Source organism: Oncorhynchus masou, chromosome 28 (genome assembly GCF_036934945.1).
Source record: "Oncorhynchus masou masou isolate Uvic2021 chromosome 28, UVic_Omas_1.1, whole genome shotgun sequence".
Classification (NCBI taxonomy): domain Eukaryota; kingdom Metazoa; phylum Chordata; class Actinopteri; order Salmoniformes; family Salmonidae; genus Oncorhynchus; species Oncorhynchus masou.
This window is the reverse complement of record NC_088239.1, coordinates 65,667,293-65,779,223: the sequence shown is the minus strand read 5'-3', so window position 1 is coordinate 65,779,223 and position 111,931 is coordinate 65,667,293. Positions and strand designations below refer to the sequence as shown.

The following is a 111,931-nucleotide window of genomic DNA, read 5'->3' as shown; positions in this document are numbered from 1 at the left end:
AAAAAATGTATGTGTGTATGGCTTTTCAACCTCTGCCATATCGTGGATTCAGAACTATCTATCTAATAGAACTCAAAGGGTTTTATTTTATGGAAGCTTCTCTAATGTCAAGTGTGGTGTACCACAGGGTAGCTCTCTAGGCCCTCTACTCTTTCTATTTTTATAAATGACCTGCCACTGGCATTAAACAAAGCATGTGTGTCCATGTATGCTGATGATTCAACCATACACCTATCAGCAACCACAGCTAATAAAGTCACTGAAACCCTTAACAAAGAGCAGTCTGTTTTGGAATGGGTGGCCAGTAATAAACTGGTCCTGAACATCTCTAAAACTAAGAACATTGTATTTGGTACAAATAATTCTCTAAGTTCTAGACCTCAGCTGAATCTGGTAGTGAGTTGTGCAGCTGTTGAACTATTTGAGGAGACTAAATTACTTGGCGTTACATTAGATTGTAAACTGTCATCGTCAAACATATAGATTCAATGGTTGTAAAGATGGGGAGAGGTCTGTCCGTAATAAAGATACCACACTCCAGAAAGCAAGTCCCCTAGGCTTTAGTTTTGTCTTATCTTGATTAGTGTCCAGTCGTGTGGTCAAGTGCTGCAAGGAAATACCTAGTTAAGCTGCAGCTGGCCCAGAACAGAGCATGTCTTGCTCTTCATTGTAATCAGAGGGTTGATATAAATACTATGCATGCCAGTCTCTCTTGGTTAAGAGTTGAGGAGAGTCTAACTGCATCACTTCTTCTTAGTCAACTTACACACAGTTCTGACATACACACTTACCTCACCAGACATGCCACCAGGGGTCTTTTCACAGTCCCCAAATCCAGAACAAATTCAAGAAAGCGTACACTATTATATAGAGCCATTATTGTATGGAACTCCGTTACATCTCATAATGCTCAAGTGAACAGTCATCCTGGTTTAAAAAAAAACAGATAAAGCAACACCTCATGGCACAACACCTCTCCCCTATTTGATCTAGATAGTTTGTGTGTATGTACTGATACAGTATGTAGGCTATGTGTGCCTTTTGTATTTTTGATTTTATGTAGTTCTGTCCTTGAGCTGTTCTTGTCTATTAATGTTCTGTATTATGTCATGTTTCATGTTTTGTGTGGACTCAAGGAAGAGTAGCTGCTGCTTTTTGCAACAGCTAATGGGATCATAATAAAATACCAATTACAACAAGCCTGGACTGCTGTTATCATATAACACACTGTGTTGTTCCGTCCCTGCAGCTAAACATTCAGTTGGTTAAGATGTGATGTAATGTTTGTCAAAATGCAACTGTTTTCATCTTCTCCTCATCTTCTAAAAACTCTGAAAACTGAGTTGATTTGTCACCCTTTTGCTCTGATAATAAAGCTTATATATTTCCGCCCGAATGGGCGTTGTCATTTGATGTTGTCATCAAAACTGGCATTGGCCTCTGTCAGAATGAACTCGTAGCATGCGGTTGTAGGGATGATGTTGCTCTCAAAAAGTTGATCATTTTCATTATCGTTGTCATGACTTCAGAATACTCTTTTCCCCCACTGGCACACAGGACAGATTGATGGATGATGCAGTGATATGATGTCTGATCAGGGTGGTCCTCTTTCAAAAGTGCAACCAGTCCCCTCCCTTTCCTATCATGGCTGGAGCTCCATCTGTGGAGACCACTGACTTCAGATATCTCCCCCTTTTTGTCAGAATCCCTTTGATGGCCTCATGGATATCCTCTCCCTGTGTGTCTTCTTCTAGATGTGTTAAGCCCAACAGTTCCTCACAGAATTCCTTCTTTGTTTCGTTATAAAATCTGACAATCACCAGAAGCTGGGCAATTATTAGTGTTATCAAATCAAATTGTATTGGTCACATACGCATATTTAGCAGATGTTATTGTGGGTGTAGCGAAATGCTTGTGTTCCTAGCTCCAACAGTGCAGTAATATCTAGCAATTCACACAAACCTAAAAGTAAAATAATGGCATTAAGAAATATATAAATATTAGGACAAGCAATGTCGGAATGGCATTGACTAAAATACAGTAGAACGTCGTATTCCTGGTCGTAATGCTGGTTTTACCGCCTCTCCGGTATCCAAAAGTTCTTTCCAGCTGTATGTAATAACACAAAAAACGTTTTGGGCTAATAACACAACAAATAACACAAAAAAAGAATAATACTGCAAAGTTGCTTAGGCGCTAGAAGCAGAGCTTCCATGTCTGTCGGCACCATCTTCTCTCCTTATCTAATGAAATGCATGTTGCATTCTGAATGGCCTCATCACGTTGTGAAGTTAAATCTTCAGCTAATATTTCAGTTCTACTCATTGCTTTGGAATCTGACAGTGGGATCGGTTTGATCTTTTTCCTGAGCTCATCTTTTTCTTTACCTTCAAGCAAGGTGTCAGCAACTTCACACATGCATTTTTTTTTACTATCTCAGCATCTGAAAATGTTTTTTTTTTGTGTGTTTTCCCAAAACCCAAGCTATCCTCAGTGAACACTACATTGCACGTTGTTGGGCTGCAAGGGAATTGACAAGGATTTTGGTGGACCTCTCATATTGGGATTTGAGTTGGTTAATTTTGTTTGTTCTCACCTCTGTGTTCAGGGGATACGTCTGATCGAAATTATTACGCCTGGTGTCATAATGTCGCTTAACATTGGACTCGATGCATATCAAGCACATTGGTTTTGTGCTGCAGTAGTTGCGGGGCGAATGAATACATACTGTTCCGTCCACTCGTCTTTGAATATACCGTTTTCAGCGTGAACTTTTTTACATTTTTTTTACCAGACATATTAACAAAGATACTGGTAACTAAGCTCCTTTTATCTGTGATATTTAACAGTTGAACTACGGTCAAATCTTTCTGTTTCTTTTTGCCTGCTTGTCCCAAGGTTCCGCAGAGGAAATTTGGATCGATGTGATTGGGTAAGATGCTGCCTGTTATATTTGCATATAACAATGCAATTGGATTAGACTGGGCACCAGTAAAGGCAGGCGTTGCTTCGAGAGAGAGCGAAAAAAGAGGTTGAAGAGTTAGAGATGCCACTGCACTCGGTTTAATTTTTAAAGCTGTCTAAAAATAATTTATTGACTTCTATATAACAAAATGTGATGTTCTCCGTATTGGCCATGGTCCGGGTCCAGACCATGGTCCGCCAGTTGAGTTTGGCTGATGTTGTAAAACCCTGACCACAGAGAGCCTTTTTTATTCTCTATTTTGGTTAGGTCGGGGTGTGACTGGGGGGGCTTCCTATCTAGGTTGTTTACTTCTATGTTGGCCTGGTATGGTTTCCAATCAGAGGCAGCTGTTTATCGGTGTCTCTGATTGGGGATCATATTTAGGCAGCCATTTCCCCACTGTGTTTTGTGGGATCTTGTTTTTGTGTTCTTGCCTGTGAGCACTCCAGAACGTCACATTTCGTTTGTTATTTATTGTTTTGTGCGGTTCACGTCAAATAAAAGATGTCGAACCAATTTCACGCTGTGCTTTGGTCTGATGTGATTACGACAATCTTGACAGATGAACAGCATGTCAGAGAACATTCCAAAAGTGGCTCCTATCAAATCAAAATAAAATAAAATGTTATTGACCACATACACATGTTTAGCACATAAAAATGTAAAGTCAATTAATCAGATTTGAAGTTTGAAGTGGATACAGGGTGCAGTGTAATCATAATGAATAGATCAGAGTACTCAAATTTGTGGGACAGTGCAAAAGTTCCAGACTTAAATATTTGTTCTCTACATCTCAAAACATACACAAGTGAGAGAGTAGACTCAACACATTGGGTGCATCTAATGTGACTGTGCAGCACAGAGACACAATGACTCAGCTACTTGTAGTAACCATATCAAGCAACGGACCAAACCTGCTAGGCCGGGGCTGAATAAAATAACTGAGGAACAGTAAATCAGATTGACGAGGGTCAAAAGTGGACATTGGAAAAAGGTGTTGACAAAGCATGAGAATGTGTTCAAAGAGGAACTTGGAACATTGAAAGGCCGCCCAGCTAAAATATATGTAGACAAGGAGGACACACCAAGATTTTACAAACCAAGACCTGTGCCTTATGCCATGAAGTCAAAGGTAGAGGCAGAGATTGGCCGTCTCTTGAAAGTGGACATTATGGAACCAGTCAAATTCTCAGAATGGGCAGCTCCCATAGTGCATGTTTTGAAACCTGCCAATACTGTGAGAATCTGTGGGGATTACAAACAGACTGTTAACAGAGTATCCAAGTTAGAGCACTATCCTATTACAAAAACAGGTAATTCATTTGCAAATATGTCTGGTGGACATAGGTTTACAAAGTTAGATATGAGCCATGCATATCTACAGATCACTCTGGATGAGGAATCTATTAAGTATTGTAAAGTAAACACACACAAAGGGTTGTTTATGTATAAACATTTACCTTTTGGTGTCTCCAGTAGTCCTGCTAATTTTCAGAGCACCAATGAGGGTGTACTTCAAGGAATTCCACGTTGCCATTTACTTGGATGACGTCCTAGTGACAGGGAGGCGTGACCAGGAGCATCTATGCACACTGACTGAGGTACTACAGAGAATGGAAAGTGCAGGCTTAAGTCTCAAGTGGAGTAAGTGTACCTTCATGAGGAACAAAGCAGTGTTTCTAGGACAAAAAGTGGACGCCACGAGTATCTATTTACTCAATGACAAGGTCCAAGCAATCCAGAACGCACCTGCTCCTTCAAATGTGACTGAGTTAAAAGCTTGCTTGGGACTGCTAAACTATTATAACAGGGTTTTGCCAAACTTGTCAACAGTGTTAGCATCGCTTCAAACACTACTGTGTAAAGAGACAGTGGCAGTGGGGGCGAGAGCAGGAGGCTTCGCTTGCAAAATCAGAGAAACTGATGCAGTCATCAGATGTGTTGGTTCACTACGATGGAGAGAAGGACCTCATTCGCTTGTGTGATGCGTCACCCTACGGGGTAGGAGCAGTTCTGTCACACCATATGCAGGATGGAACTGAGAGACCAATAAAGTTTATGTCGAATACTCTTAACCCAGAAAAAAACAACTATTCCCAATTAGTCAAAGAGGAGTTTGCAGTAATGTTTGGTGTTCAGAGGTTGCACAAATACATACAGTGTATATGGCAGGAAGTTTACCATTTGAAAAGATCATAAACCTTTACTGTTAATTTTCAATGAAACGAAGACACAGATGGTGTCTCTGAGAATCCAGAGGTGAGTTGCGGGCATACGAGTATGTCACCGTTTTCAAGGCAGGAACATACCATGGCAACGCAGATGCCTTGAGCCGTCTTCCGCTGCCGTACACGCCCATCATAACAGCTCAGGAGTGCAGATGTTGGTGGGCACAGACACAGCACTCATGACTGCAGAGCAAGTGGGAACCTGGACAGGTAAAGATCCAGTGCAGTCTAGAGTTAGAGAATATGTGGTAAGGGGATGACCACAACAAACAGAAGTAACTGAACTTACACCACACAGTGTCAGGAAAACAGAGACGAGTATACAGGATGGTTGCGTTTTGTGGGGAGAACGAGTGATTTTCCACAGCCAGCATGCCAGGATATCCTACAGCACATCAGAGTCACCTGGGGATCTTGCATATGAAAGATCAGGACATGGAGAATTGAGTCAAGACATGTAACACGTGTTAGGAACACATAAAGGCAACAGCTCCACTCCATCCTTGGGAGTTTCCAGAAAAACCTTGGAAAAATTGCAAATGGATTACACAAGGCCATTAAAGAGGAAAATGTTCCAATGCACATTCAAAATGGATGGATGTGTATTCTGTTAGTTCTGCTTCATCCACCACTACTATAGAGGGCCTACAATAGAGCTTTAGTAACCAAGGGATACCCAAGATGGTGGTGAGCGACAATGTGACCTGTTTCGTAAGTACAGAAACACAAGAATTGTTCAGAAACAACAGTATGTGCATGTGACATATGCTCCACATCATCCATCTCCAAATGGACTGGTGGAACACGCAGTACAGACGAACAAAGAAATGATGACAAAAAGTGCAGAAGGGAGCATAGCAGCAAAGGTATCACGTATTCTGTGTAGCTACAGAATAACTCCTCAATCCACAACAGGACTTTCTCCTGCTGAGATGTTATTAGGTATAGACTACACTCCAAATTGTACCTAGTCTATCCAGACCTGAAAATGAAAGTTGTACCCAAACAAAACAGACTGAAAGAGAACAATGACAAACGCACCAAGGGCCGAAGTTTTGGAGACACGGACCCTGTCCTGAACAGAAATTTCAGTCATGGGCAAAAATGGATTCCTGGATTCATAGACTCAGTGACTGGTCCTGTCTCCTACAAAGTCATGTTGGGAGATGATAAAATGGTTCGTAGACATGTTGATTGGATTCTTGTCAGACGAAAAGGAACAACCATTTAGTTACCAGTTGTGATGACAGGCTGTTCTCTAGCTGTCCAAGTGCTTCTGTGGTGCAGCTTCTGCAGACTGAGACTGTAACAGAGGAAACAGTTCACCAAGAGCAGAATCCAATGTCATACTCAGAGCCTGGCTCAGGAACAGTTGGTGGCTTTTCCACCATTGTGAAAGAACACTACCCCAAGTGTTCGTCGATCACAGAGGCATGCAAAGCTTCCAAGCTGCTTCAAATTTTATCTCCGAACAAGAAAAAAAAAGAATGGTGATTTAAATTGTTTTTAACAGACAACTGAAAGACTCACAGTAAAATACTCTAGTGTTAAATACTTAGTTTCCCATGCATTTGAAAATCTAATTATTGTGAACATGTGAAATGTGGTATTAACGTCATTACACATACACATCACCTGGTGGTGTAGCACTTGAGTATCTATTGGTGTCTTTGTTAGAGTGTTGGAATGCCCACCTGACACACATCGTAGCTGCGACTGCGTGCCTGTAACACCATGCTCTGGGTTAGTAATATATATATATGTATATATATTTTCACCTTTATTTAACTAGGCAAGTCAGTTAAAAACAAATTCTTATTTACAATGATGGCCTACCCCGGCCAAACCCGGACGACATTGGGCACTGCCCTATGGGACTCCCAATCATTGCTGGATGTGATTCAGCCTGGATTCAAACCAGGGACTGTGTGTCACCTCTTGCACTGAGATGCAGTGCCTTAGACCACTGAACCAAGTAATACGTTTATAAAGACCTACTCCCTCACTTGCAAGGTATAAAGAGTTCCATAGGTTATTACAATCGACAATTTGACAGAATGTTGATATCATTATATTTTCTCCTAGCCTACATTATTATGTAAAAAAGCATACATGACTCTTCCTGCACGTACAAAACCCTGTCACAGACGTTCTCAATTTAAATGGGGCATCAACAGTCGGGCAACAAAAATACTGCACGCTTCCACTTTCGTTTAGCGTGCACGCGCGTCATTGAATACGCCCCTCAGCTAATTTGATTGGCTTGCGACCATATTTACCGTGGTAACGGGGTGGTCAGGTGCTTCATCATTCCCTTCTGTCATGTGACTAAAACTTATCCAACTCATACTTCCGGTTCTGCATGGATGAGGGAAAAAAAGTTGCATGTTCATGATAAAGTTTTTTATCGCTTCCCCTTCTAATTAGCATCATAAAACTGTCAACGACTGTAATTTTGTTTTACGATAGTTTAGCTTTTCACAATAAACATTTCTGTACAATTGCGAAACGTCAAATGTTGAGTATGTCGACGAACAATTTGTCGTACAGCGACCAAGGAGGAGCTGATTCAGCGGTGGAGGTTGGGCAGGAGACTACCCCGACCTCCTCCAACGCTGGGGCTGGATTTGGCCTGTTCAGCGTCGACTTTAAAAAGTAAGCCAGTTAGCTTGAAAGCATTTTAGTAACTTGCTTGTGTAAGCTATGTTTTCAATTTAATTAGCTAGCTAACATGGCTGGTGGTGGTAACTAGCTAGATATACAGCTGTCAACCAAGTTGCATCTTTAGCTAGTCTAGCTGGCAATAGATTTTATGGTAGCTTCAGGCTTAAACGCTTTTGTTGATAGCCAGCACTTATCAAATATGCAGTTTGCGTTGAAGACATGTTGACATAAACAAAAAAAGATGACAAATAATCACCCATTTTAATACTAGCACACATTTTACGTTACACACCATCACGTCGTTTTATGTTGTAGAGCTGTACTTCGTCAGATTATTCTAAATGAATAGCTACATCAAAATAATGCTTGCTGTGCTATGCACAGAGGCTATCCTCAGTTGTAGAAAAAATACCACATCTTCTTCCCCTCTCACTGTCATAAACTAAAGTGACTTCTATACATTCCCAACACTTGTAAACTACCCATTCAGAACCTTTAAATTTGAAAAAGAGAGATTAAATGGAACTGACAAAGTGTACAAGGTGGTCCTCCGCTGTCAGCGTCAAGTGATGATACCACTAGAGGGCAGTCCATCATCAGTTTGGCCATCCTGTTGTCATGTGGCTTTACTGTAAATCAGGGCCTGTATTCACGTAGGATCTCAGGGAAGGTGTGCTGAGTTATGATCAGTTTTGTATAGCCTAATCTTATGCATTATGATCTTGAATATGAGCCCAATAGTTTAGTTACTCATTTGTATGATTTGAGAGTGATAACTGTGTTTCCCAAACCATGCCCTGGGTGTTGGGATCAGTTATTATTTTACTATCAGTAGGCTAATCTTTTCCCCAGCTGGCTCCAGACAAGACTATTTTGTCTCACAGACAGTCAGCCATTATGAAATTTAATTCAACCTGAGTATCTTTGAAGCTGAATTAGCCACTGTTAGTTTGTCTCTACAATTGGGCCTATTTCCCATGTAGACTAATCATTCTAGCAGTTTTAAGAGGTACCAGTATAAAGGTTTCTTTGAAAATGTTTGTGCTGTGCAAATGCCATCATAGAATGGAATGTCTACTGGTATGTCTGGCATGTCTCTACTTCTATCTGTTCTTCAGTGTTCCATGTAGCCTATTGTAGCTCTGTTTAGCCGCAGACAGTAGAACAGCTTCAACTATCTCAGTTTCCATCAAGCAGTGACTGGTCAGCCTAATGTTCAATGTGGTGTGGACCTCGGTGAATTCTTTAATACCTCTCACATGACAGTTGGCCTGTTTGGTGGTACAGGGCCAGTACGCCAGGTCTGGTAATAGAGACTAGATGACCCTTGGTTGGGCTGCAGGGCTTGGGGGGGAAAATGCCTGGATGTAAATGATTCCACTCTTTCTCTACAAACTGTGACACATGATACCTAGGCTTTACTCTGAGATCTAATAGGGAGTCTGTCCTAAAGGATTATCAATCTAGTAACCTAACCTTGGCTTATGTCAGGCATTCATACATTAACTCACTCTTTCACAGGCATTAATTCCCTTTACATTTATATTGTTCAAATGAAGAGGGGTTTTTCCGGAACTTCCCAAACTCAAGTCAGTGACCGATAGCATTGTTGTATTAAACCAACTCACTAGCCCCACACCTCTCGTATATCTGTATTGATTGAATGGGTGTTAGCATAGGGTAGGTGAAGGTTTTATCCCATTTAATAGTTTAAGACCTACTGGAAGATTGATTTCTGAGAATGTTGCTCTGTGTAGTTCTCTATCTTGCAATGATTGTACCATAACACTAGATGGCAGACTTGAATGGTAAATCAGAAAGCAGTGAATCACTGATAGTTTTATGGCTTTTTTTAACTTGCCTTTGTTATTAATTTATTGGCAGTAAACTTAATCCTCTCTTGCACCTTTTTGCTCAAAGATATTAACCTCTTTGGGCTGAGATCCCGTTAATGGGATCGATATGACAACAACCAGTGAGAGTGCAGGGCGCCAAATTCAAAACAGAAATCTCATAATTAAAATTCCTCAAACATACAAGTATTTTACACCATTTTAAAGATACACTTCTTGTTAATCCCACCAGTGTCCAATTTCAAAAAGACTTTACAGCTAAAGCAAACCAAACGATTATGTTAGGTAAGAGCCAAGTCACAGAAAAACAGCAATTTTTCCAGCCAAAGAGTGGAGTCAGAAAAAGCAGAAATATAGATCAAATTAATCACTAACCTTTGATCTTCATCAGATGACACTCATATAACTTCATGTTACACAATACATGTATGTTTTGTTTGATAAATTCATATTTATATAAAAATAATCTGTTTACATTGGCGCGTTACGTTCAGTAGTTCCAAAACATCTGGTGATTTTAGAGACATCAATTTACAGAAATACTCATAATAAACATTGATAAAAGATACAACTATTATGCACGGAATTATAGATACACTTCTCCTTAATGCAACCTCTGTGTCAGATTTTTTTTTTTTACTTTACGGAAAAAGCAGACCATGCTATAATCTGAGTCCGGCGCTCAGAGACCAAAACAACCCAAACAGATATCCGCCATTTTGTGTAGTCAACAGAAGTCAGAAATAGCATTATAAATATTCACTTACCTTTGATGATCTTCATCAGAATGCACTCCTGGGATTCCCAGTTCCACAATAAATGTTTGTTTTGTTCGATAATGTCCATCGTTTATGTCCAAATACCTTCTTTTGTTAGCGCGTTTGGTAAACAAATCCAAACTCACGACGCGCGTGCAAGTCTAGCGGAAAGTACGGACAAAAAGTTATATTACAGGTCGTAGAAACATGTCAAACGAAGTATAGAATCAATCTTTATGATGTTTTTAACATAAATCTTCAATAATGTTCCTACCGGAGAATTCCTTTGATGGTAGAAATGCAATGGAACAGAGCTCGCTCTCACATGAACGAGCGTGGCCAGCTCATGGCACTCTGCCAGAGCCCTGACTAATTCAGCTCCCATTCCCCCCTCCTTCACAGTAGAAGCATCAAACAAGGTTCTAAAGACAGTTGCCATCTAGTGGAAGTCTTAGGAAGTGCAACATGACCAATATCCCACTGTGTATTTGATAGGCCAAGATTTGAAAAACTACAAACCTCAGATTTCCCACTTCCTGGTTGGATTTTCTCTCAGGTTTTTGCCTGCCATATAAGTTCTGTTATACTCACAGACATCATTCAAACAGTTTTAGAAACGTCAGAGTTTTCTATCCAAATATACTGATAATATGCATATCTTAGCTTCTGGAACTGAGTAGCAGGCAGTTTACTCTGGGCACCTTATTCATCCAAGCTACTCAATACTGCCCCCAGCCATATAAGAAGTTAATAGATGGCCTTTGTCTGAGTTGGCTTTCTCCAATGAAATAAAATTAGTCAGTTTGCGGTTTTAAATAATGTTTGTCGTGTGACACAGTCAGGGGCAAAGCCACATTCCTGTAGATTATCCTGATTAGCCTGGGCTCTTGTTACCTCATGGTCTACTCTGCTTCTCTGCATCACAGCACAGCAACATGTGACTGACTGTCTGGTTGTCCTCAAGTGATCAGCTGCTTCCTAAAACACCATATTATTTTATTGTGGTTCAGTCTCCCATGTTATAGGGATTTAATGAGGACCTGGTTTATGTCAATGGGGCGGGCATTTCCATTTTAAAGGACCTCTGCACCAATTTCTTTTTTACTAAGGCATATGTGCATTTTTCAACAACTTCCCGTTCTAGAAATTTGGAATAAGCAAAGGCTTATTTCTGGTCAAACAGATGGAAAAGGGGTTTTAGAAATATTAAAGAAAAAGTCTTAAAGGGTATTAGAAATACATTGAAACACAAATAACCCTGCCAACTAATATCAACACTTATATTTCGTTTTGGAGAAATTATTAGAGATTATTATCATCATTAGAATTAGAAATTATTATTGTCTTGAAGTTTAAGAAACATTGCCTTGAGCCTTGTAATTCCTTAACAAAAACACACATCTTTAAGATATTTAAACATTTCTAATGAAAGTTCACAGAAGTAACAAGTTAATGTAGACTACTGTACCAATTAGTTAGTTTTTACTGATGTCAAGCTTGTTTATGAATTATTAAGTAATTAAAACGTGTAATTCTGTTACCAAATCGCTAATCATAGTAGTCACAAACCACAGTTGGGTCACCTGCTACTGTCCTCCTTTCCACTGGCATACTGTTATGTTTTTTTTCTTCTCAACTTTCTGTCATCTGGTGGTCAAAGCAAGACTGATAAGTCTCCCTCTCGCTCTCCCTTCCACGCTGTCTCCTCCCTCTCTTCAGTTAATGTCTCATCTCCTGGCTCTTACTGACACATACCATGACACCTAACAAATCAAATCAAACTTTATTTGCCACATGTGCCGAATACAAGTGTAGACTTTACCGTGAAATGCTTACTTACAAGCTGTTAACAACACTGTCATCTCAGATTTTCAAAATATGCTTTTGAACCATAGAAATTGACTAATTTGTGTAAGAGTATGCAAAGCTAGCTTAGCATTTTGAGTAGCATTTAGCACGCAACATTTTCACAAAAACCAGATAACCAAATAAATAAAATCATTTACCTTTGAAGAGCTTCGGATGTTTTCAATGAGGAGACTCTCAGTTACATACCAAATGCGCAGTTTTTCCTGAAAGCGTCTGTGTGTAGGAGAAATCGTTCCGTTTTGTACATCGCATCTGGCTACCGAAACGAACCGAAAATTCAGTCACCTACAACGTCAAACTTTTTCCGAATTAACTCCATAATATCGACCGAAACATGGCAAACGTTTGGAATCAATCCTCAAGGTGTTTTTTCACATATCTCTTCATTGATATATCGTTCGTGGAAGCTTGCTTTCCTCTCTGAATCCCATGGAAAAATACTTGCAGCTGACTTTTCCGCACCAATTTCGGCGCAGGACACCGGGCGGACACCTGGTAAATGTGGTCTCTTATGGTCAATCTTCCAATGATCTGCCTACAAATACGTCACAATGCTGCAGACACCTTGGGGAAACGACAGAAAGGGCAGACTTACTCCTCTCGCATTCACAGCCATATAAGGAGACAATGGAAAACAGAGCCTCAAATCCTGCTCATTTCCTGGATGCCGTCTCATCTTGGTTTTGCCTGAAGCTCACGTTCTAGGGCACGCACAGAAAATATCTTGGTAGTTCTGGACACGTCAGAGTGTTTTCTTTCGAAAGCTATCAATTCTATGCATAGTCGAGCATCTTTTTGTGACAAAATATCTTGTTTAAAACGGGAACGTTTTTCATCCAAAAATGAAATAGCGCCCCCAGAGCATCAAGAGGTTAACCAACAGTGCAGTTCAAGAAGAAGAACATATTTACCAAGTAGGCTAAAATAAAAAAGTAATAATAAAAAGTAACACAATAAGAATTACAATACGAGGCTATATACAGGGGGCACTGGTACCGAGTCAGTGTGCAGGGGTACAGGCATAGGTAACAAACGAACAGCGAGAAGCTGCAGGGGCTGTCAATGTAAATTGTCCGGTGGCTATTTTTATGAGTTCAGCAGTCTAATGGCTTGGGGGTAGAAGTTGTTGAGAAGCCTTTTGGTCCAAGACATGGTGCTCCGGTACCGCTTGCTGTGGGTGACTGGAGTCTGACAATTTTATGTGCTTTCCTCTGACACCGCCTGGGTATATAGGTCCTGGATGGCAGGAAGCTTGGCCCCAGTGATGTACTGGGCCGTTCGCACTACCCTTTGTGCCTTATGGACAGATGCCGAGCAGTTGCCATACCAGGCGGTGATGCAACTGGTCAGGATGCTCTCACTGGTGCAGCTGTAGAACCTTTTGAGGATCTGGGGACCCATGACAAACCTTTTCAGTCTCCTGAGGGGGAAAAGGTGTTGTCGTGCCCTCTACACGACTGTCTTGGTATGATTGGATCATGATAATTCGTTGGTGATGTGGACACCAAGGAACTTGAAACTTTCGACCTGCTCCACTACAGCCCCGCCGATGTTAATGGGGACCTGTTCGTCCCGCCTTTTCCTGTAGTCCACGATAAGCTCCTTTGTCTTGCTCACATTGAGGGTGACCTACTCTCTTTGCATTTGCTGTAGCATGCACCCTCACCCACTGAGCCCCGGAAGTCCATGGATGTTGAAAAGTCAACCAATCATGGACGTCTGTTTCACATGTTTGGACAAAACAGTAGAGTACCGTAAAGAATAGTACAGAAAAGTGGAGTACAGTAAAGCACAGACAACTCATGTACCTTAATAGCAAACTTGTATGCCATCTGTAAATATGAATAAAATGGTTAAATTACAAGCCTAGTTGGTTTAGCCACAGAAAAAATGGCTGCAACCTTCCTGCTAGCCGTAATAGGCTGAGATAATGAGTGGGCTGGACTTGCCGAGAGATGAGTTTGGATTGTGTCTGCCTTATAGCACGCCTCTGTCTATTTGAGCTGTTCTGTTTGTGTAATCCTGTCTAAGACTGCTTTAATAAAACATAATTGTATTGTGTAGTAAAACTGCGCACGTGTTGCTCTCCACTTTCTGGAGGACCGATTTTTGAAATCAGTGGAATTTGAGTATGATAGGTGATGGAGAAAACGCCTGTCTCTTGATCACATCTTCAAACTAAGGGCAACCATGGCATCCGACAGGAGACGCGTCCATCCATGATGTATGCAGGTAAGAGATTCTAGCTAGCTACATTTTCAGATATTACACATTTCTAATTTTGGCAAACGTGCTTTAATTTCAATTTAAAGTGTACTGTTAGCTAGCTAACGTTAGCTGGCTGGCTCGCTAGCTAATGTTACCTGTACGATCATATTATTTGTATCTCAGAGCCATTTCCTTGGCTACTTATAGCCTAATGTTAGCTAACATTGAACCTGGTTGGTTAGCTACCTGCAGATTCATGCAGGGTAGTAATGTTATGGTTAATAGTTTAGCTAGCTACATGTCTTAACAAAAGACTCCACTATGCAAGTAACCATTTCAATAGAATGTCACTGCAACAATTGTTGATAGACGTACTAGCTGGTAAATTCTCTCTGGCTATCCACTCCAATTCCAGACCATGGGTAAGGTAGTCTAGCTAGCTACATTTTCAGATATTACACATTTCTAATTTTGACAAAGTATTTTAATTAATAATTAGTGTACGTGCATGATACTCCTGGTATCTGAGCCATTTGCTAGGCTAGTTATAGCCTAATGTTAGCTAGCTAACATTGAACCTGGTTGGTTAGCTACCATATTCATGCAGGGTAGTAAAGTCATGAGTTGGGATTATGGTTCATTGTTTAGCTAGCTAGCTAACAGAAGACCACTTTGCAAGTAACCATTTCGGGTGCATTCGTAAATTCAGTCTGGCCATCTCCACCGATTTCAGAGCACTCACATCTGAGTGTGCCAGAGCGCAGAATAACTGATGAATTTACGAACGCTCAACACCCGTTGAATATGGCTGGTGTCAGTAAACGTCGGGAAACATTTGTGATATAATTGTTGCCAGCAGCACAATTAGACACCAACGCTCTGGATAACATGAAAACAGCCTAACCAGCTCTGCTTGGGCGAGTAAAATGGGGGGTTTGCTCATTTGTCTGGAAGTAGCTAGCCAATGGTAGCGAGTTAACTAGGATACTTGACTGCCGTTGTGAGGTCAGTCCATTCAGATCAACCCTACTCATCGTCCAGTGTGCGCTCTGAATGCTCCAAATTTATGATCGGACAATCTGACAGCACAGTTGCAATCACCAACGCTCTGGATAACATAGCAGCCTAACCAGCTCTGCTTGGGCGGGAAATGTTCAGTGAGCTGTTCTCATATATATGTCTGGAAGTAGCTAGAAAGTTAGCTTGGGTGCTTGACTGCTGCTGTTAAAGAGATGGGAGGGTCGGCGTCAGGGTAGTCTAGTGGTTAGAGCGTTGGACTAGTAACCGGAAGGTTGCAAGTTCAAACCCCCGAGCTGACAAGGTACAAAAATGTCATTCTGCCCCTGAACAGGCAGTTAACCCACTGTTCCTAGGCCGTCATTGTAAATAAGAATTTGTTCTTAACTGACTTGCCTAGTAAAATAAAGGTAAAAAAAAGGGTGCAAACAATGCTGAAAGGGTGTAGACAAAGAAGGGCTCTCCAGTATTAGTACCAAGAAATTAAAAGGCCATCTTCTCAAAAGTGAGTTTACAAGTTAATCAGCTTTCAAAGCAGAATTACTTTCCCATTGTTCCTCAACTGTAGTGTATGATATACCATTTTGTAGCTCTGAGTCTCTACTTTTATCCAATGTATAAAAAAAAAGACACCATTTCAAATTTTCTACCCAAGACTGATTTGAGTCAGTCGGTCACATTTGACTGCTTTTTGATTTTTTTTTGTTAATTTACTGTTAATTGTTTACAGTTAGTCGGCAGCAAAATCAAACAAAATTTGCGTCCCTAATTTCTACCTTTGTATACCTATTCGGAATATATCACCATGAAGACAATGATATTCATATCCGTAATTATGCATTTCTGGATAGTACAGAACAGGGACCCATGATGTAATTCCGTTACAGTAATTCCATTACGAATGTAAATCCACTTCACCTGCTGTAATTCCATAATCAAAATACATTTGTTCAAACTTATAGCTGAAACCCCATTCTTTCTGCAGACATCTTTGAGTCATAATTCAAAGCAGATATTTTAGTTTTTTTGGTCGCATAAAAAAAGTGAGGTAGATTTTACTGTAATTCTGTTACTAAACTTTGCATCTGCACAGTTCTTCCAGTAAATGTTTTTTTTTGTTAAATGTTCTATGTAAATTGTTCAAGATAGTCCTTTGTCCATAGAGTTAGTTAAACTTTGAAATCAATGGCAGACAATAGTAGCCTATGTAACGGCAGCTAATAAACCAGCTGATTGGAGCAGTTTACAGCACCTTATCCTGCTGGTCGTTATGTGAGTGAATTACCATAGCTTTCTCAGGGCTGGTTGATTTGTAGAATCGCTTCCCAGAATTAAAAACCTAGGAAAAGAGACTAGGCTGGTTGAAATGTGAAGAATGACATGTATAGTTGTTGGGTGTTGTCCTAACTCTGTGGTTCCCCTGGCAGTGTGTGGGGCTGGCAGGGCCTTTATCTAGCCCAGCCCTGGCAGCAGTTCCCTGGGAGGGCACAAGGCAGGTGTGGGTGTAAAGTGGTGTATTGTGCTGTGGACAGAGGTGGTGAAAGCTTCTGTGTGTTTACCCTGAGGCTGATAAGGCCCTCCCGTTTCCCCTAGAGGGAAGTGGCCACAGTCACAGGCAGAGACACAGAGAACTAAACTACCACCCTACAAGCACTGACTCTGGCAGAGAGAACCAACTGAGCTACCACCCTACAGCTACACACGTACAGAGAACTAATCTATGTCCAGAGAAGAGGAGGAGAAGCGGAAGAAGAAGCCATTGTCTGGTGGGCCAAGGATCTGTCAGACAGGGAACTTCATCCCTTCTCCAGATTGGATTTAAAACAGTGAAGACTGAGTCATACTAGTAGTCTGCAAAGAGGGCAACTTCAACATGCAACTCCCTCTATCGACATCGAGCTAAGATGGTGCTCAATAGTTTAGTAGCCTGATGTGAGAACGCTGGGGAGAGAGAGACCGAGCTGGGGAGAAAGAGAGAGAGAGCTGGGTTGAGAGAGCTAGGGAGAGAGAAAGAGAGAGAGAGAGCTGGAGGTGGAGAGAGGGAGAGAAAGCTTGAGAGAAGGAGAGCTGGGGAGCGAGAGAGAAAGCTGGGGGGAGAGAGAGAGCAGGAGAGCGAGATGACAGGCAGGAAATGCCTGGAGTCACAGGACTGAAATAAAGCAGAACAGAGTATAACTAGATGACCAGGGGGAGCTGTCTGTGCCAGGGAGAGGGCCAGAGGTTTAGCCAGCTGCAAGGGCATCCTGTGTCTCCTCTTACCTACTGACAGAAGTGGAGAACGAAGAGTGAGGAAGACTGACAGAGAGAGGAGAGCAACAGACAGGCCTGTAGAAGCTGTTGCAGTATGAATGGTCACCGGGGTTTCTCTGTGCTGCGTTCTGAAGCAGCAGGGGCTGTGAGGACAGCTCTGGTGTCTGCTGAGAACCTCCAGCTCACCTTAAAGACTGAACTCAGCCAGGAGGAGCAGCACCTCACACCCCACACACACACCAATGGAGGCCCCGATGAGACACACACCAAAGGGTACTGTACAGAAGTGTGAGTCTTGGCACTTGCTTGTGATGTGTGACTTCAAGTTTACCAAATAGCCTAGCGTTTCCTGATCACTAGCTGATTAGTGATTAGTTGATTGTGACATTGTGAGTCACTCACGACCTGACATTGCTTTCTCTGCGCCTGGTAACAACACCCAATATGGTTAAGTTGTGTTTTGTGGTTTTCATTCTCTCTACCCATCCCCCTCTCTCCCTCATGTTGTTGAATTTGATTTATTTGTTTTGATTTATTAGGTTCCACATTAGCCGACGCCATTGGCGACATCTCGTCTTACTAGGGACTAAAAAAACATTACAGACAAAATACTTTACAATTTACGTAGATATAAATACATGAACAGTTCCACATACATGTCAGTACATACACAACAAGTAAGTCACATGGGGAGGGGCGTTGTGCCGTGAGCTGTTGCTTTATTCGTAAAAACAAAACAGGTTTGCTGTTAACTTGCGCTATATAAGATGGGAGTTCCATGCAATCATGGCTCTTTATAATACTGTATGTTTCCTTGAATTTGTTCTGGACCTGGGGACTGTGAAAAGACCCCTGGTGGCATGTCTGTTGGGGTAAGTGTGTGTCTAAGTTGACTATGCAAACACAATTTCCAAGTCAAACTTTGTGCACCACAGTTTTCCATTCTTAAGTTAATGAAATTCATTAATCGTTGCGACAGGGTAGCCTAGTGGTCAGAGCATTAGAGCGTAACCGGAAGATTGAAAGTTCAAACCCCCGAGCTGACAAGGTACAAATCTGTTGTTGAACAGGCAGTTAACCCACTTCCTAGGCCGTCATTGAAAATAAGAATTTGTTCTTAACTGACTTGCCTAGTTAAATACAAGTTAGAAAAGATCCATTCCTGACTACATCAGTGAGTTGTCTGGTGTACAAAAGCGTATCTGCTAATTAAATAAGCCGTGTGATAATATTGTACATTTTCTAATCTCTTTCTCCCCCTCCAGGAATGAAGACCTTAAAGAGATGCTTGAGAGCAACAAGGAGTCGCTTAAACTGGAGGCCATGAAGAGGGTTGTTGGGGTGAGTAGTAGAACCTATACACACATTCCAAGCCTGATACGTGCACATCAGCTAAGTGCACTGCAAACTCAGTTCAAGTGTACTTCAGTTTTATAGTCTCAATTAATTTACTGAACTTTTTTTTTTAAATCCTCCTTTGAAAAAAGTTTAAATAGATGCAGTACATTGCTGTAGTATGATATGTACAATAAAATAGTAAATTGAATACTGTGGTGAAACATGTAAGTGATTTTCTGTCTACAGCTGATCGCAAAGGGGAAGAATGCCTCTGAGCTGTTCCCAGCAGTGGTGAAGAATGTGGCTAGTAAGAATATAGAGGTAGGGCCTCATCCACACACACATACACTGAGGATTCATTCTATTTGCACAACATGGTTGAAAACATTTAGAAGGCTCTATCTAAAAGAACACAGAGGACATCTCCCCACTGCAAGTATGAGACCACAGAACCACTGCCCGGCCAGATGAGTTCCCCACTCCTGGTAATATTGATCAGGAGAATAAACAGGCAGTACGAAAGGGTGTGTGTGTGTGTGTGTGACAGGGCAGCCAATGGTAGGGAACTGGAGCATGTTGGTGGGGGTAATTGGCAGAGGAGAGCCCATGGTCACGTCCTCTCTCTCCCCCCTCACACACACCAGCTGCTAGGGCTAGGGTAGTGGTAGATCTCTCTCTGGGCCTCTGCATCTCTCTGTCTGTCTTCACCTCTTTCCACCCCCACCCCCCTGCTTGTTTCTCCTCTGCAGGCCTGTGTAGTGCTGTGTGTTATTGATTGTCTCTAATCAGAAAGCAGCACAGGACACAGAGTATTGAATAAATAATGTGATTTAATATCAGGATGCTTTGTTTTCCTCAACTAGTTCTAGAAACAACACCCTGATACTAGACATACTGGAGGTGTGTGTATGAGTGGGAAAACGAGGGTAGTATGGGGGGAGGAGGGGCTAGACTATATGATGACTGATCTAATAATGGATATTCAATCACTAGCTTATTTGATTAGTATTCCTAGTTTTTAACATCTATTTTCTGTGATGTTGTCAATATGATGTGTGCTTCCCTTAAAACTAGGCAAGATGGGTTATGTCCCCTCTTAGTCATTAATGCTGTTAATTCACCCACTAATTACTGCAGTGATTGAGAACTGTTTCACCACAGCTGAACCTCCCCAACCTTTAACCCCCAGTCGGACACTGAACAAATATTAGCTCAGTCTCCTACGTGTGAAGGGAGAAGCAAGCAAGGGAGGGGAGGAGGAGAGAGAGTGAGGAAGGGAGGAAGCGATAACGCTACTGAAACTTTCTGAATTCAAACAAGATAGTTTTGCTCATTCTCTGCTCTCCCTGAAACAACATGGATCTAGACTGTTATAATATCAAACAGGAACACTTTCATCCTCCGCTTTCCCCCTTTAAAACAACTCAACCAAGACGTACATCTGACATGTAGCCAAGGCACTGTTCTCTCCACTGTCAAAGAATAGTGTTACCTACACATTCTGTAATGTGGACGGTCTGTGCTCAACCCAAAAGCTAATGAATGGATTTAGGATTTGTCTAAAAATAAGGGTGTATTAATGACTAATTCAAAGTATGTGTGTTTTCCAGCTGAAGAAGTTGGTGTATGTGTACCTGGTGAGATATGCAGAGGAGCAGCAGGACCTGGCTCTACTGTCCATCAGCACCTTTCAGAGGGCCCTCAAGGTAACGTGTGTGTGTGTGCGCGCACCAGGCTTTGATGCTAAGGGTTCTACCATTTGAATTCCCACGCACTTGTACTCTTAGACGAAAGTGTCATGTTTGGTGTGTGTATGCATGTGTTTAAAGGTGTGTGTGTGTGTTGTGGAGAAGTATTCAGCCGTTAAAGGGTCTCTGTCTCTATGTGAGGTCACGGGCCAACAATGGTGTTTTTAGAGGCCACCCCATCATCATACACCATAGCTGGAAAAGTACTTTCAACCCCTGATTTCAACCCCTGCTAGCTCCATACCATGCTTCACTTCCTACCTGTATGGGTGGGTGTGATGTCGTTTTTGTGTAGTGCTGTATCATGTCGTCAGTATCTCTCACCACATGATTTCTGTCTCCATTTCTTTCTTTCCATTTTACTTTCCTCTGTCTCAAGGTGTAGATAATACTAATACCGGCTCTCTCTCCCTCTGCCAGGACCCTAACCAGCTGATCAGAGCCAGTGCTCTCAGGGTTCTGTCCAGTATCAGAGTCCCAATCATCGTTCCCATCATGATGCTGGCCATCAAGGAGGCTGCCTCCGACATGTCCCCTTACGTCAGGAAAACATCCGCCCACGCCATCCAGAAACTCTACAGGTAGGGTGTGGGTGGGTGTGTTTGTGCATGCGTGAGTGTTTTTCTGTGTGTGTGTTTGGACCTTGGAGTTGTATCAAAGCTTTCCTCCTGCTCCTCAGCTTGGACCAGGATCAGAAGGAGCTCCTGATAGAAGTCATTGAGAAACTGCTGAAGGACAAAAGCACAGTGAGTAGAACCAGTTTACAGTACCAGATCATATATAATTACCCACAGGAGACTTCTTACAAGACCTCAGTAGACAACATGCTCTCCATACAGTGTTAATCTTGTCAACAATAGCTATGATGTAAAATACTGTCAACAATATATTTTTCCTGGCTAAAACTATGACGATAAAAATGTGTAGACACGTTTTCTCTGTGCTCCTGTCCAGGGCGAACAATTTACTGTTAATACTTGACCAACACTCTCTACCATGTTAATTGTCTCATTTAATTAGGGATCAAATCCAATTCACTAATTAGCCTATTTTCTTCTGACATTTTTTGTCCTTTTCATCGTAAAATGTTGAAACAACAATGGCCACGAGTCACATCGCGCTCTAGCAACTTCGTTGTCGGGCCAGGCGCATGCACGCTGACACGGTCGCCAAGTGTACAGGGTTTCCTCTGACGCATTGGTGCGGCTGGCTTCTGGGTTAAGCGGGCATTGTGTCAAGAAGCCGTGCGGCTTGGCTGGGTCGTGTTACGGTGGACGTGCGGTTCTCGACCTTCACCTCTCCCGAGTCCCATCGCTGCAACTCCTGTACTGACAAGACTCTAACTACCAATTGGATTCCATGAAATTGGGAACAAAAAAATATATAAAATAAATGTGCCTCCACCCTGCTGCCAAAAAATGACAATTATTCTTCCAGTAACTTAATGTTATGAACAATGATGGTATGTATAGGGTGACATGTTCTCACAAGAACAGTATAGTATTTTATTTGCTGTTCGTTCTGGTTGGTGATTATTGTCTTATTTCACTGTAGAGCCTCTAGCCCTGCTCAATATGCCTTAGCCAACCCTTTAGTTCCACCTTCCAAACATGCAGTGACATCAGCTGGTTTAAATGTTTCTAGAGACAATATCTCTCTCATCATCACACAATGCCTAAGTTTACCTCCAATGTAATCACATCCTATGTCTGTACATTATGCCTTGAATATATTCTATCGCCCCCAGAAACCTGCTCCTTTTACTCTCTGTTCCGAACATACTAGACGACCAGTTCTTATAGCCTTTAGCCGTACCCTTGTCCTACTCCTCCTCTGTTCCTTTGGTGATGTAGAGGTTAATCCAGGCCCTGCAGTGCCTAACTCCACTCCTATTCCCCAGGTGCTCTCATTTGTTAACTTCTGTAACTGTAAAAGCTTTGGTTTCATGCATGTTAACGTTAGAAGCCTCCTCTCTAAGTTTGTTTTATTCACTGCTTTAGCACACTCTGCCAACCCGGATGTCCTAGCCGTGTCTGAATCCTGGCTTAGGAAGACCACCAAAAACCCTGAAATTTCCATCCCTAACTATAACATTTTCCGACAAGATAGAACTGCCAAAGGGGGCGGAGTTAGCCTGCAGAGTTCTGTCTTACAACCCAAACAATTCAAGCTTCTATTTTTTTAAATCCACCTTTCCAGAAACAAGTCTTTCACCGTTGCTGCTTGCTATAGACCACCCTCTGCCCCCAGCTGTGCCCTGGACACCATGTGAATTGATTGCCCCCCATCTACCTTCAGAGCTTGTGCCGCTAGGTGACCTAAACTGGGACATGCTTAACACCCCGGCCATCCTACAATCTAAGCTTGATGCCCTCAATCTCACACGAATTATCAATGAACCTACCAGGTACAACCCCAAATCAGTAAACACGGCACCCTCATAGACGACATCCTGACCAACTTGCCCTCCAAATACACCTATGCTGATTTCAACCAAGATCTCAGCGATCACTGCCTCATTGCCTGTATCCGCAATGGGTCTGCGGTCAAACGATCACCCCTCATCACTGTCAAACACTCCCTAAAACACTTCAGCGAGCAGGCCTTTTTTATCAACCTGGCCTGGGTATCCTGGAAAGATATTGATCTCATCCCATCAGTAGAGGATGCCTGGTTATTCTTTAAAAGTGCCTTCCTCACCATCGTAAATAAGCATGACACATTTAAAAAATGTAGAACCAGGAACAGATATAGCCCTTGGTTCACTCCAGACCTGACTGCCCTTGACCAGCACAAAAACAACCTGTGGTGTTCTGCATTAGCATCGAATAGCCCCCGTTATATGCAACTTTTCAGGGAAGTTAGGAACCAATATACACTGGCAGTTTGGAAAGCTAGGGCAATCTTTTTCAAACAGAAATTTGCATCCTGTAGCACAAACTCAAAAAAAGTTCTGGGACACTGTAAAGTCCATGGAGAATAAGAGTACCTCCTCCCAGCTGCCCACTGAGGCTAGGAAACATTGTCACCACCGATAAAGCCACTATAATTGAGAATTTCAATAAGCATTTTTCTACGGCTGGCCGTGCTTTCCACCTGGCTACCCCTACCCCAGACAACTGCCCTGCACCCCCCACAGCAACTCGCCCAAGCATCCCCCATTTCTCCTTCACCCAAATCCGGATAGCTGATGTTCTGAAAGAGCTGCAAAATCTGGACCCCTACAAATCAGCCGGGCTAGACAATCTGGACCCTCTCTTTCTAAAATGATCTGCCATAATTGTTGCAACCCCTATTACTAGCCCGTTCAACCTCTTTCGTATCATCTGAGATTCCCAAAGATTGGAAAGCTGCCACGATCATCACCCTCTTCAAAGGGGGAGACACTCTAGACCCAAACTGCTACAGACCTATATCTATCCTACCCTGCCTTTCTAAGTTCTTCGAAAGCCAAAGTTTTTTATTTTTATAATATGTTTATTATTTTACAATAAAAAATCAAATAAAAAAGACAGCAATACTAACAATGACATTCATTGTACTGTTGAATGGGATGGCCAATTTAGAGGACAAAACAAACTTAACTCACACATACACAAAATAAAACAAAATCCTATTAGGTGGTACATGTATATGAAGACAGCATATAGTCATTACAAGCAGTGTAGTTAAGCCAAAAATAAATGTTGAGTGGAGTACAGCACAGAGTAGCAGCAGATCGTCAACCCAGTTATGAAGCGGGACTAGACCATTTAGCCAGTATCGGCTGCCATATTTTGTAAAACATTGGGCTTCTATTGGAGGTATTGTATCGAATCTTTTCCATATGTAGTACATTCCCTAAATCCCGTAACCACATTTCAAAGGTAGGTACAGTCTCCAGTTTCCAAAATTGCAATATGAGCCTTTTGGCTAATAGAGTACAAAGAGAGACAGCTTTCCCTTCGTGGTTATTCCCATCAACTGTACCAAACAGAGCGGTCAATGGGTCTGGGGCTAGAACTCTATCAAAGGCTCTAGATAAATAATCAAAAATGAGAGCCCAGTAAACATGTAACTTAGGACATGTCCAGAATAAGTGGGTCAACGTCCCCTCATCCTGCTTGCACCTCTCACACAGTGGTGAGGTGTCCGGGAATATTTTATGCAGTTTTACTTTTGAGTAATGGAACCTGTGTATCACCTTAAACTGTACAAGGTTGTGTCTGGCATTCACTGAACTGTGGTTTATATTCCTGAGAGCTTCTACCCAGTCCTCATCTGAGATTTCTGACCCAAGTTCTTGTTCCCAAGCCCTTTTGATGGTGTCTGTGGATACCTCTATGTGGGCCTGTAGCACATCATACAGTCTAGAGACCGACCCTTTTGAATGGGGTTTGACTATCTAAGGATCAAGCTATCTAATGTAGGACTATTTGGCTTCATGCCATACTGTGGGATGTGTGTCCTTACGAAATTCCTGATTTGGAGGTATCTGAAAAAATGTGTTGTTGGCATGTTGAACTTTCCCTGTAATTGTTGAAATGAAGCTAACTGACCATCTATGTATAGATTACCAATTGTTGTGAGCCCCTTCTCCCTCCACTGTGAAAACACCACATCATCCAATGCGGGGTGGAAAGCATGATTCAGGCAAATCGGGCTGTCAATGTATACAGTGGGTATGTTAAGAAAATACCTAATCTGTTTCCAGATCCTAAGCGTATGACAAATGACTGGGTTAGAGTCATCACATATGATGGGCTATTAACAAGTGCAGGGAGTGAGGAACGTTGACAGGAGGCCTGCTCAATCAAAAGCCATGCAGGCATATCCTTCTGTCTCATCGCAGGTAAGCTTTCCCTCCAGAAAGACACAATGTTCAGATTAGCAGCCCATTAATACAGTTTAAAGTGAGGAAGGCCAAAGCCCTTCTCTACTTTGTACTTGCATAAATGCTTCTTTGAAATTCTGGCTGCCTTGTTATCCCATAAAAATGGAGTTAGTATTGAATCCAGTTTCTTAAAATAGCTTTGTGGTATGAAATTGGGTAGACATTGGAAGAGGTAAAGAAACCTGGGTAGGACAACCATTTTAATAGCGTTTATATGACCAACCAAGGAGATAGGCAGAGTTTTCCAAAAATCTATATTTTGTTTAAGCTGATATATTTTCATGCCCCAATTCACTTTCAATAGCTGATCAAGGTCTCTTGTCACGACAATGCCAAGGCTTGTGAACTTGTCCATCACTGTTCGAAACGGGGTAGATTGCAGAAATTGCATATCCACTGGCCGTGATATTGGCATCAACTCACTTTTTTGCCAGTTTATCTTGTAGCCAGAGAAGGAGCCAAATGTGTTTATCAAGTTAAGTAAGGGTGGAATAGAAGTTTTAGGTTTGGACAAAAACAAAAGAACATCGTCTGCATATAGGGAAATTTTGTGCTGTGTGTCCTTTATTTTAACAGAAGCTATATCGGCACATGCCCGAATGCGAGTAGCAAGGGGTTCCATGGCCATAGCGAAGAGAGCAGGCGAAATAGGGCACCCCTGTCGGCACCCCTTGAACAAGCGGAATGACTGTGACATTTCTTGATTGGTTACCACGGACGCCATTGGGTGTGCATAAATAATTCTTATCCAATTAATAAATTCCTTTCCAAACCCGAAGTGCTCCAGACCCGACATCATATATTTCCACTCAATCCGGTCAAACGCCTTCTCTGCATTGAGCTATTACCACTGCCTCAACCTTATGAAGGTGATACATTACGTTGAAAAGACGTCTCAAATTGTAGTGTATATGTCGGCCCGGGATAAAAACGTGTCTGGTCAGGGTGTATGATGTCAGAAATATATGTTTTCAATCGGTTTGCCAATATCTTTGTCAACACCTTGTTTTCTATGGGGAGTAACGACACGGGGCGATAAGACGACATCTCCATGGAATCTCTATCTTTTTTCAAGATCAGTGCTATTGTAGCCTCATACAGTGTTTGCGGGAGTTTGGCATTTTCTTTGGATTGTTTAAACATTCGCAACATAAGTGGAGCTAGACTGGCACAGTACTACTTATAGAATTCTATTACATATCCATCGGGCCCAGGGGCCTTGCTGTTTGGAAATTGTGCTATCACTGTGTTAATTTCCTCCAAAGTTATCCCTGCATCGAGTGCAGAAGCTGCCCCCCTGTCTAGTTTTGAAGTTCACATTCAGCGAGAAAGCGTTCCATAGTTTGTGGATCAGTAGCATCGCATTTTGATTGGTATAGCTCTGAGTAAAACTGTGCAAAGTATTTATTTCCTGCGGATCTGTTACTATTTTACCATTCTTGTCTTTTTTATTTTGTGAATAGCTCTAGATGCCTGTACATGCCTTAGCTGTCTTGCTAATAATTTGTGGTTTGTCACCCAGTTCAAAATAACTTTGTTGCGTTCTAGCAAGTAAAGAGCCCACCCGTTTCGAAAGGATGGTATTGTATTCATATTTTAACTTGGTGATGTTCTCAAGGACTGTATACGAGGAATTCTTCCGAAAAACGTTCTCCTGTTCCCTTAACTCTCTTTCAATTTCTCTTAGCCTAGTATTGGCGCATTTCTTCCTCTCTGATGTATAAGAAATAATGTAACCTCTAATCACAGCCTTTAGAGATTCCCAAAGGGTGGAGTCGTCAACATCCCCTATGTCGTTCGTTCAGAGGATAAAGGCAATCTGCTCCTTCAAATACTGACAAAAAGCCTCATCTTTCAGCAGGAATGTGTCTAAGCGCCACGGTCGCCGACCTGTCGACATATTGTTGAGTTTCAGCACCATGGACACAGGAGAGTGGTCCGTAATTAGAATCGGGTGATAGGTAACCGACTCAGCTGCTGAAATTAGTTTGAAGTCCAACAAAAGTCAATTCTGGAATATGATTTATGAACTGATGAAAAGAAAGAGTAATCCCTGTGTTGGGTGCGTCAGTCTCCAAATATTGACAATGTTAAGGTTTGTCATCAATGTATTTAGACAGACACTGGCATTTGATTGTTGAAGTGACCTTGATAGCTGTTTATCTAAAAGAGGATCTAACGTACAGTTAAAGTCCCCTCCAACAATAACACTTGAATCCGAGATATTTGGTATGTCCTTAAATACCCTTTGAAAAAATAATGGATCATCGAAGTTGGGTCCATATAAATTGACCAAGGTTACTGGTTTCGAATTCAGTGTACCAGCCACAATAATATACCAACCATTAGGTTCTGAAATCGAGGATGAGTAAACAAACGGAATGTTTTTCCTTATCAGGATTGCTACCCCTCTCGCTTTTGCATCAAAGTTAGACTGGTATATCTGACCGATCCAGCCGACTCGTAGCTTGGCCTGAGCGGAGCGTTTAATATGAGTTTGTTGAAGAAACAATATGTCAGCACCCAGTGATTTAAGATGAGAAAAAACCTTAGCTGGTTTCACCACATGCCCTAAGCCATTACAGTTCCAGCTGACTATCTTTATTCCACCTGGTCTACTCTGTGCTCTGTCACTATGTGGCATTTCTTATTTTAGAGCAAATTGTTGCTGTCATACAAAACTCAGAAGAAAAACGTCCCGCCATGCGGGAGCTTGTCATGCCACCAGTACTAATAATAAACGTGAACATAAAACACATACCCCATCCCCCCTCCCGTCCCTTTACTGAGTGACTTCCCCAAACGAAGCTAACCTTGGCTAACACACAAACCTTAGGGTGTCTAGACATACAGCTTGAACTAACTCGTCGTCTATAGATGCTCCGCATATATGCTAATATTACACTTAACTCTCACGTTAGGGGGTGAGTGGCGCTAAAACATGATGTGCCAAACAATGCTATATTAGCCACAACATCTCACCAATCATAAGTCCCAAATTCTGATCTTCTAATCTTCTAATAAAAGTCTTAGTCCGGAAATCCAAACACATTCCTGGCCTGTATTTGGTCATTTAGCCGGCTGACACAGCCGTTCTGTATCCTCAGCCAGGGAGCTTGCTTGTCAAGAACCGATCGGCCTCTTTTGGGTTGTCAAACGTACGTGTTGATCCTTCGACTGTCACCTTAAACCGGGCTGGGAAGAGGAATCCATGTCGGATGTTGGCCGCCCTGCATTTGTTGCGTACCTCATCATACTCTTTCCGTTGGTTCCCCACCTTCATGGTAAGATCTGGGTAGAAAGACACCCTGGCTCCGTTGAAGTTAAGGGGGAACTTTTGACTAGCCAGCTTGAGGATGAGATCCCTGGTCTGGGGATAGTGCAGCCGTACAATGAATGGCCTTGGTGGCCCTCCCTTGGCCGGCTTCGTTGCCTGAGATCTGTGTGCGCGGTCGATCAGGATGGCCGTTTTGAAGTGTTCACTCCCCAGCAGGGCCGGTATCAGCTCTGAGACAAATTCAGTGGGTTTCCCTTTCTCAGTGTCCTCCTGGATACCACATATTCGGATGTTCTGGCGTCTTGAATGCGACTTGAGCATTTCCAGTTGGGCTTTCAGGGTTTCGTTGTCATTTTTGATCGTTGCGCACTGTTTCTCTATGTCCTGTAGCCTGGCCTCGTGATCGACTGTCGTCTGCTCAACCTCATGCACCCTTCTCTGAGTTGCCTTCACAGTTTCGGCCAAAGTCCCAATACTCTGAGATATCAGCCAACCTTGTGTCCACCTTCTTGCTTAGTGAGTTTATGGCAGCCAGTATGTCACTTTGCGTAGACTCTGTGGGGGATTCTTGGAAGCTAGCCTCTTCAGCTAACTCCTCGTGGGTTGGCGACGTTGAAATTGGTTCGCTGTCTATCTCATTCAAGTTCTCTTGTTTAGCACTCGCTTTTCTGGTGCCTTTTCCCTTTGTCATATTTGTTTGAAGATATAGGTCGTGAGAGGTTAAGATAAATACTAATTTGTTTCAAACTGGAGCGGAGCTCTAGCAAAGCACGTCTACTCCATAGCACGCTCTCTAGCGCCCCCCTCGAAAGCCAAGTTAACAGATTACCAACCATTTCGAATCCCACTATACCTTCATCCCCATGCAATCTGGTTTCAGAGCTGGTCATGGGTGTACCTCTGCCACGCTCAAGGTCCTAAACGATATCATAACCGTCATCGATAAGAGACATTAATCAAACTTGGCCATGGCTCTCGACTCTGTCAATCAACACATTCTTATCGGCAGACTCAACAACCTTGGTTTCTCAAATTACAGCCTCGCCTGGCAGTCAAATGCAAGTATAACTAAATGCATGCTCTTCAACCGATCGCTGTCCGCCCATGCAGCATCACTACTCTGGACGGTTCTGACTTGTGGACAACTACAAATACCTAGGTGTCTGGCTAGACTGTAAACTCTCCTTCTAGACTCACATTAAGCATCTCCAATCCAAAATTAAATCTAGAATCGGCTTCCTGTGTCGCAAAACAAAGCATCCTTCACTCATGCTGCCAAACATACCCTTGTAAAACTGACCATTGTACCGATCCTCGACTTTGGCGGTGTCATCTACAAAATAGCCTCCAACACTCTACTCAACAAATTGGATGCAGTCTATCACAGTGCCATCTGTTTTGTCACCAAAGCCCCATATACTACCCACCACTGCGACCTGTACGTTCTCGTTGGCTGGCCCTCGCTTCATACTCGTTGCCAAACCCACTGGCTCCAGGTCATCTACAAGTCTTTGCTAGGTAAAGCCCCGCTTTATCTCAGCTCACTGGTCACCATAGCAGCACCCACCTGTAGCATGTGCTCCAGCAGGTATATCTCACTGGTCACCCCCAAAGCCAATTCCTCATTTGGCAGCCTTTCCTTAATGTTCTCTGCTGCCAATGACTGGAACGAACTGCAAAAATAACTGAAGCTGGAGACTCATATCTCCCTCACTAGCTTTAAGCTCCAGCTGTCAGAGCAGCTCACAGATCACTGCACCTGTACGTAGCCCATCTGCAAATAGCCCATCCAACTACCTCATCCCCATACTGTATTTATTTATCTTGCTCTTTTGCACCCCAGTATCTCTACTTGCACATTCATCTTCTGCACATCTATCACACCAGTGTTTAATTGATATATTGTAATTACTTTGCCACCATGGCCTACTTTTTTTCTGTGTTATTGACTTGTTTATTTTTTACTCCATGTGTAACTCTGTGTTGTCTGTTCACACTGCTATGCTTTATCTTGGCCAGGTCGCAGTTGTAAATGAGAACTTGTTCTCAACTAGCCTACCTGGTTAAATGAAGGTGAAATAATTATATATATTTTTTTCTACAAATACCTGGGTGTCTGGTTAGACTGTAAACTCTCCTTCCAGACTCACAGTACGCATCTCCAAAATTAAATATAGAATCGGCTTCCTATATCGCAACAAAGCATCCTTCACTCATGCTGCCAAGCATACCCTCGTAAAACTGACCATCTACAAGTCTCTAGGTAAAGCCCCGCCTTATCTCAGCTCACTGGTCACCATAGCAGCACCCACTCGAAGCTCTCGCTCCAGCTGGTATATCCTACTGGTCACCCCCAAAGCCAATTCCTCCTTTGGTCGTCTTTCCTTCCAGTTCTCTGCTGCCCATGACTGGAACGAATTGCAAAAATCACTGAAGCTGGAGACTCACATCTCCCTCACTAGCTTTAAGCACCAGCTGTCAGAGCAGTTTACAGATCACTGCACCTGTACATAGCCTATCTGTAAACAGCCCATCCAATTATCTACCTACCTCATCCACATACTGGTATTTTATTTATTTATTTTGTTCCTTTGCACCCCAGTATCTCTACCTGCACATTCATCTTCTGCCGATCTACCATTCCAGTGTTTAATTGCTGTATTGTAATTACTTCGCCACCATGGCCTATTTATTTCCTTAACTTACCTCATTTGCACTCACTGTATATAGACTTCTTGTTTTCTTTTGTTCTACTGTATTATTGCCTGTATGTTTTGTTTATTCCATGTGTAACTCTGTGTTGTTGTATGTGTCGAATTGCTACGCTTTGTCTTGGCCAGGTCGCAGTTGCAAATGAGAACTTGTTCTCAACTAGCCTACCTGGTTAAATAAAGGTGAAATAAAAAATAAATAAATAAACACAGTCAGGAAGCAAAAACAAATAAACAGTATTTGGTTAGGAACGTCTTCCTTTCTATAATTTGAAAATAGTAATTTCTCCTCCATCAAAATAATTTTTTACTCTATGTAATTTTAAATGTTGTACCCACATGGTAGTTCTGATGCACATTTCCGTGTAGGGTTGAAATGTATAGCTGGTTTCCCTTTCATAACCAACTGTTTTACCAGTACACTGATTCATTTTATTTTACAGTGTTTATATATACACAGCTCAAAAAAATAAATGGAACACTAAAATAACACATCCTAGATCTGAATGAATGAAATATTCTTATTAAATACTTTTTTCTTTACATATTTGAATGTGCTGACAACAAAATCACACAAAAAATATCAATGGAAATCAAATTTATCAACCCATGGAGTCACACTCAAAATTAAAGTTGAAAACCACACTACAGGCTGATCCAACTTTGATGTCCTTAAACAAGTCAAAATGAGGCTCAGTAGTGTGTGTGGCCTCCACGTGCCTTTATGACCTCCCTACAATGCCTGGGCATGCTCCTGATGAGGTGGCGAATGGTCTCCTGCGGGATCTTCTCCCAGACCTCATGGACTAAAGCATGCGCCAACTCCTGGACAGTCTGTGGTGCAACGTGGCGTTGGTGGATGGAGCGATACATGATGTCCCAGATATGCTCAATTGGATTCAGGTCTGGGGAACGGGCGGGCCAGTCCATAGCATCAATGCCTTCCTCTTGCAGGAACTGCTGACACACTCCAGCCACATGAGGTCTAACATTGTCTTGCATTAGGAGGAACCCAGGGCCAACTGCACCAGCATATGGTCTCACAAGGGGTCTGTCACGTGCTCAGTGTGAACCTGCTTTCATCTGTGAAGAATTTGCCAATCTTGGTGTTATCTGGCAAATGCCAAACATCCTGCACCTGTGGACGTCGGGCCCTCATACCACCCTCATGGAGTCTGTTTCTGACCGTTTGAGCAGACACATGCACATTTGTGGCCTGCTAGAGGTCATTTTGCAGGGCTCTGGCAGTGCTCCTCCTGCTCCTCCTTGCACAATGGCGGAGGTAGTGATCCTGCTGCTGCTGGGTTGTTGCCCTCCTACGGCCTCCTCCACGTCTCCTGATGTACTGGCCTGTCTCCTGGTAGCGCCTCCATGCTCTGGACACTACGCTGACAGACACAGCAAACCTTCTTGCCACAGCTCGCATTGATGTTCCATCCTGGATGAGCTGCACTACCTGAGCCACTTGTGTGGGTTGTAGACTCCGTCTCATGCTACCACTAGAGTGAAAGCACCGCCAGCATTCAAAAGTGACCAAAACATCAGCCAGGAAGCATAGGAACTGAGAAGTGGTCTGTAGTCACCACCTGCAGAACCACTCCTTTATTGGGGGTGACTTGCTAATTGCCTATAATTTCCACCTGTTGTCTATTCCATTTGCACAACAGCATGTGAAATTTGTCAATCAGTGTTGCTTCCTAAGTGGACAGTTTGATTTCACAGAAGTGTGATTGACATTGTGTTGTTTAAGTGTTCCCTTTATTTTTTTGAGCAGTATGTATGTATGTATGTATGTATGTGTGTGTGTGTGTGTGTGTGTGTGCGTGTATATATGTATATTATTATTTTTAGATATTTTTTTGCTTCCTGTTATGTTTATTTATTTATTTTAGCATGAATATGTTTTCTATCTCAGGATTGTGCCCTGGAATTACTTAACTCGTAACAGTGTCATATCATCCCATGGCTGCTTTTCTGCTTCAGCAGAGAAACACAACCCCTGTCTCTAACCAGAATACTTATTCTTCAACAAAAAGATCCCAATCGGAGATGTCCCCTACTCCTACAGGGTTACCCTGCTTCAACAGGATGTTCACCCTAGAATTACTTCTAGGACTTTCCCTATTCAGAAATAACTCTGCTACAACTAGGGGTGTCTTTTCTACAACAACAAACAACATAATGTGCACAACCTGTTCTTAGAACAGGATTTTCAATGTTTAAAAAAAAAATCAGTCTCACTCTGAATTTATCTGTCCGGAATGACGTATCCACTCACTGACACTCCTGGCAGGTCCGAGGTGGGTCCCCCTCTGCTCCGTTTTAGTAGTCGGAGTGTGTGGTAACCTGAGCCACGTTTAACAAAGCCCCTGCGCGCAGTTTAACCTCGGTCTCCTGGGAGCAATCGGCAAGCGAAGTTAGTATCCCACCGCTGTCACCAATTTATTGTGGAATATCTAATCAAAAGGAAGAGAGTGTGTAGATTCTTTCAAACAACACTTTATCATGAGATTAGCAAAAATTGTGAGTCAAGGTAGAGCATCAGGTGCATAGTTGAAAGCTCAACGAACAGTGCTGGTTCAATGCTTTTATAGAGAAAATACATACAACCCCTTTCTGTATACGTGGCAGTCAGCCGATTAGTGTGAAAAAGGTCATTCGTTGTCTGTGTAAATTTAAGATAGCACAAGGTTGATAGCCCAAGGGCTCAACTGTCTATTCACAACAACAACCACTATATTGTACTCCTTTCTGCAAGGTTCCATACATGTGACTTTTTTTAGATGGTAAACCCACGGGATTTCACATGCTGCAGTTGCACCCAAACGTTTCTTAGCTGTAAGCCTAGTCTTATGACTAAGTCACACCAAGACAAGTTTCTATCAGGTTAGAAAAACACTAGCATATAACAAGAGACTTCTTTAAGCAGTAAAACACGGGATAGCATGACTAATTATGTAAGTTTCCACGGCACTCCATTAATCAGTTAGCAGAAGGAATTGGGTATGCCGATTTCCCATTTAAGGTGGAGCTTCAGGTGCTTACTAATTTGGGGATAAAGGTCACACGCTCATTCAAGGCTCTGTTTAAACAACTGAAAAACACTCCTGGGGCGCATTAAGCAGGATTTCATAAGGTGGTATATCTAAATGTGTTTATTGGGTTTCTACATTTGAAAACAAGGATGGTCCAACTTGGGCCATCATTGAGTTACTGTCAAGCCTTCCAACTTCTCCTGTCTTGCTCTTGTGCTCCTCGATACCCATGAACATTGGCGCCCATGTTTTGAATCCCATATTCAAGAACTCCCTTAAAGTCTGGTCCCAATTCCGAAATCACTTTAGCCTTAAACAAGCAAGCGGCTTCTCCCCATGAACATCTAATCATCTCTTCCGAGCATCACAGATTGACACGGCATTCCAGTTGTGGCATAGGAATGGTCTGGTGTTTTTTTGTGACCCACATCCATCTCATTCGATACTCTTGAGGGTTGACCATAATATTCCCAATACCCACTTTCAGATACCTGCAAACTCGCAGCTTTGCCAAAAAACATTTCCCTTCATTTCCACTGGAGCCTACTAAGTGTCCAGTCGAGAGGTGCTTAGATCTTAACCCATATCTGAAGGGCACAATCTCCAGATTATACAACATAATACAGAACATTAATCCACCTCCTTGGCAAATACAACATCTACATGGGAGCAAGACATTGGTGGTGAGCTACCCGATGATATATGGCAACACAGTATTGAGTGTATCCACACATAATTTTGCACAAGGCATGGATGGGCTCATTCAGTTGAAGGTTTTGCACCGTCTCCATTACGCAAATAACAGATTGGCAAAAATATGTCTAAATGTTGACCTCAAGTGTTTGAGATGCCACCGTAGTCCAGCGACTGTGGGACTCGTGTTAGTCATGCCAATATTTGAGTGGCTTCTGGGACTCCATTTTTCCGGGGGGAGGCATTCTTACATATGTGGATTACAACTGTTAACCCAAACCTGTTCACTCCTTTTTACTACCACACATCTGCTAGCACGCCACCTTGTCCTCTTCCACTGGAAAAAGCAACGCCTCCCTCCTTTATGCAGTGGGTTAAGGAGGTGATGTCATCTTTGCCACTGGAGAAGGTCAGGTTCACTGCATGGGTCCCCATTAATACAATATGTGGAGGGATGGGAGGGAGGGGTAGAGGGGTGGGAGGGGTGGACATTTCACATACATTTTTTTAAACATTTTCCATAAACTCATCTTCAAAACACTCTCCTGCAACCCGGCTCACCAATTTATATTTATAAAAAGTATTATTTACCTCAAATCTGTAATCCTCCAAGAAGCTAGCCAGAAACTAGCCAGAAACTAGCCAGAAGCTAATCAGAAGCTAGTTCAGAAGCTAGTTAGCTTCTTTACTGGCAAATCGTTAGTATTCAGCTAACCACGGTTTGTGGTCATCAGCTATCCTTTAGCTCGAAAATCTATCGCCAGTTTTGTACGGTGCAGGGCAGCGCGGCTCTGAACGGAACATACCGGACCAATTTTCTCTCCATGTCCCTGGATTTCAACCACTAACTCTGGACATTCATTCAGTGAAGTAAAAGTAAAACAAAATGCATGCTCTTCAACCGATCGCTACCCGCACCTACCCGCCTGTCCAACATCACTACTCTGGACGGCTCTGACTTAGAATACGTGGACAACTACCAATACTTAGGTGTCTGGTTAGACTGTAAACTCTCCTTCCAGACCCGTATCAAACATCTCCAATCCAAAGTTAAATCCAGAATTGGCTTCCTATTTCGCAAACAAAGCATACTTCACTCATGCTGCCAAACATACCCTTGTAAAACTGACCATCCTACCAATCCTCGACTTTGGCGATGTCATTTACAAAATAGCCTCCAATACCCTACTCAACAAATTGGATGCAGTCTATCACAGTGCAATCCGTTTTGTCACCAAAGCCCCATATACTACCCACCATTGCGTCCTGTACGCTCTCGTTGGCTGGCCCTCGCTTCATACTCGTCGCCAAACCCACTGGCTCCATGTCATCTACAAGACCATGCTAGATAAAGTCCCCCCTTATCTCAGCTCGCTGGTCACCATAGCATCTCCCACCTGTAGCACACGCTCCAGCAGGTATATCCCTCTAGTCACCCCCAAAACCAATTCTTTCTTTGGCCGCCTCTCCTTCCAGTTCTCTGCTGCCAATGACTGGAACAAACTACAAAAATCTCTGAAACTGGAAACACTTATCTCCCTCACTAGCTTTAAGCACCAACTGTCAGAGCTGCTCACAGATTACTACAACTGTACATAGCCCACCTATAATTTAGCCCAAACAACTATCTCTTTCCCTACTGTATTTAACTAATTTATTTATTTTGCTTCTTTGCACCCCATTATTTTTTATTTCTACTTTGCACATTCTTCCATTGCAAATCTACCATTCCTGTGTTTTACTTGCTATATTGTATTTACTTTGCCACCATGGCCTTTTTTGCCTTTACCTCCCTTATCTCACCTCATTTGCTCACATCGTATATAAGACTTGTTTATACTGTATTATTGACTGTATGTTTGTTTTACTCCATGTGTAACTCTGTGTCGTTGTATGTGTCGAACTGCTTTGCTTTATCTTGGCCAGGTCGCAATTGTAAATTAACTTGTTCTCAACTTGCCTACCTGGTTAAATAAAGGTGAAATAAAAAAAAAGAGCATACATACATGAAGAATATTGCCCAGTCACGAGCATGCATACATGAAGAATATTGTCTAGTCACGAGCATGCATACATGAAGAATATTGTCTAGTCACGAGCATGCATACATGAAGAATATTGTCCAGTCACGAGCATGCATACATGAAGAATATTGTCTAGTCACGAGCATGCATACATGAAGAATATTGTCCAGTCACGAGCATGCATACATGAAGAATATTGTCCAGTCACGAGCATGCATACATGAAGAATATTGTCTAGTCACGAGCATGCATACATGAAGAATATTGTCCAGTCACGAGCATGCATACATGAAGAATATTGTCTAGTCACGAGCATGCATACATGAAGAATATTGTCTAGTCACGAGCATGCATACATGAAGAATATTGTCTAGTCACGAGCATGCATACATGAAGAATATTGTCTAGTCACGAGCATGCATACATGAAGAATATTGTCCAGTCACGAGCATGCATACATGAAGAATATTGTCCAGTCACGAGCATGCATACATGAAGAATATTGTCTAGTCACGAGCATGCATACATGAAGAATATTTCATGCAATCCTCTCATTGGCAGAATTGACATCTTTCAGTTACACAGTCTGATTGAGCTGATATGCCCTGCACTCTCACACAGCTCCCAGTCGGTCATTTCTGTCACTCGTCAAATCTTTTGAACTGATTCGATGCCAGGACACTTGACTTGTAACTAACTTCAACTAGAAACAATGTTTACTCTTACTTTCATGTAAGGTATTTTTGCTTTGATCACATCAGAAGATCTATTATTCATTCCTCTGTGTCGCTGCTCTCGAGCCACAGTCCACAAATGCGAGTTGTGGTTGCTTTTTTCCTATGTGGAAAAACAAAATATATTAGTTTAGTAGGACTACAGTAATACTTCTGGCATTTTTGTCAAGCTCAAATGCTTACTCACCCCCCTTGAAAGTTACGATGGGGAGAAAATCAGAGCTGTAAATTGTTTAACCTGTAGGATTTTATAGCCTATATTGTTAATTATAACTGCAATCTGCCACAATATCAATGTTGCCAGCTAAGGTATACCAGGAGATAGTAGGCCTAGTTGGACAATGCTGTCTGAATGTCCACATGATGGAAGTTAGAGGTAGCCTAAAGTTAGCCTAAATATTAATTGTTTAATAGAAAAAATGCCCTGACCATTGTGACTAAAATGGCTGTGACTAAAACTAGACTAAAATTGTCCCGAGTTTTAGTCGACTGATAATCACTAACAATAACAAGGAATGAAATAACTCAAATTTATTTTTAGACTAAAACTAAAATAGCGACCAAAATGAACGTCTCCATTCACAAAAACCTGCAATGAACAAAGCAGCATTGCAATAAGCATGGATTAAATATATTGTATTCAGTCTGAAATCAGATGGGGTGTCTTATATTTGATATCATATCTGTTCAAGAGTCAGTCCCTCTCTCTTAATTCATTGAAACCAAATCCATGATGTCACTACTTCCACTAGGTGCAGTAATTCCATCCAGCCACCAGAGGGTGCTCCAGTCCAACAGAACAGTCCCCCCCAATCTTTAGCCATCTCTCCCCTCAGCTTAGCTCATTCACCAATGAAATGCTTTGTTAGCACCCACTTAAACCCACATCCTTAGACTCTCCCAGGTAACTTCCCATTTAGAAAGGCATTCTCCCACTGATGCTGGTGTCACCTTAATTTGCTTTCTACGGTTAAGTTATTTTTTCTAGATTAGCTTGAATGGCATTCTCCAACTCCAGTGTTTAAAGCAGCCCAGCCCATCACAAATACAGCATCTCCTTCCCCTATTAGGATAATAGACAGCGCATACTCTTCAGAAAGTCACCGTAAATACATAGCTAAATGCTCTTTATCAAGGCTGTTTAAATGTCAATTGTGCACGTGCTGAAGTTAGCATATAGAATGCCCTGTACATTTAAAACATTTTAGCAGACACTTTTATCCAAAGCGACTTAATCATGTGGGCATACATGTTTTACATATGGGTGGTTCCAGGAATTGAACCCACTATTCTGGCGTTGTAAGCACCATGCTCTACCAACTGAGTTACAGAGGACCACATACAGGCCATACACGCTCTTCCCCCTCTCAATTATGTATTCATTGCATACATTTCTCATTATATAAACAAATCTGTAGCACTAAGGCCAGTGGGGGCTGGAGAGCCCAAGACCAGATGCATAGCATATTTGGCTTCATTCACTAACGAAGATAGATGATTTCTCCCCATTGTAACACATTCTCACTGAGGCTGGCTGGCTGGCTGGCTGGCTGGGGGACAGAGAGAGATAGAGGGCACAGTCACAGAAGTGCTAGTGCTGTGATTAAAAAAAGAGGAATTCTAATGTATTTTCAGGGGTATTTTTGTGTTATGATTGTTATTAATAATTTCAGAGTTTTTATATCATATTTATTGTCGGTTTAGTCTCTTTGCTTTTTGTTGGTGATCTATCATATTGCCTTTGGTCTTTAATTCAAAGTGTAAGCCTATTTGGATTTATTCACTCTCAGGAGTGTCATAACAATCACTTCTGGATATATTTGACATGCGTCTTACATTACCTGCTTTATGACTGTTGATCCCACAGCAGTATTTCAAGTGCATTTGATGTGTGTGTCACAAAATGCTCTTTGCAGACTTAGCAGTTTTCCCCTAGAGGAGTAGTAAAAGTAAACACCTAACCTGATATTTCCATTCACGCTCAGATTTAGAATTTCAGATCTGCCGTAACTAGACTCCTTTACATGGTGTGATTCGCCTAAATGAGGGAATGTATAAAGCTGAGGTGACAGACATGCGGCTCGGTAGCCGTTTATGGCCTACCATCCATACCCAAATTGTACTCTAAAACTAGCCTTGATTATTCTAGGTGATTGGGTGTTGCAAAAATTTTAATTCTCAGAAGAAACAAAAGTGAATTCCCAGTTGTGCTTTTAAGTCAATGGGGTATTTTGATGTAAGTAGTATAAATCTGTATAGGTGTAAAAAATATAATACACTTTTAGTTATTGAGCCAATAAGTGGCCTTCCTTGACGTTGGTCTGAACAGTGATGGCCCCTTTAGGCTAAATGTGTGTGACACCCCTGGTTAAAGAGGGGATGGTATAAACAGAGAATGAGAAGAGAAGGGCTGTTGCGAGAGAAACAACACAGGAGGTTGTGCAGCTGTTTTACTGTGATGGATCTATTATCCAGCCATTACAAGATAAATGATCGATCCCTCCCATCCCACCCCCCTGCCCCACCCCCTGCAAAATTGAAATGAGAACAGAGATGTGTGTGGTATGATTAGGGGCTAGGTGGGATACCCATTAATTTAAGAGAAAAGGCGAGGGAGGAGAGAGAATGCAAGGAGGGTAGGCCCACCGACCCTGCGCCATGCCATCAATCAAGGCGTTGTCTCTGGTGTGATGACCCAGCACTTGCTGCCTCCCTGGCACCTCCCTGGCACCTCCCTGGCACCTCCCTGGCACCCTAATTAGAATTCATGACAAAATAGATGCAAGGAAACGGTTTGGGCCCTTCATAATTTTATAGGAAATGTATTATTAGAGGAACCATTTGCTTAGTGTGATTTTTCCATTACTGGCTTGTCACGCAGTGTAGATAATATGTTGGTGGATGAGGGAGGGAGGGTGAAGAAGGGGCAAGGAAGGAGGGAGGGTGAAGGGGAGAGGAAGGAGGGAGGATGGGTGCCAGCTCCATAGATTGGGGTGTCAGTTTTGTTGATGGTGCATGTAGTTTACCTTGGTGCTGTGTCTAATGGGGGTAGTTGAGAAAGGGGGAGGGAGCACAACAGGCCTGAGATACCAGGAACATCAGTGTATCCACTGATACACACACACTTACACTCGCAAAGTTCCTGTTCAAGTCCTGACAGTACTTTACTCCAACATGAGGTCTCTAAACTAGATGAAGTTTGCAGAGTTGGAATTTTACATCCAGCATCTGTTAGTTCTGAGACCAAGCACACTGTGCAAAACAATTAAAAACCACACACTACCCAATTAGGCCGCTTTCCAATTATAAACCACAAGCTCTGTTAAACTCTGCTTATGAGTTTTCTTATTGCCTGTGGATTTCCTAATTGCTTGCTAAACTGAGTGCTTAAACAATGTTACGTTCCTTGCCTCTGTTTTGATTCATTTCGTCCATATGGTTGTTTTTGTACACAACAGCTTGTTTTTGGTTGAAGAACGTACTTGTGGTTGCAAAGTTCGGCTGCTCCCAAACATGCATTTTGTCTCACACACCTTTCTATTTAAGTGATAATGCCCAGGAAGCTGGGTTTCGGAGGATATATTGTCATGGGTGTTAGGCCCGAGATGAACTCGAGGGCCGGCACGAATGGGTTACCAACATATTCAAATTATTTTTATGAATTGATTCATACTATTTCATCTTTCCACAATATATAGTACCAACACAAATCTAGGGTTGCTTGCCAAGTCGGTTGGCTAATCGTTCTATCAGTTCGGTTGTCAGAGACGTGACCCAGTCGTTAGTTTTAAATGTTCTTATCCCTGGCTTGCTAACTTGTCAACTAAGGCTAACTTACAGTGCAGCCAGAATAACAGCAAAGTATCTGCATTTGCCTTTGTTTAAGCTGTTTTCTAGTGACATTTATTTGGAGACATCCATAACAATAAGCTAATGATGTGTAATTTCCCCTGGCAAAGAAAATGTGATCTCTCCTCAGGACAGAGGAGCTAGCCAACAACACAGCTAACACAATCACTTCAAACGGAAGCTGGAAAGACCACAAACTAGCTGCATTTTGTTTCATTTGAACTGTTTTCTATTGAAATGACTTTGTATATATCCATAAAATGATGCTAATTCATGATTTTGACTGGCTGAGAAAATCTGCCTGCCTGTCTGTCTCTTCCCGACCCCTTTACATTCATTACTATGGGACAGCCGGAGATAGAATTTCAATATTGAAACAATGTTGCCAATGTCAGAGAGACAGACAGGGTTTATACACATCTCCGTTATTGAAAACCAATTGCTAGTCTAAAGGAAATGGGCAATAATATCTACATGCTTTTTACAATGGAGTTCAAGTTTATACAATTTCTGGTTGGGCTGATGAGACAGTGGATTGCGCAGTGAGATGTAACAGCATAAATAGGCATTTCAACATCATAGCTTTAGCCGGTGGTAACTTGTGGCATAGACAATGGCTGGAATGCGATTTTGACCAATCAGCATCCAGGGTAAGACACACCTATTGTATAAAGTTTTAAGTCATGTAGCAGCCTACTCTCTCTAAAGCTGTCCAGATTGTTGAATGATTAACACTTTGCTTTCTAGCTACCCAGTTGTAAGAGGGCCTCAAACATACACACACAAACACATACACAATCAACACAGCTGCATGGCGAGGCTGATGGGTAAATGTACAGGGTTTCCGCAGTGGCCACCAGGGTCCCGTCTGTTGTAATGAGAGAGACCGAATTCTGCTCCATATCTCCTTCCTTCTCCCCCTCGTCTCTCTGTGTTGGAACTGTTTGCATATTAATACATAGCCATGTCAATCAGCCAGCCAGTCAGCCAGCCAGTCAGCCAGCCAGCCAGTCAGCTAGTCAGCCAGCCAGTAGCACTATAGGGATAGAACATGGACCAGACAAATGGATTTTTTTTCTCACAATAAAATGTACTTGATTGCCCCCCTCCCCTTCCTCTCTCCTTCCATCCCCCGCTTTCCCCTTTCTCTTGTCTCATGAATAGAACATTCAATTAGTTATGAGCTGAAATAATAATTATGAGAAATGTTAGTGATGGATTTATTTGATTTATTTTTATTTAACTAGGCAAGTCATAAGAACAAATTCTTATTTACTACAATGCTGGGCCAATTGTGCGCCGCCACATGGGACTCCCAATCACGGCCGGGTTTGTGATGCAGCCTGGAATCGAACCAGGTTATCTAGTGATGCCTCTAGCACTGCCTTAGACCACTCTGCTACTCGGGAGCCCATGGCAATGAAAAGTTAGATTAGTTTAGTGAAGACTTAAAATGCTGTAATTTTCTACCCAGTTATTCTCCTGTGTGGTGCCTGAGTTTTTGTTTATTATAATCTAACTGTACATCCTCATTATTTCTGTTAGATCATGAAGTACAGTCTTTCTAACCAAGTTGGCTTATGATGTGCGCAGGCTAGAGCATTGGTCTCCAACGCCGATTCTGGAGTTAATGAGGCTTTTGCTCCAGCCCTACAGTAACACACCTCTCTCTCCTCCTGCCCTCTAGTTGGTAGCAGGCAGCGTTGTGATGGCCTTTGAGGAGGTGTGTCCGGACCGTATTGACCTGATCCATAAGAACTACCGTAAACTCTGTAACCTGCTAGTTGACGTGGAGGAGTGGGGTCAGGTGGTCATCATCTCCATGTTGACACGCTACGCCAGGACACAGTTCACCAGCCCCTGGAAAGAGGTGAGAGATGAAGGGGAGGGGAAGCAAAGGGGAAACATGGTTTATAAGATTGTACAAGAACAGTGTGAGATGTGGTGTGATCATTTAAAGTGGAACTCAGCAGTTAAAACAGTAACAAAGCGTTTTCCCTGTTTCTGTAGAAAGCTGAGCGATGGGGCTGGAGACATGTAACCACTCTCAAATTCATTGACTGCTATGTATGCAAGGACTGACAATCCATGATATCAAAATTATACTTTTTGTTTACAAATATTGGAGTAACAGGCTTATATTTTGGAGTGAGCTTCTATATTGGAGTAACAGGCTTATATTTTGGAGTGAGCTTATGTATTGGAGTAACAGGCTTATATTTTGGAGTGAGCTTATGTATTGGAGTAACAGGCTTATATTTTGGAGTGAGCTTATTTATTGGAGTAACAGGCTTATATTTTGGAGTGAGCTTATTTATTGGAGTAACAGGCTTATATTTTGGAGTGAGCTTATTTATTGGAGTAACAGGCTTATATTTTGGAGTGAGCTTATTTATTGGAGTAACAGGCTTATATTTTGGAGTGAGCTTATTTATTGGAGCAACAGGCTTATATTTTGGAGTGAGCTTATTTATTGGAGTAACAGGCTTATATTTTGGAGTGAGCTTATTTATTGGAGTAACAGGCTTATATTTTGGAGTGAGCTTATTTATTGGAGTAACAGGCTTATATTTTGCATTCAACGACAGTTGAACTAAGCTCATGAGGCATTTATAAGTTATATTCTTCAAGAATAAATGGGTACAAATAATTAAGTCCAAAAATGTATGTAGCAACTGCAGATTGTCCCTTTAAATAATGGCTTGTCTTGAATGTCTCTTTAAAGCCAACCAGGACATGTCTCAGGTAAATGACCAATAGACATCATCATCACTAAAGTAATAAAGAAATAATTTCTTCAGTATGATGAGTCAAATATAACCTACAGTAAATAAATCACAAAGTTAGACATTTTGTCTACTGGGAGACATTTTGTCTACTGGGAGACATTTTGTCTACTGGGAGACATTTGTAAGTATGTATGTGTTGGTAATGTAAGTCTATAGTCAGTTATTTTTCACCCAGCATTGCAGTTATTGTGTGAACATGAGGATTTGAAAGGGAACCCCTACACACAACGTGTCCTCAGTGGCTGTTTATTGTTATAACTTTACCAAGGTTGAAAGGCAAAAAATGTGCAATTAGCACAGTAAAAAAACTAGTGATATTTTGTGAGCACAGTGTGCAAAGTTTTGTTACCTGTTGTACAGGTGTCCAGCTCATCTTCAAGCAACATCTAGATGTGTGTGTGCGTCTGGCTTTGAAAATTATGAGTTGACACCTGGTGGTAAAGATGTGGCTGATGTGCTATCAGATTGATGTTTATGGTGGTTGTGCGTGTGCTGTGTTTCACAGTGAAAGTAAATGTGTGTGCTGTGAATGTGTGTGTGTTTCAGGACGGTGTGTTTGATGAGTACAATGAGAGGGCGTTCTATGAGTCTGATGAGGAAAAGACTAGAGATGAGGCTGAGGCCAAGCCCTACATGATGGACCCTGACCACAGACTCCTGCTCAGGAACACCAAGCCTCTACTACAGAGCAGAAACACTGCCGTGAGTCAAACACCACACATACACGCACACACGTAGAAATATACACATACACAGAAGTAAGTGGTGTGTCTGCTCTTCAACCTGCTGTGAGGGATACAGGCAGCCTTGATGAAGGCGTCTGAGTGTGTGGTTCAGTTCTCACTCCTTCCTCAATGCTGTCTCTGGAACCAAGGCTACGCCGTGCCACCACTGATTCTGCTGCTGCTACACAGGAACACACCCATCGTGTAACACACACACACATTGTGAGCAGAGCTCCATCACCCAGGAGACTCAAGGTCTGTGTGGCAGTGTAGGAGCAGGAGGAAAAATGGTCCCAAATGAGTGTGTTGATTACAATGTGACATGTTATGTCTTTACCAGAGAAAACACACTGCGGCCCTCCATCTTACCGACACTTACCGTCACTTCTTCCAAATGTGACTCCTCAGTCCTTACTCCGGCTATCTGTTACCTTCTAAATGACATGTCTCATTTTAAAACACATGGCACTTTACTTACTTTGCTGTTTGATATATGGAGCTTTAAAGTGCTTTGTGTCCTGAGTGAAGAGAGACTCATCCTAAATAAGAAGAGTGGGAACAGTATGACTGGAGTTGAAAAACACTGTCTGTATTTGAGGTGTTGCTAAGCGGCCATGTTGGATGTGTCTGTTGTCTGTTGTTCTCGGTCTGTCAGGTGGTGATGTCTGTAGCCCAGCTGTACTGGCACCTGGCTCCTAAAAACGAGGTCAGCATCGTCACCAAATCTCTGGTCAGACTGCTCAGAAGCCACAGGTAATCTCTATCCATTTTTCCCCCAAAAAATGTTCCTGAGGATTTACAATGGCTTAATATTTCCTCTCTCTCTCTTAGAGAGGTGCAATACATTGTGTTACAGAACATAGCCACCATGTCCATCCAGAGAAAGGTAAGGACTAGGGATGCAAATCTTGTTCCATTTTGTTGCTGACAGACCAACCCCCATTAACCAGTTAGCAAATAGTTATATTTATTCCAAACAGTAAAATGACTTGACCAACAAAAAATACTATGCATGGAAGGAACAGCCAATTTTCATTAAGAGTTTAAAAAAACTTGTGACAATAGCAAGCCTGTCTTCTCATTATTGAACATGCAACTACTGTAGTGAAGTAGAGAATGGAATAGATCGTTTTCAATATATGCAATTAGCAGGAAGACAGTGTTCTAAAAGACACCTGATGCAATCCATTTCATGTGACATCTCGGTTCGAAACTTAGAAAGAGAGCAAATGTAAATATGCTACAACTAGGCTGGGTTGTTAATATGACTAGGATTGTGCCTTTAGCTTCTGGTCAACGAAGGAAAGTTGATATGAAAACCAGTAGGACAGGAGAGAAAGGCTATGAAACTTTTTTGGTTGCTAGCTTAGCTGCTGTTGTTGGCTGCTTCATGCTGCTCCTCTCTCTCCCACTGCTGCCTGCAGCCTGCATCTGTGAGTTGCCTAGCAACTAGTCTCTGGCTTGCTTGCGGCTCAGCCGAGACAGCCATATCGGTTTAGTTATACAAATCTTTGGCCATATAGTTGACATGAGAAAGCTACTTTCTGACTCTATAAATCCACCTTACATTGCAAATGTCTGCAAAATAATTATTCTGATTGACCCAGACACTGTTCCTGTTTTGACTGGTGATTTTGGTAAATTCTGACACAATTTAATTCCACAAAATTATGCAAATTAACCTATAGACTGTTAAGGAGAGACTGGCTGCATCACTTATTTTATGAAGAAACATTGTGTTGAAAGTTCCAAATTGTTTGCATAGTCAACTTACACACGGCTCTGACACATACAATTACCCCACCAGACATGCCACCAGGAGTCTTTTCACAATACCCAAAATCCAGAACAAATTCAAGAAAGCATACAGTATTATATAGCTATTATTGCATGGAACTCGCCTCCATTTCATATTTCTCAAATGAACAGCAAACATGGTTTAAAAAAAACAGATAAAGCAACACCTCATGGCACAACGCCTCTCCCCTATTTGATCTAGATAGTTTGTATGTATTGATATGTAGCATGCGTGTGCTATTTTTAAATTGATTCAATTCTGTCCTTGAGCTGTTCTTGTCTATTAATGTTTTGTATTATGTCATGTTTCATGTTTTGTGTGGACCCCAGGAAGAGTAGCTGCTGCTTTCGCAACAGCTAATGGGGATCCTAATAAATACCAAAATACCAAGCATGACTGGTCAAATGTATTTTCAGTGGCTAACTGACTAACGGTTAACCATTAAAATCCCTAGTCAGGACAGACACCCTTACAGATGTAGGGTCTTAATTTGATTACTGCAGGAAATGTAGATGAGATTTGATTTAGATACATTCACTGAAAACACACGGTTACAGTGCGTTCAGAAAGAATTCCGATCCAGAATTTATGTACAGCCTTATTCTAGAATGGATTAAATAGTCCCCCCCCCCTCATAAATCTTCAAACAATACCCCATAATGACAAAGGAAAAACTGTTTTTTAGAAATGTATGAAATAAAAACTGAACTAACACATTTATATAAGTATTCAGACCCTTTACTCAGTACTTTGTTGAAGCACATTTGGCAGCGATTACAGGCTTGTGTCTTCTTGACACAACTGTATTTGGGGAGTTTCACCCATTCTTCTCTGCAGATCCTCTCAAGCTCTGTCAGGTTGGATGGGGAGCGTCGCTGCACAGCTATTTTCAGGTCTCTCCAGAGATGTTCGATCAAGCCCGGGCTTTGGCTAGGCCTCTCAATAACATTCAGAGACTTGTGCCGAAAGCCACCCCTGCGTTGTCTTGACTGTATGCTTAGGGTTGTTGTCCTGTTGGAGGGTGAACCTTCACCCCAGTCTGAGGTCCTGAGTGCTCTGGAGCAGGTTTTCATCAAGGATCTCTCTGTACTTTGCTCCGTTCATCTTTCCCGCAATCCTGACTAGTCTCCCAGTCCCTGCTTCTGAAAAACATTCCCACAGCATAATGCTGCCACCACCATGCTTCACCGTAGCGATGGTGCCAGGTTTGTCAGAGTGACCATCGGGTTCTTGGTCAACTCCCTGACCAAGGCCTTTCTCCGCCGATTGCTCAGTTTGGCCAGGCGGCCAGCTCTAGGGAGAGTCTTGGTGGTGCCAAACTTATTCCATTTAGGAATGATGGAGGCCACTGTGTTTGTTTGGGACATTCAATGCTGCAGACATTTTTTGGTACCCTTCCCCAGATCTGTACCTCGACACAATCCTGTCTCGGAGCTCTACGGACAATACCTTCGACTTCATGGCTTGGTTTTTGCTCTGACATGCACTGTCAACTGTGGGACTTTATATAGACAGGTGTGCCTTTCCAAATCATGTCCAATCTACTGAATTTACAACAGGTGGAATCCAATCAAGTTCTAGAAACATCTCAAGGATGATCAAGGGAAACAGCATGCACCTGAGCTCAATTATTGAGTATCATAGGTTTCTGAATACTTATTAGGTATTTGTTTTTTAAATTTTTAATACATTTTCAAAAATGTCTAAACCTGTTTTCACTATGTCATTATGGGGTATTGTGTGTAGATTGATGAGGGAAGAAAATAGAATAAGGCTGTAACAAAATGTGGAAAAGGGGAAGGGGTCTGAATACTGTCTGAGTGCACTGTATATTAACAGTATTGCACTTTTCATGTAACCTACATATGGCCAGCTAATAGCCTAACCACCAATCAAGCAACATTATGGATTAAATGTTAAAATCCTGTTGCTGCAGGATTATATTGATGTGACTATCTAGGTCAAATTAAGATCCTACATCTGTAGTAGTAGGTCCTTTTAGATGTAGTCTAGCGTGCATAGATGTATTGGCACACTGTATGTTCTGAACTGTATGTTTTGGTGTTGTCTCACTAGGGCATGTTTGAACCTTACATGAAGAGTTTTTATGTGAGATCCACCGATGCCACTCACATCAAATCACTCAAGGTAAGCGCCCTCATGATGACCTAGTTAATGAAAAAGTAAACTGTGAGATGAGTTCAAGTGTGTGATCAGATCTGTCTCGACTCCCCAGCTGGAGATCTTGACCAGCCTGGCCAACGAAGCCAACATCTCCACCATCCTTAGAGAGTTCCAGGTAAGTTTTTCTCTCCTCGTTCTATTTTTTTCTCTTTTTCTTTCTCGCTCTCTTTTACTCTTTTTTACATTCAAACCCTTTACCCATCTCTGGCACATGTATTTATTGCCTTTTACAGTGAATGGCTCAAACTTGTGCTTTGGTTTTTCCAGACCTATGTGAAGAGCCAGGACAAGCAGTTTGCTGCCGGTACCATCCAGGCCATAGGCAGGTGTGCCACCAACATCTCTGAGGTCACAGACATCTGCCTCAATGGACTGGTGCTGCTGCTCTCCAACAGAGACGGTATGGGGGAGGGATCCAGTCCATTGGTTTATTGATTGATCGACTGATTGGTTCTTTGTCCAGCGTCTTTCCAAAGTTTGATGTGTGTGAAATCCTCTTGTAGGTATTGTTTTAAATGTAACTATATGAAGTCATTACAGAGACGGTGGTCGCGGAGAGTGTGGTGGTGATCAGGAAGCTGCTCCAGATCCAGCCCACCCAGCACAGTGATATCATCAAACACATGGCCAAACTCTTTGACAACATCACTGTACGTCTACCACTATTTGAACATTTGTGTGTCTGTGTCCGATTGTTTATTTCATGAGACTGAGCTTGTGTGAGTTGGAACATTTAATTGTGTGCACAATCTTAACATAGAGTAACCTGTGCTGATGGCGCGAGCCAGCATCCTGTGGCTGATGGGAGAGTACAGTGAGGACTAACCCCTCTGTGTCTCCAGGTGCCGATGGCGCGGGCCAGCATCCTGTGGCTGATGGGAGAGTACAGTGAGGACTAACCCCTCTGTGTCTCCAGGTGCCGATGGCGCGGGCCAGCATCCTGTGGCTGATGGGAGAGTACAGTGAGGACTAACCCCTCTGTGTCTCCAGGTGCCGATGGCGCGGGCCAGCATCCTGTGGCTGATGGGAGAGTACAGTGAGGACTAACCCCTCTGTGTCTCCAGGTGCCGATGGCGCGGGCCAGCATCCTGTGGCTGATGGGAGAGTACAGTGAGGACTAACCCCTCTGTGTCTCCAGGTGCCGATGGCGCGGGCCAGCATCCTGTGGCTGATGGGAGAGTACAGTGAGGACTAACCCCTCTGTGTCTCCAGGTGCCGATGGCGCGGGCCAGCATCCTGTGGCTAATGGGAGAGTACAGTGAGGACTAACCCCTCTGTGTCTCCAGGTGCCGATGGCGCGGGCCAGCATCCTGTGGCTGATGGGAGAGTACAGTGAGGACTAACCCCTCTGTGTCTCCAGGTGCCGATGGCGCGGGCCAGCATCCTGTGGCTAATGGGAGAGTACAGTGAGGACTAACCCCTCTGTGTCTCCAGGTGCCGATGGCGCGGGCCAGCATCCTGTGGCTGATGGGAGAGTACAGTGAGGACTAACCCCTCTGTGTCTCCAGGTGCCGATGGCGCGGGCCAGCATCCTGTGGCTGATGGGAGAGTACAGTGAGGACTAACCCCTCTGTGTCTCCAGGTGCCGATGGCGCGGGCCAGCATCCTGTGGCTAATGGGAGAGTACAGTGAGGACTAACCCCTCTGTGTCTCCAGGTGCCGATGGCGCGGGCCAGCATCCTGTGGCTGATGGGAGAGTACAGTGAGGACTAACCCCTCTGTGTCTCCAGGTGCCGATGGCGCGGGCCAGCATCCTGTGGCTAATGGGAGAGTATTGTGAGAGGGTCCCTAAGATCGCCCCTGACGTCCTCCGCAAGATGGCCAAGAGCTTCACCTCCGAGGAGGACATCGTCAAGCTCCAGACTGTTAACCTGGCTGCCAAACTCTACCTCACCAACTCCAAACAGGTAAAACATACCTACATACATAGTCTACGCTAAACTGTGCAGTAGCCTATAAGATGTTATTAAGCTGTTATTACCATGTCAATTCAGCTTATGATGACTTCCAGTTATTCTAGTTATTTGGCTACTTAGGCACTAGCTGCTAATATAGTTTCGCCAGTGTCTTTCCTAAGTATTCCGGTTTGGTTCAGCCTGCTGGGTCTAACAGAAGTCCTATACCATAACCTCAGAGCTAAATGCTTTGTTAAGAGCAGGCTTCAATGTAGCACATTCCTCCATCTCCCTGCCTCCCCTCGTATGAGAACTGAAGGCCCATTCTATCAGATGGGAAGCAATATGGCTGCCAAGCTCGGATTATGACCACACTGCAGACGCTGCTGCTGCCGCCTCAAATGAGCACATTATTACACCGGTATCCCCTGGTAATGTTTCAGAGAGGGGGTGGAGAGAGAGGTGTAATGTTTCCGTTCAGGTAGTAACTCTTGTTTTTATTCCTCTCTAAATAATATATGTTAGTGTAAGGAAAGCACTTCCCGTCTCAGACCATAAACCCACCTCATACAGCTAGTGAGGAGCAGTCTCAGCTGGAGAAGACGAGGAGAAGAGGGAACATTTAGTGTGATGCCCCAGAGCTGTGTGTTTTTTGTGTGTGTTTTCTCCTCATCTCCTTGAATAACTTCCCATATCCCTCCATCTTTCCCCTGCTCTTTTTCCTGCCCTGTCCCTTATATCTTTCTCTCTCCTACTTCACTCTCTCCAACCACATCTTCCCATCTCCCTTCCACCTCTCCTTCCCTCTCTCCAACCATATCTTCCCATCTCCCTTCCACCTCTCCTTCCCTCCATCCCCCCACTCTCCCTCCTTTCTTCCATCCAGACTAAGCTGTTGACCCAGTACATTCTGAACCTGGGGAAATATGACCAGAACTATGACATCAGAGACCGCACGCGATTCATCCGCCAGCTCATTGTGCCCAATGACAAGAACGGAGCGCTCAGCAAGTACGCCCACCGCATTCTGCTGGCGCCCAAACCAGCACCTGTCCTCGAGTCCGCCTACAAAGGTACCTTTTAAATAGCGCACTAGATAGGGAATTGTGTGGGTCTCTCTGAATGGCATTGGGGTCAGGGCTCTCTCTCTGACTCATATGAGATGGATGAATTACCTGGCTAATACTAACCTTTCTGAGATGCAGAGAACACACACATACACTTGACTTTAATCCAGATAAGAGACAGAAGCAGCCTCCTAAACATTATTATTCTGGAGTGGTCTCTGCGTCTGCTAGATGTTTATGGAAAACGTTAACCGCTCCTGTCATTCTTAATATTCACACTTTAACGCCTCTTTTTTCTCTCCATCTTTTTAGTTAGAGAAAGCCTGTTTTGAAGGCAGACCTCCCCAGGCACTTGACTGATTACACCTCCTATATTCACCATTAAAGAGGGAGAATCCTTTTAATCTGTTTGCCCGCTGCTGTGTATGTGCTACTGTGGTCTCCTGGACCCTTTATTAAACAGAGTTGTGTATGTGTTTATACAGTGACATTTCAGAGTGTTTAAGGCCATTTACTCTCTGTCCTGCATATTGAGAGAGCACTGCTGTGACATTGAGACCCCTGCCTCTCAACCCTTCTCCCCCCTCCAATGTTAATCATTGTTTCCTTATTTTCTCTTGCTCTCTCCCTAACTCTAATGTTTCTCCTTTGACACGTTTTCTCCTCTCTTTCTCCATCCCTCTTTCTCCTCTTTCTCCTCCCTCTATCTTGCCCTCTCCCCATCTTGTTCTTTTCTCCTCTCCCCTGTGTCCCCCTCTACCTCTCTTTACCTCTCTCTGTCAGACCGCGATCGTTACCAGTTGGGAACCCTGTCCCACACCATCAACACCAAAGCCAGTGGCTACCTGGAGCTCTCTGATTGGCCCGCCGTGGCTCCTGACCAATCAGTGAGGAATGTGGAGGTGATTGTGCCGGTAAAGATCCATCATTCTATCTTTCCTTCTACTGCTCACCTCACCCCGGCCCCACACCAAGGGTGGTCATGGTCAACTCTGTCACCCAAACTACAAATCTATTTTGCTACGTTTCAATATGTTTGCAGTTCTCCCAACTCTCCTCCCTTCTCTTACTTTACATCCTCTACTGTACCTCACTTCCTCTGATGTCACTTCCTGTTCTGTTGCTAGGTGAAGGAGTGGGCTCCATCTCTAGGGAAGACTGGGAAATCCAAGCCTGCCAAGTCATCAGATGACAAGTTCTACTCTGACTCTGGAGAGGAGGAGGAGGAGAAGGGATCAGGGAGCAGTAGCAGTGAGGATGGCAGTAGTAGTAGTAGTAGTGAAGGTGTGTGTCCACGTGTGTAACATAAAGTTCTCTTGTGAGTGTTTGCATTGCCAGTCCAATCCATTTTATCTGTAAGACTGCACATCTTACAAAATGAACGTGTGTGTCCAGAGTCAGGCAGCGATGCAGAGAGCCATGTCCAGAAGAACAGCAGTCAGAGCAGTGAGGAGTCAGACAAGTCCTCCAGCCAATCAGAGAAGAGTTCCATTGAATCTGACTCTGAAAAGAAGGAGAGGAAAACTAAGACCCCACTACAGAAGAAGACAGTCAAACCAACCGCCAAAGACGGGTACCACACTATCATGGAACATGCCCACTCCCCTGACTAGGTCCTTGGTTTGGAACCTATATGTATTGCTTGTCTATCATTTCTCTTCTTGCTGAATATCAATTGAGGTCTTACCTGTTTTATCGAAGGCTGAGCGTGATAATTAGTCAAGGTGTGTGTGTGTGTGTGTGCTCATACAACAGTGCAGCTGTCTGAAGTCATGGTCACAGTCAGCAACGTGATCAGTGCTTTGTGGCATCAATGTCATTCTCCATCTGTTCACTTTCTCTCTCTCTCACACACACACTCTCTCTGGTCATGTTGAAGACATACGATGACACCTACTGTACACACACGTTCAGAGCAGTTAGAATGTAGTTATTGTGAGCTCCATCAGCAGTGGTCCGGATTTACATGGCTGATAGATAATGACTGTGGATTGGTCATTTAGCTGCCTGGTGGTACCAATGAATGAGATCTGAGTCATTACTGCTGAATACACACACACGCACACGGTTACACACTGGCAAATTTTGTCCCTGACACGTTCTATTTCACTCACCCCAGCTTTCTTTCGCACACACACACACCCTACCTGCTCGCGCTGTATGACAGACCGGCAGCTGACCTTGTTCCCTCCATTAGAGTGTAATTAGAGCAGCTCACCCCAGTGATTTCACACACACACACACACACACAATCTCTCTCTCTCTCTCTCTCGCAAACACACACACCGACACACACAGTAATTATCCCAGCTCACCCCAGTGCTTCCACAACAAACCCAGCATAATGCCCTCATTACAGCCCAGTCATTCCAGGCAGGGCTTAATCAGGCCCACTCTGATTTATATCGCTTTTTCCTGTTCGAAACAAATGAAATCTGTAGGCCAAATTAATACTGGCTTCTCATCATCGGCCAAGTTAAAAAGCCAGTTACCGTCACAATTCTCCTCGTTAATTTAACAGCTGAAAATCCCAGGCAGCCCCAGTAAACACTCATTATCAGGACAAATTGAAGAGAGAGGGAGATGGAGGGGAGGGAGGGAGGAGGATAACTTTTTAGCCAAAGCGATATTAAATTAAGTGGGCGAACCAAAACAGATTGATCTAGGTTGTTCTGACAGAGTTTGAGTGTGAGCTCCAGCAGACTGCACTACGTGGTGCAGAATGGAAAGTGTTTGAATGGATAGATGCGTAACACTTTCCCCTTCGTATTGAAACTTAGTCATGTTTTTTATGTTTTGGTTATAGGAAACACAAGTTAATGTATTACAGTCTTCAGTTTAAGATATGTTAAAGGTGCCCAATTCCTTAGATTTCCTCATGGGAAATCATCTTTAAACACTCCTTTATCAGTTACAGATTGAAAAGTGTTGGAATGTGATTTGGAGGTTGAACTCTTACAACCTTTTGTGTTCTCTCTCCTCAACGTGTGTTCGTTGATGTGTGTGCGTGTTCCTGTGTCAGTGATTCGGATGAGAATGGGAACGTTGCTAAAGAAGCCAACAGTTCGTCTGCAGAAGAGAGCTCCTCTGATTCTGAATCAGACTCTGACACCCACACAGACTCTGACTCAGGCACCGAACACAAGAAGAAGACCAAGTCTAAAGCCAAACCCAAGGTGAGACAACCACTTGCTAGGTGTGTCCGTTCTAACATGCTTAACATCTAAGATACAGCTAGCCTTAACTCTCGAGTGTTCCTTAATCTGCAGTTGATTGAATTGAGGCCGTGGTCTGACTCTGAACAGATGGTCTGTTGACCTGTGTCCAATCTGAGCTGTTCGCCACACCGTAAATAAGAGAGTATGAACCAACCCTCTGTTCATCATGGTACAACAGAATACGTTGTGTTAGTGAGTGTGAACAGTGTCTTTGAAGAGCTACTGGAGGCAGAGAAATCACATTTTACACAGCGGGATATGATTTGGTCTGCTAATCTGTTTATTCTTGCTTTTTCTCTCACCTCATCCTTCCCTCCCTCTTTCGGATTCTCCCGCCCTCCTTCGGATTCTCCCGCCCTCTTTCGGATTCTCCCGCCCTCTTTCTGATTCTCTCTCTGTCTCTCTGATTCCCCCCTCTCTCTTTCTGATTCCCTCTCACCCTCTTTCTGATTCTCTGTCTGATTTATCCCTGGCTGCATTCCAAACACTTAACAGACACACCCTTTCCCCTCAGGCCTCAAATTAAGTGGGCACTTCTGATGACGTCTGACGAGTTTACACTTGCAGGGCAAGGGAGGAAGGAATTATTTTTAAATGGACTGCCCTTGCCCGGAAGTACATCAAATCAAATGTATTTATACATCGTACATCAGCTGATATCTCAAAGTGCTGTACAGAAACCCAGCCTAAAACCCCAGACAGCAAGCAATGCAGGTGTAGAAGCACAGTGGCTAGGAAAAACTCCCTAGAAAGTCCAAAACCTAGGAAGAAACCTAGAGAGGAACCAGGCTATGAGGGGTGGCCAGTCCTCTTCTGGCTGTGCTGGGTGGAGATTATAACAGAACATGGCCAAGATGTTCAAATGTTCATAAATGACCAGCATGGTCAAATAATAATAATAATCACAGGCAGAACAGTTGAAACTGGAGCAGCAGCACAGCCAGGTGTTCTGGGGACAGCAAGGAGTCATCATGCCAGGTAGTCCTGAGGCATGGTCCAAGGGCTCAGGTCCTCCGAGAGAGAGAAAGAGAGAATTAGAGAGAGCATACTTAAATTCACACAGGACACCGGATAAGACAGGAGAAGTACTCCAGATATAACAAACTGACCCTATCCCCCCGACACAAACCTACAGCAGCATAAATACTGGAGGCTGAGACAGGAGGGGTCAGGAGACACTGTTGCCCCATCCGATGATGCCCCCGGACAGGGCCAAACAGGAAGGATATAACCCCACCCACTTTGTCAAAGCACAGCCCCCACACCACTAGAGGGATATTTTCAACCACCAACTTACCATCCTGAGACAAGGCTGAGTATAGCCCACAAAGAGCTCCACCACGGCACAACCCAGGGGGGGCGCCAACCCAGACAGGAAGATCACATCACTGACTCAACCCACTCAAGTGACGCACCCCTCCCAGGGACGGCATGAAAGAGCACCAGTAAGCCAGTGACTCAGCCCCTGTAATAGGGTTAGAGGCAGAGAATCCCAGTGGAAAGAGGGGAACTGGCAGGCAGAGACAGCAAGGGCGGTTCGTTGCTCCAGAGCCTTTCTGTTCACCTTCACACTCCTGGGCCAGACTACACTAAATCATATGACCCACAGAAGAGATGAGTCTTCAGTAAAGACTTAAAGGTTGAGACAGAGTTTGCGTCTCTTACATGGTTAGGCAGACCATTCCATAAAAATGGAGCTCTATAGGAGAAAGCCCTGCCTCCAGCTGTTTGCTTAGAATTTCTAGGGACAATTAGGAGGCCTGCGTCTTGTGACCGTAGCGTACGTGTAGGTATGTACGGCAGGACCAAATCGGAGAGATAAGTAGGAGCAAGCCCATGTAATGCTTTGTAGGTTAGCAGTAAAACCTTGAAATCAGCCCTTGCCTTGACAGGAAGCCAGTGTAGGGAGGCCAGCACTGGAGTAATATGATCAAATCTTTTATTTAGCACGAACTGAAGTGTATTTAGTGCTTTATCCGGGTAGCTGGAAAGTAGTGCATTACAGTAGTCTTACCGAGAAGTAACAAAAGCATGGGTACATTTTTCTGCATCATTTTTGGACAGAAAGTTTCTGATTTTTGCAATGTTACGTAGATGGAAAAAAGCTGTCCTTGAAACAGTCTTGATATGTTCGTCAAAAGAGAGATCAGGGTCCAGAGTAACGCCGAGGTCCTTTACAGTTTTATTTGAGACGACTGTACAACCATTAAGATTAATTGTCAGATTCAACAGAAGATCTCTTTGTTTCTTTGGACCTAGAATGAACATCTCTGTTTTGTCCGAGTTTAAAAGTAGAACGTTTGCAGCTATCCACTTCCTTATGTCTGAAACACAGGCTTCTAGCTAGGGCAATTTTGGGGCTTCACCATGTTTCATTGAAATGTACAGCTGTGTATCATCCGCATAGCAGTGAAAGTTAACATATTTTTGAATGACATCCCCAAGAGGTAAAATATATAGTGAAAACAATAGTGGTCCTAAAACAGAACCTTGAGCAACACTGAAATTTACAGTTCATTTGTCAGAGGACAAACCATTCACAGAGACAAACTGATATCTTTCAGACAGATAAGATCTAAACCAGGCCAGAACTTGTCCGTGTAGACCAATTTGGGTTTCCAATCTCTCCAAAACAATGTGGTGATCGATGGTATCAAAAGCAGCACTAAGGTCTAGGAGCACGAGGACAGATCCAAAGCCTCGGTCTGATGCCATTAAAAGGTAATTTACCACCTTCACAAGTGCAGTCTCAGTGCTATAATGGGGTCTAAAACCAGACTGAAGCATTTCGTATACACTGTTTGTCTACAGGAAGGCAGTGAGTTGCTGCGCAACAGCCAATTCTAAAATTTTTGAGAGGAATGGAAGATTCAATATAGGCCGATAGTTTTTTATATTTTCTGTGTCAAAGTTTGGCTTTTTCAAGAGAGGCTTTATTACTGCCACTTTTAGTGAGTTTGGTACACATCCGGTGGTTGGAGAGCCGTTTATTATGTTCAACATATGAGGGCCAAGCACAGGAAGCAGCTCTTTCAGCAGTTTAGTTGGAATAGGGTCCAGTATGCAGCTTGAAGGTTTAGAGGCCATGATTATTTTCATCATTGTGTCAAGAGATATAGTACTAAAACACTTGAGTGTCTCTCTTGATCCTAGGTCCTGGCAGAGTTGTGCAGACTCAGGACAAATGAGCTTTGAAGGAATACGCCGATTTAAAGAGGAGTCCATAATTTGCTTTCTAATAATCATGATCTTTTCCTCAAAGAAGTTCATGAATTTATTACGGCTGACGTGAAAGCCATCCTCTCTTGGGGAATGCTGCTTTTTAGTTAGCTTTGCGACAGTATCAAAAAGGAATTTCGGATTGTTCTTTTCCTCAATTAAGTTGGGAAAAATAGGATGATCAAGCAGCAGCGAGGGCTCTTCGATACTGCACGGTACTGTCTTTCCAAGCTAGTCGGAAGACTTCCAGTTTGGTGTGGTGCCATTTCCATTCCAATTTTCTGGAAGCTTGCTTCAGAGCTCGGGTATTTTCTGTATACCAGGGAGCTTGTTTCTTATGAGAATTGGTTTTAGGGGTGCAACTGCATCTAGGGTATTGCGCAAGGTTAAATTGACTTCCTCAGTTAGGTGGTTAACTGATTTTTGTAGACAGAGGGAGTCTGGAAGGACATCAAGGAATCTTTGTGTTGTCTGTGAATTTATAGCACAACGTTTGATGTTCCTTGGTTGGGGTCTGAGCAGATTATTTGTTGCAATTGCAAATGTAATAAAATGGTGGTCCGATAGTCCAGGATTATGAGGAAAAACATTAAGATCCACAACATTTATTCCATGGGACAAAACTAGGTCCCGAGTATGACTGGGACAGTGAGTAGGTCCAGGGACATGTTGGACAAAACCCACTGAGTCGATGATGGCTCCGAAAGCCTTTTGGAGTGGGTCTGTGGACTTTTCCATGTGAATATTAAAGTCACCAAAAATGTGAATATTATCTGCTATAACTACAAGGTCCGATATGAATTCAGGGAACTCGATGAGGAACGCTGTATATGGCCCAGGAGGCCTGTAAACAGTAGCTATAAAAAGTGATTGAGTAGGCTGCATAGATTTTATGACTAGAAGCTCAAAGGACAAACAGCAAAAAAAAACAATTTTTGTAAATTGAAATTTGCTATCATGAATGTTAGTAACACCTCCGCCTTTGCGGGATGCATGGGGGATATATGGGCACTAGTGTAGCCAGGAGGTGAGGCCTCATTTAACACAGTAAATTCATCAGGCTTAAGCCATGTTTCAGTCAGGCCAATCACATCAAGATTGTGATTAGTTCATTGACTATAATTGCCTTTGAAGTAAGGGATCTAACATTAAGTAAACCTATTTTGAGATGTGAGGTATCACGATCTCTTTCAATAATGACAGGAATGGAGGTCTTTATCCTAGTGAGATTGCTAAGGCGAACACCGCCATGTTTAGTTTTGCCCAACCTTGGTCGAGGCACAAACACGGTCTCAATGGGGATAGCTGAGCTGACTACACTGACTGTGCTAGTGGCAGACTCCACGATGCTGGCAGGCTGTCTCACAGCCTGCTGCCTGACCTGCACCCTATTTCATTGTGGAGCTAGAGGAGTTAGAGCCCTGTCTATGTTGGTAGATAAGATGAGAGCATCCCTCCAGCTAGGATGGAGTCCGTCACTCCTCAGCAGGTCAGGCTTGGTCCTGTTTGTGGGTGAGTCCCAGAAAGAGGGCCAAATATCTACAAATTCTATCTTTTGGGAGGGGCAGAAAACAGTTTTCAACCAGCGATTGAGTTGTGAGACTCTGCTGTAGAGCTCAACACTCCCCCTAACTGGGAGGGGGCCAGAGACAATTACTCGATGCGACACATCTTTCTAGCTGATTTACACGCTGAAGTTATGTTGCGCTTGGTGACCTCTGACTGTTTCATCCTAACATCGTTGGTGCCGATGTGGATAACAATATCTCTACACTCGCCAGTTTTAGCTTGAACCAGCACCATCTTCAGATTTGCCTTAATGTCGGTAGCCCTGCCCCCTGGTAAACAGTGTATGATCGCTGGATGATTTGTTTTAAGTCTAATACTGCGGGTAATGGAGTTGCCAATGACTAGGGTTTTCAATTTGTCAGACAGAGCTAATGGTGGGAAGCTTTGGCGTCTTAGACCCCGTAACGGGAGAAGTTGAGACAAGAGAAGGCTCGGCCTCTGACTACGACTCCGACTCGTTGCTTAATGGGGAGAAATGGTTGAACGATTCAGTCGGCTGAATGAGCGATATCGGTTGAGCATTCCTACAGCATTTCCTTCCAGAAACCATGAGAAAGTTGTCCGGCTGCGGGGACTGTGTGAGGTGAATTATACTAACGTTACTATCTGTACTTACTGGTGGCACAGACGCTGTTTCATCCTTTCCTGTACTGAAATAACCCTTGCCTAACGATTGCGTCTGAAGCTGGGCTTGCAGCACAGCTATCCTTGCCGTAAGGCGATCATTTTCCTGTATATTATGAGTTCAGCGACTGCAATTAGAAGGCATCATGTTAATGTTACTACTTAGCTTCGGCTGTTGGACGTCCTGACGAACCACGTCCAGATAAAGCGTCCGGAGAGGAAAAGTTGAATGAAAAAAACATTTTGTGAGGGGAAAAACAAAATATAAACGGTAATTAAAAAGTAAAAACCGTAAAGTTGTCAGGTAGCAACGTAAGGTTGGTAACAAAACGCACAGCAACATGTAAACAAGTCTGCGAGTTGTGACCGGAAATGGTGTCCCATCATTGAATTGTTGAATTCAAAGGGCTATCATCCCGCGATGATTGTGTTTTCAGCTACCGGTAGCTTGTGGGTGCTTTATATGCGCTACAGTCAATTATGATTGCATGTCTACTTATATTAACTATATAATTATGAATATACGCCTACTGGATGATAGCTAGCAAATTAATTAGCTAACTAACGTTTGCCTGCCGAGCTGGAACTTCTGAAGAAGGAAAAACATTTATTTCTACAATTTCCAATAGCTAACCAAACAAAAACGTCCTATTTTATGAGACGTGTTTGTGCATTAGTAGCACAATTTCTAACTTATTTACATTAGTTTTTACTTACACTTGTATGTTGACTCCATATTGACATTGAGGTTTTAAGTTTTGTCTGACTTTTCTTAGCGGATGTGCAATCATCGCAAATTGAATTATGGGGTGTTTCAGGCCCCGACGTGAACATAATTGTACCCTCGCAAACTCTATCAAAAATAAGGGCTGAGGGGCTTACATTGCAAAGTTCCCTTGTTTGGCTAATCGTTTGGACTGATGGCCAAGATGGTGACGGGGATTCCCCCAAGGGCATAAGGCGAGGGTAAGTGGGGGAGGGTGTGTCTTTTATGCGTTTGAAACGCAGCCCCTCTCTCTTTCTGATTCTCTTTCTCTCTTTCTGATTCTCTCTCTCTGATTCTGCCCCTCTCTCTCTGATTCTGCCCCCCTCTCTCTCTCTGATTCTGCCCCCCCCTCTCTCTCTGATCCCCCCTCTCTCTCTCTGATCCCCCCTCTCTCTCTAAGATTCCCCCCCTCTCTCTCTAAGATTCCCCCCCTCTCTCTCTAAGATTCCCCCCCTCTCTCTCTAAGATTCCCCCTCTCTCTCTAAGATTCCCCCTCTCTCTCTAAGATTCCCCCTCTCTCTCTAAGATTCCCCCCTCTCTCTCTAAGATTCCCCCTCTCTCTCTAAGATTCCCCCTCTCTCTCTAAGATTCCCCCTCTCTCTCTAAGATTCCCCCTCTCTCTCTAAGATTCCCCCTCTCTCTCTAAGATTCCCCCTCTCTCTCTAAGATTCCCCCCCTCTCTCTCTAAGATTCCCCCTCTCTCTCTAAGATTCCCCCTCTCTTTCTGATTCTCTTTCTGATTCTCTCTTCCTGATTCTGCCCATCTCTCTTTCTGATTCCCCCATCTCTCTCTCTGATTCCGCCCCCTCTCTCTCTCTGATTCCCCCCCTCTCTCTCTGATTCCCCCCTCTCTCTCTGATTCCACCCCCTCTCTCTCTGATTCCCCCCTCTCTCTCTCTGATTCCCCCTCTCTCTCTGATTCCCCCTCTCTCTCTCTGATTCCCCCTCTCTCTCTGATTCCCCCTCTCTCTCTCTGATTCCCCCCCCCTCTCTCTCTCTGATTCCCCTCTCTCTCTCTGATTCCCCCTCTCTCTCTCTGATTCCCCCCCTCTCTCTCTCTGATTCCCCCCATCTCTCTCTCTGATTCCCCCTCTCTCTCTCTCTGATTCCCCCTCTCTCTCTCTGATTCCCCCTCTCTCTCTCTGATTCCCCCTCTCTCTCTGATTCCCCCCTCTCTCTCTCTGATTCCCCCTCTCTCTCTCTCGATTCCCCCTCTCTCTCTGATTCCCCCCTCTCTCTCTCTGATTCCCCCCTCTCTCTCTCTCTGATTCCCCCCTCTCTCTCTCTGATTCCCCCTCTCTCTCTCGGATTCCCCCCTCTCTCTCTCTCTGATTCCCCCTCTCTCTCTGATTCCCCCCCTCTCTCTCTCTGATTCCCCCCCTCTCTCTCTCTCTGATTCCCCCCCTCTCTCTCTCTCTGATTCCCCCTCTCTCTCTCTCTGATTCCCCCTCTCTCTCTCTCTGATTCCCCCCCTCTCTCTCTCTCTGATTCCCCCTCTCTCTCTCTCTGATTCCCCCTCTCTCTCTCTCTGATTCCCCCCTCTCTCTGATTCCCCCTCTGATTCCCCCCCTCTCTCTCTCTCTCTGATTCCCCCCCTCTCTCTCTCTCTGATTCCCCCCTCTCTCTCTCTGATTCCCCCCCTCTCTCTCTCTCTGATTCCCCCCCTCTCTCTCTCTGATTCCCCCCTCTCTCTCTCTGATTCCCCCTTTCTCTCTCTGATTCTCCCCCTCTCTCTTTCTGATTCTCTCTCTGACTCATTCCCCTCTCTCTCTCTCTGATTCCCCCCCTCTCTCTCTCTCTGATTCTCCCCTCTCTTTCTGATTCTCTCCCCCTCTCTTTCTGATTCTCTCCCCCTCTCTTTCTGATTCTCTCCCCCTCTCTTTCTGATTCTCTCCCCCTCTCTTTCTGATTCTCCCCCTCTCTCTCTGATTCTCCCCCTCTCTCTTTATGATTCTCTCTCTGATTCTCCCCTCCTTCTCTGACTCATTCCCCTCTCTCTGATTCTCCCCCTCTCTCTCTCTGATTCTCCCCCTCTCTCTCTCTGATTCTCCCCCTCTTTCTGATTCTCCCCCTCTCTGATACTCCCCTCTCTCTGATTCTCTGATTCTCTCTTTCTGATTCTCCCCCTCTCTTTCTGATTCTGCCCCTCTCTCTCTGATTCTGCCCCTCTCTCTCTCTGATTCTCCCCCTCTCTCTCTCTTATTCTCCCCCTCTCTCTCCCCTCTCTCTCTTATTCTCCCCCTCTCTCTCTCTGATTCTGCCCCTCTCTCTCTGATTCTGCCCCTCTCTCTCTGATTCTGCCCCTCTCTCTCTGATTCTGCCCCTCTCTCTCTCTGATTCTGCCCCTCTCTCTCTCTCTGATTCTCGCCCCTCTCTCTCTGATTCTCACCTCTCTCTCTCTGACTCATTCCCCTCTCTCTCTCTGACTCATTCCCCTCTCTCTCTGATTCTCCCCCTCTCTCTCTGATTCTCCCCCTCTCTTTCTGATTCTCTCTCTTTCTGATTCTCCCCCCCCCTCTCTCTCTCTCTGATTCTCCCCTCTCTCTGACTCATTCCCTCTCTCTCTCACTCTTCCCTCTCTCTCTCTCTGACTCATTCCCTCTCTCTTTCTGATTCTCCCCTCTCTCTCTCTGATTCTCTCTTTCTGATTCTCTCTCTCTCTGATTCTCCCCCCTCTCTCTCTCTCTCTCTCTGATTCTCCCTCTCTCTGATTCTCCCCCTCTCTCTCTCTCTGATTCTCCCCTCTCTCTCTCTCTGATTCTCCCCCTCTCCCTCTCTCTCTGATTCTCCCTCTCTCTGATTCTCCCCCTCTCTCTGATTCTCCCCCTCTTTCTGATTCTCCCCCTCTCTCTGATTCTCCCCCTTTTCTGATTCTCCCCCTCTCTGATTCTCCCCCTCTCTTTCTGATTCTCTCTCTGATTCTCCCCCTCTCTCTTTCTGATTCTCTCTCTGATTCTCCCCCTCTCTTTCTGATTCTCTCTCTGATTCTCCCTCTCTCTCTTTCTGATTCTCCTCTCTCTCTCTCTGATTCTCCCCCTTTCTGATTCTCTCTTTTCTGATTCTCCCCCCTCTCTCCTCTCTCTGATTCTCCCTCTCTCTCTGACTCATTCCCCTCTCTCTCTCTTCCCTTCTCTCTCTCTGACTCATTCCCCTCTCTGATTCTCCCCCTCTCTCTCTCTGATTCTCCCCCTCTCTCTTTCTGATTCTCTCTCTCTCTGATTCTCCCCCTCTTCTGATTCTCTCTCTGATTCTCCCCCTCTCTCTCTCTGATTCTCCCTCTCTCTCTGATTCTCCCCCTCTCTCTCTCTTCTGATTCTCCCTCTCTCTCTCTGATTCTCCCCCTCTCCCTCTCTCTCTGATTCTCCCCCTCTCTCTGATTCTCCCCTCTTTTCTGATTCTCCCCCTCTTTCTGATTCTCCCCCTCTCTCTGATTCTCCCCCTCTCTTTCTGATTCTCTCTCTGATTCTCCCCCTCTCTCTTTCTGATTCTCTCTCTGATTCTCCCCCTCTCTCTTTCTGATTCTCTCTCTGATTCTCCCTCTCTCTCTTTCTGATTCTCTCTCTTTCTGATTCTCCTCCTCTCTCTCTCTGATTCTCCCCTCTCTTTCTGATTCTCTCCCCCTCTCTTTCTGATTCTCCCACTCTCTCTCTGATTCTCCCCCTCTCTCTTTATGATTCTCTCTCTGATTCTCCCCTCCTTCTCTTACTCATTCCCCTCTCTCTCTGATTCCCCCTCTCTCTCTGATTCCCCCTCTCTCTCTGATTCCCCCCCTCTCTCTGATTCCCCCTCTCTCTCTGATTCCCCCTCTCTCTCTGATTCCCCCTCTCTCTGATTCCCCCTCTCTCTCTGATTTCCCCCTCTCTCTCTGATTCCCCCCTCTCTCTCTCTCTCTGATTCCCCTCTCTCTCTCTCTGATTCCCCCTCTCTCTCTCTGATTCCCCCCTCTCTCTCTCTGATTCCCCCCTCTCTCTCTCTGATTCCCCCCTCTCTCTCTCGATTCCCCCTCTCTCTCTCGGATTCCCCCTCTCTCTCTCGATTCCCCCTCTCTCTCTCTGATTCCCCCTCTCTCTCTCTGATTCCCCCCTCTCTCTCTGATTCCCCCTCTCTGATTCCCCCCCTCTCTCTCTCTCTGATTCCCCCCTCTCTCTCTGATTCCCCCTCTCTCTCTGATTCCCCCTCTCTCTCTCTCTGATTCCCCCTCTCTCTCTCTCTGATTCCCCCTCTCTCTCTCTCTCTGATTCCCCCCCTCTCTCTCTCTGATTCCCCCCCCCCCTCTCTCTGATTCTCCCCCTTTCTCTCTCTGATTCTCCCCCTCTCTCTTTCTGATTCTCTCTGACTCATTCCCCTCTCTCTTTATGATTCTCTCTCTGACTCATTCCCATCTCTCTCTGATTCTCCCCCTCTCTCTCTCTCTGATTCCCCCTCTCTCTCTCTCTCTGATTCCCCCCCTCTCTCTCTCTCTGATTCCCCCCTCTCTCTCTCTCTGATTCCCCCTCTCTCTCTCTCTGATTCCCCCCTCTCTCTCTGATTCCCCCCCTCTCTCTCTCTGATTCTCCCCCTTTCTCTCTCTGATTCTCCCCCTCTCACTTTCTGATTCTCTCTCTGACTCATTCCCCTCTCTATTTATGATTCTCTCTCTGACGCATTCCCCTCTCTCTTTATGATTCTCTCTCTGACTCATTCCCATCTCTCTCTGATTCTCCCCCTCTCTCTCTCTGATTCTCCCCTCTCTCTTTCTGATTCTCTCTCTTTCTGATTCTCCTCCTCTCTCTCTCTGATTCTCCCCCTCTCTTTCTGATTCTCTCCCCCTCTCTTTCTGATTCTCCCACTCTCTCTCTGATTCTCCCCCTCTCTCTTTATGATTCTCTCTCTGATTCTCCCCTCCTTCTCTGACTCATTCCCCTCTCTCTCTGATTCTCCCCCTCTCTCTCTGATTCTCCCCCTCTCTCTCTCTGATTCTCCCCCTTCTGATTCTCCCCCTCTCTGATACTCCCCTCTCTCTGATTCTCTCTCTCTGATTCTCTCTTTCTGATTCTCCCCCTCTCTTTCTGATTCTGCCCCTCTCTCTCTGATTCTGCCCCTCTCTCTCTCTGATTCTCCCCCTCTCTCTCTGATTCTCCCCCTCTCTCTCTTATTCTCCCCCTCTCTCTCTTATTCTCCCCCTCTCTCTCTCTGATTCTGCCCCTCTCTCTCTGATTCTGCCCCTCTCTCTCTGATTCTGCCCCTCTCTCTCTGATTCTGCCCCTCTCTCTCTCTGATTCTGCCCCTCTCTCTCTCTGATTCTCGCCCCTCTCTCTCTGATTCTCACCTCTCTCTCTCTGACTCATTCCCCTCTCTCTCTGACTCATTCCCCTCTCTCTCTGATTCTCCCCCTCTCTCTCTGATTCTCCCCCTCTCTTTCTGATTCTCTCTCTTTCTGATTCTCCCCCCCTCTCTCTCTCTCTCTGATTCTCCCCTCTCTCTCTGACTCATTCCCCTCTCTCTCTCACTCTTCCCCTCTCTCTCTCTCTGACTCATTCCCCTCTCTCTTTCTGATTCTCCCCCTCTCTCTCTCTGATTCTCCCCCTCTTTCTGATTCTCTCTCTCTCTGATTCTCCCCCTCTCTCTCTGATTCTCCCCCTCTCTCTCTCTCTCTGATTCTCCCCCTCTCTCTCTCTCTCTCTCTCTCTCTCTCTCTGATTCTCCCTCTCTCTCTCTCTCTCTCTCTGATTCTCCCCCTCTCTCTCTCTCTCTCTGATTCTCCCCCTCTCCCTCTCTCTCTGATTCTCCCCCTCTCTCTGATTCTCCCCCTCCCCCTCTCTCTGATTCTCCCCCTCTTTCTGATTCTCCCCCTCTCTCTGATTCTCCCCCTCTCTTTCTGATTCTCTCTCTGATTCTCCCCCTCTCTCTTTCTGATTCTCTCTCTGATTCTCCCCCTCTCTCTTTCTGATTCTCTCTCTGATTCTCCCTCTCTCTCTCTGATTCTCTCTCTTTCTGATTCTCCTCCTCTCTCTCTCTGATTCTCCCCCTCTCTTTCTGATTCTCTCCCCCTCTCTTTCTGATTCTCCCACTCTCTCTCTGATTCTCCCCCTCTCTCTTTATGATTCTCTCTCTGATTCTCCCCTCCTTCTCTGACTCATTCCCCTCTCTCTCTGATTCTCCCCCTCTCTCTCTGATTCTCCCCCTCTCTCTCTCTGATTCTCCCCCTCTCTCTGATTCTCTCTCTCTGATTCTCTCTTTCTGATTCTCCCCCTCTCTTTCTGATTCTGCCCCCCTCTCTTTCTGATACTCCCCTCTCTCTGATTCTCTCTCTCTGATTCTCTCTTTCTGATTTTCCCCCTCTCTCTCTGATTCTCGCCCCTCTCTCTCTGACTCATTCCCCTCTCTTTCTGACTCATTCCCCTCTCTCTCTGACTCATTCCCCTCTCTCTCTGACTCATTCCCCTCTCTCTCTGACTCATTCCCCTCTCTCTCTGATTCTCCCCCTCTCTTTCTGATTCTCTCTCTTTCTGATTCTCCCCTGATTCTCTCTCTCTCTGATTCTCCCCTGATTCTCCCCTTCTCTGATTCTCTCTCTCTCTGATTCTCCCCCTCTCTCTCTCTGATTCTCCCCTCTCTCTGATTCTCTCTCTCTCTGATTCTCCCCCTCTCTCTCTCTCTGATTCTCCCCTCTCTCTCTGATTCTCCCCCTCTCTCTCTCTGATTCTCCCCCTCTCTCTCTCTCTGATTCTCCCCCTCTCTCTCTCTTCTCCCTCTTCTCTCTCTCTCTCTCTCTCTGATTCTCCCCCTCTCTCTTTCTGATTCTCCCCCTCTCTCTGATTCTCCCCCTCTTTCTGATTCTCTCTCTCTCTGATTCTCCCCCTCTCTCTGATTCTCCCTCTCTCTCTTTCTGATTCTCTCTCTTTCTGATTCTCCCCCTCTCTCTCTCTGATTCTACCCGTCTTTCTGATTCTCTCTCTGATTCTCCCCCTCTCTCTTTCTGATTCTGCCCCTCTCTCTCTGACTCATTCCCCTCTCTCTCTGACTCATTCCCCTCTCTCTCTGATTCTCCCCCCCCCTCTCTCTCTGATTCTCCCCTCTCTTTCTGATTCTCTCTCTCTCTAATTCTCCCCCTCTCTTTCTGATTCTCTCTCTGATTCTATCTTTCTCTCTGATTCTACCCCTCTCTTTCTCTCTGATTCTACCCCTCTCTCTCTCTCTGATTCTACCCCTCTCTCTCTCTCTGATTCTATCCCTCTCTCTCTCTCTGATTCTACCCCTCTCTCTCTCTCTCTGATTCTACCCCTCTCTCTCTCTCTGATTCTACCCCCTGATCTTATTCTCCCCCTCTCTCTCTCTGATTCTACCCCTCTCTCTCTCTGATTCTGTCCCTCTCTCTCTCTGATTCTGCCCCTCTCTCTCTGATTCTGCCCCTCTCTCTCTGATTCTGCCCCTCTCTCTCTCTGATTCTACCCCTCTCTCTCTGATTCTGTCCCTCTCTCTCTCTGATTCTGCCCCTCTCGCTCTGATTCTGCCCCTCTCTCTCTGATTCTCGCCCCTCTCTCTCTGATTCTCGCCTCTCTCTTTCTGACTCATTCCCCTCTCTCTCTGACTCATTCCCCTCTCTCTCTGACTCATTCCCCTCTCTCTCTGACTCATTCCCCATTTTTACACACTTTGCTCCTACGACCTATGCATTATGCATCTCTCCGTCTTTTCTCTCCCTCTTTCTCTCTTCTCTTTTTCTCTCTCTCTCACTCCGCCTGTTAAGGGTTTCTTCTTTGCCACCAAGCATCTATCAGAGACGATCTGAGAAGATACGCCCTCTAACATCATTGTTTTTCACTATTATGCCTTCTGCGTACACTCCTCCATTTGTGGATCCCGCAGTAAGCAGAGTGGAATTTTATGGTTCTTTATGAGAAGTGAACAGGGCTGTGGTTGGTTAGGAGGGCATGGAGAGACAGAGAGGGCCTGTTGTATTGTATATGTGACGATGCACGTCCTAATATTCCGAGTCGCCCTTTGACGAGCCTGGCCTAGTAGTAGGAGGTAGAGTCAATGGAGTGTATCTATCGGTTGTGACACGACATGCCTCATGGCTGGCCCATGTAGATCATACAGACCCTCTAGATGTATATACACACAGCAGCCTGAGAAATAGAATAGAATTTTATGCACATAGCAGACGTGTTTTGGAATATCATGTTACTGCATTGTATAGACACTGTCAGTCAAATAGGGCAGTGTGTAGGCTACATTCCCACAAATACAAACAGACTTTACTTTAATATTCTGCCTGTCATCTCTCTTTCCCACTAGTTCTTCTTTCTCTTTCATCTATAGCCTTCATTCATCTGCCATTCATGTTGGAACATTTGCTAAAAAATACAACTTATGATATACTGTGCTGTACTTTGTCAAGTGTTTTTACTATAAATATGTTTGACAATCTGATACAGACCTGAGTGTCGACCATTAATTAATATTTTATCCAGCAGCTGTTCAAAGTCAGTCTAGGGACAGTATGTTTCTCATACATTCTGCTGGTCTTTTCTCCAGGTGGAGGTGACGTCAACGAAGGAGGTGTCTCTGTTGGATCTGGGTGACTGTGAGTTTTCTGTCTGTAAAACAGCATGTAGTTGGGAAAAGTACCACAAGATTTCCAGTTGGAATTCATCTCATAAGTGTTCTGTGTGTGTGTCCTGTAGTCACTCCTGCACCAGTGACCCAGCACAAGTCTTCTGTCCTCTCTCCTAGCCTTCTAGGAGACCTGGAGGGCCTGTCACTCTCCAATGTCTCCTCCACCATCCAGGTGAGAGTGTGTGTGGAGGGGGGGATACATTTTATTGCATTACAGCCTTATTCTAAAATTGATTAAATAAAACAATTTCCTCATCAATCTACACACAATACACCACAAAAAAAAAACATATTTACATAAGTATTCAGACCCTCTGCTATGAGACTCGAAATTGAGCTCAGGTGCACCCTGTTTCTACAACTTGATTGGAGTCCACCTGTGGAAAATTAAATTGATTGGACATGATTTGGAAAGGCACACACCTGTCTACACAAGGTCCCACAGTTGACAGTGCATGTCAAAGCAAAAACCAAGCCGTGAGGTCGAAAGGAATTGTCCATAGAGCTCCAAGACAGGATTGTGTCGAAGCACAGATCTGAGGAAGGGTAGCAAAGCATTTCTGCAGCGTTGAAGTTCCCCAAGAACACAGTGGCCTCCATCAATCTTAAATGGAAGAAGTTTGGAACCACCAAGACCTTTCCTGAGCTGGCCAAACTGAGCAATCGGGGGAGAAGGGCCTTGGTCAGGGAGGTGACGAAGAACCCGATGGTCAGTCTGACAGTCCAATGTAGAAAATAGTCAAATAAAGAACAACACTTGAATGAGTAGGTGTGTCCAAACTTTTGACTGATACTGCATTTATAAATAATCTCTCTTTCCTCCTTCTTGGACATTTATAAATAATATCCCTCTCCACTCATACAATTGCATTTCCTGTTTTACAGTCTTTCTGTTTTCCTCTCTCCATGTGCCCTGTTCATGCAACGCTCAGTGCCAACCTCCATCCACCTCCCTCTCGAACTGCCTCTCCACCTCCCTCTCTCCCTCTCTCTCTCTCCCTCTCTCTCCCTCTCTCTCTCCACCTCTCTCCCTCTCTCTCTCTCTCCACCTCTCTCTCTCAATTCAATTCAAGGGGCTTTATTGGTATGGGTAACATGTGTTAACAATGCCAAAGCAAGTAAGGTAGATAATATATAAAGTGAAATAAACAATAAAAATTAACAGTAGACATCACACACAGAAGTTTCAAAACAATAAAGACATTACAAATGTCATATTATATATATATATATATATATATATATATACAGTGTTTTTACAATGTACAAATGTTAAAGGACACAAGATAAAATAAATAAGCATAGATATGGGTTGTATTTACAATGGTGCGTGTTCTTCACTGGTTGCCCTTTTCTCGTGGCAACAGGTCACAAATCTTGCTGCTCTGATGGCACACTGTGGAATTTCACCCAGTAGATATGGGAGTTTTTCAAAATTGGATTTGTTTTCGAATTCTTTGTGGATCTGTGTAATCTGAGGGAAATATGTCTCTCTAATATGGTCATACATTCGGCAGGGTAGCCTAGTGGTTAGAGCGTTGGACTAGTAACCGGAAGGTTGCGAGTTCAAACCCCCGAGCTAACAAGGTACAAATCTGTCGTTCTGCCCCTGAACAGGCAGTTAACCCATTGTTCCCAGGCCGTCATTGAAAATAAGAATTTGTTCTTAACTGACTTGCCTGGTTAAATAAAGGTAAAAAAAAAATTTTAAAAAAAGGAAGTACAGCTCAGTTTCCACCTCATTTTGTGGGCAGTGAGCACATAGCCTGTCTTCTCTTGAGAGCCATGTCTGCCTACGGCGGCCTTTCTCAATAGCAAGGCTATGCTCGCTGAGTCTGTACATAGTCAAAGCTTTCCTTAATTTTGGGTCAGTCACAGTGGTCAGGTATTCTGCCGCTGTGTACTCTGTGTAGGGCCAAATAGCATTCTAGTTTGCTCTGTCTTTTTGTTAATTCTTTCCAATGTGTCAAGTAATTATCTTTTTGTTTTCTCATGATTTGGTTGGGTCTAATTGTGCCGCTGTCATGGGGCTCTGTAGGGTGTGTTTGTGAACAGAGCCTCAGGACCAGCTTGCTTAGGGGACTCTTCTCCAGGTTCATCTCTCTGTAGGTGATGGCTTTGTTGTGGAAGGTTTGGGAATCACTTCCTTTTAGGTGGTTATAGAATTTAACAGCTCTTTTCTGGATTTTGATAATTAGTGGGTATCGGCCTAATTCTGCTCTGCGTGCATTATTTGGTGTTCTACGTTGTACACGGAGGATATTTTTGCAGAATTCTGCGTGCAGAGTCTCAATTTGGTGTTTGTCACATTTTGTGAAGTCTTGGTTGGTGAGCGGACCCCAGACCTCACAACCATAAAGGGCAATGGGCTCTATGACTGATTCAAGTATTTTTAGCCAAATCCTAATTGGTATGTTGAAATTTATGTTCCTTTTGATGGCATAGAATGCCCTTCTTGCCTTGTCTCTCAGATTGTTCACAGCTTTGTGGAAGTTACCTGTGGCGCTGATGTTTAGGCCAAGGTATGTATAGTTTTTTGTGTGCTCTAGGGCAACAGTGTCTAGATGGAATTTGTATTTGTGGTCCTGGTGACTGGACCTTTTTTGGAACACCATTATTTTGGTCTTACTGAGATTTACTGTCAGGGCCCAGGTCTGACAGAATCTGTGCATAAGATCTAGGTGCTGCTGTAGGCCCTCCTTGGTTGGTGACAGAAGCACCAGATCATCAGCAAACAGCAGACATTTGACTTCAGAGATTCTAGGAGGGTGAGGCCGGGTGCTGCAGACTTTTCTAGTGCCCGCGCCAGTTCGTTGATATATATGTTGAAGAGGGTGGGGCTTAAGCTGCATCCCTGTCTAACCCCACGACCCTGTGTGAAGAAATTTGTGTGTTTTTTGCCAATTTTAACCGCACTCTTGTTGTTTGTGTACATTGATTTTATGATGTCGTATGTTTTACCCCCAACACCACTTTCCATCAGTTTGTATAGCAGACCCTCATGCCAAATTGAGTCGAAGGCTTTTTTGAAATCAACAAAGCATGAGAAGACTTTGCCTTTGTTTTGGTTTGTTTGGTTGTCAATTAGGGTGTCCAAGGTGAATACATGGTCTGTTGTATGGTAATTTGGTAAAAAGCCAATTTGACATTTGCTCAGTACATTGTTTTCATTGAGGAAGTGTACGAGTCTGCTGTTAATGATAATGCAGAGGATTTTCCCAAGGTTACTGTTAACGCATATTCCAGGGTAGTTATTGGGGTCAAATTTGTCTCCATTTTTGTGGATTGGGGTGATCAGTCCTTGGTTCCAAATATTGGGGAAGATGCCAGAGCTAAGGATGATGTTAAAGTGTTTTAGTATAGCCAATTGGAATTTGTTGTCTGTATATTTGATCATTTCATTGAGGATACCATCAACACCACAGGCCTTTTTGGGTTGGAGGGTTTTTCTTTTGTCCTGTAACTCATTCAATGTAATTGGAGAATCCAGTGGGTTCTGGTAGTCTTTAATAGTTGATTCTAAGATCTGTATTTGGTCATGTATATGTTTTTTCTCTTTATTCTTTGTTATAGAGCCAAAAAGATTGGAGAAGTGGTTTACCCATACATCTCCATTTTGGATAGATAATTCTTCGTGTTGTTGTTTGTTTAGTGTTTTCCAATTTTCCCAGAAGTGGTTAGAGTCTATGGATTCTTCAATTACATTGAGCTGATTTCTTACATGCTGTTCCTTCTTTTTCCGTAGTGTATTTCTGTATTGTTTTAGTGATTCACCATAGTGAAGGCGTAGACTCAGGTTTTCCGGGTCTCTATGTTTTTGGTTGGACAGGTTTCTCAATTTCTTTATTAGATTTTTCCATTCTTCATCAAACCATTTGTCATTGTTGTTAATTTTCTTCGGTTTTCTATTTGAGATTTTTAGATTTGATAGGGAAGCTGAGAGGTCAAATATACTGTTAAGATTTTCTACTGCCAAGTTTACACCTTCACTATTACAGTGGAACGTTTTACCCAGGAAATTGTCTAAAAGGGATTGAATTTGTTGTTGCCTAATTGTTTTTTGGTAGGTTTCCAAACTGCATTCCTTCCATCTATAGCATTTCTTAATGTTACTCAGTTCCTTTGGCTTGGATGCCTCATGATTGAGTATTGCTCTGTTTAGGTAGACTGTGATTTTGCTGTGGTCTGATAGGGGTGTCAGTGGGCTGACTGTGTACGCTCTGAGAGACTCTGGGTTGAGGTCAGTGATAAAGTAGTCTACAGTACTACTGCCAAGAGATGAGCTATAGGTGTACCTACCATAGGAGTCCCCTCGAAGCCTACCATTGACTATGTACATACCCAGCGTGCGACAGAGCTGCAGGAGTTGTGACCCGTTTTTGTTGGTTATGTTGTCATAGTTGTGCCTAGGGGGCATACGGGGAGGGAATGCTGTCACCTCCAGGCAGGTGTTTGTCCCCCTGTGTGCTGAGGGTGTCAGGTTCTTGTCCGGTTCTGGCATTTAGGTCGCCACAGACTAGTACATGTCCCTGGGCCTGGAAATGATTGATTTCCCCCTCCAGGATGGAGAAGCTGTCTTCATTAAAATATGGGGATTCTAGTGGGGGGATATAGGTAGCACACAGGAGGACATTTTTCTCTGTTAGGATAATTTCCTTTTGAATTTCTAGCCAAATGTAGAATGTTCCTGTTTTGATTAATTTAATGGAGTGAGTTAGGTCTGCTCTATACCAAATTAGCATACCCCCTGAGTCCCTTCCCTGTTTCACTCCTGGTAGTTTGGTGGATGGGACAACCAGCTCTCTGTAACCTAGAGGGCATCCAGTGGGTCTGTCTCCTCTATACCAGGTTTCTTGCAGGATGACAATGTCTGTATTACCGATTTCTTTGGTGAAGTCCGGGTTTCTGCTCTTCAGGCCAAAGGCAGATGACCTCAGGCCTTGGATATTCCCGGATGAAATAGTAAAGGCTTTTTGTTCCATAAAGTGTCCAATGTTGTTGGTTGTGGTTTGGCCTCAGGCCAGTAAGTGTGAGCAGAGCCTGCTGAGCATCTGGTACATGCCTTTGGCTTGGGCGAGTGTGAGAGTGGGGGTTGGGACTGTTTGCCCGCTCACTACCTGGGCGTATGTGTGGCTTCCATGTTGAGGCCCTCTTTGCAGGGGTGGGGTGCATGGGGTGGGCAGGAGTGGCATAGGTCTGATCTGAGGGGGCCTAAATGGGGTGTGGGCATGGTTGACGTGGGGGGGTGTTGATTGGTTGGGGTAGGGGTGTGGATGTGTCTGGGTGTGCGGTGGTCTGGATGTAATTCCTCTTGGCGTGGGTCCTCTATGTGTAGGTCCAGGGGGGGTCCTGCAGGTCTGGGAGGGTGTCTCGCTGGTCTGGGTGGGGTGTCTATTGATCTGTTGCTCCTGTGTGAAGTGTTGGGGATACGTTTGAGAGCGATGTCCTTTAGAGTTCGGGCAAAGATGGGCACTGCTGCCTTGTAGAGGTGGACCTGGTCATAGAGGCTGTTCAAGTCCAGGGTGGAGTGGTGGGCCAGGAAAACGTTTGGTTTTGAGGCACAGTCACGGGAAATACTTGCGTTTACCCGCTGTATTGTGGCAGGGTGGAAGTCTTTTCGTGGTAGCAGGGTGGAGATAACCACTTGTGCGTTGGGGAAAGTAGAAGAAGCCTTTTCAATCACTCCCTTCAGTGCTGTGGCCACTCTTTCCTGCTGTGCCCTCAGGTCGTTTGTGCCTGTGTGTGTTATTATGTGGCTGGGTGAGCCTAGTTTGGCCTCAGACAAAGGTCAAGGGCGCTCTGGGTGTTTGGACACCAGAGTTTAGACACACTGTGTTTGGGAAAAAGTTTTTTTTCTTCTATATATTTCCCATTTGAGTCCATAAGTCGTACAATCTGTGTCTTGTGTTTGTCCTCAGTGGGTGTGGGGGGGTTGTCAGAAGGGCTGACAGGGGGGGTGCTCAGAGCCGCTGGGCTTGGGGTTCTTCATTTGTCTGTTCTGCTGTGATGTCGACTCTATGGTCAGGGTCTGGTGTGGACTGTTCTGCTGTGGTGTCGAGACTTTTGTTGGGTGCTGAGGTGGGCTGTTCTGCTGGCTTCTCTGTGGGGGTGGCCACCTCTCTAGTGGGTTGTTTCTGTCACACGCCGTCCCCCTCAACCTCTCCTCCATCCCCCTCACCCCCTCCTCCATCCCCCTCACCCCCTCCTCCACCCCCCTCAACCTCTCCTCCATCCCCCTCACCCTCTCCTCCATCCCCCTCAACCTCTCCTCCACCCCCCTCAATCTCTCCTCCACCAGCAGTCTGATACTCTCCTCTAGTTCTCTGTTCTGCTCCTCTTTCTCCTGTTGTATTTGTCTCACCACTGTCCAAAGTGCAGATATGTCTCTGTCCACCTCCAGCTCTCCTGGTCTGGTTAAGGGGCTGTTGTTGTGCTGGGCTGTTGTCTGGGTCTGTGCTGACTGAAGTGTAATCACCTGCTGTTCCAGCTCCACCTGCCTTATCTCCAGCTGGGTGAATTTGTCCTTCATTTCAATGAGGGAGTGGTAATCTGTGCTGGGAGGTTGACTCTCCGTTGGGGGTTGCTCGTCTGTGGGGTTACATAGTGAAGAGGTCTGGTCTGACCCGCTCGGTGTGGGGGTATCTTTATCAAGGGAGAGCTTCTCCTGCTGGGCTAATTCTTTGATTAGGTGAAAGTCCAGCTGAAACTGTTTGGGGTTACTCTGTACCATTACTGTTCCGGACTTATAGATTAATTAATTAATATTACTTGACTCAGAGTCCTCGTTATCAAGTATTCTGAGTTTCCACCCCTCGTTAACCCCCCCTCTCTTAACAAAGGGGTAGTGTGCTAATATAGCACTGTGCCATGGCAGGGGATGGTTTGTGTGGAAGATAAGGTTGCTGATGTTCCCATTTTTGTAATAGTCAGCAAAAAGTGTCTCTTGATTTTCCATAAGGAGCTTCATTTTGTAATCTTTTCTTGACTTATCATTCTTTACATGCAAAGGTTACTGTATTTTAATTACCTCTGAACAGCGGGAGGGAGCCTCTAAGGCCTCTCCATTTGGTTGGGGTAGACTGTGTGACTCTCCTGCCATTGTTGGGCTAATGGGCTTTGACACCTCTCACTTGACACGTCAGTGCTAGTTGAAGCTGTATCAAGCTTGGCAGAATTATGTTAGAATTCAGTCCTTATAAAGTAATGTTGTGTATTTTTCTTCTTGGCTTTTGGCTTTTAAAATATAGTTTCGGACTAAGCATTACTCACTCAGTTCCAGGTTGGATGGGGTTTTCAGGTTTCTGTTGTTTTCCAGAGAATTTGCTGTATAGAGAAATAAATCTTGGTAGTTGTGAACCTTCCAGGTGATTCCGTAATTCCGTCCAAAATCAGGTTGTAGGTTTTAAGTTTTGATTTGAAGTGGGGGTTATGTTGTAGAGGGTAGAATCCAGTATGTGTTCCTGACAAAAAATCCAAGTTTATCTATCTTTTTTAAAGAAAATGCTGAAAAATGCAGGAGCTCATCTGATCGTGACCTCTCTCTGTCTCTCTCTCTCTCTCTCCACCTCTCTCTCTCTCCACCTCCCTCTCTCTCTCCACCTCCCTCTCTCTCCACCTCTCCCTCTCTCTCTCCACCTCTCCCTCTCTCTCTCCACCTCTCCCTCTCTCTCTCCACCTCTCCCTCTCTCTCTCCACCTCTCTCTCTCTCTCTCTCTCCACCTCTCTCTCTCTCTCTCCACCTCTCTCTCCACCTCCCTCTCTCTCTCTCTCTCTCTCTCTCTCCACTCTCCCTCTCTCTCTCTCTCTCTCTCTCTCTCTCTCCACCTCTCTCTCTCTCTCCACCTCTCTCTCTCTCTCTCCACCTCTCTGTCAGTTCTCTCCCTGGTGTCTCTGTAGTCTACAGTATGTCTATGCATTATGGTTGACCTTTTCCCAGATGAATGGCTCCTTTTCTCTTTGGTGTTAGATGTATGTGTTTGTTGGCCTTGTACCAGCACTACTTTAGCTGAGGAGCATGTGTGACCAATCAACCAATATGAGCTAATTCTATAGAGAGTAGATATGTCCCTATACCATTACTATAACGTCCCACAATGTTCCCATTACATTCATTGTCTTACCGACAAGTAAGTTCTCTCTCGTACGTATACAATCTTTTCATCCTTTTTTTTCTGTCTTCACTTATCCAGTGTGTGTGTGTGTGTGTGTGTGTGTGTGATTGACAGCCTGTCTCAGGCAGAATGGTGTGTTTACTGATAGGTTAAGGCCAGGCAGTAATAGACAATAGAAATGCAGATTAAACAGGGTGCTGTTTGCACATCAGCATCTGATTGAGAGTCAATCCTATGCATAAATACATGATGGCCATCAGGATTCATAGACTGGGGTAAATAACCTCACAACCCTCTCGCTACTTATTTCAAAGACGTGCGAGCAGACCCACACACACACATAGTTTCACCCACTCACTTCCTATCTGTCTCTCTCTCTCACACACACACACACACACACACACCCACCAATATCCTTCACAGACACACACTTGCCCCGGTGTCATTTCTATTTCTCACCAATCAGCCCACAGAAGCGGTGAGTGTGTCTCAGCTGAGCGCTTCGGCCCTTTTAGAGAATTACTGGCTGGTTATCAAAGACATTTACATTAACCCTGGTCACTGTCTCTGACCCCTCCTCTCCTCGATCTCCCTCTCCCCCCTATTTTTCCCTTTCTCTCTCCCTCTCTTCTTTCCTACTTTCTCTCTCTTTTCATTCTCCCTCTCTCTAATAACATTTTGACATTAGAGGATCTCTCACAAATGCCTTTTAAACCATCCCACCCCTCCAAACACACACCCTCCTTCCGTTGTCCGTGTGTAAGTGTGTAGGGGGGGATTGTCAAAGGCTGATAACGTTTCATTCATAATTAGCATTGGGCGAATGAGGCTGCGTTGGGGGGAAATTGAACTGTCAGCGGCGGGGCACGGGCCGTTTGACCCCATCACGCCCGGAGGGGGCCGTTTGACCCCATCACGCCCGGAGGGGGCCATCATAATTTGTTCATTTGGTGCCCATCAGGCGGACCGCACCTCCCCGCGCCTCACCCCCCTGACCTCCCCCAGTGTGGGTGTGCTGGGTTCAGGTCTAATTATGAATCAGCAGTGGACTGGGAGAGGCAGGAATATAGCAGACCTGCCCTCCACACACCCCTACCTGCCACTCACTCTCTCTCTCACACACACACACACTGTCTGGGTATAAATAGGTTTAAATGCCTGTAGGAAATATGCAATTGGTTGATTTGGATGGGATGTGTGTGTGTGAGAGAGTGTGTTTAGCAGAACATGATATGTGTGTGTGAATTTCACAATTTTCAAGAGAACATGTGGTCATCCCTACTGCCTATGTTCTGGCGAACTCACTAAACACAAATACATCATTTGTAAATAATGTCTTGAGGTTTGGAGTGTGCCCCTGGCTATCCATACATTTTTAAAACAAGAAAATGGTGCTATCTGCTTTCCTTTATAGAAGACATTTTAAATTATTTATATATATTAAGTATATTTTAGCAATTACAATTACTTTTGATACTTAAGTATTTTTAAAACCAAATACTTTTAGACAAGTAGTATTTTACTGGGTGACTTTTATTTGAGAAACTTTCTATTAAGTTATCTATACTTTTACTTATGTATGACATTTGTGTACTTTTTCCACCACAGGTATGGGTGGTTGTCTGTCTGTCTGAATCAAGCCCCTGATGCAAAGACTTCAATTAAACTGATGCCACCTTGTCTTGGTGTACCATGACTAGATAGTTACAACACATTTTTACACTTGAAAGGTCACTCCCACTCCATGTTTCTTTGAAAGTACCAAGATTAATCACTTTTTAAAAATCTAATTTTGTGATAAATGGTCCCAGGTGAGCCAACCTCTGTCTGTGTGCTTTGAGCTAACGAACTCATGTTGGCTTAATATGGTTGTAGGTGACTGCAGTGACATCTTGCTGACTCCTTCTAGTCAAGGTCTTCTGATAGATTGACTCAATTAATTGTCATCTCCTGACTGACTGAGGGAACAATTAAAGTCAAGTCAAACACACGTCTCTTACACCACTTTCTCTCTCTCATACAATCTCACGACATAATGAAATCCTCTTTCTGAAGTAACAAGCAGCCAATGTCACAAAAACAGAAAAGGATTTTCAATCCATCCCCATACATCTCCTAACACACACTCGTTCTCTTAAATTGGACATGTTATGCATTCACATACTCGCCAGATGCCAAGATACGGTTAGCCCCTTTTGAATATGTCAGCGAGATTTTCAGGTCATTTACCAGAGAGGATGCTGGGAGGGGGTGAGCGTGTCATCCCACGGCGTGGGTGTGTGTGTCCGGGCTCTGAAGGTGACTGGAGTGTGTGTCATCCATCACAGTAGCTTCCTTTAAGTTGAGACATAATAGAGCCTCTCAATCAACTTCCTCTCCCGTTGTCACCTTCCCCCAAGTCCAGGAGACCAGACAAAAAGAGATCCACCAAGGGTGTGTGTGACACGGGAGGCAAGGTTACATCCCTAGCCTGCTGTTATTTACACTTTGGGTTTGGAGGATGCGTCCTGCCTCACAGGCCAACAGTGACGGAAGACTGGGCGAGGGTGTGTGTTAGGTCATTACTGTCTGCTGTGTCAAATTGGTGATGATAAGCAGTTTGAAACCCTGTCCTAGCCTCCATCCCTCCCTCCTCACGGGGGTGTTAAACAGGACCTTGAGTGCGGAGGGAGCAGGATGTGCTTGTCAGGAAGGTAAATCTGCTCTGTGAAGGCGTGGCAGACATTACGGCCAGCTTTATCGACAACGACTGCTCTGACACGAACAAAAGTGGCCCGATAAATTTCCCCCGTTGGCGTGACGGGCGAGTGTGAGGGCGCCGCACCGTGACAAATGTTTGTTTGACCCCCTTCCTGTCTGGGGGTACACGACACGTCTGAGCTGGCTATTACCAGGGGAGGATGGGGATAACCTGCTCTCCTCTACTGTGTGTCATTGTAGGAGGAAAAACTGGACTTTTTGAATGTGATTAGCCAGTCTGTTTCTGTTTACTAACTTGTTTTGTCAGCACTTTGAGTTCCACCCTGTTGTATTTCAAACTGATTCTCCACACTACCACACCGTGACAGTCCTGAGAATGTCTCACACACATCTCTTCTCCTATCAGTATCATCTGAAAGAGACTGGCAATATGTCCACCCACCTCCATCTACTGTCAACAACTTAGACACTCTTTCCCGTGTCATATCACAAGTCAGAAATTAGGAGTTATATTCGTCCCCTCGTTTGACTCTCACCTTTACGCACGTGTTTACTTGGACCCTTTTTATCTTTGTTGACTGTGAGGTTTTTTGACACTGTTGTGAGATTTCACACATCTCTTTTATAATTTCCCTCTCTCTCCCCCCTCAATCCCTTGTCTCTCTCACTCCCTCGTCTCTCTCTCCCCCCTCACTCCCTCGTCTCTCTCTCCCCACTCACTCCCTCGTCTCTCTCTACCCCCCCACTCCCTCGTCTCTCTCTCCCCCTCACTCCCTCGTCTCTCTCTACCCCCCTCACTCCCTCGTCTCTCTCTACCCCCCTCACTCCCCCCTCGTCTCTCTCTACCCCCCCTCACTCCCTCGTCTCTCTCTACCCCCCACTCCCTCGTCTCTCTCTACCCCCCTCTCTCTCCCCCTCACTCCCTCGTCTCTCTCTACCCCCCTCACTCCCCCTCGTCTCTCTCAATTCAATTCCCCCATGGGAAACTCCCTCGCAAGTAAGGTATATAATATCTCTACCCCCACATCACTCCCTTCTCTCTCTACCCCCCCATAGATATGTGTTGTATTTACTCCCTCGTCCCTCTCTCTCTCTCTACCCCCCTCCCCCCTCACTCCCTCGTCTCTCTCTACCCCCCCCTCACTCCCTCTCTCTCTCTACCCCCTCACTCCCTCGTCTCTCTCTACCCCCTCACTCCCCCTCGTCTCTCTCTACCCCCCCTCACTCCCTCGTCTCTCTCTACCCCCCCTCACTCCCTCGTCTCTCTCTACCCCCCCCCCTCACTCCCTCGTCTCTCTCTACCCCCCCCCCCCCCTCCCTCGTCTCTCTCTACCCCCCACCCCCACTCCCTCGTCTCTCTACCTCCCCCCACTCCCTCGTCTCTCAGCTTGTCAAGGTAAAAGCATAGCACCAACAGCAGCAGGTGTAACAGAAGGATTCAGGAGGTGTTAACTACTTGTTTTAGCGTTCTCTCACTTTACTCTCATTAACACAGGGCTGATATCCATGTATCTGTCTGAGGCAGGGAGGAGCCTACTTAGTAGCCTACTTAGTATATTGGCAATATACAGTGCATTCTGAAAGTATTCAGACCCCTTCCCTTTTTCTACATTTTGTTACACCAAAATGAGCAATCGGGGGAGAAGGGCCTTGGTCAGGGAGGTGACGAAGAACCCGATGGTCACTCTGACAAAGCTCCAGAGTTCCTCTGTGGAGATGGGAGAACCTTCCAGAAGGACAACCATCTCTGCAGCACTCCATCAATCAGGCCTTTATGGTAGAGTGGCCAGACGGAAGCCACTCTTCAGTAAAAGGCACATGACAGCCCGCTTGGAGTTTACCAAAAGGCACCTAAAGACTCTCAGACCATGAGAAACAAGATTCTCTGGTCTGATGAAATCTAGTTTGAAGTCTTTGGCCTGAATGCCAAGCGTCACATCTGGAGGAAACCTGGCACCATCCCTATGGTGAAGTACAGAGATCCTTGATGAAAACCTGCTCCAGAGCGCTCAGGACCTCAGACTGGGGTGATGGTTCACTTTCCAACAGGACAACAACCCTAAGCACACAGCCAACACAGCGCAGGAGTGGCTTTGGGACAAGTCTCCATGTCCTTGAGTGGCCCAGCTAGAGCCTGGACTTTCCAAATGCACTGTATGGCTGTGATTGTCCTGATGTTGAGACAGACAGTTCTTTCACTGTATAACTGTGATTGTCCTGATGTTGAGACAGACAGTTCTTTCACTGTATAACTGTGATTGTCCTGATGTTGAGACAGACAGTTCTTTCACTGTATAACTGTGATTGTCCTGATGTTGAGACAGACAGTTCTTTCACTGTATAACTGTGATTGTCCTGATGTTGAGACAGACAGTTCTTTCACTGTATAACTGTGATTGTCCTGATGTTGAGACAGACAGTTCTTTCACTGCATGGCTGTGATTGTCCTGATGTTGAGACAGTTCCGTCACTGTATAACTGTGATTGTCCTGATGTTGAGACAGTTCCGTCACTGTATAACTGTGATTGTCCTGATGTTGAGACAGTTCCGTCACTGTATAACTGTGATTGTCCTGATGTTGAGACAGTTCCGTCACTGTATAACTGTGATTGTCCTGATGTTGAGACAGTTCCGTCACTGTATAACTGTGATTGTCCTGATGTTGAGACAGTTCTGTCACTGTATAACTGTGATTGTCCTGATGTTGAGACAGTTCCGTCACTGTCTGGCTGTGATTGTCCTGATGTTGAGACAGTTCTGTCACTGTATAACTGTGATTGTCCTGATGTTGAGACAGTTCTGTCACTGTCCTGATGTTGAGACAGTTCCGTCACTGTCTGGCTGTGATTGTCCTGATGTTGAGACAGTTCCGTCACTGTCTGGCTGTGATTGTCCTGATGTTGAGACAGTTCTGTCACTGTCTGGCTGTGATTGTCCTGATGTTGAGACAGTTCCGTCACTGTCTGGCTGTGATTGTCCTGATGTTGAGACAGTTCCGTCACTGTCTGGCTGTGATTGTCCTGATGTTGAGACAGTTCTGTCACTGTATGGCTGTGATTGTCCTGATGTTGAGACAGTTCTGTCACTGTATAACTGTGATTGTCCTGATGTTGAGACAGTTCTGTCACTGTATGGCTGTGATTGTCCTGATGTTGAGACAGTTCCGTCACTGTATGGCTGTGATTGTCCTGATGTTGAGACAGTTCTGTCACTGTATGGCTGTGATTGTCCTGATGTTGAGACAGTTCCGTCACTGTATAACTGTGATTGTCCTGATGTTGAGACAGTTCCGTCACTGTATAACTGTGATTGTCCTGATGTTGAGACAGTTCCGTCACTGTATAACTGTGATTGTCCTGATGTTGAGACAGTTCCGTCACTGTATAACTGTGATTGTTCTGATGTTGAGACAGTTCCGTCACTGTATGGCTGTGATTGTCCTGATGTTGAGACAGTTCCGTCACTGTATAACTGTGATTGTCCTGATGTTGAGACAGTACCGTCACTGTATAACTGTGATTGTCCTGATGTTGAGACAGTTCTGTCACTGTATAACTGTGATTGTCCTGATGTTGAGACAGTTCTGTCACTGTATAACTGTGATTGTCCTGATGTTGAGACAGTTCTGTCACTGTATAACTGTGATTGTCCTGATGTTGAGACAGTTCTGTCACTGTCTGGCTGTGATTGTCCTGATGTTGAGACAGTTCCGTCACTGTCTGGCTGTGATTGTCCTGATGTTGAGACAGTTCCGTCACTGTCTGGCTGTGATTGTCCTGATGTTGAGACAGTTCCGTCACTGTATGGCTGTGATTGTCCTGATGTTGAGACAGTTCTGTCACTGTATAACTGTGATTGTCCTGATGTTGAGACAGTTCTGTCACTGTATAACTGTGATTGTCCTGATGTTGAGACAGTTCTGTCACTGTATAACTGTGATTGTCCTGATGTTGAGACAGTTCTGTCACTGTATGGCTGTGATTGTCCTGATGTTGAGACAGTTCTGTCACTGTATGGCTGTGATTGTCCTGATGTTGAGACAGTTCTGTCACTGTATGGCTGTGATTGTCCTGATGTTGAGACAGTTCTGTCACTGTATGGCTGTGATTGTCCTGATGTTGAGACAGTTCTGTCACTGTATAACTGTGATTGTCCTGATGTTGAGACAGTTCTGTCACTGTATGGCTGTGATTGTCCTGATGTTGAGACAGTTCTGTCACTGTATGGCTGGGTGTCAACAAGGTAGCCTTTTACTGTTAATGAAGATTGAGCCACTAAACAGTGTAAAAATATATATATTTTATTTGCCTTTTCACACATGAATGAGACATGTGGGCATCCGATAATTCAAAATGATGTGTAACACCATTTAGGCCTAGTAGCTTCAATCTTCATTAAAATTATCATTTTGTAACAGTTGTTGATGGGGTTATTGCAGTGGAGTGTAGTTTTGTGCCTATGCAAAGTGTTATGAAACCACCTAGCCAGCTTGCGTATATTTGTTTTTTTGCATGCAACCTAATTGTGATTGCTTGCATCTGTCTTTGTCTGTGTACAGTAGATGGCTTGTACCACTATACGTAGACTAGATTATCTTGAGTCGAGAGGGCGCCATTGCCACTGTCAAATCAACAAGTCAAAAGAGTCAGGCCGGTTAATCAGAATAAGAATGCACAGAAAATAGAATGAATGAAAGAACAAACAGAATACAGAATGAACGAGGGACCATGCTAATGTTGCTAGGGGAAAATAAAGAAGGAAAAACACTCCTTAACCCCCAGAATTTATCAGTAAGTTTCTCCCTCTTCTCCTGACTGGGTGTTTTATCCTGCCTCTCTATGCTATGGTAATTACAGTTCCTGCTATTGAAAAGGTAAAAGCTCTGTTAATAGAAAGCTGAATGGCAGGCTAGGCCCAGAGCAGTCCTCTAGTGTTCCCATTCATTAGGCCAGAGCAGTCCATCAGCCTGCCATGGAGCCGCGTCAGACTAGCCCACCCACTCACTACTAACCTGCTTGATTGGGGACATACTGTATAGGAATAATAATAATACATTGGGTTTATATGGCACTTTTCTAGGACATTGCTGAAATGGGCCTTTTTCCAGGAAGAATGGTTGATGGTTAATGAACAGAGCTAGGCATACGTTGTCAACAAACCTCAGTTCTCCTGCAGTCGTAAGTGGAGTAGCCTATGTTAAGTAGATATTTAATGAAGAGAGCTGGACCTACGTCACCAAACAACAACATACAAAGACCATATTTGTCAATGTTATCAACCAACATTCTGTTCTTCAGACCTTCTCATATTCTCATTGGTCCACTCTGTGTGTGTCCCTGTTTACTCAGCTCTGTCCCCTCTCACTCGCCTTTCCTCTCCAGTTGAGCAGTCCAGCGTTTGTCCCAGAGAAGAGCCATGACCTGCTGCACCGTATGACAGGTAAAGGTCTGTCAGCCCAGTACCAGTTCCCCAGACAGCCCAGTCTCTACCAGCCCACCATGGTCTCAGTCCTGATCAGCCTGACCAACACCACAGACCACCCTCTGGAACAGATCCACATTGGAGACAGGAGCCCCACAGGACTCAACATACACTGCTTCAATACTATAGGTGAGTTAGATAACATAATACACTGCTTCAAATCAAAGTTTATTTGTCATGTGCACCGAATACAACAGATGTAGACTTTACAGTGAAATGCTTACTTACAGGCTCTAACCAATAGTGCAAAACAGTTATTAGGTGAACAATAGGTAAGTAAAGAAATAAAACAACAGTAAAAAGGCAGGCTATATACAGTAGCGAGGCTACATACAGACACCGGTTAGTGAGGCTGATTGAGGTAGTATATACATACTATAGGTGAGTTAGATAACATAATACACTACCTGACCAAGTATGTGGACACCCCTTCAAATTAGTAGATTTGGCTATTACAGCCACACCCATTGCTGACAGGTGTATAAAATCCAGCACACAGCCATCCAATCTCCATAGATAAACATTGTCAGTAGAATGCCCAAACTGAACATTTCAATATGGCCCCGTCATAGGATGCCACCTTTCCAACAAGTCAGTTCGTCAAATTTCTTCCCTGCTAGAGCTGCCCCGGGCAACTGTAAGTGCTGTTAATGTGAAGTGGAAACGTCTAGGAGCAACAACAGCTCAGCGTTGGTGGCCACACAAGCTTATAGAACGGGACCACCGAGTGTTGAAACGCGTAGTGCGTAAAAATTGTGTGCCAACTGTAAAGTTTGGTGAAGGAGGATTAATGGTCTGGGACTGTTTTTCATGGTTCTGGCTAGGACCCTTAGTTCCAGTGAAGGGAAATCTTAAATCTACAGCATACAATGACATTCTAGACGATTCTGTGCTTCCAACTTTGTGGGAACAATTTGGGGAAGGCCCTTTCTGGTTTCAGCATGACTATGACCCCGTGCACAAAGTGAGGTCCATACAGAAATGTTGAGATTGGTGTGGAAGAACTTGACTGGCCTGCACAGAGCCCTGACCTCAAATTCATCAAACACCTTTGGGATGAACTAGAACGCCGACTGCGAGCCAGGCCAGTCACACAACATCAGTGCCTGACCTCACTAATGCTCTTATGGCTGAATGGAAGCAAGTCCCTGCACCAATGTTCCAACATATAGTGGAAAGCCTTCCCAGAAGAGTGGAGGCTGTCAGAGGAGCAAAGGTGGACTAACTCAATATTATTGCCCATGATTTTGGGATGTTCAACGAGCAGGTGTCCACATACTTTTGGCCATGTAGTGTATAAGCACTGAACAAAAATATAAGCGCAACGTGTAAAGTGTTGGTTTCATGAGCTGAAATAAAATTCCCCGAAATGTTCCATACGCACAAAAATGTGTTTTTCTAAAATTGTGTACAAATGTGTTTACATCCCTGTTAGTGAGCATTTCTCCTTTGCCAAGATATTCCATCCACCTGACAGGTGTGGCATACCAAGAAGCTGATATAAGTTCACAAGTAAACATTTGCTTAACAAGTCACAGAATAAGTTGCATGGATTCACTCTGTGTGCAATAATAGTTTTTATCATCCATTTTTTTATGACTACTTCATCTCTGTACCCCACACATACAATTATCTGTAAGGTCCTCAGTGAGCGGTGAATTTTTAAACACAGATTCAACCGCAAAGACCAGGGAGGTTTTCCAATGCCTCGCAAAGAAGGGCACCTATTGGTAGATTGGTAAAAATAATCAAAACAGACATGGAAAATCCCCTTTGAGCATGGTGAAGTTTTTAATTACACTTTGGATGGTGTATTAATACACACAGTCACGACAAAGATACAGGTTTACTTCCTAACTCATTTGCCAGAGAGGAAGGAAACCACTCAGGGATTTCACCATGAGGCCAATGGTGACTTTAAAACAGTTACAGGGTTTAATGGCTGTGATAGGAGACAACTGAGGATGGATCCACAACATTGAAGTTAATCCACAATACTAACCTCAATGACAGAGTGAAAACAAGGAAGCCTGTACAGAATAAAAATATTCCAAGACATGTATCCTGTTTGCAACGAGTCACTAAAGTAATATTGCAAGAAATGTGGCAAAGCAATGAACTTCTAGTCCTGAATACAAAGTGTTGTGTTTGGAGGAAATCCAATACGACACATTACTGAGTACCATTCTCTAAATGTTTAAGCATAGTGGTGGCTGCGTTATGTTATGGGTATGTTTGTAATCAATCGTTAATGACTGGGGAGTTTTCAGGATAAAACATTTTCGGAATGGAGCTAAGCACAGGCATCTTAGAGGAAAACCTGCTTTCCACCAGGAACCTTTCAGCAGAACAACCTAAAAAACAATGCCAAAACTACATTGGAGTTGCTTACCAAGAAGACAGTGAATGGTCCTGACTGGCCGGGTTACAGTTTTGACTTAAATCTATGACCTGAAAATGGTTGTCTAGCAATGATCATCAACCAATTTGACTGAGCTTGAAGAATTTTGAAAATAATAATGAGAAAATGTTGCACAATCCACGTGTGGGAAGCTCTTGACTTACTGCTGTAATCGCTGCCAACGGTGACTCTAACATTTATTGATTGACTCGGCGTTGAATATTTATCTTATCAACGTGTTTTATTTTTCATGATATTCTTTTACAAATGTTAGAATTCTTCTTCGAATTTGCCATGACATTTTGTGTAGATCGTTGATTTAAAAAACGACTATTAAATCCATCTTAATCCCACAAAATGTGGAATAAATCGAGGGTGAACACTGAGTGTACAAAACATTAAGAACATCAGCTCTTTCAATGAGACTGACCAGATGAAAGCTATGATTCCTTACTGATGTCGCAAATCCACTTCAATCAGTGTAGATGTAACTCAATATTACGACGACTGTGTTTTTAATGTTTTGTACACTGTGTATATAGGACAAGCTCAATGTAATGGCTGGAATTGAATCTATGGAGCGGTATCACACATGAAAACCACATGTTTGACTCCTTCCATTAATTCCATTCCTGCCATTACAATGAGCCCGTCCTCCTATAGCCTCTCCCGAGAGAGCTAGAAACATCATCCAGGTTACGTATTATGTCATCTCGAGGGAAAGGCCTTAACTACCCTGCATTACACTGCCATCCAGGACCTAATGATTTTAATGTAAAACAAATTCATTTGCACATACAGGTATGACCTCTCGTTCTTACAATTCTATATGAGGCCTCTTATGTTCCGTGACATTTTAAAATAAGTTCTCTGCTGGTCACTCCAAACCCTGTATTAGTAGGTCATTATACTATGGAGGACTATATGCCTATATGAGAGGAAACCTTAGAGACCTTGTTTTCTATTATAATCTTCTATAGCTGAGAGGTTGCGTATTAATCCACATAATCCCTGGGAGGCCATATTGATTAGAGAATATCTCCATAACACACACAACTCTGGGCCAACTCTCCCTGCAGACATCAAAGAAAAGCAAAAGAAGAGATGAAAATAGAAAAGTGGTGTGCGCTCAAGCACGTTAAAAGCTTCAATTGGCTGTGGATTGATTGGGCATTGAAGGAACTCAGGCTGCCAAACACTGGGTAATTGGGATCGATTGAGTTTGGAGCGTGTGTATGTGTGGAGTCGGTTTTCAAATTGAGCAGAAGAAAGTGAATGCGGAAGAAATACCTTACTCTATCACAATGTCTTAAAAATAAATGATACGGAGCACTGTTCCTACAGTCGCATGGCTCACAATGTGTTTCAACATATCTGGCGCTTCCACACCTGCATCTACATTTATTCATCTACTGTAGTAAAGTCCACCTTCCTCTCAAAACTAAAATGTAGAGGGGGATGAGGAGGAGAAAAGCGTGAGATGAGCGAGGGAAGAAGTTAGAGATGGAGAGAGAAAGAGGGGTGACATAAAGCACCTTTGAGGCAGGAGTGTTGAGAAGAGGAGTGTTGAGAAGAGGAGTGTTGAGAAGAGGAGTGTTGAGAAGAGGAGTGTTGAGAAGAGGAGTGTTTGATGTCTCTGTTTTCAGTGTCTGTCCTCTGGTGTCCAGGGTCCTCTCCTCTGGGTGAAGCAGAGTTCCACGCTAAAACACCTCCACTCCACAGAGAAACACAGGGCTGCTCAGGAGAGCATAGAGGATGACTCTGTCCATCTGTCTCCTCTTTCTCCCTCATCCTTCTCACTTTCTCTACCTCACAGATCTCTCTGCTCCATGTCTTTCTCCTTCTCTCCCTCTTCCTTCCTCATCTCTCTCTCATCCCTATCTCTTGTCCTACTTTATACATAGCCATCTCCTCCCTCCCTCTCTCTCTCTTTTCCTCTCCTTCACTCTCTCTTCAGACCCTGATGTTCTCTTTGACAAACCTGTTGTTTTGGAAATAGGCTATTCTTTTTCAGTCTCATTGTTGCGGAGGATGAGATTGAAAGATGGATTTCTCACACGCAATGGCCTGGCTTTGTGAAGTAGAAAACACAAGTAGTGTCTGTCTGCATGCCTGTCTGTCTGTTCCACTCTAATGCCCTCCTCTCTCTCATTCTTCCCCCTCCCTTGTCACTCTTCCTCTCCTGTCTTCCCTCTTCCATCTCTCTTCTTCCTTTGACCACTCCCTCGCTATCTGTTCTGGTCACTCACTCCTTTCTTCCTCTCCTCTCTTCCCTTTCTTCTTCTGCCCTCTCCCTCCCCCTCTGCCTTTTTCACTCACTCCTCGCATCCTCCTCTTCTCTGTTCTCAGAGTGTCTGGAGCCAGAGGCCTCAGTGACTGTTTTCATGGGCATCGACTTCAACGACTCAACACAAGCAGCCAACTTCCAGCTGTGGTAAGATACCCTGTCTTTATACACAGTGAGGCTGAAACAGCTATGGCTCTCTTCCTATTCTCCCTCCTCTTCTTCTTCCTCCTCCTCCTATCCCTAACTTGCTTTTCTTCTTGAAAACTCCTCCTTTCCGGTCAGTTATCTCTTCTCTACCCCTCCTCTTCCTCCTCTCCTTTCTGACCTGACTCCCAGGTGAGGCATCACCCGCCATTGATCCTGTTTCAGAGATAACAATTATTCCCCTCATTAATGAACTCTGCTCTGACTTCCCAGAGCAGAAAAGAACAGCAGTCCATGCCACCACCTTTCTGCTCTGCACCGTTCGCTGATCAGAATTTTTGGGGGTACAGAGCAAATCAATCCGTGCCAAAATGCCAATCACCCAGTTTGTTTTGTATGGCAATCAGAACAGAGAGAATTTCACATACACACATCCCTAATTTAAATTTTTTTAGCATTACCGGTAGCTTGATTTTGTTATTAGGTATATCGCAAAACACTACAGTACTATAAAACACACAGACAGAAACATAACACAGTAACATATTTGTGCCCCTTCAACACTCACTGTTGTCCTGTTTGTCCATCAGTACGAAGGAGGACCATTTCAGTGTGTCCATCCAGCCTGCCGTAGGTGAACTCCTCCTGCCCATCACCATGACCGAACTGGACTTCCGCACGGAGCAAGGTGAGATTTCATACAGCGTTAACTACAAAAAATATCATAATCATTATCTTACACAGTCAGACTAAACATTAGCTACATTATCATCAACATGACCAATCACTCTGTATTTCATGGTGTTTAGGACAAGTCACTGTTAAAAAAAAGTGCTGCTGAGCCGTGTGCTGTAGTCAGACCAGTCAAAGCAGCAACAAAGGCAGTTTGTTGTTAATGGCTTCATAAGTGATGCCAATAATACAGACCTGCTTTTTATGGAGGCTTTAATGCAGAAATGCGTCATAATAAAGACACATTTTCCATTCAACTTCAATGGTCCTCCAAGAGTGGCTGAAATATCTTGTAAACACACACTCTCACATACACACACCGAGGAGAGCTGTTGAGAGAATGTGGTATGTAGGCCACCACTCTTCTCTAAGTGTCTACTAATGCCTTCCTCGTCCGGTTAATTCATTAATGAATCTTCATTCACTAGATTTGTATTCTGATCTCTACTCCTCACAGCAATCAGGGAGAAGAGGAGACAAAGGCTAGATTTAACCCACCCCTCTCTTTTAAAGAAGATTCTTTCAACTGAACAACTTTCCTTCTCTTTTGGTGACCTTTAAACAGATTTGTTATTTTGACCTGAATGGAGTAGTGTGTGTCCCTCCCGCACACACACACCCCACTCACTCTAACCTGCCTCCATCCCTCCCTATGCCATTCACTCCAATCCTCATTAAAAACCATTTCTGGCATGTTAGGTGCACTTTCTTTCTTCATCTTCCGCACAGTCAAGCTCTCAAGCACTATTTTCATTTCCTGTCATCTGTCAGAATGAGGACAGTGTGCTGGCTGTGTGTCACTGGGTATTGAGTGCAGTCAATGAATAGTATTCTCCAGCGCACCTGCAAAGCAACCTCTAGATGTGATGTGAGTGCATCATTTCACTAAACTGTTCCTCACCCAATCAGGTAAACTTCTGGGCATGAACGAGAGCTCGGCAACCATCACTATGGCAGCAGAGAACATGACCAGCCAACCAATCAGCAGACCAGTGGCAACCGTGGCCAACCTGGGAGTGGTTCCATCCAGTCAAGACAACGTCCACAGGTGTGTGTGTTTTTGTTTTTTGTGTGGCTATTTAAGGTTAGCGATTGGCATTTTGAATGGGAATGAATTGTTTGGTCCCCACAACAATAGTAAAACAAACGCGTGTGTGTGTGTTTTCGGCTCTGCTTTGCACGTATGTGTTTGACTATCTGTGTGTGTCCCTGCCTGAGATGGTTCTGCCAGGGGAATGCCTAGAGAACGGTGTGTGTGAAGTCTTGCTGTGTAATTGGTGTACACAGGGTGTGCTAATGAGCTTCCTTCTCCGTCACGCACACACACACACCTGACGGATAATTACCCCTCCATCTATCTCTCTCCTGCTCTCTCTCTCCGTTTCCTCACCTGTCTCTCTTTCACTTCCTCTTTGTCCCTCTTTCTGTCTCTCCTATCTTTCCATCTGTCTCCCACTTTGTCCTTCTTTTACTTTGTCTCTACCTCCCTCCCTGTCTATCCAACTGTCTGAAAATAAGGGATCTTAGGGGGAGAGAGGGAGGACGGGGGATAAACAGAAGGGGATAGAAAAACGAAGGGGGAGAAAGGGAGAGATGGAGAGAAGGAAAAAGAAAGAGGAGGAATGAGACACTAGCACAAGGTTACAGGGAGCTAGGAGGAGTGGAGGAGAGTGAGTGGAAATCAATGTTAGCCGGTGGGAGAGGCCTGCCTCCAATAAGCCCATACTTCATTTAGAATAACCAATAGGACAAATGACTCTGGGCTATCAATCTCTCTCTGCTGCCTGGCTGGCTGACGGCTGGGGAGGAAGCTACACTCTCCTCACTGTCCTTTAATGACGACACGTTCTCCTCTGGTCTCGCAATGATGACATGGACCTGGTCCAAAGACGACCCCTGGGCTAGCAGCCTCCCCTTCTGCACATCTAAAGGAGTCAGATCGGTGTACTGGAAGTTACGTTAGGTGGAGCCATCCACGGTTTTCTTCAGATCTGAAATTACCGAAGAGGTATCTCATAGGTGGGGTTATATTGATGCTGCACAACTACTAGTGCACACTCTTTCTCTCACACGCGCACACACACACACCCACACACACACACACACAGACCAGTGTTGACACAAATGCACACAGGAAGGATCGATGTGAGGGGAGACACACACTGAGAGCTCATTGTGGAGGTCACACTGCATTAATGTTACTGTGATGGAGGTGAACTCCACTAGGACCCCCTCTCCTCCTCCCTAGGGACAGTCCTCTCCTGCCTGGGCACCAGCACACAAATGAGGCGCTCTCCCTGGAGGTCAGGGTTCATCCTTGAAGTGATGATCTTACATGGTATCACGTTTATATTGTGTGGTGGTATTAGCCACAATACTATATTACATTTGGTATTGTGGCTATTAGAATAATTTAACCCGATATGCAGCTAGCATTCTTCCTTATCTTTGGTTTGTGCGCGTGTGTACATGGGTGTATAGTGCACCTCTTCTCCCTCTCAGCCATGCAGTCCTGTTCATCACCAGCAGGGTGCAGCACTGCTACTCTACAAGATGGCCTTACTAACGGAGGAAAACCTAACCACCTCAACACAGCCCAATAGATTGATGGAAAGGAGGCTGGCAATAAATCAAGCAGAAAAGCAAATGTAGAAAAAGCTGTTCTTGTTTGTGTCTAAACAGGGGGAATAGAATAAATCTGCTCTATTTTTCACTCCGTTTGAAAGCAAATGTGATCGTATTTGTATGCATTGGTTGGTTAGAGACCTTCATTTTTAAAAGTGCACCTTGGGAATTTTAAGCTGTATGTTTACTTTGCTTCAATATAACCTATTTATATATCCAATTTTATTTCCATTTGGTGATGACTGAAATGGGGTTAAATGCAAATATGCTTTTTGTCCTATTAGTCTTAAATTAATGAGGATGTTCAGTATTTTATCCCATAATTTTATTACTCGTAAAAATCATTATTTGATTATCACCTATAATACAAACAAATTGCAGCCCAAAGCTCTTTTATTTATTTTTTATTATTCTGTTTTTAGAGGGGTTGTGAGCTTTATTGTTGAATGTGCCACCAAATAATAACAGTAGCAATGGTTATGAACATATTCAATAACACTGCTAACAATGTCTGTGTTTGTGTGTGACTCTTCTCTCTTCCCAATCCCCAACTCAGCATTAGTTAACACATCTGTATACTGTCCTTGTGAAGTGTTCTTTATCCCTTCATCTCCCCCTGTTGTGTAGTGGTCAACACACACACCTCTATCTCCCTCTCTCTAGTGGTCATCAGTGTCCATATGGGCTGCAGTGTGGTCACTCAGTGTCCGTATGGCGGTGTTCTGGGAAATGTACTGCTCTCTAATAGGGGTTAATAGCAGTACCCATCTGGCTGTAGCTGGTCTGATCTGACCACCCTGCTGAAGGACACTTGGTCTTGGACACTCCTCTGACCACATGGCCAGTGAAGCTCAGCTCAGTGTGGGGTTGCTGGGTGCATGCTGCTGCATTAATGGCTTTAACCATCCAGGGCCTGTTAGTGTTGTCTACCAGGCAGCCGCTATATGTCGGACCAGTCATATGTTTACTTCAAATGTTTGCTTGAATGTTTTTCTGGAATTTTTGGTTGAGTATTCATATAATGTAAAGTGCTGGAAAAGCTCTACATAAATCCAATCCAGTAACGTCGTACAGCCAGTCGGTTGTGGTGGGTGGCAGACTGATCCTTGTTCTTCCTGACCCAGCCTGAGGTTGAATGTAAAGGTGAAGCCCACTTAGTGTTTGCATGGTGGGGTGTTGGAGGTGTACTGGAGGCAGATGGCATCAGGGAGAGGCTCTTTCCACTGAGGAGAATCGCACATAATTGGAGAGTGATGCTTAGTAGCAGTCTGCCGATCGATGCCAATCCCTCCTCTCTAAGTCCGGGGGTTATCGTTTGCTTTTCTTTTCATACGCTGCAATTAATCCAGTGTTTAGCCCCTCTCATGCCTGCCGTGGGAGAGCATGGGCATACCAATGACCTGGTTAGGACCACTATCACCCCTACTGTGTGTGTAGTTGGGCTCACGTCTGGTTTGTAAATGGATGCTCCTCGGGACTTCACTGTGCTCCGTTACGTTTTTTTTTTTCATGATGTGTGTGTGTGAGGGGGGGGTGTCACCTCAGTGTGTTGTCTCTCGTCCTCGGTGTGAAATCAGAACCAGGGAGAATCCTGCCCAGATGCCTACAGCTCAGAACTATAGGATAAAATGTTTCACCATGCACCAACCAGACAGACCTGTACATGGAAGTAACACCCACAGAGAGACACTTAAAGCACACCAACCACTGACAAATCAAGCATACTGTTTTCTGGCCTGAAGAGAGAGCGAGAGAGACCCCCCATCCATAAAATCATTAAGCCACAGTGACCACACACCTCAGGCAGCTTACATGGAAAGAGGTTATAGCACAGGACACAGTTGCTGGGTAGGGCTTTTAAAATGATCGTTTGTGCAGTTTTTTTAAACATATCTAAAGCTCTGTTTTTGGTAGCCGGAGCTTTTAGATTGGCGTCGTTAGATTGGTATATTTGAAAAATGACATTAGGCCTACACAATTGCTAAACAAGAAGAGAAAAGGAAAGAGTGGAGGGGTAGAATGAAAGAGTGGAGGGGTAGAATGAAAGAGAGAGGGATTAGTGGTGTTTTCAGTGGAGTGTGTCCTGTTGAAGTGGCTAATATTTTAATTAAGTCTGAGAGGACTGAGAGCTGCCTGATAAACTCCCTCTCCTCTGTTGATGGTAATTTAGCTGCTCCCCAGAGGCACAGCCAGACACACTGGTGTGTGTGTGTGTGTGTGTGCGCACATATGTGTATCCTCCTCCCTATCCCATAAGGTGTGTCCTCCTCCCTATCCCATAGGGTGTTAGTTGTTGGTGGTGGTGGTGGTGTTTAGCTGTACCCAGAGACAGAGGCATAGCCAGCCCAGTGGCCCCTGGTCCTGTCTGCAGGCCTGTTCCTAACATGCTCTGATCCTTCTCTATCTGCTGTGGGGGGCTCCTCTCCTCTTCACTGAGTTATTGTCAGGCCTGAGGGAGGGCTGCTTGTCAGTTCTAAGAGCGGGTCTTTGTGGGGTATTTGTCAGGCCTAACCAGGGATCCACGGGGGGCTTTTGTCCCAGGGATGTAGTGCTAAACGGAGGCAGATGGCTGGGTGGTGTCAGCCTGTCAGCCACGTGGGGCACCAGAGGGGACAGGGAAGAGGGAGAAGGGGGCCCAGCACAGGCCTGTCACCCTAAAGAGGGGTTGGGTCACCCCGGGTCAGGCCCGCTGCCTGGCTCTTGTTAACACCCTCAATGGGCACCATGTGTGCCCCATTTTAGTCCCCCTGTCTGTGGGGCTGGTATCCTAGGAAACCGGGCTGCTGAGAATTCTCCTGGGGGAGGGAGGGTCCCCCCACACACACTCTATTGCTCTCTCTGGAGAAAGGGGGTGAATGTTTGATTGACAAAAGGAGTGTGTCTCCTCCTTAATGGCTTTTTAGTCAGCTGGATAATAGACTGGCTATCTCTCTGTCTCTCCCTCTCTCTGACACCCCCTCACTAATGCTGGGTAATTACATGATTTGTAGTGTTTGGGATTTGTATTAATGGAGGATTTATGAGGGCCTGCTTGGTGTGTGTTAAAGGAAAGTTTCAGCCATTTCGAATGTTATATTGTTTTTGTGCATCTCTGAGTGATGTTCTATCGATTCCCTGGGTAATTTCAGTTTTCATGTGTATCTGAATTATTGCCGTTCACGCAGGCAGAAATCCGGCCAATATGACGTAGCACCATGATAAAGTCGCTCTCACTACACTAGAAGTCAATAGGAATACGACATTTAGATCGCAAAAACGTCTCATACATGTCATATTTCAATACTGGCTGATGTCATAACTTGGAAGGATGTCTTCTCTCGAATGAGCCATTGATCATAATTTTGCGATATTCCTACCTCGAGAAATGTCTAACTTAACGGATGGTCTAGCACATTTTTCCTGTTTGTCTGCTACTTTAGTCCAGAGTGCATTGCATGGTGCAGTTGCCAGAGATATTATAGAAAGGAGATGGGAATCCAATGAAATAAGGAACATATAACACCCCACCCAGCAGACTTTCGACCAAACGCATTCACCTTGTCATGTTGTCACGTGATTGCTAAGCTAATCGCCACGCAATCCCTTCTCAAAGTCAGTGTATATGTCGAGAAATGTGTCTATTTTCCTCTAAAGTACATTATGTCACAATTCCAAAGCTATACGATACTACAGACAGCATGTTAATTATCACACATTTCGGAAAATATTTATAATGTTGTACTTCTTGTTGATTAAATTCATGCTAATGTTGGGTTTTTTAGCGAGCACCCAAAAGACTCACATTCGCTCCTTGTCCCAGAATTGCCCAGAATGCACCACGCAACCCATTGACGTAGCATGGGCAACTGTCTTGTTCAGGGGCAGAACGACCGATTTTTACCTTGTCAGCTCGGGGATTCAATCTAGCAACCTTTCAGTTACTGGCCCAATGCTCTAACCACTAGGCTACCTGCTGTCCCAATATGGTGAGATTGTAGACTCCTAAATTGATAGCTGTAAAATTGCCTAAACAAACTGTACTAACTAAACTCAGCAACAACAACAAAAAGTCCCTTTTTCAGGACAAGTTCTTAAAAGATAATTCGTAATAATCCAAATGACTTCACAGGTCTTCATTGTAAAGGGTTTAAACAATGTTTCTCATGCTTGTTCAATGAACCATAAACAATTAATGAACATGCACCAGTGGAACGGCCATTAAGAGACTAACTGCTTACAGACTGTAGGCAATTAAGGTCACAGTTATGAAAACATAGGACACTAAAGAGGCCTTTTTACTGACTCTGAAACCCACAAAAAGAAAGATGCCCAGGGTCCCTGCTCATCTGCGTGAACATGCCTTAGGCATGCTGCAAGGAGGCATGAGGACTGCAGATGTGGCCAGGGCAATAAATTGCAATGTCCGTACTGTGAGACACCTAAGACAGCGCTACAAGGAGACAGGACGGACAGCTGATCGTCCCCGCAGTGGAGGACCACGTTAAACAACACCTGCACAAGATTGGTACATCTGAACATCACACCTGCGGGATAGGTACAGGATGGCAACAACAACTGCCCGAGTTACACCAGGAATTCACAATCCCTCCATCAGTGCTCAGACTGTTCGCAATAGGCTGAGAGAGTCTGGACTGAGGGCATGTAGGCCTGTTGTAAGGCAGGTCCTCATCAGACATCACCGGCAACAATGTCGCCTATGGGCACAAACCCACCGTCGTTGGACCAGACAGGACTGGCAAAAGGTGCTCTTCACTGACGAGTCGCGGTTTTGTTTCACCAAGGGTGATGGACGGATTCGTGTTTATCGTCAAAGGAATGAGCATTACACCGAGGCCTTTACTCTGGAGGGGGATCGATTTGGAGGTGGAGGGTCCGTCATGGTTTTGGGCGGTGTGTCACAGCATCATCGGACTGAGCTTGTTGTCATTGTAGGCAATCGCAACGCTGTGCATTACAGGAAAGACATCCTCCTCCCTCAGGTGGTACCCTTCCTGCAGGCTCATACTGACATTACCCTCCAGCATGACAATTACACCAGCCATACTGCTCGTCCTGTGCGTGATTTCCTGCAAGACAGGAATGTCAGTGTTCTTCATGGCCAGCGAAGAGCCCAGATCTCAATCCCATTGAGCACATCTGGGACCTGTTGGATCGGAGGGGGGAGGACTAGGGCCATTCCCCCAGAAATGTCTGGTAACTTGCTGGTGCCTTGGTGGAAGAGAGGGGAAACATCTCACAGCAAGAACTGGCAAATCTGGTGCAGTCCATGAGGAGGAGATGCACTGCAGTACTTAATGCAGCTGGTGGCCACACCAGATGCTGACTGTTACTTTGGATTTTGACCCCCCCCTTTGTTCAGGGAGACATTTATTCATTTTCTGTTAGTCACATGTCTGTGGAACTTGATCAGTTTATGTCTCAGTTGTTGAATATTGTTATGTTCATACAAATATTTACGTATGTTAAGTTTGCTGAAAATAAATGCAGTTGACAGTGAGAGGACCTTTCTTTTTTTGCTGAGTTTAGCTCCGTTGCATGCTGATATTGTCTTTGGTATTATTGTGTGTAGCTAGCCAGCCCATAGAAAGAGCATTGCATTGTGGATTTTGTAGTGGACTTGAGCAGCAACAGATTTCCACAACAATTTCCATGTTGCTACCAACCTTATTATAACTCCAAAATGCTACAGTTGTTCACAACTCATCAAATTTGATCCGATCTTCATCGAAGTCACAACAATAGACAAACATAGTGTGCTTAAACTAATAAAACACACATGATTGTGTTTTTCTTGTCTATATTGAATACATCATTTACAGATTCACAGTGTAGGTTGGAAAAAGTATGTGAACCCCTTGGCTAATGACTTCTCCAAAAGCTAATTGGAGTCAGCCAACCTGGAGTCCAATCAATGAGACGAGATTGGAGATGTTGGTTGGGGTGCCCTTGCCCTATAAAAAACACTCAATAAATTTGAGTTTGCTGTTCACAAGAAGCATTGCCTGATGTGAACCATGCCTCGAACAAAAGAGATTTCAGAAGACCTAAGATTAAGAATTGTTGTTGACTTGCATAAAGATGGAAAGGGTTACAAAAGTATCTTGTCGTGGAAATTTCCTGTATTTACCAAATCATGAGAGCAAACCACACACAAGTCAGAGTTAGTTATCACAAAGTCCATCTTTAATTATATGAGCTCCATCACAACCCTGTGACTCTCAGATCAATTCAGTGTCTATCAATGAATTCTCTGAGTCCCTTTCACATTGCAACTGAGATCCTTTATAGCAAAGACACACATAGCCAGACAGCATCGGCATAATTTATCGTTCAGCTTTGTCTCCTAAACTATGTTCTTTTCTCAAACTCAGAACCATAAACAAATCCTCCATATCAACAGGCATATATCAAATCCATCCTATCTTGACAAGATCACAGAGACACATTGACTGGCACACAGACATTGTGGAGCCACGAGATACACGCTTGACCTTTCCCCTCTCTCCGGCCCACGTAACTTAGTCCTGACAGAGACCAGATGACTGTAAACCCCGCCACAGTATTATACAAAAACATTCTGATGAGAAGTAACTTACAAACATATGATGAATATAAAACATCTTACCTATGTTACCAACTAATTCTGATTATTCCCCAACAATCTCTAAAAGCCTTGATCTTCATCAGTCCACGGTAAGACAAAATGTCTATAAATGGAGAAAGTTCAGCTCTGTTGCTACTCTCCCTAGGAGTGGCCATCCTGCAAGGATGAATGCAAGAGCACAGCGCAGAATGCTCAATGAGGTTAAGAAGAATTATATAGTGTCAGCTAAAGACGGAAATCTCTGGAACATGCGAACATCTCTGTTGACGAGTCTACGATACGTAAAAAAAATTAACATGATGGGTGTTCATGGGAGGACACCACGGAAGAAGCCACTGCTGTCCAAAAAAAAAACATTGCTGCATGTCTGAAGTTTGCAAAAGTGCACCTGGATGTTCTTCAGCGCTACTGACAAAATATTCTGTGGACAGATGAAACTACAGCTGAGTTGTTTGGAAGGAACACACAACACAGTGTGGAGAAAAAATGCACAACACACCAACATCAAAACCTCATCCCAACTGTAAAGTATGGTGGAGGGAGCATCGTGGTTTGGGGCTGCTTTGCTGCCTCGGCCTGGACAGCTTCCTATCATCGACGGAAAAATGAATTCCCAAGTTTATCAAGACATTTTGCAGGAGAATGTTAGGCTAAAGTAAATCAACAGAAGTAAATCAACAACAATGGCTTCAACAGAAGAAAATACGCCTTCTGGAGTGGCCCAGTCAGAGTCCTGACCTCAACCCGATTTTAGATGCTGTGGCATGACCTCGAGCAGTTCACACCAGACATCCCAATAATATTGCTAAAACAGTTTTGTAGAGAGGAATGGTCCAAAATTCCTCCTGACTGTTGTGCAGGTTTGATCCATAACTACAGAAAACATTTGGTTGAGGTTATTGCTGCCAAAGGAGGGTCAACCAGTTATTAAATCCAAGGGTTCACATACTTTTTCCACCCTGCACTGTGAATGTTTACACTGTGTTCAATAAAGACATGAAAACGTATAATTGTTTGTATGTTATTAGTTTAAGCAGACTGTTTGTGTATTGTTGTGACCTAGATGAAGATCAGATCAAATTTTATGACCAATTTATGCAGAAATCCAGGTATTTCCAAAGGGTTCACATACTGTTTCTTGCCGCTGTATATCCAGTCAGTCCTGTAACCCTGTATCTTGTATCCAGTCAATCCTGTACCTTGTATCCAGTCAGTCCTGTAAACCCTGTATCTTGTATCCAGTCAATCCTGTATCTTGTATCCAGTCAGTCCTGTATCTTGTACCCAGTCAGTCCTGTATCTTGTATCCAGTCAACCCTGTATCTTGTATCCAGTCAATCCTGTATCTTGTATCCAGTCAATCCTGTAACCCTGTATCTTGTATCCAGTCAATCCTGTATCTTGTATCCAGTCAATCCTGTATCTTGTATCCAGTCAATCCTGTATTTTGTATCCAGTCAGTCCTGTATCTTGTATCCAGTCAGTCCTGTAGTCCTGTATCTTGTATCCAGTCAGTCCCGTAACCCTGTATATTGTATCCAGTCAGTCCCGTAAACCCTGTATCTTGTATCCAGTCAATCCTGTATCTTGTATCCAGTCAGTCCTGTAACCCTGTATCTTGTATCCAGTCAATCCTGTATCTTGTATCCAGTCAATCCTGTATCTTGTATCCAGTCAGTCCTGTAACCCTGTATCTTGTATCCAGTCAATCCTGTAATTCTGTATCTTGTATCCAGTCAGTCCTGTAGTCCTGTATCTTGTATCCAGTCAGTCCTGTATCTTGTATCCAGTCAGTCCTGTATCTTGTATCCAGTCAGTCCTGTAGTCCTGTATCTTGTATCCAGTCAGTCCTGTAACCCTGTATCTTGTATCCAGTCAGTCCTGTAACCCTGTATCTTGTATCCAGTCAGTCCTGTAACCCTGTATCTTGTATCCAGTCAGTCCTGTATCTTGTATCCACCAGTCAGTCCTGTAAACCCTGTATCTTGTATCCAGTCAGGCCTGTAACCCTGTATCTTGTATCCAGTCAGTCCTGTAACCCTGTATCTTGTATCCAGTCAGGCCTGTAACCCGGTATCTTAGATCCAGTCAGTCCTGTAACCCTGTATCTTGTATCCAGTCAGTCCTGTAACCCGGTATCTTAGATCCAGTCAGTCCTGTAACCCTGTATCTTGTATCCAGTCAGTCCTGTAACCCTGTATCTTGTATCCATTCAGTCCTGTAAACCCTGTATCTTGTATCCAGTCAGTCCTGTAAACCCTGTATCTCGTATCCAGTCAGTCCTGTAAACCCTGTATCTTGTATCCAGTCAGTCCTATAAACCCTGTATCTTGTATCCAGTCAGTCCAGTCAGTCCTGTAACCCCTGTATCTTGTATCCAGTCAGTCCTGTAACCCTGTATCTTGTATCCAGTCAATCCTGTATCTTGTATCCAGTCAATCCTGTATCTTGTATCCAGTCAGTCCTGTAACCCCTGTATCTTGTATCCAGTCAATCCTGTATCTTGTATCCAGTCAATCCTGTATCTTGTACCCAGTCAGTCCTGTATCTTGTATCCAGTCAATCCTGTATCTTGTATCCAGTCAGTCCTGTAACCCTGTATCTTGTATCCAGTCAATCCTGTATCTTGTATCCAGTCAATCCTGTATCTTGTATCCAGTTAATCCTGTATCTTGTATCCAGTCAGTCCTGTATCTTGTATCCAGTCAATCCTGTATCTTGTATCCAGTCAGTCCTGTATCTTGTATCCAGTCAATCCTGTATCTTGTATCCAGTCAATCCTGTATCTTGTATCCAGTCAATCCTGTATCTTGTACCCAGTCAGTCCTGTATCTTGTATCCAGTCAATTCTGTATCTTGTATCCAGTCAATCCTGTATTTTGTATCCAGTCAGTCCTGTAACCCCTGTATCTTGTATCCAGTCAATCCTGTATCTTGTATCCAGTCAGTCCTGTATCTTGTACCCAGTCAGTCCTGTATCTTGTATCCAGTCAATCCTGTATCTTGTATCCAGTCAATCCTGTATTTTGTATCCAGTCAGTCCTGTAACCCTGTATCTTGTATCCAGTCCATCCTGTATCTTGTATCCAGTCAATCCTGTATCTTGTATCCAGTCAATCCTGTATTTTGTATCCAGTCAGTCCTGTATCGTGTATCCAGTCAGTCCTGTAGTCGTGTATCCAGTCAGTCCTGTAGTCCTGTATCTTGTATCCAGTCAGTCCTGTAACCCTGTATATTGTATCCAGTCAGTCCTGTAACACTGTATCTTGTATCCAGTCAGTCCTGTAAACCCTGTATCTTGTATCCAGTCAATCCTGTATCTTGTATCCAGTCAGTCCTGTAACCCTGTATCTTGTATCCAGTCAATCCTGTATCTTGTATCCAGTCAATCCTGTATCTTGTATCCAGTCAGTCCTGTAACCCTGTATCTTGTATCCAGTCAATCCTGTAACTCTGTATCTTGTATCCAGTCAGTCCTGTAGTCCTGTATCTTGTATCCAGTCAGTCCTGTAACCCTGTATCTTGTATCCAGTCAGTCCTGTAACCCTGTATCTTGTATCCAGTCAGTCCTGTAACCCTGTATCTTGTATCCAGTCAGTCCTGTAACCCTGTATCATGTATCCAGTCAGTCCTGTATCTTGTATCCACCAGTCAGTCCTGTAAACCCTGTATCTTGTATCCAGTCAGGCCTGTAACCCTGTATCTTGTATCCAGTCAGTCCTGTAACCCTGTATCTTGTATCCAGTCAGTCCTGTAACCCTGTATCTTGTATCCTGTCAGTCCTGTAAACCCTGTATCTTGTATCCAGTCAGTCCAGTCAGTCCTGTAAACCCTGTATCTTGTATCCAGTCAGTCCTGTAAACCCTGTATCTTGTATCCAGTCAGTCCTGTAAACCCTGTATCTTGTATCCAGTCAGTCCTGTAAACCCTGTATCTTGTATCCAGTCAGTCCTGTAAACCCTGTATCTTGTATCCAGTCAGTCCTGTAACCCAGTATCCTGTTGGTGCTGTAACCCAGTCTTGTATCTCCTGTTCCCTGTAGGTTTGCTGGTAAAACGGCCAGTAGTGGAGCTGTGGTGCTGGTGACGGTGGAGCTGAGGGAGTCGTCTACAGCCTTGATCACCATCAACACAGAGAAGAGTGTCGTGGGCTCCATGCTGCTCCGAGACCTTAAACTGGCCCTTGCCCAGGCCTAGAGTCTACAGCGCCCCCTAGCCCTAGTCCTCCAACACAGGGAGAAATGCACAGCTGCCATGGAGGTCTCATACACATGCATGCAAAAACACACATACACAACATTTATTTCTGTCTCTCAATCTCAATTCTTCTTCTCTTTCATTCTCTGTCACGCAAATACACACTTACATGCAGCAAAGAGATTGATATAGTTTCTCTCATGCTTAAACGTCCTCTAAGGTACACACTCATACACACACCTCATCATATTTTTTTACACTGTGACAGTCTATTGTCAGCAATGAGCATCAATGTTCATTTCAACAGGACTCTTGTTTCTCCCTAGACCTGAGACTCTGTGTCTCGATAGACCTGAGACTCTGTGTCTCGATAGACCTGAGACTCTGTGTCTCGATAGACCTGAGACTCTGTGTCTCGATAGACCTGAGACTCTGTGTCTCGATAGACCTGAGACTCTGTGTCTCGATAGACCTGAGACTCTGTGTCTCGATAGACCGGAGACTCTGTGTCTCGATAGACCGGAGACTCTGTGTCTCGATAGACCGGAGACTCTGTGTCTCGATAGACCGGAGACTCTGTGTCTCGATAGACCGGAGACTCTGTGTCTCGATAGACCGGAGACTCTGTGTCTCGATAGACCGGAGACTCTGTGTCTCGATAGACCGGAGACTCTGTGTCTCGATAGACCGGAGACTCTGTGTCTCGATAGACCTGAGACTCTGTGTCTCGATAGACCGGAGACTCTGTGTCTCGATAGACCGGAGACTCTGTCTCGATAGACCGGAGACTCTGTGTCTCGATAGACCTGAGACTCTGTGTCTCGATAGACCTGAGACTCTGTGTCTCGATAGACCGGAGACTCTGTGTCTCGATAGACCGGAGACTCTGTGTCTCCCCAGACCAGGTAACCAAAAATGTGTTCATCATTCAATGAGGTCTGTATCACTTTTGGTGAAAAGAACTAAATATATTAAAACTGTAACGTGAACTATGGTTGTTGACGGTTGTTTTGAATGAGTCTCTCTTGATTGTGGTGCTTTGTGTGTTTGGTTAGTGTATCGGGTTGTTTTCCAGTGTGTTTGTGGGTAGGGTTGTGGTGCAGTGTGACTAACTGGGTCTTGGGTTTCGGTGCGTTGGCTATGTGTGTGTTGGGCTAGGATGCAATGTTGGGTTCGGTTAGGATGCGTTGTGTTGGGTTAGGGTAATGTGTTTTGTGTCTGGCTGTGTTAGAGTGTAGTGTGTTTGTGTGTTGGGTGCAGTGTTTGTGTTGTGGTTTGTCTGGCTGTGTTTTCCAGCTCATAAGCGAGGTGTCTCCGAGGGCTATAGAGAACACCTGTTAGATCATCCATCACTTCTCCCTACGCACTTATTCCCCCTGCCAGCTGTTCATCACACACACACACACACCGACAGGCCATAGACAATCACTACAACAGACCGCAAAATATTTTTTCACACCCACTTCTTCTGCCATTTTCCCCTCTGACACACACAGCGAGAGCTGCAACTGGCAGTGTATAGAAACGGCTTTATCTGCCATTATGACACAAGCCGTTAAGGCCTACTGCAGCTGTAACTTACAGCTCCGTCTCACACACACACACTCAAATCTGGAGCTTTTACACTCCCGTCTTGACGTTTTTATGTCCTTTTTAGAGAAGGAATAGTCTGCTGCTAAATCAGACTTTACTCAACACAGACGTCCTGGCCTGCTGCTAAATCAGACTTTACTCAACACAGACGTCCTGGCCTGCTGCTAAATCAGACTTTACTCAACACAGACGTCCTGGCCTGCTGCTAAATCAGACTTTACTCAACACAGACGTCCTGGCCTGCTGCTAAATCAGACTTTACTCAACACAGACGTCCTGGCCTGCTGCTAAATCAGAATTTACTCAACACAGACGTCCTGGCCTGCTGCTAAATCAGACTTTACTCAACACAGACATCCTGGCCTGCTGCTAAATCAGACTTTACTCAACACAGACGTCCTGGCCTGCTGCTAAATCAGACTTTACTCAACACAGACGTCCTGGCCTGCTGCTAAATCAGACTTTACTCAACACAGACGTCCTGGCCTGCTGCTAAATCAGACTTTACTCAACACAGACGGTTTGGTGTTGTTGTAATGAATATGTACAGTATCTTAGATGCTTTCTTTCATGTTCCAGTTAACATTAGGGAAAGGGGGATACCTAGTCAGTTGTACAACTGAATGCCTTCAACTGAAAAGTGTCTTCCGCATTTAACCCAACCCCTCTAAATCAGAGAGGTGTGGGGGACTGCCATAATCGACATCCACGTCTTCGGTGCCCGGGGAACAGTGGGTTAACTGCCTTGCTCGGGCAGAATGACAGATTTCTACCTTCTCAGCTCAGGGATTCAATAACAACAAACAAAGGTGGTACCAACAGCATGTTCATTTAAATATTCTGAGTGGCTGAGTGACCTGATTCTCTGGATGCCTCTCCCCAATAGCTAAACAACCATACCTTCTGTGCATGTGCTACTATATTGTGAAAGGTATGTTGTACAAACCTCTTAGTTTGCTGTTACTTTATTAAAGGACATGATGATCAACATGTTGTACAACGGTCCGCGAGTGAAACTCTGAAATGAACACTTATTTCATAGTAGACACTAGATGCAGTTCTAATAAACAGTGGTTTCTGTTTTCTTCCTACAAATATGGCTCTATCTTTTGAATGGTTTATTAAGCTACAACATATTATGACCCCATCAGTTGTACAAACTTTTTTTTGTCTGCTATTGCTGTAAACGACATCATCAACATGTTGGACAAACGTCTTTGTCTGTTGTAACTATAATGACGTTGTAATACAGAACACAAGCAGGACACAGACAGGCAGTCTAAGTAGCAATTTAATGTTCTTAATTATTTCATATTCATTTGATTTATTTTCCTCTCAATAAAACAAAAGTTTATTTTTGGCGATTGGCAAAATTGAAGCATGGTAGCAGACATATCTTAGATAGTTATGTTGATAAGGTTTTCATCTGACTAGCTACCTGATCTGACTGATTAAAGGAATGGAAACATTACAGTGCTTATTATACCAGACGTTGGTGGTTGTTTTGCTCCTCCTTGATGTGATCATCACATCACCACGGCAACAGCTCCACATCTATCTCAAAGTTCAGTCATCTTCCTAATTTGATGTAGGCAGCGGCTAAGTTGTGTGAATGGAAACAATACGAAGAACAACTGAACTGGGCCTTCCTGGTCTTGTATTCAATGTCTTTGACTGAATGTTAGACTGGATAAGAAACTGTAGAAAGGCTGATGTAGACAAAACGAAGAAGCACACACACACACACCCACTAGTCTACTCTCCCTGCATGTGTGATCCATCTCCCAGGTTGGCACCTACTATAATGGGCTGGGGGTGAGGGGCCTGCCTCTCTCCCTCCTCCCCTTCTCTCCCTCTCCCCTCTGTGGTGACAGCTTGATTTTGTGCTCGCTCTCTCAGGGCGACATGATGGGCCTGTTAATATGGACTTTTCATGGTGTCTGTCTGAGAATAGGAGAGAGGGACATGAGGGAGGGAAAAAGAAGGTCCCAGTTAAGGACACGCCTGTCTTATTGCCAAAGGGAGGGATGGGGTAGAAAGGGGGATAGGAGGGATAGAGAGGGTCCCAGACAGACACTAAAGGAAACTGCTGTCTGACCTGAGCAGATAAGGCACTTCTCATTAACCACAGTGTCTCCCTGTGCACAGATTTGCAGACATATACACACACACACACACACATTACATTTCAAAGACACTTTCCCTAGCGAGCTTGCAATCTCTAACACACCTTTGAATATCAGTAATATACGGTATAATATAGGGCTATATTACCAGAAAAAGATGAAGCCTATACCTGAACTGAAAGGTGACGTTTCGACCTTTTAGGTCTTCATCCGTACACTAACAGGAACTGTAAACAGTCAGGGCCTTTAATCCAGACTCCTTCCTCACAGTCAGGGTCTCTATTCCAGACTCCTTCCTCAGTCAGACCTCCTGCTCTTAATTCCTCAGCAACTTCAATGTTTTTCCTTATCTCTCCCACCACTTATTTTACCTGTACATTCAAACATGTATTACAGCAGATGTATTTGCAGATGTACATTGTCTCTCCACATTGATTACCCTCCAATATGATAACAAATCAAAATAAATACTTGCAAACAAAAACTCACATGTTCAGTCAATGCAGAAACAATTTACAAACCATAATACTTAAACGTTGATTTTATTCATTCGTGAGATAAAGTGGAACAGAATAGGGTTTGATGAATACTATGTTTTGGAGGGAAGTGGAAAGTGTCATATCCACCCCAAATACAATCTTCTCCCCCAAACCCATCTCTGTCTGTCACCAGGGGACCCCTGGGGATGGTGATTGTGGTGATTAGGCTTAAATTGATGCTTCACAGCTATTGTGTGACTCTCCTTTATTGTAATTAGATTTTTTTTGCGCTGAAGTTTCTTTTAAATTCTGCTCTGAAGCATGGAGACTAATGAACTACATCTTCCCACTCAGAAATGTTCAATCAGGTCTTCGTTAGGACGACACACACATTCAGGCTTTCAGTACATTAGATTTTTCACTTTACTTTTTTCTGGCTTCACATGTGTATCTATCTGCTGTGTGCAGACTGAAGTAGGGGAAGAAAATGTCCTGTTGAGATGGGGGGGGGGAATGCGTGCATTTGTACCTGTGAGCGTACACACTAATAGAAATGTCCATAGTGATAGAGTAACCCAGTCTCATGAGATATACATTTACTTTAAATGTATTTGCCAAGTACTTGCATTTGAACTTTTTTGCAGTAAAACATTCCACTACAACGTTTTCAAGACCTATTTTATATATTTTATAATCGATTTATAAACCCTTTATAAAGTATACTTTCATGTAAAGTGTTAGCAAACCAAGTCATTTGAGGAGCGGCATGCAGCCAGGTGCATTTTGCCTCTCCTCTCTTCTCTGTGCTCTCCAAGTGAACGCACAATGGAAACATAGAATGCCTTTATGATGGCTCTCTGTAAGAAACCACCCCCTCCACCCTCCCCAGTTCTTAATTAGCGTTTGATTGCGCTGTAAAAACCAGCGGAGTGCATTAAAGAGTGATCAACGCAGTCCAAACGGAGATTGGCTTCATTAACGAGGATGAGGGGATAAAAAGATTTAGTGTGTTGATTCAAGCCGAGGTAAACACATTTTGCGCCCCACCTACACAAGCACTTTATTTACCGTGATCATAATTTATTTGAAAGTAGTGAGGAGCTAGGCATGAGGCCCCTGACAGGTTAAAATGTGTTAATGTAAGGTAATAAGTTAAAAGGGGTGAGAGGAAGGTGAGTGGCGTTAAAGTGCTTGACTGTCCTATTCAGTAGCAATTTGGGCCCATAAATGCTTGCACTAAAACAGACTCAGTCTGAAATGGTGGAGTATTAGCCACACAAAAGACGCATAAACCTCTATGATTCACACTCACAAAGCCCCTGGCAGCCCTCCTCTCCAGGCAGGCCCCTAATGAAGACCTGTATTTCACAGGGCCTACACAATAAAGCATAGCGGAGTGGAGTGCTCAGGGCTGGTACCCTTCCTGGCCTATACAAGCACTTTGCATTTGCCTCTTCCTCCCTCTCCAGCCGCGACTGTAAAAGTCATAGTGGAGAAAAGGAGAACACACAGCCAGGCAATATCTATTTGGGTTGATCCGCCATGTAGCTTTTTAAATTAGGGGTCTCATTGACAGACCATTAGGGTTGAAAAGGTTCTGAGCTGAGATGCATGTGTTTGTCTAAAAGCATGAAAAGATGCAAAGCGGGTACAAAAGGTAAATAATACTTTCTTATTTGCACCAAATGAAAAAGGAAATGGTCTGTTTTTAAATTAAAAACGTTTCCACAAATGAATTGTGTTGTTTTAGGGCCCATGTTAAATCAGTGTATTTTATTTTTGTGAACTGAGAAGACTGTACATTAACATGGTTGGCAGCAGCAAAGCAGTGAGGTCTCCTCAATCCATGGATGCTTCACATGTTTTTATTAAATGTTTTAACATGTTTCACCAAATGTTGGT

General features: G+C 44.1%; 1 protein-coding gene across 4 annotated transcripts; it reads left to right on the top strand.

Moving 5' to 3' along the window:
* Window positions 1-7,537: 7,537 nt before the first annotated feature.
* On the top strand, window positions 7,538-108,412 carry LOC135518094 (AP-3 complex subunit beta-1-like). Of its 4 annotated transcripts, none has more exons than XM_064942981.1 (27): window positions 7,538-7,848; window positions 19,078-19,153; window positions 19,397-19,471; window positions 20,761-20,856; window positions 21,319-21,479; window positions 21,578-21,644; window positions 43,782-43,964; window positions 45,430-45,585; window positions 46,264-46,361; window positions 46,440-46,494; window positions 49,483-49,554; window positions 49,643-49,705; window positions 49,858-49,990; window positions 50,131-50,240; window positions 51,321-51,497; window positions 52,372-52,558; window positions 53,336-53,466; window positions 53,680-53,836; window positions 53,948-54,125; window positions 55,575-55,728; window positions 70,469-70,517; window positions 70,618-70,721; window positions 86,743-86,971; window positions 91,593-91,677; window positions 92,265-92,362; window positions 93,316-93,454; window positions 105,678-108,412. In XM_064942981.1, the coding sequence occupies exons 1-27, from the start codon at window positions 7,709-7,711 to the stop codon at window positions 105,829-105,831; spliced, it is 3,327 nt and encodes a 1,108-aa protein (XP_064799053.1). In that variant the 5' UTR covers window positions 7,538-7,708; the 3' UTR covers window positions 105,832-108,412. The 4 variants fall into 4 exon arrangements, with proteins under 4 accessions (XP_064799053.1, XP_064799054.1, XP_064799057.1 ...); XM_064942982.1 differs by lacking the exon at window positions 7,538-7,848 and adding an exon at window positions 14,551-14,569; XM_064942980.1 differs by lacking the exon at window positions 7,538-7,848 and adding an exon at window positions 17,212-18,100.
* The last annotated feature ends 3,519 nt before the right edge of the window (window positions 108,413-111,931 follow it).

What these genes read in the sequence shown, in the direction of transcription:
- LOC135518094 (XM_064942980.1), top strand. Translation starts at nt 17,907, where the DNA reads ATGAATGGTCACCGGGGTTTCTCTGTGCTGCGTTCTGAAGCAGCAGGG. An exon ending in ACCTCACCAACTCCAAACAG is followed by an intron (nt 51,498 to 52,371) that starts GTAAAACATACC and finishes TCTTCCATCCAG; the next exon opens with ACTAAGCTGTTGACCCAGTA. An exon ending in AAACCAACCGCCAAAGACGG is followed by an intron (nt 54,126 to 55,574) that starts GTACCACACTAT and finishes TTCCTGTGTCAG; the next exon opens with TGATTCGGATGAGAATGGGA.